This window comes from Ovis aries, chromosome 3, assembly GCF_016772045.2.
Source record: "Ovis aries strain OAR_USU_Benz2616 breed Rambouillet chromosome 3, ARS-UI_Ramb_v3.0, whole genome shotgun sequence".
NCBI classification, from domain to species: Eukaryota; Metazoa; Chordata; class Mammalia; order Artiodactyla; family Bovidae; genus Ovis; species Ovis aries.
The window spans coordinates 33,273,080-33,392,491 of NC_056056.1; the positions used below are offsets into that span (position 1 = coordinate 33,273,080).

The 119,412-nt window shown below is 40.9% G+C and overlaps 2 protein-coding genes across 3 annotated transcripts; both read left to right on the top strand.

The window, feature by feature from the left end:
* Positions 1-15,804: 15,804 nt before the first annotated feature.
* On the top strand, positions 15,805-27,358 carry LOC101109692 (splicing factor 3B subunit 5-like). Its single transcript, XM_015093871.4, has 2 exons — positions 15,805-15,920; positions 26,866-27,358. Exons 1-2 carry the CDS (start codon positions 15,805-15,807, stop codon positions 27,140-27,142), a joined length of 393 nt encoding a protein of 130 aa, XP_014949357.3. The 3' UTR covers positions 27,143-27,358.
* Positions 27,359-45,274: 17,916 nt separating this feature from the next.
* RAB10 (RAB10, member RAS oncogene family) lies at positions 45,275-107,866 on the top strand. 2 transcript variants are annotated; one of them, NM_001161861.1, is given in 6 exon segments: positions 45,275-45,679; positions 87,941-88,001; positions 98,743-98,881; positions 103,226-103,315; positions 103,621-103,722; positions 105,338-105,774. In NM_001161861.1, coding segments are annotated over 6 exon segments (603 nt in total). In that variant the 5' UTR covers positions 45,275-45,552; the 3' UTR covers positions 105,422-105,774.
* Positions 107,867-119,412: the final 11,546 nt, after the last annotated feature.

Sequence of the window (119,412 nt, forward strand, 5' to 3'; positions counted from 1 at the left end):
CAGGGAGGAGGAAGCTCCCTTTGCTGCATTTCCTTTGACAATGAAAGTTCTTTTTTCCCAGGGGATTCCCATGCCAGCATCTTCTTCTGGTATGGTCTCAGTAACAGTCAGAGTGAGACTATGTTAAGAAGGCAGAGTTGGCTTTTCAGTAACCCACCAGGGTTGGGGGTGGGGTGGGGTTGGGGCCTGCAAATTTTCACATGTAAGTAAACCAGTATATGTTTACCTTGCAAAAACAAATTCTACCAGCAGAGGGAGATAGGACTATGTGACAAAGTCACTAGATGGGCTGCAAATTTCTGGGCTCTCAATCACTGTGAGATTATTTAACTCAAGGGTTTCCAATTGTGTCCAAGTCTAGATTACTCATACCTCCTCTTCTCCCAGAAGCTTATTTTTTCCTGTCTCTGCTATATTTTTCTTTCTTTTTTTTTAAACTGGAGTAGAATTGCTCTACAATATTATGTTTGTTTCTGCTGTACAACAATGTGAATCAGCTACATGTGTGTATCACCTCCTGCTTGAGCCTCCTTCCCACCCCCCATCTCACCCCTCTAGGTCATCACAGAGAACCGAGCTGAGCTCCCTCTGCTTTATGAGAGCCTCACTGACATATATACACTACCATGGGTAATTTCTAGTAAATGGAATTTGAACCAACTGCTAGCCCCCAAAATAAAGAAAAGAAAAATCTGAAAATTAAAAAAAAAAATCTTAATACTAAAAAGAGCTCTCCTTAGTAACTACCATTTATTGAGCACCTAATAGGTGGATTACATTTGTTTTATTTAACCTTCACACTAACCTAATCGGTAAATGGCAATATTGGGTCATAAGCCTAATTTCTCTAACTCCACCACCCTGTACTGGACCCCCAGGTTTAGCTCTCAGTCTGCGCCCCACCTGGACTAACTCTACTTTCTTCTTCTTTCAATACCCCTTTCACCTTCAGCCTCCTCAGTAAAAAACTTTCCTACCCCCTCCAGGCCTCAGAGGGTCTCTTTTTTCCTTACCTCCTATGGCAGTTACCTTCTGCTTTGTAACTTTTCAAATTTGGGGGGCACACTGTGTGGAATGTGGGTCTTAGTTCTCTGACCTAGGGTCAAACCTGAATCCCATGCGTGGAAGTTTGGAGTCCTAACCACTGGACCTCCAGGGAAGTCCCTAGCTTCTGCTTTTTCTAAATGGTATTATCCATCCATCTATGAAAATATCCTGTCCCCTAGCTGCCTTTCTTAGACTTTGCTGTATTTAAGTTTGTCATTAAAAAATGATTTAAGAACACGTTTTGAAGAGTTTGGATCCTCTATAGAACTACGTGGCCTTTTAAGAAAAATATTATATTTATTATTGACTCCTTTTCCTCTTCCCTTATATGCCATCCACACACACACACACACAAAATTCCTATCTGGGTTCTTTCTACAAAAATCTATTGATCCTGACTCCAAAGTACTGCGTGCCACCACCACAGTCATTCTAGTCCATGCCACCTTCATCTCTTGCCTGGACACTGCAGTAGCCTTTAACAGGAATCCATGCATTAGACTCCCTTCTCCACAGCACAGCTAGGGTCTTCCTTCTAAACTGTAAATCAAATCATACCACTTCCTGCTCTCAACTTTCCAGAAGCCTCTCATCACTCTTGGAGTCAAATCCCGACTCCCTTGCCAAGCTGCGTCCGCCTTCTGTGACAGGTCCCTGGCTACTTCTCCCATTTCGTGTCTTCATGCTCTCCCTGCCCTCCCTCCAATCCAGTAACACTGGTCTCCTTGTTCTTCAGTCCTGCCATGCACATTCCAGCCATAGGGCCTGTGCACTTGCTCTTTCCTACACCACAGGATTTTTCTCCTGTGGCTGCGCATGCTTTCTCTCTCTGACTTCATTCAGCTGCATTTTCAAATGTCATCGTCTCAGAGAAGCCTTTCTGACCATGCTTCCTGAATTCTCCCTCCATCAGTCTCTATCTCCTTGCTCTGTTTTATTTCTCTTCATAGCACGTATCACAGTATGACATTCTAGATGTTTCAGTATCTGCTTATGCATTATCTTCCCATTAGAATATGAGCACCAGGACAGAACTTTATTCTGTATCCTGGTGCTTACAAATATGGCTTGTTCACAACAAGCCCCCAGGAAATGTTTGATGGGTAAATGAGTGAATGAAGTTGTTACTAGCCTTCATGATCATCATTTTGAAAGACTGCTTCACTTAAGGTGTTATTTTAAATTATGAAACATTAGGTTGAACCATGTGAAATCACTGTTAGGTTAAATCATTAGATTAAGTTAGCTGCCTGCTCAGTCGTGTCTGACTCTTTGTGACCCCCATGAACTGCAGCCCACTAGGCTCCTCTGTCCATGGAATTATCCCAGCAAGAATACTGGAGTGGGTTGTCATTTCCTCCTTCAGGGGATCTTTCTGACCCAGGGATGGAACCTGTGTCTCCTGAGTCTCCTGCATTGCAGGCAGATTCTTTACTGCTGAGCCATCAGAGGAGCCAGCCACTAGGTTAGAATGGTTGAATATTGTCACTTTCACACAGTTCACTCAGCACTATAAAACACACTCAGAACATTACATTACATGACTATACCACTTGAAGAATTATCATTAAACATTCGGGTACCCGCTACCAAGGCCAAGATCAGAACATTGCCAGCATCCCAGGAATCTCCTTTAGGACCCTCTGCACTCACAATCCCTTCTTCCTCTCTAAGGTAACCTCTCCCCTTTCACCGTAATCACTTGCTTGCTTCTTTTTGTTCTTTTGCCATCTAAAGATTATGGCTTTCTTCTGTCCTTTTTTGAGCCTTACATAAACTCATAAGCATGTATCCTTTTGTGTCTGGCTTTCTTCCGGCTTCTTTTACTTGAGAGATTTCATCCATGTTCTTGTTGTGTCTGGCTGTCATTCATCCATTACTACTACGTAATATTTTGTTGTGTGAATATATCACCTATCATTGTCTCTTGATTGACATGTGGGTTGTTTCCAGTTTGGTATTGTTACAAAGTGTGCCACTTCAAGCATACTTGTTCGTGTCTTCTGTGCACACCTGACACATTTCTATTGCACATATACCCGAGGGTGTGACTGCTGGGTTACAGGGAAGCCATCTCTTCAACTTCAGTTAATAATGTCACACCGTTTTCCAACATGGGAATAGCAATATTCACTACCAGCTGTGTACAAGGGTTCCAGGGGTTTCACACCAGAACCAGAACACTTAATATTGGTATTCTTAGTTTTAGATATTTGGTATCTCAAAGCGGTTTTAGTTTGGTCTTCTCTGACACCAAATAAAGTTGAGCACCTTTTCACATGCTTAATATGGCACTACTGTGTCTTCTTTTGTGAATCTTCCCTTCAAGTCTCTCCATTTCTCTTTTATATTTTGGCTTTGAGCCTTTTGTTGCTTACATGGGCTTCCCAGGTGACTCCAGTGATAAAGATCTTGCTGCCAACGTAGGAAACACAAGAGACGCGGTGGCTTCCATCCCTGGGTCGGGAAGATCCTCTGCAGGAGGGCACTGTGGCTTGACATTTCATGCTTTTGGTGCAGTGGTTACCTTTTTATAACCAAGATTTCTTCATTTTTATGTAGACAGCATTTATTAATCTTTTTCCATGATTAGCACTTTTCGCCTTATGCTTAAAAACTCTTCCTCTGGCGTGCTGCAGTCCATGAAGTCGCAAAGAGTCCGACGCGACTGAGCAACTGAACTGACCCCAAGGTCACAAACACATTCTATTTTCTAAAAGTTTTGCTTTGAACGGTTACTTTAGGGTATATTTCAGATCACTCTCCATATTGCACAGTTAGATTGTCTGGTTTAAAAAAAAAACAAACGCTTATAAATGTCGTGGGAACAACTCCCATCACTCTTCTCAGTCTCATTCAGCCCCTCGGGGGACTAGGGGAAAGGAAGTGGAGTTGCGGCGGGGTGGGAGACGTGGCCCACCCTGCGGGCTATCATTCCAGCCTCGCCCTCCTTCCAGATCGTGTCTCCCTGCCTGCCCCTCCCCTCTGGAATGCTCGTCATCACCACCACCGACTTGGGGGGAGGCTCCTACAACAGAAACTCAGGAGACCTGGGTTGAGGCCAGACCGGGCCACCCAGCCATTTGACCTTGACAGGAAACGCGCCCCAACCTCTTTGGCTGATCTGGCTCTGCTGTAGATCAAGGCGCAGAGTCCCGCATCTCCAGACTGCCCGTCCGGTGCCCTTTCCCCTGACTCACGCCACCGCCAATCAGCAGTCAGACCGAGGGCGTGGCTCTCGCATCCTGGAATGTTGCAGAGGCGGTTTCCTGGTGTGATTCACAAACAGCAAGAATGTTTCACTCTGACCGGGAGACCGACTTAGGGGAGGGGGACCGGGTGTCCTGAGCCCGGAAGCTTCCTCCCAGCCTCCCAGTCCCCAGAGGTCTCGGTCTTTCTGAGCTCATTCTGTCTTATCCGGGAGGATCACAGTGTCCCTGCCTTGAGAGGATGCTCACGCCACCCTCTGCTGTTCTTTTCCCGTGCGCTGCTGTGTCTCCAACTGTGAGAACTCGGGGACACGGAGCGGGCCTGTGTATCTGTGCTCGCCCTACCCCAGAGGCGACACGGGGCTGACACTCCCTGGTTGTGAAGATGAGCCATTGAGTGGTGTTTGTGCATCACTAGGCAACAGCACCCTTTGTGGTTAGAATCACACCTGAAGGAGGATCCTAATATGGTCCAAAAGGCACACCTCTGGCCTGACAGCTGGCTGACCACTGTCACAGAGGAATGACAAAGCAGTCTGGGCAAACTCCTAGGGGACCCACGTAAGTAGATCCTCAAAACCCAACCTGTCTCATTGGCAAAAGCTCAAGTGTCCCCTAAAATAGCCCCACCATGCTGGGCTTCCCTGGTGGCTCAGACAGTAAAGAATCTGCCTACAATGCAGGAAACCCAGGTTTGATCCTTGGGTCAGGAAGATCCCTTGGAGGAGGACATAGCAACCCACTCCAGTATTCTTGCCTGGAGAATTCTATGACAGAGGAGCTGGCGGGCTACAGTCCATGGGGTCACAAAGAGTTGGACAAGACTGAGCGACTTAACACTTTCACTTTACCTTTCAAAGGCCATGCTAACCACCATGGGGAAGTACATCCTCTAAGAAGAGCCTGCCTGCACCCTCTGTGAAGGTTTAGAATTTAAAAGAATAACATCAGTATGTGCTGGGAGCAGAGCAGCTCCAGGACCTGGGAGCAGGCCCTGCACTGTGGTCAGGAAACCCGAGCTCAGGCCTGGCTCGGCCACGACATGCCCCGTGACGTGTGATTTCAACCCCTCTGAGCCTGTGCCCTTATATGCCCAGCAAGGGGCAGCCCTGCCTGGCCACTGTGCAGGAATGGCGTCAGAACAAATGATACAATGTATATACTAAAGTACTTTGAAAGCCATAAGGTGTTATAATGTGATAAAGGATTATTAGAAAGAAAGCACCCAGAGCTGAAAGAGGTGTGGGCCTCTGACACTTCTCAAGGTAGTTTCCTCAGTAGCAGGAACAATCCTTTATTTGTTTAGTATTTGATAGTTCACAAAGGTTTCTAGGCTCTTTATCTCACCTGAGCTTCCCAATAACCCAGCAAGGCCAGCAGGGCAGGTTTTACCCTCCCTGATCACTGACCAGGTAAAGAAAAGGAGGCTTAGGCCATGACTTTCCCATAGTCTTCTAGTCACGGATCTAGGACTAAAGCGCCCTTCTTTTTTTTCAAAAAAAGTATTTATTTATTTATTTGCCGGCTTCCCTGGTGGCTCAAATGGTAAAAAATCTGCCTGCAATGCACGAGACCCAGGTTTGATCCCTGGATTGGGAAGATCCCCTGGAGAAGGAAATGGCAACCCACTCTAGTATTCTTGCTTGGGGAATCCCCTGGGCAGAGGAGCCTGGTGGATTATAGTCGATGTCTGCAGAATTGGACACAACTAAGCTACTGACCTATTTGCCTGCACAATTTTGGGGATCTTAGTTCCCTCACCCGGGATTGAACCTGTACCCTTGGCAGTGAAAACCAAGTCCTAACCACTGAACTGCCATGGTGTTCCCCTAAAACCCCTTCTTGTAGCTCCTTATGATGAGCCTGTTAAGCTGCTCCTTCTGTTTCACTTGCAGCCACATGGGGGAATTTCCCATAAGACCTGTGTGCACACATCCTAGCAGGCCTCCAATGACTGGAAGAGGTGAGGAGGGAGGGGGAGAGGGGTAAGGGGAGGGGTGTAGTTATTCAAAGAGCAATGGGAGGTTATTTAAAGGTTTTAAGCAGAGAAATATTAGTACTATGATTTGGGCAGTGTTTTAAAAAATGCTTTTCTTCTCCATCTCCTCCTTTCTTTCCTACTCCTTTTCTCCTTCCCCCATCTTCTTTCTCCTTCTTTTTATTCTTCACTTACTTTATATAATTCCCTAGGAAGAGAAAGAGCAGAAAATTCTGGGACCTTCCATCACCTGAACCCTTGAGTGTTCAACCAACCAGGCCCCTGACAGGCTGGCTCCTCGAATTTATAGGGTGCCAGTGTCCAGCCCAGAATCCAGGGTCCCTCCCAGAGACTCCCTTCCTCATGGGGACAGTTCTAGGAGTTTCACGCTTCAGGAGCAAAGCCAGGGCTCAGTGAAGGAATATGATGTAGCAGGCATGCTCCCAGATGGCTTGCCTCCCCAAAGGCTGCAATCCATCCCCTGGGTTCCTCCCTGGCCCTCTGGGAAGCGCCTTGCCTGGACAACTGCCTGAAGTGGCCAGAACCTGAGATCCTGGCTGTGTGCCCTTCTCCACTGAGTGCCTGCCATTCAGAGTTACACACTCCCCAGGCCCTACCAAATGGCCAAGTGATGATGCGAACATCCTGGGGTGCCCCTCCAGGCCGTCTGGCCTTCTTCCTCCCAGCTTCCTTAGGCTACTGGCCCAACTTCCTTCCCATTTGTCTGCATGCCTAGCAGCTGGATCCCTAGTAGAGGCTCCAGGGAAGGTGGAAACAGAAAAGGCAAGTGCATGTGCCTGTCTGAGTATGCCTGAGTGTGTGTGCATGAGTGTATGGCATCTTAGGAAGAAGTAGACACTTTCTCTGTCAGGAAATTGTGCCTAATGGGTCTTGCTCAATATCGTATCCCCAGCACCAGGGAAGCAGTTGTCTCCTAACAAATATTCTTTGAATAAATGAATGAATGGCCAACGAATGAGTGAAATAAGATTAGAGTTGAGGATTATCTGTTGCCTGGATATAGCGACCAGTAAGTCCTTGGAGACCTTGCTGGCATGCTTCTAGGAGCGCCAGCAGGGTAGGCCTGGACTGAGGGTAGAGGAGTGCAGAGAAGGGGAGCAGGGAGCACAGGCAGCTTTGAAGGAGTTTGAAGTGAAGGAAGGGAGGCAAAGAGGAACTGGAGGCAGGCTAGGGGTGGCAGCGCCTCTGTGAGCTGGAAGCGAGTCCTATAGAGAATGTCACTGGCCACAAGGCCTTTCTCGCACCGTTGTCTGCATCAGCAACACCTGGCCTCTGTTCTCAACCTTGCTGTTTCTTTCCCAGGCTCAAACCAAGTTCTCCTTCCTGTGGCTTTCCTTGAACACAGACCTTACACCTTGTCCATACCAGGACTTGTTCGTCACCCAGCTGGTCATTTCTAGACATTTTGGACAGAGTTTCCACGGGGTGCCTTCACTCAGCTGCTGTAACGATGGCTTTGCCTACCTGTGAGGTTCCCAGGGCACTCCAGCTTCTTCCAGGGGGGCCCTCCCTCTAAGGAGGCAAAAGGACCTGGTTGGCAGATACAGAAGAGAGCCAAGAAAAGACCATGTGTGCCCCAGAGATAGAGAGAAGAGCCTTCATTTCTGACTTCCCAGATCCCCACACGAGTTAACTCAACAAGGGTTCTGTTCCTTCCCACCAAATGACATTGATATTACAGACCCACTGTTGGGATGTTCCCACCTGAATAAGTTCAAAATGGAACCACATACACCCCCTTAACATCCCCAGCCAGGTCCTTCCCTCTCGGCTACCCTGTCTCTGTCATCATTGCCAGTATCTGGAGCTGTGTTTTTCTCATGCCTCATTCATGCAGGTGGCCTCTCTTGCCCCTCTACCTGCTTCCACCCATATTTCCACTGCTCTTCTTCATCCTTCCTTACCCCAAGCCTCCATCTCAGACAGCTTCCTTCCTGCATCCCTGATTTCAAGGTCTCTCTTCTCCATTCCATTCTGTAATCACTACCTCCACATTATTTTCTTTTTCATTTTCCAAAAGTAGACATGATATCGTGGTTTTATTCAGAAGAGAGTAAAAAACACGTGTGTATAATTGAGTGAACATATATGGGCCGTAACTATTCCCCTGTTAAGAAACAGAATATTGCCTGTACCGGTATTTTCTTTAAATGTCTCTTTTAAACTGTTCAAGAATCTTTTTTTGTAGAATTAAAAACTTTCACTGGATCATAGTTGATTTATAATGTGTTAGCTTCTGTTTTACAGTAAAGTGAATCAGTTATACATATACATATATCCACTTTTTTTAAGACTCGTTTCCCATGTAGGTCATTACAGAGTATTAAGAAGAGTTCTCTGTGCTATACAGTAAGTCTTTATTAGTTGTCTATTTTGTATATAGTAGTTGTATACATCAATCCCAATCTCCCAATTTATTCCTTCCCCACCCCTTTCTCCCCTGGTAGCCATAAATTTGTTCTCTACAACCGTGACTCTATTTCTATTTTGTAAATAAGTTCATTTGTACCATTTTTTTAAGATTCTACATACAAATGAGATCATATGATACTTGTCTCAAGAAACTTTTGAGGCTCCCTGTTCTTTGTCTGCCTTCCTAGCTTGTCTTTTAGTCAGGTCCTACCAGGCAGACTCCACCATGCTTAATAATACTTTCTTATAATACTGTTACTCCAGTTATTAGACTTATTAATAGTTTTAAGAACACAGGATCAGAATTTAAATATATTGTCTAAGCTTTCTGAATCATCCAGGACTCTGTTAGTAGCAAGTAACAGAAATCAAATTCAAACTGGCTTAAATCAAGAAGAGAATGCAATGGCTTACCTCTCAGAAAAATCTAGGATAAACTGGCTTCAGGCACAGCTGGATATAAGCACCCAATGTCAACAGAAAATGGTCTCTGGGCTCTGCTTTCCTCTGCTTTGGCTTTATTCTCTTCCTTGGTTATTTCAGCAAAGGTGGCGGATATGAGTCTCATTGGCCTACTTGGGTCACATACCCATTCCTGAACTATTGTGGTAGTTCAGTAGTAGACTAGATCTGATTAGGCCCTTCCTGAATTCAGGGATGCAGTCAGAACCCTGGTTGGCCCGAGTGGAGAGAGAGATTTTTCCAAGGAAAACCAGGATGCTAGATGTAGAACATGGGAGAGAGGGAGGCTGAACAACAAAACCAATAGATACTCTCCGGTTCTCACTTAATTTGTGAGTGGGAATCTCTCTTCTGCCAAATGTTTGAGGCTGCTGAAAAGATTAAAAAAAAAAAAAAGATTGAGGCTATGAAGGTTCTTTGAAAACTTTAAAATTCAGTGGAAATGGGAGTGATTTTGAAGGTGATTGTTTCTTTGCCTTTTCCCCATACTGTTCACCTGTCCAGAATGCCCTTTGTTTGCTTATCCCCAGAGAAGCCTGGTGGGCTACAGTCCATGGGGTTGCAGAGTTGGATAGGATTGAGTGACTGCACAGACATACCTGTCCTTCAGCCTTAGAGAACTGGACCTTTTCTAGCACCTGGAGCCTCTTGGGGGACTTCCCTGGTGATACCTGTGGATTCCCTCAGCCCACTTAGTTTAGTATTTAATTAGCTATGGTCTTTCACTATCTTGTTGATTTGTTTTTTAGGGCTGTTACAGTTTCTTTGATAGTTGACACATGGATGGTCAACACTTAGGGATGAACTGGAAACAATTTTGATCTCAGGATCAGGATAGCTCCTCTCTTCCTCCTGGGATGCTTCACACTCTCACTGTGGCCCAGCTGGTGCTCAGGGAATACATACTAATTTTGGCTCAAAATAGAAACAAAGTATTGTATCAGTTATACTATCCCTTAGGCCCTTCAGATGCCTTATTCTCCTCTCTCTGGTTACTTAGTACTCTCCCTGAGGGAAGACTCTGTGTCTCTCTTTCTCTGCTCCTCATAAGCCTCAAGTCACAGGGAACACACGTTGAGTGTGCTATATATCCCCACTGGTTGCCTTAAAAGCTGACTTTGTGGGATTTCCCTGGCTAGTCCAGTGGTTAGCACTCTGTGCTTCCACTGCGGAGGGCACACGTTCTATTCCTGGTCGGCGGAACTAAGATCCTGCATGCCACATGGCGCACTCAAGGAAAAAAAAAAAAGTTAATCTTGTGAAGAAGCAGAAAAATAAACTAAAAAGCTAGGTTGGAAAGGTATCTATCTACTCATATCATTGTTCACTTAGTCCCAGGTCCGAATCTCCAGTTGATATCTGGTCTCATCGTGTACACTCCAGGCCCAGAGCTCTGGTGCAACCATGGCACCCTTCCTGTGTTCCTTGTGCTGGCTTTTGTGCCCGCCTGGGAAGGTGCCATCTTACCAGTTATTTCTTTAGAGCTACTCCCTTTTTTTGCCAACGCCAAGACTGAGTCTCACTCTGCCATTCCCTGGAGCCCTTCCATCAGTCCCAGTTTCCACTTTAAGAGATATACTTTTTGTCCAAGTAACTGGAAGAAAGGCAGAACTTGAACATGAACCTCACCTTTCAGAAGAATCTCTGCCCTCTCTGACTTCAACTATTTAATGCCCTTAATCATGCAACACACACATACACAAAGTGCAGTGAGGGGTTACAGACAGTGTTTCAGAGGGATATCCTCCACCCTGGCAGGTCATGGGGAGATACGTGGTACTGTGCTCCCTGCTCAGTCACGTCCGACTCTTTGCAACCCCATGGACTGTAGCCCTCTAGATTCCTCTGTCCATGGGATTTTCTAAGCAAGAATACTAGAATGGGTTGTCATTTCCTCCTCCAGGGGATCTTCCTGACCCAGGGATCTAACTGGTGACTTTTGGGTCTCCTGTAGGTGGATTCTTTAGCTCTAAGTCACCTGGGAAGCCCCAAGATATGTGGGGGACCTGGGATTTTCCTTTCACTTTCTTGTGCTTTCAGAAACCACCTCCAGTGACTCAGTAACACAAACCTAGGTGTTAGGTGGGTGGGCATGCCTTCCCATCCAGGGTTACCCAACTTTCCCAGGCATAGGAGTGTGCTGAGGCTGTGGGCAATAGAGGAAGCCCAAAAGAGAGGAAGGACAGGGTGTTGGTTCCTCAACTTGCTGAGACCAGAGTCATGTAGCAAGACAAGCTGGAGCACGCTCAGCATTTCTCCTTCCTGGCATGGGTTTCACCTCAGCCTCAGTTCAGTGGCAGCAGCCCTGTTGGCTCAGAGGCTGAGGGATCCAAGAGGAGGAAGCTTGTATAATCCCTCATCTAGTAGAGGTGGGGGCAGGGTGGAGTCTCAAAGTAAGCTTCTGTTAAAATCTGAGTCAGTTATATTGCCCCAATTCTGGATCTGACTTCTCCTGCTTCTCTACCCTACCACCCTGCCCTCCAGTCACAGCAAACTTTTTATCATCTCTGACCATTACAGGTATGGCTTCTGTGTACAGCCTGATGGGTTGTGCACTGCACAGTTCTGGAGGTGCCATTCCCACAGACAAAGAAGTGTAAAACAATTCTAAGAGTTATGCACAGTTGTACCAGGCATCCCTGAGCCAGGTCCTTTTATGACTTTCTCTCCATATGTTACTTCCTCTGCCAAGAATGCCCTTTGTTTGCCTTCCCTCCCGCCATATCTTCACCTAGTGAATCATCAAACACTTAGCTTTCAAAATTCTGCTCAAATAATGTTGATGAACACAAATGTAGTGATGGGATGCTTTTAGAAATACTCAAAGCCTTTGGAAGGAAACAGCGTATATACAGGAATCTCAGACTGGCATACTGCTAATTCATTCCACGCAGTAGTTTTATTATGTCTGTATGGTGTTCTGAAAAGCAATGTAAGTAAAATCCATCAGAATAGCTAAAATGCAAAAGGCGAAGTAGTATTGGTGAGGGTATGGAGGACCTAGAACTCTCATACAATCCTGGTAGGAATGTAAATTGGGATAACTACTTTGGAAACTATTTGGTGTTATCCACTAAAGTAGAAAAGATGCCTAGCTTTATGACTAAGCAGTTCTACTGTACATACATACATATGTACACACAAAAATATGTGCAAATATGATCATAGCGGCACTATTAATAATAGCCCCCAAACTGGAAATAACTCAAACGCCCACCAACAGTAGGATAAATAATGTGGTATATGGGCTTCCCTGGTGGCTCAGATGGTAACTAATCTGTCTGCCATGGAGGAGACCTGGGTTCGATCCCTGGGTCAGGAAGATCCCCTGGAGGAGGGCATGTCAACCCACTCCAGTATTCTTGCCTGGATAATTCTATGGACAGAGGAGCCCTTTGGGCTACAATCCATAGGGTTGCAAAGAGCTGGACACGACTGAGCAACTAACACTATTTCTACACTATATTCATAAAATGGAATGCTACACAGCAGTGGAAATGAATTAATTATTGCTTCACATGACAACATGATGACTCTGACAAACATAATGAGTCTGAGTGAAAGAAGCCAGACACAAAAGTGTACATACTACATGATTCCATTTATATAAAGTTCAAAAACATGCTCTGTGATGCTAGAAATTAGAATAGTGGTTACTCTGGGAGGAGAGGTAAAGGCCTGGAAAGGAACATGAGGTTTTTGGGTGCTAGTGACATTCCATTTATTAGTATGGGAGGTGGTTACACAGGTGTGTTTATTTTGTGAAAGGTTATTGAGCTTAGAATTCGTACATTTTTATGTGTGTTTGCTATGCTTCAAGAAAAAAGAGCACTTAAAAGAATAAAAGCTATCTATGGCATGGAAAATAGATGGGGAAACAGCAGAAACAGTGAGTGACTTTATTTTGGGGGGGGCCTCCAAAATCACTGCAGATGGTGATTGCAGCCATGAAATTAAAAGATGCTTACTCCTTGGAAGAAAAGTTATGACCAACCTAGGCAGCATATTCAAAAGCAGAGACATTACTTTGCGAACAAAGGTCCATCTAGTCAAGGCTATGGTTTTTCCAGTGGTCATGTATGGATGTGAGAGTTGGACTGTGAAGAAAGCTGAGTGCCGAAGAATTGATGCTTTTGAACTGTGGTGCTGGAGAAGACTCTTGAGAGTCCCTTGGACTGCAAGGAGATCCAACCAGTCCATCCTAAAGGAGATGAGTCCTGGGTATTCATTGAAAGGACTGATGCTGAGGCTGAAACTCCAGTACTTTGGCCACCTGATGAGAAGAGTTGACTCATTTGAAAAGACCCTGATGCTGGGAGGGATTGGGGGCAGGAGGAGAAGGGGACAACAGAGGATGAGATGGCTGGATGGCATTACCAACTCGATGCACATGAGTTTGAGTGAACTCCGGGAGTTGATGACAAACAGGGAGGCCTGGCATGCTGCGATTCATGGGGTTGCAAAGGGTTGGACACGACTGAGCGACTGAACTGAACTGATGGCTGATTCGTGTTGATGTTTGATAGAAAACAAAATTCTATAAAGCAATTATCCTTCAATTAAAAAATAATTTTTTTAAAAAAGAATAAAAGCAATGTCTACTTTCAACCATGATGAAGTGGCAGGATCTATAATTAGACTCACCCTTGAAAGTGAAAGTGAAAGTTGCTCAGTCATGTATAACTCTTTGCGACCCCATGGACTATACAGACCGTGGAATTCTCCAGGCCAGAATACTGGAGTGGATAGCCTTTCCCTTCTCCAGGGGATCTTTCCAGCCCAGGGATTGAACCCAGGTCTCCCACATTGCAGGCAGATTCTTTACCACCTGAGCCACACGGGAAGCCCAGGAGTATTGAAGTGGGTACCCTATACTGTCTCCAGTGGATCTTCTCAACCCAGGAATCAAACCGGGGTCTCCTGCATTGCAGGTGGGTTCTTTACCAACTGAACTATCAGGGAAGCCCAAATATCATCCTCTCTCTTATTCAATTATAACATTGAACAAAATATATAAAACAATGGTTTTAAGGCTTTGGATAATAGGCAGGACAGTGATCCTGAGAGAATGAAAACAAAGGAGATGAGTCCTACCAATGTCCCAGCTCACCATCTGGAGAGAGTTTCCAGGCTACCACACACAGATGGAACTCCTGAAGAGTTGGTGTTCCCACCAGCTAAAGACCTCACAACACACTGGGCATCGAGTACTTAGAAAGAGACTGCCTCAATACCAAGCCAAATTAGCTCCCATCTGAGAGGTGTTCTGGCCCCACCTAACAAAGCTTAAAAGCACACAGTAAAAGGGTTTAACTGTTCCCAAGTAACTGAACTGCATCCCATTCCAAACTCCCCAAGTATCTGAAAGAAAAAAAATTCTAAAAAGAATCCTAGTATCCAACAACATAAATTTCAAAATACCTGGCATCAAATTTAAAAATTACCTGTCACTCAAAGCAGAAGAAAAATCAACCAATAGAAGCAGATCCAGAAATTATACTGCTGATAGTGTACAAGGACATTGAAACAGCTATGGGAAACCAGATATGGTCAGGGAAACCAGATGTTCAAGAAAGTAGAGGAGAACACAAGCATCATGAGAGTAAATAGAAGATACAAAAGAGACGCAGATCAACATTCTGGAGATAAAAAATATACTGAATTGGATTGACAGCAGATTAAACATTAAATAAGAAAAGATTATTGACTGTGAAAATGTAGTAATGGAAACAATTCAAAATAAAACACAGGGAAAAAAGAAGACTGATTAAAAAAAAAAATGAACAGAACGTGAGTGAGTTGTTACAGCTTTAAGCAGCCTTATACACACAACTAGAGTCCCAGAAAGAGAGGGTTGGGTAGAGGAGAGAACAGAAAAGATATTTTAAAAAATAATGACTGAAACACTTCCAAATTTGATGAAAACTACAAACTAACAAATCAAAGAAGCTCAACAAACTCCTAGCAGAGAAAACATGAAGAAAACCACATCAAGGCACATCACAACCAAATAGCTAAAAAAAAACCCAATGATAAAGAGAAACATGCGGGAGTTTCCTGGTGATCCAGTGACTAAGATACCTAACTTCCAAATGCAGGGGGACCGGTTCGTTCCCTAGTCAGGGAACTATATCCGGCATGCCACAATTAAAAGAGTCTGTCTGCCGCAATAAGGATCAAAGATCTCACATGCCACAGTTCTGACCTGGCGCGGCCAAATAAATATATATATATATTTTTTAAATGAAGGTGAAATAGAAACAATGAAGCTGTGACTCTGCTTCTGGGTGTGATAGATTAAGACCCTACCACATGACCCTTCCCTGAAGAAAACATGGTAAAATCTTGGCTCAATACAAAAAGGAACTACCTGAAGATACTAGAGAAAGAACAGAATCAGACTGTCTACCTCTCTGAACCCTTGCTGACTCATGAATGGAGCACACAAAGCAGGCCGGCCAACGGCAAACTGAACTGAAGCTGAAGCTGGCGCTATGCAAGCAGTGGAGAGCGAGCATAAGCAGACAGACTGAGCCCGGAGCCAAGCATGTCTCAGGTTGCACACAACCCGAGATAAGTTCACAAGGCACACGATCCCACGGCCTGGGAAACTAGGAATGAAAACCCACGGCAGCCAAAAATGCATAAATAAAATACAGCTGAAATATGTGCAATATGAATGAATCCTACGAGCATTATGCCAAGATCGAGAAGCCAGACACAAAAGACTACAGAATGTATGCTTCTGGTTCCACGAAATTATGGAAAAGGCAAAATGACAGTGATAGAAAGTAGGTAAGTAGTTGCCAAGGGCCAGAAGTTAGAGGGAAAAGATTGACTGCTAATGACCATGAGGTAACTTTCTGATGTAACAGAAATATTCTATATCATGATTGTATATCATGATTGTGATAATCAACCCTGTATATTCGTTGGAAGGACTGATGCTGAAGCTGAAGCTCCAATACTTTGACCACCTGATGTGAACTGACTCACTGGAAAAGACTCTGATGCTGGGCAAGATTGAGGGCTGGAGGAGAAGGGGGCGACAGAGGGTGAGATGGTTGGATGGCATCACTGACTCAATGGACATGAGCTTGAGCAGACTCTGGAAGATAGTGAAGGACAGGGAATCCTGGCGTGCTGCAGTCCAGACACGACTTAGCAACTGAACAACAATATCATGACTCTGGTAGTGGTTGCATATCTGTATACACTTGTCAAGTCATTGAATTGGTAAATCTGATTGTATGTAAATTACACCTCAGTGAAGCTTATCCTCCAAAATTAAATAAATAAGGTTCATTTGACACACATAGGGCTTCCCAGGTGACTCAGTGGTAAAGAATCTGCCTGTGAATAGAGGAGACGTGATTTTGATGCCTGGATCAGGAAGATCCCCTGGAGAAGGAAATGGCAATACACTCCAGTATTCTTGCCTGGGAAATTCCGTGGACAGGGGAGCCTGGGGGGCTATAGTCCATGGGGTCGCAAAGAGTTGGACAGGACTGAGCACTCACGCATTACAATATAGGTTAAGTTCTTGCTACTTCCTCTCTGCCTCCAGCACCCACACGAGTTTGCAGTCTCTGACTAATGCTTTGTTTCTGAAGCTCTTTCACATACTTTATTTAATGTGTCACTCTGGCTGAGATTTGGAAATATCAGAATTTGCCTTTCAGAACTTTGTCTCCTTGGAACCCAAGAGGAAATAGAAGTTATACAACTTGTTAAGCTGTGAAAAGAAGGCAAGAAACATATAGGGCAAGGCCATGACTGCCACTAGGTTCTGCGAGTTAAGAAAAGTGTTCCCTTCTTCAAGTTAAAAACATTTAAAACTAGCTCAAGCTGTGCAGTAGTGTGTGCTGGCTCCACTCCTGGGCTTGGCCCAGGGAGCCTGTCAGGGTCTTGGCGTGCAGACCAAGGACTGCTGAAACCGGGGCTGGTTTCAGGCCTGCTCACACCCCTGCTCTTTCCCACAGAGCCTAATGCCACTTCTTTCCCCTTGTCAAGCTGCGAGCCCGCCACACTCCGCCCTCCCCCAGTGTTCTAGGTGAACTATGTCAAGTGTAGAGTCGGGGGGAGGAGTGGGTGTTAGAAGTTGGGGTTCTGAGAGCATGGGTGGTGAGAAAAGAGACCTCAGGTCCACCCACAGTGCACTTAAGGCAGACATGGCTGTGCAATGGCTGTGAGTGTGTGCAAGCATTCGCTGTCAAGTCTGTGCAGGGCTGTGTCTGCAAATGGGGTTTGCATAGGTGGGGCTGCTCCCAGGAGCAGGAGGCCTAGACTGTCCGCACCGCTTGGCCATTCTTATTCAGCTTGGTATATGTCTGTCTGGCCATGTATGTTGCCTCCTTCAATGTGGTGCCTTTGTGCAGTGCACTGCCTGAACCACTGTACCTGGTGTCCCTGGATAAAGATCCCTAAAACCTCTCCTTCTTCCGGAAGGAAAAACCCCTCCTAGTCATCTGAGAAACAATAGGTAGAGGTATCAAATCTATTGAACATTTTCTTTCCTTATCTTCCTGAATGTTAGTTATATTATACATGACTGAAAGTCTCCAGGAGGAAAGCTGTGGGGTAAATGAGCATCCCCTATTGACTACCTCCATCTCTGGGGCCAGGCCACAGCATACAGAGACTCCTCTGTCCCTCATACCACTCAGGAGCCTCCTCCTTCCTTCTGACACGTTCGTTCCCGGAACAGCATGGACTACTGTCTTTATAGTTCACACTGTTGCTAACAAGTGACAGAGGACCTCAGCCTAGTATGGCACATCTTTTCTGTTGGGCCGATGCAGGGCCTCAAAGAGGGAATTGCATTTTATGCTTTAATAGTCAGAGGTTCATCTTTCCATTACATCTTGTTCCCCTTTTTTTAATGAACAAATCTGTGTTAAGCAACTACTGTTTGTCATGTGCTGGCTAGGTGCCAGAGACACTTCAGGGAACAAAAGACATTATATATATATATATAATTATATACTTTAATGCCTTTACTTATTACATCAGGTTTTTTAAAGCAACCTAAGGACAATTGCTTTTACCAAATATTTTCTGCTCCCTGTGTTCACTGTCAGGGTAAATCTTTGCCCTTCGAAATCAAGTCCAGGACTTGCCTGTGGTGCAGCGGATAAGAATCCACCTGCCAACGCAAGGAACCCTGGTTTGATTCCTGGTCCAGGAGCCAAAAAAAAAGTAAAAATAAATAAATGATTAGTTAACTTTTAAAAACTAAGTTCAAATAGCAAAGAGATTGGAAGGTACATACCACCAAATTGTTACCAATGGTGCCTTTATGGTTGGCTTTAAACACCCGTCCTTTCTGTATGTTGTAAAGTTTCAACATTAGTTATTTTTGTAAAGAAATAAAAGAGAAGTTACTCTAAAACAAACAAAACCTCACTTTAAATATTCCTTCTGCAGAGACACTTTCCCTGATCACCCATTTCTCCAGTAGGATTTAGGGACCCCTCTTCTGAGCACACAGTGCCCTGCTCTTTCTTCCCTGTCTCCTCGCACACAGAAGAAGCACAGGAATCATTCTTATGTGCCTCCTGCCTTGGACTCTGAACAGAAAAGCATGACCATGATGTATTCACCTCTGAGTCCCTAGCCCCAAATTATCGGTGCTCTGTAAGAGTATAGAAGAGCTTCCCAGGTGGCGCTAGCAGTAAAGAATCCTCCTGCCGATGCAGGAAACATAAGAGACATGGATTTGATACCTGGGTCGGGAAGATCCCCTGGAGGAGGGCATGGCGACCCACTCCAGTATTCTTGCCTGGAAAATCCCATGGACAGAGGAGCCTGGCGGGGTACAGCCCACTGGGCTGCAAAGAGTCAGAGATGACTGAGCGACTTGGCAGGCACACACACACGAATACAGGAGTTCAGAAAGTATCTATTCCATAAACAAATGGTAAGGTTATCAAGTTATGGCCTAGGAAACTTGACTGAGGTCCAGGGGCTAGACCTCCAGCAGAGAGGGAGGCAGTGGGTCTCACTGAAACACACCCAGGTCCAGGTCAGACCAGAAAGGAAATCTGACGCAACAGCCTCTGAGATTAGGCTAAAGCCTCTTTTAAATTTCCCAGGTGAGTATGAGAGGGGAAGGTTTGCAGAACCCGGGGGATAGCCGAACCTGTGGGAAGGAATTCAGTAATCCTAGCTGAGGAGCGTCACGGTATGAAATGACCTATCCATTTGTTTGCTTTTCTGCTACGTGGCACCCCTCATTAGAGTGTGCACTCCTTGAGAATATGGATCTTATCTGACTTGTATCACAAGGGCTTGCCTGATGCCTGGATGGCACTCAATAAATATATGTTGAATTAATATTGAATGAACAAATTCACTCTAAACCAAACTCATGAGGTAGAGACCAGATATAGCATTATTCATTCATCCTGTGAAATACAATTGACAATAGGCCTGAAGAAACCCTAGTCAGCACATTCCTTACTCTGTGGGAAGGCGGATTTTAGAAGCCAAAAGTAGATCTGAGGGTTGCTTGGTAAATACAGAGGACTAAGGGCACTTGGAAGATCTTAAGAGATTGTGTCAGTGAGCTGTGGCACTCCGATGAGTCACGCTTTCCCACAGGGGGAGGGACGTCCCTTGCCAAACAGGATCCTGCCTTGCCCAATGCCACCATCCCTTTCCTGTCACTGAGGGAGAAATACTGACAGTCTGTCCTGCCCCATTCCCCTTGCTCCATACTCCTTATCAGTCATAACACCTCAGTCCTTTAGGCCTGACTTCATGTTACAGTGTCCAGGATTACACAGAGTCCCTATTGGTTACATTTTCCACTGTGGCTTCCTGGGGCGATTTCAGCCACAACTTCACATACCCTGCTCAAGATAAACTATCCTAGACCCCAAATTAAGACCTTCCACTAAATGAGTTGCAAAGTCACTCATTGTCACTGGACCTCAGTTGCCCTACCTTGGAAAGATGAAATAATAAACCCTTTTTCATGTATCCTACAGAACTGTGAAGCAAAAAAAATTGAAGACTATGACTATGAGTGCCCTGGAAGTTGTGCTTTGACCCTTACAATTAAAGTTCTATGCCAGATTCGCCATTAAGGAGCTATGTGACATTAAGTCATTTTGTGAGATGCTTAGCCCAATATCTTGTTCCTAGTAAGCCTTCAGGAAACACTGTTGTTGTTTAGTCACTAAGCTGTGTCTGATTCTTTTGTGACCCCATGGACTGTAGCCCCCCAGACTCCTCTGTCCATGGGACTTCCCAGGCAAAAATACTGGAGTGGGTTGTCAATTCCTTTTCTAGGGTATCTTCCAGATCCAGGGATCGAACCCAAGTCTCCTACATTGGCGGGAGGATGCTTTACCACTGAACCACCAGAGAAGCCCCTTCAGGAAATGTTAGGATATGAGAAATCATATGATATGGACCGTGGAATGAACTGAGACACTTCCCACTTTCCCAAGGAGCATGCTTGGGAAAAAGTAGTTGATTGTTTTTCAGGAAGCTAGCATACTTTTGTTGAGTGGGTATAAACTTGAGATCATCGTCGACTGGTTTGGGAAAAAAGGAGGAATTTCAGAAGATGTATGGTAAAAGAGATGAAAAGAAGAGACTTGGCAGTAGGGTAGCAAGGGAGAAAACTTTGGGAGGAAGAACAGGTCTAGCTAGTCACATGGAGGGATCTAATTGTTTTGCATTGTGGGGTGTGATGTAATCCTCTTCTCCATGCTCCCATGAAGCAGTCAGTAAAATTTCATGAGTCATAAATATTCTTGAATTTGAATGTATTGGGGGGATACAAACCAATTGCTCAGTCTGGCCTTAATGTTTAGAGAGAATGAGAAGCAAAAGCTGATCATCAGCTTAAAAATGAGGAGGTATATTTATGACCCTAAGGGCTCTTTCAGTCTTAATGTTCTATGATGCTATATATGTAAGAGACGGAATGTTGCCAGGAAATTCTGATACAGTAGGTTGGGGTGGGGCTTGGGAATTCCTATTAAAAAATTTACCTAGGTGATTACGATGCACCCTAACATCGGGCATTGCATGTAACATCGTCCACATACTCATCATATTCTAGTCAAATGTTTTATCACCCACAGAAAAATCACTCTCCTTCCCAATCTCCAGAGGCCATACTGCTGCCAGAAGCAATTAGGGTGTGATCAGAGATTATAAATTCACATTAATGTTGTCCTAAATAAAACGTGTTTACAGAAACAATGTTGTATTAGTGGGGGGAAAGAATACAATAAATGGTGCTGGAATATTAGATAGCCACACCCAAAAGAATAATGTTGAATCCCTACCTCACAACATAGCTTTTAAAAATAAACTTAAAATGGATCATAGACCGAGATGTAGGAGCCAAAACTATAAATGCTTCAAGCACAAAAGAGGAGTAAATCTTCTTGACCTTGTATTAGGCAATGAGTTTATAAGACATGATACCAAAAGCATAAGTGAGAGAAAAAATAAGGGAAATTAGACTCTATTAAAATGTAAAATGTTTATGCTTCAGTAAATACCATCAATAAAGTGAAAAGAAAACCCATAGACTAGGAGAAAATATTTCAAATCATATATCTGATAAGAGGTTGCATGAATAACTTACAAATTAAAAAGAAAACACAGACTTCTCTAGTGGCCCAATGCTTAGGAATCCACCTGTCAGAGCACGGGACACAGTTTCAATCCTTGGTCTAGGAAGATTCCACATGAGCAACAAAAGAAGCCACCACAATGAGAAACCCTCACACTGAAACAAAAAGTAGCTCCTGCTGGCAGCAACTAGAGAAAGCCCACACAGAGCAACAAAGACCCAGTGTAGCCATAAACAAATAAAAGAAAAAATGGTTTGTTGCTTTTTTTAAAAAAAGACAGCACAGGGGACTTCCCTGGTGGTCCAATGGCTAAGACTCTAGAGTCCCAGTGCAGGGGGCCCAGGTTCCATCCCTGGTCTGGGAACTAGATCTCACATGCTGCAAGTAAAGATTCCATGTGCCAAAACTAAGGCTTGACACAGCCAAATAAATAATTAAATAAAATAAATAAATAAATATTAAAAGTAGGCAAAGGCTTTGAATATACATTTCTCCAAATGGCAATAAGCACATGAAAAGATGCTCGACATCATTAATTTGGGGAACACCAACCAAAACCATAGGCTTCCCTGGTGGTTCCGACAATAAGAAATCCTGCAAAGCAGGAGACCCAGGTTTGATCCCTGGGTTGGGAAGATCCCCTAGAGAAGGGAATGGAAACCCACTCCAGTACTCTTGCCTGGAGAATTCCATGGACAGAGGATCCTGACGGGCTAAGTCCGTGGAGTCTCAAAGAATCAGACATGACTGAAGCGACTAACACTTCACTTCACTTCACCCATCAGGACAGCTAAAACAAGAAAGACAAAATAACTTGTGGTGCTGAGGAGGTGGAAATACTAGAACCCTTATACACCGCTAGAATGAATTTAAATGGTGTAGCTACTTTGGAAAATAGTTTGGCAATTCCTCGAAAAGTTAAACAAGAAGTTACCATACGGTTCAGCAATTCCATTCCCAGGTAGGTACCCAAGATAATGGAAACACACGTCCACACAAACGCTTGTACATAAACGTTCACAGCAGCATAGCTCATAATAATCAAAAGTAGAAAAAGCACAAAAGTGCATCAGTGAGTAATATATAAACAAAATGTGGTATTCCCACAGTATGAAATATTATTCATTTGCTGCAACATGCAAAAACCTTAGAGATATTATATTAATTTAGAGAAGCCAGTCACAAAAGTCTACTTATTGTGTGATTCCATTTATATGAAATGTCCAGAATAGGCAAATTCATAGCGATGGAAAGTAGATTAGTGTTTGCTATTCTTGCCAGGAAAATCTGAACGACAGAGAAGCCTGGTGGGCTACCATCCATGGGGTTGCAGAAGAGTCCGATAAGACTGAGTGATTGAGCAGCAACAGCAGCAGGGGTAAAGGAAGGTTGTGGCGCGGGGGGTGGGGGGGTGGCGCGGATTGGAGTTGGGAAGTGGTGGCTAATAGATACAGTTTCTTTGGGGGAGTGATGAAAATGTTCTAAAATAAAATGGTGGTAATGCACATTAATGAAGTCTCCTTTATGTACAGTTGGGAAGGTCCCCTGTAGGAGGAAATGGCAACCCACTCCAGTATTTTTGCCTAGAGGATCCCATGGACAGAGGAGCCTGGCGGGCTATACAGTCCATGGGGTCGCAAAAAGTTGGACACGACTGAGCTACTAATATATATTTTATTTAATAGTTGCACACCATTCTGACTATACTGAAATCCACTGACTTGAATAAAGGGTGAATTTTGTGCTGTATGAATGATATTTCAATAAAGTTGTTTTTTAAAAATGTTGCCTATACCATGTGACCATACAAAAAATTCTTAGGGACTTCCCTGGGTTCCGGTGGTTAAGACGTTGCCCTTCCAACGCAGGAGACCCAGTTTCAGTCCTGGTCAGGCAACTGGATCCCACATGTTGTAACTAAGAGTTCACAGGTTGCAGCTAAAGATCCCGTGTGCCACAGCTAATACCCAGTGCCGCCAAACAAAGAAATATTTTAAAATAATAAAAGTAAAATAAAATGCAAAAACAAAAAACTTATATACAAAATGGAATATTTTATCTTATTTATTTTAGTTTTGACTGTGCTGGGTCTTTGTTGCTGCGCAGGCCCTTCTCTAGTTGCAGCAAATGAGGGCTCTTCTTTAGTTGTGATAGGTGGACGTCTCGTTACAGAGGTTTCTCTCATTGTGGAGCGTGGGCTCTAGGGCTCTCAGGCTTCAGTAGTTGCAGTGGGTGAGCTCAGTAGTTGCAGTTCCGAGCTCTAGAGCACAGGCTCAATTGTTGTGGCCCACGGGCTTAGTTGCCTCGCCACATGTGGAATCTTCCCAGACCAGATATCGAACCCATGTCTCCTGCATTGGCACGTGGATTCTTTACCACTGAGCCACCAGGGAAGCCCCACAGAATGGAACATTTTAGATTATGTATTCCATTGCTCAACCAACAATACACACTGTGTTAGTCAAGTCTTCTGCAAGTGACAGAAATCCAGTTTAAACTGGTTTAAGAAAAGAATAGAATGTACTGGCTCCCGTAGCTGAAAATTACAGGGGTTGTTGACTTTTAGGCATGGTCAAATCTAGAAGCTCAAATGCTGTAATCCAAGAATCCCCTTCTCTCCACACTTCAGCTCTGCTTTCCTCTATGTTGGTTTCATTCTCAGGCAGACTCTCTCCAAATGATGGCAAGTTGGCCACCAGTTTCTATGGGATTACAACCTAATTTAGCGGGGAAAGAAAATATGTTTCTCAACAAAAATCCAGGATTAGATGTTATTTTTGTGGCCTGGGTCATATGTGTGGCCAAGGGGGTGCATATTGGCCCAGCATTATGATAGGGTGCAAAATATAGTGAGTTATTGTTGATGTTATAAATTTCAAAATTGGATTATTTAAAACAAGTCACCTTTAGTTCACTTAAACATATGGATCAAACTATTAATTTAAAAAATAGATTGCAAAAGAGGCAGATAAATGCTTGGCATTTTGCAGTTTGATTCTTGCAAGGTGCTAGACAAGTTTCCATGGCATCTTTGTAAACAAAGACTGGATAACTGAGTTAACTGGAGTCATGGTTCATTGATAGCCATTTCCAAAAAGGACTGATGAATAAGTGAACCTAGTAGATCTTGGTGGATCACAGAGATCTGCTATTAGTCGTGACCTGGTTGACCTGTTTACTAACTACTTAGATACTGATACCGAAGTCATAATTATTGGATGGAGGGAGATTACAGGACTAAGAGCAGTTATATGTTGGATGACAGAGGCAAGGTTCAAAATAATTTTCTTTTTCTTCTGGATAATTTCAAACATTCACAGATGTAGACATTTTGTTATAGTACAATAAACCCCATCTAGCAGAGACATTACTTTGCCAACAAAGGTCTGTCTAGTCAAGGCTATGGTTTTTCCAGTGGTCATGTATGGATGTGAGCATTGGACTGTGAAGAAAGCTGAGTGCCAAAGAATTGATGCTTTTGAACTGCGGTGTTGGAGAAGCCACTTGAGAGTCCCTTGGACTGCAAGGAGATCCAACCAGTCCATCCTAAAGGAGATCAGTCTTGGGTGTTCATTGGAAGGACTGATGCTGAAGTTGAAACTCCAATACTTTGGCCACCTGATGAGAAGAATTGACTCATTGGAAAAGACTCTGATGCTGGGAGGGATTGGGGGCAGGAGGAGAAGGGGACAACAGAGGATGAGATGGCTGGATGGCATCACTGACTCAATGGAAATGAGTTTGGGTAAACTCCAGGAGTTGGTGATGGACAGGGAGGCCTGGCGTGCTGCGATTCATGGGGTCGCAAAGAGTTGGACATGACTGAGCAACTGAACTGAATTGAACTGAACCAATCGTCCAGCTTGGATAATTTTCAACTCATGGCCAATCTTCTCTCTCCTATTCTCCCACCCCGCCTTCCCTTCCCTCATTTTATCTTGAAGCAAATCCCAGTCTATTTGTTAAAAACAAAACTCAAACACTATCATTACATTAAAAATAAAACTCAATAATTTCTAAACATCATAAAACATCCATTTTTTAAACTTCCAATTGTCTCACAAATGGTAAATTTTTTTTGCAGTTTATTTGTTCAAATTAGGATCCAAACAAAGTCCATACATTGTAATTTGTTGATGTGAGGTCTCTTTTATTCTACAAGTTGCTCCCTCTGCCACTTTTTACCTTGCAATTTGTTTGTTAATGAACCAATAATCTTGATAACAAACCACTATCAATAATCTTGATAACAAAATGACAGTAGAGATAAATAGATGTAATACTAAAATTGCATCTTATAAAGTCAGCTGTAACAGTACAAAATGTAAGAGACACTTGTAGTCTGTGAATAAAAGTCTAGGATTTTCAGTTGGCCACAAACCTAAAATACTCAACACTATGATATAGTTGCCAAAGTCCAAATACATACACCTAGGTTACGTTAACTCCAGTACCTACGCACACCATGAGACATGGTGGGTCTTTTCTACCACACCAGCTCAAACCCTGCCTGGAATATTGTCCTGATTGTGGCTCCCAATCCAGTTTTTCAGAGGAACTGAAAACTCGTGAGCGTAGACAAAGCCCTGATCCTGGTAGGAAACTTGAAACACACTTCCTTTGGCCAGAGAGTGGCAAGGGGAGAAGGGAGTGGGAAGCTAGCTGTTTATCTGGGTGTGTGACTCAAGGCAGAGTGTTCTTAGAAACTTGGCATGCACAAGGTGATGATGCTGGGAGAAGTGATCCTGGAACATTACATTTAGGAGTTCTGAAGTTAAAGAAAGGGAAGAAGAAGCTCATAGTTAGTGGGAGACACAGAAATAATCAGATCCAAGGGACTTTGCTGGTGGTCCAGTGGCTAAGACTTGGTGTTTACAATGTAGGGAGCCCTGGTCCAACTAGAACCCTCATATGGCCACTAAAGATCCTACGTACTGCGACTAAGTCCTAGAACAGCCAAGTAAACAAATAAATATTTAAAAGGGTGGGAGTGAGCCTCAGAAAAGCCTGCTCAGTGCCTAGAAGCGTGTGGTTTAAAAGAAAGAAAGTGGCAGTCCCGCTTGAAGTCCCAGAGCGCCTTCTTGTAGTCTGCTGCCTCTCACCTGGGGGCAAAGGGAAAAGCGGTGAGATGACGGAGCTACACCATTCACAGCCAGCTAGAGCATCTGCAGTCCAAGTACATCGGCACCGGCCACGCGGACACCACGAAGCGGGAATGGCTGGTGAACCAGCACCGCGACTCCTACTGCTCCTTCATGGGCCACTTCGATCTTCTCAACTACTTCGCCATTGCCGAGAAGGAGAGCAAAGCGCGAGTCCGCTTCAACTTGATGGAGAAGATGCTGCAGCCTTGCGGCCCGCCAGCCGACAAGCCAAGCCGGAGGAGAACTGAGACCCCGCGCTATCACCGCTAGGTGCTTACCCAGGGCGTCCTGCATGGACTGCCTTCCTGTGGACCCTGTTTTCCTGTGGAACACAGCGTTGGGAGACCGTCAGGACCTCTGAGAACTGGGGTTGGACTGTGGAGCAAACTTTAGAGAAGACGGCACTGGAGTGAGACGGGATTTAGAGGCTTGTTTCCGGCTAGTTGATTGTTGCTTTTTACATAAAGTTTAGAAATGTTTCAAAAAAATAAATAAATAAAAGAAAGAAAGTATCAGGTGCAGCTGTATGGTGGTGACAAATTGAAAGTGTATAGAATCGTGGTCAGGACAGTGGGGTAGTGTGGTCTGGGCTGGCAGATGATCAGAAAACCACTGGCCCATGTGGGAAACTGGGTCTGGATGCCCAGACTGGAGACACAAGAGCTGGGGTAGCACTAGGTCTCGGGCCTGAAAACTTTGATATCAGTCCAATTTGAGCCAGAGCCAGTCCCCAGGTAGAGCGAGGGAAAGTGATGTGTATTGTACACCTACTAAGTGCTATACATACACAACTTTGACCCTCACAATGAACCTACCCGGTAGGTATTTTATTCCTATTTTATAAAAACTGAAGCTCATAGAGGTCAGTTATTAGCCCAAGGTCACATGCATCTAAGTGACAGGGCCAGGATTCGGAGCAGGCAGGCCTGGAGTCCTGAAGGATGGAGCTGGCATCAGAAGAAGCTAACCTTAGTGACTGAGCATTGGGGTCAGTCTCTGAATTCCCCAGTCATGGTGCCAGGGCACCGACACCTGGGGAATATATCATGTCAGTACTTACAGTAGCTTCAAATCTAGACCAAGAAAAGGGTATGATATGAGGACAATGGGGAGGGATGGATTGGGAGGCTGAGATTACAGATGTAAACCCCAGATGCTACATAGAATGGATAAATGACAAAGTCCTACTGTACAGCACAGGGAACAATATTCAATATCCTGGATCCATATGGAAAAGAATATGAAAAAGAATGATATATGTAGGACTTCCTTGGTGGTACAGTGAGCCAGAATAAGAATTCACTTGCCAATGCAGGGGACACAGGTTCAATCTCTGGTCCAGGAAGATCCAACATGCCGCAGAACAATTAAGCCCATGTGTCATAACTACCGAGCCCATGTACGCAACTACTGAAGCCCGGGCGCCTAAAGCCTGTGCTCTGCGACAAGAGAAACCACCACAGTGAGCCACCACACATCGAAACGAAGAGTAGTCCCCATTCATCGCATCTAGAGAAAGCCCACGCACAGCAACAAGGACCCAGCACAGCCAAAGATAAACAATTTTTTTTTTAAAAGAGAACATATGTATGGATATAACCGAGACACTTTGCTGTAAAGCAGAAATTAACACAACATTGTAAATCAACTACACTTCAATAAAAAAAATTTAAAAAAATAAAGAGGACAATGAGCATTCTCCACGAAAACATAGACCAAGACTTTGGTCTCCATATTGCCCTAGTCCTGATCTCTTCTGGGCTTGAGCCTAAGCCTGGAATCCTCTGTAGGAGATGGGGGGTGACTTTGTATTTTCTTCTGCTTTTCTCCCAAAGCAAACCCCAGAGTTGCCAAGAAAAGGAAGACTATTTTGGTAGGTGGTGGGAGATGCTGGGGTCCAGCTCATCCTTTCTACTCAGGGATGGATTCCAGAGTCCTGTCCACATCTCCAGCAGCTTGGGGGTGGTCTTTCAGCTCCCTTTGGAGCTAAAGTTTCAGGCATGAAGGTGGGAAGACAAGAGTGGGAATCCCCAGTGAGAGTAAGGGAGCAAGAAGCCACCCACTGAGGAGGAGGCTGGGACTGGCTGGGCTGGGCTAGCCCAACCGGTTCATCCCAGCCAGGAAAGGGCAAGTCAGATCTGGCTCAGCAGGAGGGGGCTGGGTGGATGAGTGTGCTGACTCAGGGCCTGGCGAGTCAGGTGACCGCCAAGGACAGCTGTTGCCTGGGTGTTTTTAGAAAACTTTGGCTGCCAAAGGCTCTCTCATGGGCTGATTCTGCACCTACTCAGAAGCAAGCAGAGAAAACGAGGGTATCTTCTTATAATAAGCTGTAGGAGTGGGGAATTAATAACCTAACTATACCCTGTTGATTCCTGCCTTAACGTACCTAGAAAATAGGAGCAGAAATTAGTTAAGAGTCTTATGAATTCCCTTTGCATCCTTTGAAAATCACAAATTTGCCCTCTTAGATCCTTCTAGGTACCTTGCCAGGAATCTGGGGTAGAGGTTAAGAGAGCAGGTGCTGAGGTCAGGAAGGTGCTGAGGTTAGATCTGGGATCAAAACCTAACTTTATAATTTATTATTTGCATGACTTTGATCAAGGTTCTTAACTTAAAAGAAAACAAAACATACTTTTAAATATGAAAAAATTTAAATGTATACCAATGAAACATAATAGTATCGTGAATATCCATATGCCTGTTATCCAGCTCAAACAATTATCAACCCATAGGCTTCTCATCTCATCCACATCCCACCCATTTCCCATCCCTCCAATTATTTTAAAGGAGATCCCAGACAACATCTCATTCCATCCCTTTTTATTTCTTTAAACTCTTGTCTGCTCATTTGAAAATATTGTAGTCCCAGCCTCAAAGTATTAATGTGAGGTCATGCATATAAAAGGCCAGCCTATGGGAACTCAGTAAATGACAACTTGTATTATTTAGATTAAAAGATAAAAATAGGAAAAGTATCTGCTACCCTCCCATCTCTCTGCCTCTGTGCTTCTTTCCTCCTCCTATCTGAGGCCTCTCTCCCTGGTCAGTACTAGGTCCAGTGTTGATGCACGAAAGAGTTAGTGTGACTGCCTAGCTGTCCAGGCCTCGGGACAGGGTGCATTAGCCCTAGGGAGGGAGTTGGAAGGAGACAGTGGAGACACAGGAAAGAGGGATCAAAAGTAACAGTTCAGTTCAGTTTAGTTGTTCAGTTGTATCCAACTCTTTGCAACTCCATGAACCACAGCACGCCAGGCCTCCTTGTCCATCATCAACTCCCGGAATCCACCCAAACGCATGTCTGTTGAGTCGGTGATGCCATCCAACGCATCTCATCCTCTGTCGTCCCCTTCTCCTCCTGCCCTCAATCTTTCCCAGCATCAGGGTCTTTTCAAATGAGTCAACTCTTCTCATCAGGTAGCCAAACTATTGGAGTTTCGGCTTCAACATCAGTCCTTCCAATGAACACCCAGGACTGATCTCCTTTAGGATGGACTGGTTGGACTTCCTTGCAGTCCAAGGGACTCTCGAGAGTCTTCTCCAACACCACAGTTCAAAAACATCAATTCTTCGGTGCTCAGCTTTCTTTACAGTCCAACTCTCACATCCATACATGACCACTGGAAAACCATAGCCTTGACTAGACGGACCTTAGTCGGCAGAGTAATGTCTCTGCTTTTTAATATGCTGTCTAGGTTGGTCATAACTTACCTTCTAAGGAGTAAGGTCTTTTAATTTCATGGCTGCAATCACCATCTGCAGTGATTTTGGAGCCCTCAAAAATAAAGGCACTCACTGTTTCCACTGTTTCCCCATCTATTTCCCATGAAGTGATGGGACCAGATGCCGTGATCTTAGTTTTCTTAATGTTGAGTTTTAAGTCAAATTTTTCACTCTCCTCTTTCACTTTCATCAAGAGGCTCTATAGTTCTTCACTTTCTGCCATAAGGGTGGTGTCATCAGCATATCTGATGTTATTGATATTTCTCCCGGCAATCTTGATTCCAGCTTGTGCTTCCTCCAGCCCAGTGTTTCTCATGACGTACTCTGCATAGAAGTTAAATAAGCAGGGTGACAATATACAGCCTTGACGTACTCCTTTGTATAGCAGCCTGGAAATTCCCTGGTGGTCCAGTGGTTAGGACTCCACACTCTCACTGCCAAGGGTCCAGGTTCAATCCCTGCTCAGGGAACTAAGATCCCATAAGGTGCAGTCAATAAATAAATAAATACAGCCACCTTGGGAGAGAGACTGGGAGTACAGGGGTCAAGTTTGAGACAGGTCCAAGTGGCAAGAACAGCAGAAGACAAGAAATAGAAGAGGATATGATGGGAATGTAAGGCAAAGTTAGAGTTACCCCAGGGACTACCAGAGAAAAAGTGTGTTCATCAGAAATTTTGGTTGCAAACACAGATTAACTTTGGCAAATAGAAGCAGAAAATTAATTTACTGAAGGGCTATTGAGGAGTTCTCAGAGTTACTGGGGAGGCTGGAGAACCAGGCTAAGGAATTGAGGTACAGAAACAGGTCACACATGCAGCCTGCTGAGGCCAGACAATGAGGCCATCATTGCCCTCTCTAGGCACTAAAGGGGCTTTCTAGGTGGTGCAGCGAAGAATCCACCTGCCAACGCAGGAAACGCAAGAGACACAGTTTCGATACCTGGGTCCAGAACATCTCCTGGCTCAGGAAATGGCAACACACTCCAGTATTCTTGCCTGGAAAACTCAATGGACAGAGGAGCCTGGCAGGCCAAAGTCCACAGGATAGAAAAGAGCTGGACACAACTGAGCGACTGAGCAAGTACAGGCACTAAAGAGATTCTGCAGCCAGCAGCCAACATTGGACAAAACCACCTGGTTTCAGGGCCCATGGGTGCCCTGGAAACCAGGTGCAGCTGCTGTACCCTACTGCCTTCTTAGTACACACCCCACTGTACCTGCTTCTTTGTGTCCGTAGCCCCTTTGTCAAGGTTTTGAGCTGGTGCTTCAGACTAGAAGAGGCCTGCTCATGTCCCCCAGTGTATGTGTGTGTTTGGGGATGCAGTGAGGGTGGGTGCTCTGGCCAGGAATATAGTGGGAGGAGGGCTCTGCATGCTGAAAACTCATGGTGGGGAGTTTCCTAGTCAAAGGAAGGGGGTTCAAGGCTGGGCAGCCAAAGACCTGACAAATGCCTTTTACACAGAGAAGTGAGTGTGACTACGTGTGAGGGGTGGGGACTGGTGCTGGTAAGAACAAGGCAAAGAAACAGGATCTCTGTAGGATTGTCAGAGACACCAGACCCCTGAGTTAGGGCAAAAGGTAGCGGAATGCTGGATATTCATGCTACATAGGAGAGAGCCTGGCGTCCTCTTGGGGGTATTTTGGACAAAAGAGATGGCTGAGCTCAGATATTGTCTTGGCAGTGTCTAACTCAATTGGTATGTAGGATGAGGACTTTCAATACCCTGTGCTTCTTCCCTCTCTCTGGCTCCAGGAAAGAGGTTGGGCAGCCTGCAAATAACTGGGTGCTTAGTCCGAAAAGCTGGAACCAGTCAGCTCTGGGTGAGGGCTGACAGGTGACAGCTGAGTTCAAGCTTTGGGAACAAACAGGCAATTCCCTGAAGTCTGAATTTCCATGATCAAATCAATGTGAAGAAATCAATTTGCCACAAATTTTAAAATTTGCATAACTATTGTTATGCTATGAGTCAATTCGACTTAAAAGCAAACAACCAGAGTCTGTATTCTTTTTATCAAGCCAAACCAAATATTCAGACTTCTTCCCTCACTTTGCTATATTACTCTTTTTTTTTTTTTTTTAAGGAGGAACATGTTCCCTTAAAAAAAAATTTTTTTTTTATTTAGCTGCATCAAGTCTTAGTCAAGGCATCTCATTGTGCCACGTGGGATTTTTTTACATGGGATTTTTCATTGACGCACTTGCACTCTCTAGGCTTAGTAGCTCTGAGGCACGTGGGATCTTAGTTCCCGGACCAGGGATGGAACCCTTATCCCCTGCATTGCAAGGCTGATATCTAACCACTGGACCACCAGGGAAGTCCCTACTTTGCTGGTATTCTGATATCTATAAGGAGTACCAAAAAAAAAAAAAAAAAGGAGTACCAATGTTTCCTCTGTCTCCATATACAATGTGAATCCCTTCTTTCACTTTTTAAAAAAGTCCTTGTTTTATTTACCTGGCCATGCTGTGCGGCTTGCAGTATCTCTGTTCCCCGATCAGGGATTGAACCTGGGCCATGGCAGTGAAAGCTCTGAGTCCTAACCACGAGACCACTAGGGAATTTCCCCCTCTCATTTTATTTCATTTAATATTTTTCCCTTCCTCCCCTCTCAATGCCCTCTCCTTCTACAGGTTTGCTCTCTAATGTTGATAGATGTTATTGAATATGTATGAAACCTCATAAAACATAGCTTTGTAGGTTTTTAATTTACATGAATGGCATTGTACTATAAATCAGTTTCTGCTTCTATTGTTTCAGTTTTCTACATTGCTGAATGTGTAGCTAGTCAGTAGTTTAATACTGCAGTAAGGTATTCAATAGTATGCGGGGTAGGCCATTGTCAGGCCTGCAACAGGCCCAATAGTACCACAGGAATTTTCTTACATGGTAGAGGGTAGACCCTTGAGTGCTGACCTAGCTTCTTCCCAAGCCTAATCTAACAAAAGTGCTCACTAAACGAACTCATAGGCCCAGTTTTCTCCCTCTGAATGGCCTACACTGATCATCAGAATTTGGGCATGTTTCTGTGAGGAACTAAGAAGACATTTTTCTTGGTAGGTTTGCTGATTTATTAGTAAACTGAAATGATAACAGTCCTGACTGGGTCTGAGTTGTCATCTTACCCAATTTTTAAACGCAAGCCAAGTCTTTATGATCTGGGCTAACTCAACTTGCATTCACCACATTTCATTTACTCATTCTCCTAGCAGTAGACACTGAGATTGATTCCAGCATCTCACTGCCACAAAGAAAGTCGATGATGAATCTATGTGATAATTTCTCTTGGACCACCCAACATTGGTATTGTTGGGTCACAGGTATGTACATCATTTATTAAATACTGCCTGATTGCTTTCCAAAATGGCTGGACTGAATGTATTTACATCAGCTGTACATGAGAGTTCTTATCTCTCTGCATCCTCACCAACACTCGGTATTATTCATCTTTTTAATTTTCACCATTTTCATGGGCAGAAAATTTTACCTTATTATTGTTTTAATTTGAATTTCTCTGATTACAAGCAAATTTGAACTTTTTTTTTCACGTATCCTTCTCTTATGACAGTTAATTGGCTGTTCCTCTCCTTTGTCTATTTTAGATTTGTATACGTAAAATGTAATTTATATGCTAATTTATTGAATGACTTTAGTAACTTAATGGTTCAGTTCAGTTCAGTCACTCAGTCATGTCTGACTCTTTGCAACCCCACGGACTGCAGCACACCAGGCCTCCCTGTCCATCACCAACCCCAGGAATTTACCCAAACTCATGTCCATAGAGTCGGTGATGCCATCCAACCATTTCATCTTCTGTCATCCCCTTCTCCTCCTGCCCTCAATCTTTCCCAGCATCAGGGTCTTTTCAAATGTGTCAGCTCTTCACATCAGGTGGCCAAAGTACTGGAGTGTCAGCTTCAACGTCAGTCCTTCCAATGAACTCCCAGGACTGATCTCCTTTAGGATGGACTGGTTGGATCTCCTTGCAGTCCAAGGGACTCTCAAGAGTCTTCTCCAACACCACAGTTCAAAAGCATCAATTCTTCAGCACTCAGCTTTCTTTATAGTCCAACTCTCACATCCATACATGACTACTGCAAAAACCATAGCTTTGACTAGATGGACCTTTGTTGGCAAAGTAATGTACCTAATGGTTTCAACACAAAATTGATCTGGAAGGTAATTTCTTCTCAATCAGTTACCAAACCATCTCAGTTTTAAAGAGTATCCCAACAAGACTTTTCCATTAATATTATCAACATAATCTGCTGGTGGTAGCTTGATTTGGACATTTTCACAGGTGTTATGTTCTTAACTCAGCACTGTGTTCAATGATAGATACCACATTTGGAAAGGGAGATAGGCAAATCAGAATGGTGGCACTATTAGTTACCTAGGGTCATCTTCGGAGAAGGCAATGGCAACCCACTCCAGTACTCTTGCCTGGAAAATCCCATGGATGGAGGAGCCTGGTAGGCTGCAGTCCATGGGGTCGATAAAAGTCGGACATGACTGAGCAACTTCACTTTCACTTTTCACTGTCATGCTTTGGACAAGGAAATGGCAACCCACTTCAGTGTTCTTGCCTGGAGAATCCCAGGGATGGCGGAGCCTGGTGGGCTGCCGTCTATGGGGTCGCACAGAGTCAGACATGACTGACGCGACTTAGCAGCAGTAGCAAGGGTCATCTTATTTGAAGAGGGTTAGCTCAGAGCAGCTTAGAGGAAAATGTCAATGCTATCTTTAAATAGTTGAAGAGTTGTCATGTGAATGTAGGGAAAGGTTTATTCTGTGTTGCTCCAAAGGACAGAATTAAAACAAATGGATGATATTACATGGGAGCACATTTAGACGTTTCTCTCAGCCCTGAAATCAGTCCTCTTGACATCAGCGAGCTCAGTGGCTATGTTCATTCAGAGGCAGACATATGTTGCTTATGGAATTTCTTCACCGAACAGAAATTAGTTTAGATGACATCTAAGCTCTCTTCTAATGCAGATGCAATTCAACCTAATTAATATTTATTGAGTCCCTATTACATGCGAGATACTGGGCTAGAGATAAGAGATGCAACAATAGTTCCTTAGATGGTTTACATCTTACAGAGGGAAGAGAATCAATATTTAGTGAATCGCTTGTCCACCTGCCAGGTTCTCTGCATAGATTATTTTAATCTTTACAATAAATTGAATTTGGTAGCTACTGATAACCTCAATTTCCAGATGAGGAAACTGAAGTTCAAAATGCTAAGCAATGGTCAAGATGAGTCAGCTAAAATGAGACGGAACAAATATTCAAGATCAGATCCCCATGACTCCATTATACCATGCCATGCATGAGTCTATGAATTGTAAGCCTTCAGTGGAGTTTCACATTACTTGACTTGGCAGAGAGTTAAAGCATTCTCTTTTTAAGTATGATGAATCCTTCTCTAGGTCTTGATTCTCGAGATAAAGTTTTCTAGAGTCTCCATTCCATTTGGGTTTCAAATCTTTCCTTAAGCAGACCTCTTGCCTCACTTTGACAATGATCCCCTCAGTTCTGCCTTTGGTGGCGGTTGTTTAGTCGCTGAGTTGTGTTTGACTCTTTTGCAACCCCATGGACTATAGCCTGCCAGGCTCCTTTGTCCGTGGGATTTCCCAGCCAAGAATATTGGAGTGGGTTGTCATTTCCTTCTCCAGGAGATCTAGTCAATTCAGAGATCAAACCTCGTCTCTTCTTGGCAGGCAGATTCTTTACCACTACGCTACCTGGGAACCCCTGGGTTCTGCCTTTAGAAAGTGCCTTTCTCTCCAATGCTATTCTGTCCCAACTTTTCGTGGCTACTAGGATTTTTTTCCAGTTGTCTCATGCAGGTCAAGTTGCCATAATTTTTGCTCTCTGAACTTTTCTCTCAGTTTCCCGAAAGCCTCTTTAGCTTTGCTCTTCAGAGCTCTGACCCCTCCTACCATAAACATCCCAATTTTCCTCTGATAGCACAAGTGTGCCTGATAGCCCTGTTTTGTACTGCTTCATTCAGGGGTCTACTATGGATCTTTCCATGTTAAAAGAGAACCACTGTGTTTGTTTATTTCTTAGTGTACTCCATTTTCTAAGTAAAAAAAAAAATGAATGAATGAATTAAGTAAGTAAGCAAATTACTTTAATATATAGTTGAATAGCCAGTTATTAGAAAAGAATCATCCTTTGTCTTGGATGATTCTTTTGTTTTCCTTTAGACGTTAAAAAAAGAGGATAACTTACATATTTACACTTTAATATGCAAATATAGGAGAAGGCAATGGCAACCTACTCCAGTTCTCTTGCCTGGAAAATCCCATGGATGGAGGAGCCTGGTAGGCTGCAGTCCATGGGGCCGCTTTGAGTCAGACACGACTGAGCGACTTCACTTTCCCTTTTTACTTTCACACATTGGAGAAGGAAAGGGCAACCTACTCCAGTGTTCTTGCCCGGAGAATCCCAGGGACAGGGAAGCAGAGTCGGACATGACTGAAGCGACTTAGCAGCAGCAGCAGCATGCAAATGTAAATATACAGTCCCTAGCCTGGGTAGGGTTCCTGCTTAATTGATAATCACTTTCAGAGTAGGCATAAAGTTGCAAAAGATGGGTTTAGAGGAATCTTTTCCCTTCCCTTTTGTGATCCCCATGGATTAACAGAATATGTTCAGTTCAGTTGAGTTGCTCAGTCGTGTCCGACTCTTTGCGACCCCATGAATTGCAGCACGCCAGGCCTCCCTGTCCATCACCAACTCCTGGAGTTCACTCAAACTCATGTCCATCGAGTCGGTGATGCCATCCAGCCATCTCATCCTCTGTCGTCCCCTTCTCCTACCTCCAATCCCTCCCAGCATCAGGGTCTTTTCCAATGAGTCAACTCTTCGCATGAGGTGGCCAAAGTACTGGAGTTTCAGCTTTAGCATCAGTCCTTCCAAAGAATACCCAGGACTGATCTCCTTTAGAATAGACAGGTTGGATCTCCTTGTAGTCCAAGGGACTCTCAAGAGTCTTCTCCAACACCACAGTTCAAAAGCATCAATTCTTTGGCGCTCAGCTTTCTTCACAGTCCAACTCTCTCATCCATACATGACTACTGGAAAAACCATAGTCTTGAGTAGACAGACCTTTGTTGGCAAAGTAATGTCTCTGCTTTTAAATATGCTATCTAGGTTAGTCACAACTTTCCTTCCAAGGAGTAAGTGTCTTTTAATTTCAAGGCTGCAATCACCATCTGCAGTGATTTTGGAGTCCAAAAAAATAAAGTCTGACACTGTTTCCACTGTTTACCCATAAATATGTGATTTTTTAAAATCTATGTTCGTCTAGATGTTTTTTTCAACAAGTCAATGACCTGCAAATGGAAAGTTTTCTCTGTTCTTGTGGTGGTAATAACATTTCTGAACATTAACTGAAGGCTAAACACTGTGTCTTATTTAATCCTCATTTAACCCTATGGTAGTTTTTATCTAGTTCCCACTTTACAGATGAGGAAACAGGTTGAAAGAGGTTAGATAACTCACCCAAGATCTCTAACAATGTGCCAGATATAGAATCTTAGGTCTAGCCAACTCAAGTGAAGTGCGAAAGTGAAAGTGAAAGTCGCTCAGTCGTGACTTTCAACCCCATGGACTATACACAGTCCATGGAATTCTCCAGGCCAGAATACTGGTGTGGGTAGCCTATCCTTTCTCCAGAGGATCTTCCTGACCCAGGAACTGAACCCGGGTCTCCTGCATTGCAGGCAGATTCTTTACCGCCTTCTATCGGGGAAGTGAACTCAAGAGCCATGTTTATAACCATGGGACTGCATCAATTGTTCCAATGGAGGTGAATACAGATTCACGGCTGGATTTTTTTGTATTGGGGGCAATTGTCTGCTACTTTCAGCCAGTGAATTTTTTCTTTTTGTCTCCTTTCGATAATTCCATGAAAGCTTCACAACTCTTCAGTTTCAATTCTTGTTTCTCTCAATTTTAATCTTTCATTTCTTGTTCTGACCTATTCTTCTTCTTGTTCAACTTCCTATGGCATCATTTTTCTTCCAGCATGGCTTGTTGCTTTGATAATTTATAACTATTCTAACTTTACTTGTAATTTTCTGCTTTCCTTTTCCTTATGGTGCAAAGCTCTTACCTCTTAATAATAATAGTAATCATTTATATTTGCATAGTGTTTTATGCTATATAAAGTACATTTACTTGCACTCTCATTTAATTTCTAAATCAGTCTCATGAAGTATTGTATCCTTTTGACATATGAGGAAAATAGGCTTAGTGAGGTTAAATGAATCATAGAGCCAGTCAGTAGCAGAGTTGTTTCTTGAGTCTATGTTATCTGACTCCAAATTTAATGTTCATTCCACTATATCATAGTTGTACCATTTGTCCTAGTGGTATTTCATGTTCATAGAAATAAACTCTGTAATGGAGTTAAGCGAGTTCTTCACGTATTTTCTAAAATTAATAAAATATTACTCTAAATGTATTATCTTCCCATTCACTTCTCTTGAATTTTCAAAATTTTCCCCAAACATTCTGAAAATGTCTCCAAATTATTTCTCCAAATTAGTATTGTTTTGCTTACCTGTAGGGTTTTTAAAAATTATTTATTTTTGGCTGCATAGGGTCTTTGTCGTGGCACACGGGCTTCTCTTGAGGGGCACAGGCTCAGCAGTTGTGGTGCATGGGCTTCTTTCTTGTCGAGGGGCACGGCCTCAGGAGTGTAACACAGGCTTCCCTCTCCTTGAGGGGCGTGGGCTCAGTTGTTGTGGCACATGGGCTTAGCTGCCCTGCTGCATGTGGGATCTTAGTTCCCCCACCAGAAATTGAACCCATATCCCCAGCATTGGAAGGCAGATTCTCAACCATTGAACCACCAGGGAAGTCCCCTATATGTGGGTTTTATGTTTCTAAAAGTAAATGTGTGTTATTTGTGGAAATGAAAAGGAAGAAACGAACTAGATTTTTTTTAAGTGCTATGGAAGTTCAAAGGGAAACAAGTTCCTTCACAGGAGAATGTGCTGGGGAAGACAGGCTATGGTGAGAACGTTTAAGCCATAGGCGGAGTGAGGAGAAAGTGCGTTTTTAACGTTTTTGGTTGCGCTGAAAGGCATATGGGATCTTAATCCCTGACCAAGGATTGAACCCACAGCTCCTGCTTTGGAAGCTCGGAGTCTTAACCACTGAACCGCCAGGAAAGTTCTGAGGGTGTATTTTGTATGGAGAAAAACCACAGTAAACTGGGCATGAAATCAAGAGAATACATAATAACTGTGAGGAAGGGGACTAGTTCAGCCTGTCTAGAGGCTAGTATGCAGAAGATAGGGTAGGAAGTAGTTTACTGGAGTTCCTTAAGTGCCAGGTGAGCAGGCCAGCATTTCAGAACTGAGATATCCCTGAAGGAGACTAGGACAAACACATCCAGTGTGCTGGGCAAAGCTCATGGGGCAATCATTCTCTAACAGGAGGTTGGACTAAATCAAGATATGCAGGCAGAGCAGAATATTGACAGGCTATGGTGATAAGAACACTGGTCTCCTCTGCGCAATCAGTACCTAGCATCAGGAAGGTCAAAGACCTTCCTCTAAGATGGCCCGAGGCAGAATGGGAGGGGGAACAGAGGAACCAGATAGTAGAAGTCAGGCAAAGTCTCAGAGACTGGAGGGGCAGGTGTTACAGCAAGGTGATGACTTAGCAGTGGTGCTGCCATTGGAGGGAAGATGTGATTCTTTTTTTCTTTTTAATTGTTAAAAGAAAATATGTTTGTTTGGCTGCCTTGGGCCTCAGTTGCCACACGTAGGATCTTCGATGCGTCACATGGAAGCTTTCACTGCTGTGCTTTCACTCTCTAGACTCTAGTCGCACCATTCAGGCATAGTCGCTCTGCAGCTCTGGGATCTTAGTTTCCCAGCCAGGGTTCGAACCTGCGTTCCCTGCAGTGAAAGGTGGATTCTTAGCCACCAGACCATGAGGAAAGGCGCAACACTTCATTCTTCAGAGCAAGCAAGGGGTAGAAGGATTAAAGAGGAAGAAATCAAGGAGAGAGATTGGAAAATATAAGTGGGAAGAATGATAAAGATGATCCTGAGTCAATATCTTTTCAGGCAGGGATTTCTTACATACTATAGAAGCAGGGCCTGAAAGTTGAAGCTGAAGAGTAGAACCATGTGCTGGCTAGCTGTGCACTTTCTAGAAAAATATAGAAATAATACCTTATAATTACTGGTTTGTTGTTTAGTCGCTAAGTTGTGTCCAACTCTTTTGCAACCCCATGGACTGCAGCCTGCCAGGCTTCTATGTCCATGGGGGTTTCTAGGCAAGAATACTGGAGTGGGTTGCTATCTCTTTCTCCAGTACATCTTCCCAACCCAGGGATTGGACCCATGTCTCCTACATTGGGAGGAGGATTCTTTACCAGTGAGATACCAGGGAATCCCAGTAATTACTGATATGAACAATTCTTTCTTGGTTTTTCAAATTATTTGGACTAGATTCTATACAGATCAATTTTTTTTTTCAATGCATAAAACCCAAGCTAGTACTAAATCGGTAATTTCTTTCACTGTTTCAACTATTATCAACATTACTTCACAACCCTACATTTACCTTTTAGGCCTACATAGACTCTCATTTTATTCTCCCCACCCCCCACCCCTGCCAGAATCAGAGATCATGCCTGATCATTCTAGTGGTCTTCAGTGGTAAGTAGGGTTTGAGGCTTAGGCTTCACTCCAGCAAAACTTTTAATTTTAGAGAAACCAAACATTACTGGCTGAGCCTCCCAATTCTTGCCTTCATGCAATATGATGTCCTATAGAGGTTTTCTTTATTTTTCCCTTTAGCATACAGTGCTGGCTCTGCCACTGCAAGTGTGATATCTTGTCACTCCCTAACCTGAGCCTTAGACTCACCTGAAAATTATGTGCAGGAGTTGAACTAAGACTTAAAAGATATAACAGCTCTAACTTCTAGAGCTGATTCAATAGTAAATAAAATTCGTTGGGACTTCCCTAGTGGTCCAGTGATTAAGACTCTGCCCTCTCAATTCAGGGGGCCCAGATTGGATGCCTGGTTAGGAAACTAGATCCTGCATGCTGCAACTAAGACTTGGCACAACCAAATAAATATATAAGTAAATTTTTTTAAGAGTATAATTAATTCCTAAAGCTCCAGAATATTGAGGCCATGGAAAAAAGGTTCTAACCGATAAAACTGTTGGAAATGACTGGGATAAAGAAAAAATTTTTGTGAAAACTTTTTACATTTTTTACATTCTTTCACTTTTCGGTTCAGTTCAGTTCAGTTCAGTCACTCAGTCCTGTCTGACTCTTTGTGACCCCATGGACTGCAGCACACCAGGCCCCCCTGTCCATCACCAACTCCCAGAGCTAACTCAAACTCATGTCCATAGAGTCAGTGATGCCATCCAACCATCTCATCCTCTGTCATCTCCTTCTGCTCACACCTTCAATCTTTCCCAGAATCAGGGTCTTTTCAAATGAGTTCTTCACATCAGGTTGCCAAAGTATTGGAGCTTCAGCTTTCGCATCAGTCCTTCCAAAGAACATTCAGGACTGATTTCCTTTAAGATGGACTGGTTGGATCTCCTTGAAGTCCAAGGGACTCTCAAGAGTCTTCTCTAACACCACAGTTTAAAAGTATCAATTCTTTGGCACTCAGTTTTCTTTATAGTCCAACTCTCACATCCATACATGACTCCTGCAAAAACCATAGCTTTGACTAGACGGACCTTTGTTGGCAAAGTAATGTCTCTGCTTTTTAATATGCTGTCTAGGTGGGTCATAACTTTTCTTCCAAGGAGTAAGCATCTTTTAACTTCATGGCTGCAGTCACCATCTGCAGTGATTTTGGAGCCCCCAAAAATAAAGTCTCTCATTGTTTCCCCATCTATTTGCCATGAAGTGATGGGACCGGATGTCATGATCTTAGTTTTCTGAATGTTGATTTTTAAGCCAACTTTTTCACTCTCTTTCACTTCCATCAAGAGGCTCCTTAGTTCTTCTATGCTTTCTGCCGTAAGAGTGGTGCCATCTGCATATCTGAGGTTATTGATATTTCTTCTGGCAATCTTGATTCCAGCTTGTGCTTCATCCAGCCCAGCATTTCTCATGATGTACTCTGCATACAAGTTAAATAAGCAGGGTGACAATATACAGCCTTGACATACTCCTTTCCCTGTTTGGAACCAGTCTGTTGTTCCGTGTCCAATTCTAACTGTTGCTTCTTGACCTGCATACGGATTTCTCAGGAGGCAGGTCACGTAGTCTGGTATTTCCATCTCTTGAAGAAGTTTCATTTTTAGCTGCCCACTATCCTTAACATTATAAAGAAAGCTGAGCGCCGAAGAATTGATGCTTTTAAACTGTGGTGTTGGAGAAGACTCTTGAGAGTCCCTTGGACCACAAGGAGATCCAACCAGTCCATCCTAAAGGAGATCAGTCCTGGGTATTCATTGGAAGGACTGATGTTGAAGCTGAAACTTCAATACCTTGGCCACCTGATGTGAAGAGCTGACTCATTTGAAAAGACCCTGATGCTGGGAAAGATTGAGGGCAGGAGGAAAAGGGGACAACAGAGGATGAGATGGTTGGATGGCATCACCAACTCAATGGACATGGGTTTGGGATGGATAGGGAGGCCTAGTGTGCTGAGGTTCATGGGGTCGCAGAGTTGGACACGACTGAGCGACAGAACTGAACTGATTTCTAACATTTATGTAGTGGAATTAGTCTTTCTACACTTAAAAATCATAGCATTAAAAAAAAAATCATAGCATTTCTAAAGTCCTTCACAACATTGGGGTTTTAGTTAATCAAACTTATTTTGAAAGGAAGACTAACAGTAGAGATTTTCCTGAATGTTATTACTCGGAATTGGTGACAAAACTGTGAAGTACTCATCATAGCTCATTTTGTGATTTGCATGCCTAGACTATTTTAGAATTGTTGGTATTATCTGAATAAGGCATTCCCAATGCGAGAAAGAATGAGTCACAGAGAATAAGGTTTAAGAGGCAAGAGCAATCACAGAAACAAACTAGAGTGAGATTAGAGAAGACAGGCATTTTCAGAAATGAAGCCTTAGGGGTAGTTTCACGGGAAGAATGTAAGACAACTCTTCAAAGAATGAGACTGAAATACGATTACACTAACTGCTTGAAAAACTAATTTTAATTACATATTTAATATGTAAATGTGCACTGAACTGAACTGATTCAAATACATAAACACTTTGGTGGTGATAGTGGGGGTGTAATACAGTTTCTACCTCTCTGGCAAGCCCTGTTTCTTGTTTTTCGGATGTCCCGGCGTTTACTCCTGGGTCAGGTTGAACCAGCCTACCAGGTTCAACGACTCTGCCATCACATCTAGGTGTGCTTTGGAGCCATGAAGCACACTGAGAATGGTAGGGCAGGAGTATAAATATTTAAACTGCAGAAAGGAAGAAGAAAGGGAAGGTATAAACTGACTGATGGGAAGTATGAGAAGAAAGTGCAAGTAAGAAGCAGCGGAGTTGAGGCTTGCTTCACTATTCCCCAATTTGGGACACTGGGGGTTCGATTTTGGCGGCAGGGGGGCGGGCCCGGCTTCCTCTGTATAGCGCTCCTGGATTCTCCCAGTTCCGAAGAGGCGAATCAGTTCTGGAGCGGGTTCTCAGTGTTGAGAACACACCTGCGCTGCCATTTGGCGGGGAGGTCTCCCCAGCGCCCAGGTGTTCCTCGGTATTCTTTCTCCCCTCCCTGGAACTCAGATTACATCATCTCAACCTGAGCAGCGTGGCCAGATTTCTCCCATTTCAAACTCCCGCTCTCTTGAATGCCAATTCTTGTTCCTTAAGCAAACCAGGTTGGAGCTGTTATGTTTCCCCCAACAAGAGGGAGGACACTCCAGGACGAATCTCATTTTGGCGAAGAGGCTATTAAATGACCCAGGGTACTACTTTCCTCGCATTTACAAGCTACAGCTGCACAGGAAACACACGGCCACCCAAGGCCGTGGCTGCGCCAACACCCTCAGCTCCATACGCTTGTCAAACGCGACCCGAAACATCCTCAGCGAAGTCGGAGAGCAACCGGAAGAAGAAAATCCGGGGTGTCAAGGCGGAGAGGGGGGCGGGGTAACGCCGACATGCCGCGCCTGCGCAGTCACTATACAGCGCCTCCCCGCGGGGCGTGCTCGTCAGGCCGCCGCACCCTATCAGGCGGCCGCAGGGAGCGCGCCCGCGGCCTCGCCCTCTCTCGCCCCACCCCTCTCTCATCTCCGCCGGGCCTTAAACTGAGGTTGGGAGACCCAGAGCGAGCTCCACTCTCCGCCCCGAGCGGTCCCGCACTCCCCCTGGCGCGCGTGCGCAGGGGCGGACCGCAGGACGAGGGCGCGAGGGGAGGGCGGGCGTACGTCCTTGCGTGCGTCTCAGGCAGCGCGCACGCCGGCGTGAGAGGGCACGGGGAAAAGGTGGCTCTGGCCGGGGCGGCTCGCTTTCCTGTGGCTATGTAGCTGAGCTCGTCAGCTCCGGGTCCTCCTTCGCTGACTTCGCCGCGTCCTAGCGTTGAGCTGCTGCTTCGGAAAGAGAGGCCGTCCTCACGCCTACCGCGCTCCCTCGACGGCCGAGCCTGCTCGCTCGCCCGTCGGAGCGTCCCGGCCGAGCAACCCTGAGGGGGGAGGGGAGGCCATTTTGTCCCGACCGACTCCCCGGAACCGGGCGGAGCGGCTGGGAGAGGCTGCGGAGCAGCGGTCGCCGCCCTCGGAGGCACCGGACGCCGCCACCGTCGGGGCTTCCTCGACGAGGCAGTTCCTAGGTCACCCGCGCCCTCTCGAGCCGTCCTTTTTCCCACGGTTCCCCCCGGTCCTCCGGCCTGAGAACGCCCGAGCGAGGAGGAGTTGGCCGTAGTGAGAGGGACCGATCCCTTGGGGCCGCCGGCGGCGAGAGCCTGAGCCGCTCCTCCCAATGGCGAAGAAGACGTACGACCTGCTTTTCAAGCTGCTCCTGATCGGGGACTCGGGAGTGGGGAAGACCTGCGTCCTTTTTCGTTTTTCGGATGATGCCTTCAACACCACCTTTATTTCCACCATAGGTAAGACCTGTGGGAGGATGGTGTGCGATCTCTGCAGCTGCAAACCGTTCCTTTTGCTCCAGACATCTTGCTTCCCGTAATATACGCCTTTGTTTCAGTGATCCCGATTCCAAGCGACAGACCAAGTTACTGTTTGAATCGGCATTGAGCTTTCTGGGGCGGGGTCTTCCCCTGCTTTCCATCCGGTCTTTTGCTCTCAAGTCTCCCACTCTGCTCAGTGCCTGCTGTTACAAAATATGCAGCATTAGCAGCGTTCCAGAATCCTGTTTCTTTAAGCGTCAGGGTTGGCTTTTTCCATGTTTGTGTGGCGTTACTAGATGTACGATACTTGTAAGGGATTATTTTGATGGTTGGAGTTGAAGCAGTAGGGGTCATTTGGTAAAGACCTGAATTTATACTTCAGGGCAAAGAGATTCCATATGGTCGTAACTTAGAGTAAGCTTGAGGGTTTGTGTAAGGAATAATTAAAGTAAATTAGAAGGGAAAAGTGAGTTGCCCCGCGTTGACTAATCCATTGATGTGTCAAACAATCGGAGGCTCTTAGTGCTTGGGGTGGGACTCCGGCATGTTTGCACACAGTGCTTTTCGAGACATCAGCAGAAGCAGTAATCTGATGGAGATGGTCAGTTTCTGTCCTCGAACCTGAAAAAATGAAGTTTTCCCCTCCTGTTTTACACTAGCATCTTACAGGGAAGTGTCTTGCAAGTCATAGCCTTGGGACTTTTAATGTACTTTTCACCTCATGTTTCAGAATTATTTAGTATGAAAGTAAGAGCTAAAGATTGACCTTTTAAATCGGTTTCTTGTTTAGGAAAAGAAAAGGGAAGACTCTAGGAAAGTCCCTTTCAACTCTACGGAGAAAATTAAGTGTCATTTACACGAATTGTGTTAAATTGGGTTGGATGTGCGATCCTTTTTTTTCCCTCACAAGATAAATATCTTAACACGAGGTTGTCTCTGTCACTTGGCGACCAGTACACAGCATTGGGGCAAGTGCAATAAAATCCATTTTAAGTGTAATTAGTTTTATACTGAAATGATTATAAAAAACTAGCATAGTTTTCTTTGAACTCTGGGAAGTGTCGAATTTAAGCTGATCTCAATTTATAGCATTTGGAATCGATGACTTGGATTTCTTGTGATAAGTGTCAGTTACTTAGTTCATTCTCATAAAACAGATAATACTGAAATTTGGCATTAGATCGTTTTGACTAGATTTTGATTTTACTTGTTTTGGGGAGAGGGCGTCTTTGTAATTCTTGTTTCATGAATGTCATGCTGCTCTCTAGACCTGTTGTAAATTTCATGAGACTTAGAACTTGTTCTCTGCCTGTGGGTTAGCACTTCCTACCACTAACTTTACTTTTAAGATTCCACTTTTAGCTGTAGCTGGGTGGATCAGGTGGTTAGATCCTTCAGCAAATATTTATTGAGCACCTAACGCTAGGCACTGTTTTCGGGATAGATAGATAAGTGGTGAACATGGCAGGAGCAGTCTAGAGAGGAAGCACAAGAGTGTGGACAGTGCTGCAGTGGGGTTGGCACAGGGAGAGGGGTGCTTAGTCTAAATTAGGCTTGCATGGAGATGATGTCTGAAATGAAGTCTGAAGGACAAGTAGAAATTGAACTAGAGGGGTGGGAAAGGGAGTGTAGACTCCCTTTAGTGTAGACTAAACCTGTAGTAAGATCAGAGATTTAATCCACGTTGGTTAGCTTTAACCTGTGGTTGAGAAAGGTAGAGTGGAAAGTAGGAAGCAAAGGATTAACTCCCATCTACTCTTGGCCTTTTGTAATGGGTGCAGTGTTGTTTATTGTACTCACAACTAAAACCCAGTCCTGTAAGATAATGACACAATCTTATGTAGTTTTGTGGGACCTTAGTTCCCAGACCAGGGTTTGAACCGTTGCCCTCAGCAGTGAAAGCATGGAGCTCCAGGGAATTCCCTCCTGTAGTAGTGAGAGTGTGTGGTGATTTGGGATCTCACCTGCTGGGTTGGAATCCTAGTTCCACAGGTTACTGGCGGCAGTTTGACAAGTTAATTAACCTTTTCTCCTACTTCAGTTTCTTTAAATATTGTAAATAATAGTACCCATCACAGAAGGTAGTTGTGAGAATTTTATGAGAGCAAAGTGCCGCCAGGCACACTGTAGGAGCACAGTGCATGCATATCAGTTATACATGGACACATGCCCCATGTGCTATAGTGGGGCAGAACAAGTTACTTTATGGATTGAATGCTCTGTATGCAGTGGTCATGCAAATATTGGTTAGTGCTCTGCTAAACATATCACTTTACACTCTGGAATGTTCATATTTTGATATAAAAATATTTGATGTGTGTGATATTTTGATATCTAAGACAGGTTGAACAGAATATATGGATGTAAAATTCTGAGTGCAGCTCCAACATGTGGCATATATTAGCTCTATATGCATGTTTAGACATCTCCTGGTGTCTTACATCAGTGTTATCCAAAAGAAACATAATGTGAGTCACATAAGATTTTTTAGTAGCCACATTTAAAAAGGAAAAGAAGTATTTAATAGTCTTTTAGCTCATTTTATCCTGAAGTCTTCTCATTTTATTATATAATCAAAACTTAAAAATAGTTGAGACATTTTATACTTTTCTCCAGTGTGTATGTATGTTATCTTTACAGTTCATCTCAGATTAGGCACATTGGGACAGTGCATGTCTAAACAGTATAAACTGGCCAGTTGGCGAATATGCAGATGATTAGAGATACTTAAAATACGTACTACTTTTAGGGCATTTTAAATTTCATCAGTTGGCTAAGTTTTTGTTTGTTTTGCTTTGCTTTTTAAAAAATAAAGAGCATTCTCTATGAATGATACTGAAATTTGAGTTGGCATTTGATTGTTAAAATGTCTTGAGGTTTGAAAGGAAGTGGTTACCTTGCAGGGGTTCAGAAGGGCCAAACTGCGAGTATAATGTAGCCTCTCATTATTTTAGACATAGTCATTTTAGTTACTTACTGGTTATTGATTCTTGGAAGAAATAATTTTTATAGGCTTATGGTCCTTATTTACAAAGCTCACAAAGGCTATTTAAATTTTTCTATGTACTTTTCCACACATCTATATCAGAAGTTGTGTGTTATATTTATGGTCAGATTTACTGCAGATAGAATTTTAAAAACAAATTATGATGGTATGTTCCACACTCACCAATCTCAAAGGAAATTCAAGGGCACTAGAATATAAGCTGCACAAGGGCAGAAGGCTTTGTCTTTGTTTTTTTGCTGACAGATGCTAAGCACCTAGAACAGTCCCTGCATTTAATGGGTGCTTGATAAATAATGAAGGCAGGCAGACAGGTGGTAAGTACAGTGTAACCAGGATCCTTTAGAATTAGCTAGTTTCATTTTAACATTTCTTCTTTACCTACTTTCTAAACATTAAATATATGATCTAGAGAGAGTTGCTGGTTTTTGAATGAGCATATTTCATTGGTTGATTTGGCCAAAGTCACAAAAGCATTACTTCTGGGTTCTAGGTAAAAAACTAAGTTGGAAAAGGCTCTTGCCTCTGGGAGAGGCAATGGATGCGTCCTTTTTGTTGTCTTTCAGCATATTTTTACCAAATGTTGGAAGTGTAGGTTCCACTAACATGAATTTAAAAATTGGTTTATTGAACTGAGCCCGTTTTATATGGAGAGGCTGCTTTTTAGAAAATTGAGCAAAACCTTTTTCATTTAAATGTGTCTGGACTTTGCTGTGACACCCAGACAGTGGCTCATGCTGCAGAAATGCCAGAGTACATAAGAAATGTCTTTCATTTCAAGATGTATTTTTAGGATTGATTAAAACTATCCAGACATTTTCCCAAGGAAAGTACACAAATGGCCAGTGAACACATGAAAAAATGTTCACCATCTTTTAATAATAAGGGAAATGCAAATCAAAACCATTATGCGATGTTACTTTACACCCACTAGGATGACTGACATAAGAACTGAACTTTTGTCATGCAGTTATCTGTTCCCGCTTTCGGTTCGTTTTGAGTCTATACCGAGAAGTGAATTCTGTGATAATAAATGGTTTGAGAAACCACCATATCGTTTTCAACAGTGGCTGCACTGTGTTTGCATTTCCACTAGCACGGCACCAGGATTCCATTTCTCCACATCCTCCAACACTTGTTACTGTTTAGCAGCATTATTCACAATAGCCAAAGGATAGAAACAACTCAAATGTCCATAGACAAATGAATTGATACACAAAATGTAGCATAACATATAATGGAGTATTATTCAGCCTTAAAAAGGAATGAAATTCTGATAGATTTTACGACATGGATAAACTTTGAAAACACTGTGCTAAGTGAAACAAGCCAGAACAAAAGGACAAGTATTACAGGTACCTGGAATAGGTCAGTTCATAGAGAAAGTAGAATAGTGGTTACAGGGACTGGGTAATGGGAAGTTATTTCCTAATGGGTACAAAATTTCAGTTAATGGGGAATTACTGCTTAAAGGGTACAGAGTTTCAGTTTAGAAGGATGAAAAAGTTGTGGAGATGAATAGTGGTCATGTTTGTACAGCAATGGGAATATATTTAGTGCCACTGAATTGTATACTTAGAAATGGTTAATATATACAAAAAGACAAATACTGCATGATTCCAAGTACATGAGATATTTAAAGTTTCAGATCCTAGAAGCAAAGTAGAGTTGTAGAAGGTAGGTTGATAGTCTCCCAGGGACTGGGAGGGGGGAAATGGGGAGATGTTTAACGGGTATAGTTTCAGTTTTGTGAGGTGAAGTAACTTTGGAATTCTGTTGCATGTCATTGAGGATATACTTAACACCCCGGCACTATACACTTAAGACTGGTTAGGTTGGTAAATTTTTATTTTATGTGTTTTTTGTTTCTTTTAAACTGCAATTTAAAAAGTGATTAAATGTCAATTTTATGTTCAGTATATTTTACTACCAAAAAAGAAAAACAAACCCAAAACACCCTTCGACAGTTGATGCAGCTCTCTAAAAGAGCATTTAATCTCAGACAGCCCCGGCACTGTTTCATGTAATAGCTACTGTTAACTGGGGGTCTTTGAGTCAAGAGGATCCTTTAAGGTACTTTCCCATGCTTAGTATTACTGGCTGTAATTTCAGATACTAAAGGCAGGTTTGTCTTTTTGTTTTGTGTCTCCGTATAGAACCCCTTAGAATATTAATATAGGAAAGAACTCTGCAGTGAATTTCAAGTCAGAAAACAGACTGATGAGGTGAGAAAGTGAAAGTGTCAGTCACCCAGTTGTATCTGACTCTTTGCGACCCCATGGACTGTAACCCACTGGGCTCCTCTGTCCATGGAATTCTCCAAAAAGGAGCTTTCCCACTCAGAGATCGAACCATAGTCTCCTGTATTGCAGGCAGATTCTTTACCATCTGAGCCACCAGAGAAGCCAAAAGATTACATGGCTAATTAGTGGAGTTTTGACTAAAATCCAGATACAATCCTGTTCATCACTGTGTTTCTCATCCTGAGAATGTCATTGTTTTGTTTGAAAAAATTAAGGATAAGGTCATTCTCCTACTCATCAATTTGTATTTGAAAAGTGGAGTTGCAGTAGTTTCGACAGAAGTGGGAAAGTAACAAGTCTCAGCACCAAATATCAAGGGGTCTGTTCAGGGTACTTGTCCTTTGCAAACAAAGCATAATACTGCAGACCTGAGCTAATAATGTTGTTGTTCAGTTACTAAGTTGTGTCCAACTCTTTATGACTCCATGGACTGCAGCCTGCTAGGCTAACGTGTGCGTCACTGTCTCCCAGAGTTTGCTCACACTCGTGTCCTTTGGATTGGTGATGCTATCCAATCATCTCATCCTCTGTCGCCCCCTTCTCTTCTTGCCCTCAGCCTTTCCAAAAGATCTTAGGATCTTTTCCAGTGAGTTGGCTCTTTGCATTATGGTGTATAATAGTAGACACGAATTGGCAAAGGAAATACTGATTGATGTTCCTGTTTGGTTTCTAAAAAGTAAAGAATGATAGAAATACTGGCAATTTGTTTCAATTAGCAGTAGAGAATTGCCCGGTTAGTTCTGTGGTAGCAGTTTAACAGAGAAATAGGGGCTTTTTGAGTGTTGATTTACAAATAAGAGACTGTTATTTAGCAAAAAATTTAAGTTTGTGTGTCTCTAAGAGAATCTTCATGGGAACACTGTTTATGGAGATGGTTTGGTCATAAAGGAAGAGTGTAAAACTTATAGAGAGCATTGAGAACATTGTGTGAACCCTAAGACTATAAAAGTCTTTCAAAGGTTTTGCTGCCTTCAAAGAGGTGAATATTGGAGGTTAGTGGGGTAAATTCTTCAATTTAGATTATAAGAAGAGGAATTTAAAATGATGATTAGAATAAAATTTTGGTGAAGAAAACTCATCTGAAGGGAAATTTCAAATGAGAAATAAATTTTTGTTTGAAGATAGTACCATATACTTTAGCAAAAGTGATTGCTTGATATTTATCCTTCTTTCCAGAGATGAAAAATCATATTTTTGAGGAAAAGAGCAACTGGTGATGGAACACTAAGTTTCCAGCATGACCCAGAAACAGAGGCATCCAAGATTATAAAACATTAGAAAATGGGAAAAAACCATTATTCTGGAGACCCAAAAAGTACAACGTATCAAAATCAGAACAGAGAGCAGTGTTGATTTGTCTTTCATATCAATGGCAATGCTTATGCCGGCTTTTTTAAATTGATGTTTTTATTAAGGCAATTGTAGATTCACGTGCAGTTGTGAAAAATAATACAGAAGGATCCCTTGTGCACTTTGCCCGGTTCTCCTAATGGTAACATTTTGTGAAACTATAGTATCACAACCAGGATATTGTCCTCTGGCACAGCACACCAGTCTTATTCAGATTTCTCTAGTTTTACTTGTACTCGTTTGTTTGTGTATATTAAATTCTCAGCAATTTTGTAACTTTTGTAGGTTCATTTTGCCACCACCACAGTCAAGATGCTGAACAGTTCCAAGGGACAAGGATCCTTTGTGTTCTTTTTTAACTATACCCTGTTCCCCCCCCCCCCCCCCCCGCCAATTTGTTCCCCATTTATAAAGTTTTGTTATTCACAAATATAATATAAATGGTATCAATAGGTTGTAACTTTCTGGGATTTGCTTTTATTCAGTTGGCTTAATGCCTTGGCAGTTCATCCAAGTTGTGTGCACCAGTAGTTCCTTTTACTGTTGAGTAGTATTTCATGGTATGCATTCCCTACAGTTTAACCACTCACCCGTTGAGAAACACCTGAGTTGATTCTGATTTTTGCCTGTTGTAAATAAAACTAATAGGACTTTTAATGTAGATGTTCTTGTGCGATTGTAAATGTTCACTTCCCGGGAATAAATGCCCAAGTGTGCAGTCACTGGGTCCGTATGGTAACTGCATGTTTAGTTTCACAGTACCAGACTCTTTCTGGAGCGACTATACTATTTTATGGTCTCATAGTAGTTTGTGAGTGATCTAGTTTCTCTGTGTCTTCACAAGTATTTGGTGGTGGTGCTCTTTTGTATTTTAGCTATTCTGGTAAATGTGTAGTAGTAATCTCATTGTGGTTTTAATTTGCATTTCCCTGATGGCCAGAGGTGTTGAAAACTGTTTCTGTGTTCCCATCTGCCGTCAGTATATTCTCTGCTGAGATATCTGAACATGTCAGTTGCCCATTCTCTTGATTGGATTGGTTCCTTTTTTGTTTGTTTTTTTTCCTGTTTTGAAAGTTCTTTATACATTTTAAGTACTAGTCCATTGTTGAACATGTGGTTTGCAGATATTTTCTTCCAGTCTCTATAGTTTGTTTTTTTCCTTCTTCATATGGCCTTTCTTCCGGGGGTGGGGTAGGTGGGTGAATTATATTTATTCAGTTATTTTGCTGCATCAGGCCTCAGTTGTGGCATATGGGCTTTTCCCTACTTCTCAACTACAATACATGGTTAGTAGTTGTGGCACATGGGGTTAGGGGTTAAATGCCCTGCGACATGTGGGCTGTTAGTTCCCTCGCCATGGATCAAACCCATGTCCCCTGTATCGGAAGGCAGATTCTTAACCACTGGACCAGCAGGGAAGTCCCCACGTGGGCTTTCACACAGCAAAAAGTTAAATTTAGATGAAGTTGAATTTATTAATTTTTCTTTTCATAGGTCATGTTTTGGTGTCTAAGAACTCTGTCTAGTTCTAGACACTGAAGATCTTTTCCCATTTTTGTTTGGTAAAAGTTTTATGTTTTACATGTGAGCCTATAATATATTTTGAGTTAGTTTTTGCATTGTGGTAAGAAGTTTAGGTTGAGGTTTTTTATCTTGCTTATGATGGTATCTAGTTGCTCCAGTACCATTATTGAATGTGCAGGCTTTTTTTTTTTAAGTCTCATGTAGTCAGTCAGTTGATGCAGATGTTCTGAAGGCTTCAGAGATACCCTGTATGATGCTATGGGATTGAAAGTTGATTTAGTGATTGACTCTTATTTGCAATAATTTATTCTTTGCTTTCTGAAAGGTTTTTAAAATTAATTTTTATCAATGATATATATACATACTTGAAGTTAAATGAACTGCTAAAAGATTTATAGTAACAATTAAACAGTCTCCTGTTTCATCCCCTTTCTAGTCCTATTCTTTAGAAGCATTGTCTAGCTCTTCTGTTAAATATTGCTATTTTCAAAAGATATGCTATATCAACATCTTTTGAGTTACTGATTTAATATTAAACATTTAACCTTTTATAATCTTATCCCACTCTTTATCCCAATTTTTTTGTTAAATTGATACCCTGTGGTTACATTAATATGCCCATGGGAATATTTCCTTTAAAACCAAGTAGTCTGTTACAACTCTGTTTCCTTTTCTCTGATGTTAAAAATTCTCTTTATTTGATTTATTTCCTTTACGCATTGTCTTCCTACATCTTCCAACAACCTCTCAAAATGAATTTCTGCACAGACAGACCGTTAGAGATTATTGATGTTTTTTTCCTGGATACCTCTCTTTCTTCTACGTCTTTCTCCTTCCTACTTCAGTTCCCTTAGCATCTCTCATGTGAGAGACTGCTGGTTTATTGCTTTGGGTCATAGTAGCTTCTTACAAAAAGGGTATGGCAAAGGAAATTTTTTGAGACTTCCCATGTTTGTTTATTTACTTAACTGTGTTGGGTCTTAACAACACGATAGATCTTTGTTTTGTCATGCAGGATCTTTCTTTGTGGTGCATGGACTCTCCAGTTGTGGCTTGGGGGCTCAGTGGTTGTGGCACGTAGGCCTAGTTGCCCCACAGCATATGGGATCTTCCCTGACCAGAGATCGAACCTGTGTCCCTTGCATTGCAATGCAGATTCTTAGCCAGTGGACCACAAGGGAAGTCTTGAGAATTCCCGCATTTGTTGTTAGTCGCGTGTCTGACTCTTTGCGACCCCATGGACTGTAGCCTGGCAGGCTCCTCCATCCATGGGATTTTCCAGGCAAGAATACTGGAGTGGGTGGAGATCTTCCTGACCCAGGGATTGAACCCAGGTCTCCTGCATTGTAGGCAGACGCTTTACTGTCTAAGCCACCAGGGAAGTCCCTGTTTAGTCGCTAAGCTGTGTCCGATTCTTTGCAACCCCATGGAGTACAGCGTGCCAGGAGTTTGCTCAAACTCATGTCCATTGAATCAGTGATCCTGTCCAACCATCTCATTCTCTGCCTCTCTCTTTGCTTCCTGCCCTCAATCTTTCCCAGCATCAGGGTCTTTTCCTATGAGTTGGCTCTTTGCATCAGGTGGCCAAAGGATTGAAGCTTCAGCATAAGTTCTTCCAATGAATGTTCAGGGTTGATTTCCTTTAGAATTGACTGGCTTGATCTTCTTGCAGTCCAAGGGACTCTCAAGAGTCTTCTCCAGCACCACAATTCGAAAGCATCAATTCTTCAGCACTCAGCCTTATTCATGGTCCAACTCTCATATCTGTACATGACTCCTGGAAAAACCATAGATTTGACTATACAGACTTTTGTCAGCAAAGTGATGTCTCTGCTTTTTTAATATGTCCAGGTTTGTCATAGCTTTCCTTCAAGGAGCAAGGGTCTTTTGATAATCATGGCTACAGTCACTGTCCACAGTGATTTTGGACCCAAGAAAATAAGATCTGTCACTGTTTTCCACTTTTTTCCTTTCTGCTTGTTGTGAAGTGATGAGACTGGATGCCATGATCTTAGTTGTTTTTTGAATGTTGAGTTTTAAAGCCAGCTTTTTCATTCTTCTCTCACCTTCATCAAAAGGCTGTTTAGTTCCTCTTCACTTTCTGCCATTAGAATGGTATCATCTACATGTCTGAGGTTGTTGATATTTTCCCCAGCAATATTGATGCCAGCTTGTGATTCATCCAGCCTGGCATTTGGCATGATGTACTCTGCACATAAGTTTAAGTAGGATGGCAGTATACAGCCTTGACATACTCCTTTCCCGATTTTGAACCAGTCTGTTTCATGTCTGGTTCTAACTGTTGCTTCTTGACCTGTATACGAGTTTCTCCAGAGACAGCTAAGGTGGTCTGGTATTCCTGTCTCTTGAAGAATTTTCCACTGTTTGTTATTATCCACAAAATCAACAGCTTTAACGAAGTCAGTGAAGTGGAAATAGATGTTTTTCTGGAATTCCCTTGCTTTCTCTATGATCCAAAGAATGTGACAATTTGATCTCGGATATTTCTGCTTTTTCTAATCCCAGTTTGTACATCTGGAAGTTCTCAGAGGTTCATGTACTGCTGAAGTCTAGCTTGAAGGATTTTGAGCATTACCTTGCTAGTGTGTGAAATGACTGCAGTCGTATGGTAGATTAAACATTCTTTGGCACTGTCCTTCTTTGGGATTGGAATGAAAACTGGCCCTTTTCAGTCCAGTGGCCACTGCTGAATTTTCCAAATTTTCGGATGTATTGAGTGTAGCAGTTTCACAGCATCATCTTTTAGGATTTAGAATAGCTCAGCTGGAATTCCATCACCTTCACTAGCTTTGTTTGTAGTAATGCTTCCTAAGGCCCACTTGACTTCACAGGATGTCTGACTCTAGGTGAGTGACCACACGATCATGGTTATCCAGGTCACTTAAAACCTTTTCTGTGTAGTTCTTCTGTGTATTCTTCCCACCTTTTCTTAATCTCTTCTGCCTCTGTTAGGTCCTTACTGTTTCTGTTCTTTATCATGCCCATCCTTGCATGAAATGTTCCTTTGGTATTTCTAATTTCTAATTTTCTTGAAGAGATCACTAGTCTTTTGCATTCTGTTGTTTTTCTCTTTGCAGTGTTCTCTTAAGATGGCTTTCTTATCTCTCCTTGCTATTGTCTGGAACTCTCCATTCAATTCTATGTCTTTACCTTTCTCCCTTGCCTTTCGCTTCTCTTCTCTTCTCTTAGCTGTTTGTAAAGCCTCCTAAGACAACCACCCATGTTTGACAATGTCTGAATTCTTTGACTCAATTAAAAGTTTAACAGGGCTTAGGGTTCTGGTTTGAAAATAATGTTTTCCCTTAGAATGTTGAAAATCTGTCTTTTAGTTCCTTTCTGATGTTGCTGGCAAGTCCAATGCCATTCTAATTTTTTACCCATTATTTCTGGCCTCGTTAATCTCTGCAGATTGTTAGGTTTTTCAGTGTTTTGAATTCTTGGTAACAGATTATGTACCTCAGTGGGTAGGTCATTTGTTTTTTCAGATAAATCCATCCTTCTCAATATTTGGTGGGTCTTCACAGGTTCTTAACTTCAAGTTTTCTTGCTTTTTTCCCCTCCTATGATTTTCTTCCTTTTTATTTTCCATTTTTAGTTGGATTTTGGACTTCCTAATTGATCATATAATTTTCTGTTTCTAGCTTTGTTAATTCATTCTTCCTGGGAGATTTCTGAAGACTTTATTTCAACATTTTATTTTTTGACTTTTTCCTTCAAGTTTTCTATGCCTACCCTCTGCCCTCTCGCCCAATGTTTGTTTTATTCTGTATTTTATTTTATAGGCCTTTTGCTGATGATTGGTGGTTTCAGGGTATACAGTGGGTTCTTGAATCAGCTATGCTTCAATACAGTTTGTTTTTTTCTAATGGAAAAAAAAGAAGTGGTTGAAAGATGTTGGTGAGCATGGGTGGGGCTTTTTAATCTCCCTGGTTTTAGTTTCATCTCCACACTCCAGTGGGCTTCTTGTTTTTAAATTCAGAGTATGTCAGTTTCAGATTTTCTAGAGAATAAACCTTTAGACTCGTGCTGTAAGTGGAGTAGTAATATCTGGTTATGTGAAATGGAGGCTGTCTTTATAAACCTTTAATCAAGGCCTCACTTTCTGTTGGGCTTTCCTGGTGGCTCAGCTGGTAAAGAATCTGCCTGCAATGTGGGATACCTGGGTTTGATCCCTGGGTTGGGAAAATCCCCTGGAGAAGGGAACAGCTACCCACTGCAGTATTCTGGCCTTGGAAATTCGGTACATTGTATAGTCCATGGGGTCGCAAAGAGTCAGACCCAACTGAGTGATTTTCACTTTCACTTTCTGTCTGGTACCTGATACCTCCTATGAGACATGAATTGGCTTGCTCCTCATTGGTATCTTCTTTAGTGGGTTCTAAGGTCGTAAACTTCATCTGTTGTGGTTAATTACAGTGTCTGTTATTGAAATCAAGGTAAGCTATATATTTTTTTCCCTTAATGTTTTGGTGTGACTTTGGAGAGAAGGATGAGAAAGATCTTTCTCCTCTAGTTTAACTGGAATTTGAAGTAATTTTTGACTCCAAATGACTTTCAGCTCCACTTTTTAATGGATAACATCCAGTAAAATTATGGATGAATGATAACTTTGCTACTGTTTTTATAAATATCCAGTCTGTTGTCAAAATACAGATATTTTTGTTATTTAAAATAGTTAGATAAATGTAGGGAATCAGCATTCAAAACAGCTGAAAGAGCTTTGGGGACTTCTCTGGTGGTCCAGTGGCTGAGATTCCGCACTCCTACTGCAGGAGGCCCAGGTTCAATTCCTGGTCGGGGAACTAGATCCTGGGTGCCACATCCTGGGTGAGTTCACATGCCTCAGCTGAGACCCAGTGCAGCTAAATAAATTTAAAAGGAAAGAAGTTTAATTTAGATGTATAATATATTCTTATTTTTAAAGACATATAATATAACCTTCGTTGATTTACTTCAGGAGAGGGAGGAGTATTTTTTGCTTTTTGAACAGAATATGACTGTAGTTTTCAACTTCAGTCTTTTTCTCTTGACGTATATACTGTTTTATAAAATACTAACAAATGATTCAGCAAACTCATAATCTGCCAGAGGATTGCAGAGTGTCCTATATACTGTAGCACTTGGCTTTGAATGATAAGGTATCTCCCTCTTGATTTTTAGCTGGTTTGAAACCTACTGGTACAGTGTGAGTATTTTACCTCTTTATATATTCTTAGTCTTACTAAAATGGCTTTGACTTCCTTAAATTAGACATTAATGGATATGTGTGAGTTTTTAAAAATCCAGTAGTGTGTCTCTGCATATTTTTGTATGTGGGGATATATACTCAGGATAATAAATGGGCTAGAGTGCTATGGAAGAAGCGAAGTCATTCAGCCGTGTCTGACTCTTTGCGACCCCATGGACTGTAACCTGCCAGGCTCCTGTGTCGATGGGATTTTCCAGGCAAGAATAATGGAGGGGGTTGCCATTTCCTTCTCCAAGAGTGCTGTGAAAGGTAAATGTAAATCAAAATGATTGTTCAAATGTCAGCTCTTTGCTTAAGTAAGAGTTCCAAAAACTTTATTCTTTTGGAAAATATCAGACCTACAGAAAAGATATTTACTATAATGAATCCCCTTACATCCTTCCTTTAGATTGACCAATTGCCAATATTTTTCAGCATTTGCTTTTATGTCTCTTTAGGGAGTTTATTTTGTATATGATGTGGTGTCTGGTTCAAAGTAGATTGAAGATCTGTATGTCAAGGGGAACATAGTCACTTTTCAAAAATAAAGTAGAAAATTAAATTACAAGCCTTTGCAATTGCTGTTGAGGTTTTACAGTGTGTCAGTCACCATGGATTCAGTGGTGAGTAGCACAGACTTGATGCCTGTCCTTGTGGAGTTTCAGCTATAGTGGAGAATTTTGAAAAAGTGCACCAATATAACACTACTTGCTGGTCTTCTAAGACATTTTATATTTGTGGGAAATACAAGCTTTAGGCCCTTTAAGACACCTCATTTTCCTATTTTGTTCCCTTATCTTACAAAGTTATGCTTGCTATACCTCAAGAAAGAAAGAATTTTTTCTAAAGATGTAGAATTTTAAACAGTCAGTTAGTAACACGTACATGAGACTAAGCTTTCATCAACTCTGAACATATTCCAGACCCAAAATATATAGTATACTTAGAAATCCCCTAAATTAAAGCCACACACAGTACTTGGTGTTTTCTTAGTGCCTTACTGACTTTTGATTTTTAACTCTGTTTTAGACTCAGAAGAAGCAGCAGACTTTTGCTGTTATGTAGGTGACAGGTCCAGCCAGCAGTAACGAGACCAGATAGACATTTTAGGCAGAAAACCTGAAAACTCTAACAAAGATTAAAGATTGTATTACTGTACAGCACAATTACAGATTTTTAAATTTTATGTGTTTCTTTTTTGGCTGCTCCGGGTCTTAGTTGCAGCACCTGGATCTTTAGTTGTGGCATGTGAACTCTTGGTTGTACCTTTTGGGATCTTGTTCCCTGACCAAGGATCCAGCACGGGCCCCCTGCCTTGGAATTGAGGAGTCTTAGCCATTGGACAACCAGGGAAGTCCCTACAGTTTCAGATTTGTGAACTGATGATTATGGCCAATGAGAAGATGTTCTTTTTTTATTTTGGGGGCAACCCACATGGCTTGCTGGATCTTCTGGATCTTAGTTCCCTGATCAGGGGTTGAACCTGGACCTCAGCAGTGAAAGCTCCCAGTCCTACCCACCATTAAACTACTAGAGAATTCCTGTGAAGAAGTTTTTATTTTCAGTAGTCTTTGTCAAGGTAGAAACTTTGATATATTTTGGAGACATTGAAAAAATGAGCTTTTGTGCCTTATGTATGCCTAATCAGAGCTTAACTTCTGTGAAATAATTTTTGTACAAGATAATAGTTGAAAGACTTAATTTCTTGCATTAAATTTTTTTAAAAAATTGGGATGCACTGATGGAAAAGTGAAGCCTGAGGGTGAATATAATCCAAACAAAATTATGAGTGGATAAGGTAAATTTGAGATTTATTCACTAACTCTCAAGTATTAGGATTGTTGAAGGGTTATTTTTTGAAATGTGAGTGAACTAGTTCGGGGGATAAATATAAGGATTTTTTTTTCATATTGAATGAAACATTTACAGAAATAATTTCTGTTTTGCATGGATTCAAGAAGGGTCTGCACAGATGTGTGACTGTCAGGACCATAAAGAGCATCTTAATGAAACTAGCTTATAGTTAATATCTATGATGGACTTTCAGGAAGTCAGCCATGCTCTTAATATGACTCCCTTAATAATAGTGGGCTTTTTGGGTAAGTCAGACAGGGTTTAGCAGTTTGTATTTGTCTGTACAGTAAGATATTATAATTAAAGTATTATATGACAGGCATAAGCAAAATGTGGACTGTTTCCTTGTGTATGTGACTAATGGTTAATGTGTGCTTAAGGGAATAAAAATAATTTCAGTGTTAACCTGATAAGTTCATAACTATAAATATGTATTTATAATTTATAAACTATAAATTCAGTATAATAATTTCTTTACTATAATAACATGACTTCCACCTCTACTTTTCCTTCAATCTCTTTTCTGAAAAATTTTCTTTATTAAGATGTCTATATGTAGGTGCCACAAATTATAGGACTTTTTTTTTTTAACACAAGTAATTTGAAATTTCTTTAGACCCCAACACATATTTTCTTGAACAGACTTTCACGTTTTTCTAGGTTATGCTTTTTAGCAGGCATTGTTTAAGTCATTGGTGAGGAATGCTCTCACTCTTTGCTGTAAGTTGTGGTCTTCCTATTAAATGATGATTTCCAACTCCTGTAGTGATTTAGTTAAGCACAGTTTACCGTTTCAGAACTTTCCTCAGTCTCAGGTAATATTCTCATCTTTGGCATTCAGTTTCCCTTGGAAACTATAGCTCCATAAAACTATTTCTGCTGAATGGACTGTTTCTTTGAACATTTTGCTTTTTTCCTGATCTTCTATTGAATTTTGGCAAATTTACTGAGTTCAAAATTTTGTTAATTTTTTCTTCTTTCAGGAAGATGTGTAAATGAAAGCAATGGTGTCAGTATGTCTGCCTGGTATTGCATGATATATGCAGTACAGTTGTGCGTATGTTGTTTTGTAAATTTTGAAATGCACCATGGAGTACTATTACAGCTTGGCTTATCCTCTTTGCTATTTGTCGGTTATGTTTTCTCACATTACTGCCGTGATCTGTTTTTAGTGGATGATTTTTAAAAGGCCATGCATGCACACAGCATGTTGGAAAAATGCCAGTAGACTTGCTTGATGCAGGGTTGCCACAGACTCTTCAATTTGTAAAAATGAACAGTGTCTTTGAGGCACAGTAAAGTGAAATGCAATAAAATGAGGTATGCCTGTATGTTATTTCAGTTCATTCTCACAATAATCCTCTGAGGAAATGTGTATATCCCCATTTTGCTAATCAGAAAATTGAGGATTAGAAACATTAGGTAATTGAGCCAAGAAGGTCATACAGCTAGCTAGTAGGTGGTGAAACCGGAATTATTAATCCAGGGCCCTCAGATTCAAGCCCATATTCTTTCCAGTACATTATATTAGAGAAGCTGGAAATACAGACTTTTAAGAGAGTAAAATCATTTAAAATCTCTTTTCCAAGAGTAATACATAATTTCAAAGAGAGTACATAATTTTGTGGTAGTTATAAACAGACTGGGCTTCCTTGATGGCTCAGATGGTAAAGAATCTGCCCGCAGTGCAGGAGACCCGGGTTCTCTGGGTCCGGAAAGTCTCCTGTAGAAGGGAATGGCTGTCCATTTCAGTATTCTTGCTGGAGAATTACAGCCCTGTGGAGTTGAAAAGAGTCTGACACGACTGAGCAACTTAACACTTCGCTTTCAGAGCTTTCATGCACTTACAGACTAGGTATAATTTTATAGATAAAGAATTTGACTTGCTTACTCAGCTGCAATTTTTTCCCACATGTATCCCTTCTGTTGATAATTGTAAGTATCCATTGATCTTCCCAACATCAAACATCATACCCCTTTATTTGTAAAATTAAAAAAAATTTTTGACTGTGAAAGGTCTTTGTTGTGGACTTTCTCTAGTTTCTGTGTGTGTGAGAGTCTTCTCTTGTTGTGGAGCATGCGGGCTCACTAGTTGCAGGGTTAGGGCTTAGGTGCCTTGTGGCATGTGGAGTCGTAGTTCCCAAACCAGGGGTCGAACCCAAGTCCCTGGGTCCGGAACATTGCCTGGAGTAGGAAATGGCAACCTGCTCGTGTTCTTGCCTGGAAGATTCCATGGACAGAGGCAGGCCATAGTCCATAGGGTCGCAAAGAGTCAGGCGTGACTGAGCCACTAAGCGCATAAGAATGTATAACGTAGAAGGGATAAGTACTGTGATGTCCCTCTTCTTTGGAGTCCATTCTTTGCTCCTTACCCTCAATGTAATCTTGATGGCAATACTGTTTTTCAGTACAGTTATATATTAGGAAGTGACAGCTTCTTGCTTTCCCCTGCCACCACCCCCCAAACCCAGCTGACTTTAAACAAGAGCAAAATGTTTGAGGATGTGTCACTTCTAGGGTTAGTTTATTAAATGCTCAGCAACCAGAACCTCTTGATGAGGGTGAAAGAGGAGGGGGAAACAGCTGTTTTAAAACTCAGCATTCAAGAAACTAAGATCATGGCATCTGGTCCTACATCACTTCATGTCAGACAGAGGGGGAAAAAGTGGAAGCAGTGACAGGTTTTATTTTCTTGGGCTCCAAAATCACTGCGGACTGTGACTGCAGCCATGATACTAAAAGACACTTGCTCCTTGGAAGGAAAGCTAGGACAAACCTAGACAACATATTAAAAAAGCAGAGACATCACTTTGCTGACAAAGGTCTGTATAGTCAAAGCTGTGGTTTTTCCAGTAGTCCTGTACAGATGTGAGAGTTGGACCCTGAAGAAGGCTGAGTGCTGAAGAATTTGATGCTTTCGAACTGTGGTGTTGGAGAAGCCTCTTGAAGAGTCCTACTGCAAGGAGATCAAACCAGTCAATCCTAAAGGAAATCAGCCCTGAATATTCGTTGGAAGGACTGATGCTGAAGCACCAATCCTTTGGCTACCTGATGTGAAGAGCTGACTTGCTGGAAAAGACTCTGATGCTGGGAAAGATTGAGGGCAGGAGGACAAGGGGCAATGGAGGATGAAATGGTTAGCTCGCATCACCGATTCAGTGGACATGAATTTGAGCCAACTCTAGGGGATAGTGAAGGACAGGGAAGCCTGGCATGCTGCAGTCATGAGGTTGCAAAGTCAGACAAGACTTAGTGACTGAACAACGGCACAACAAAACCTCACCAAGAACCCAGGTTCTCTTCCATCCTGCCACTCAGTTTGTCCTCCAGCTAGCTTTCTTGGCGTGGAGGTAACTGCTCCAGTTTAGGCTCCAGACATACTGAGTCATAACATCATCCAGAGGAACAGGGACAGTTTCTTCCTTATGTCTTTTTCCCTTCCAGCTTTTTACTTGGAAAATTTTCAAATGCATTGAAAACTTGAAAAGGTAACTCTTCACATATATATCCTTCATGTAGATTTTCTGATTATTAACATTTTGCTGCATTTGTACACTCATACCATTTGTATTTTTTTTTTGCTAGACCGTTTGAGAATTTGAAAGTAAGCTGCAGATATCATGTCACTTCATCCCTAAATACTCCAGTATGTATGCCCTCAAAACAAGAATGTTCTCTTATATAACTACAATATCATAATTACACTCAAGAAATTTAATGTTTGTTGTTGTTTAGTTGCCAGCTGGGTCCAACTCTTTGCTCTTACTCATATTTTCTCAAGGTTTTTGCCTTTTTGGCTGGGGATGGTTGGTGGTGGAGGTGTCCAGAGTCCAGTTCAGGATTATGAATTTAGTTGTCCTATCTTTTTGCTTTTTAAAATCTAGAACAAATCAGATCCTGACATTGACTTTTTTGTGTGAGTTTTAAATATTTTATTAAGAAAATGGTTCACATTTTGGGTTTGCTTCCCTGGTGGCTCAGATGGTAAAGAGTCTGCTTGCAATGCAGGAGACCCTTGGGAAGGAAATGGCAACCCACTCCAGTAATTCTTGCCTGGAGAATTCCATGGACAGGAGCCTGGCGGGCTATAGTCCATGGGGTCATAAAGAGTCAGACATGACTGAGTGAAAATCTTTTTATTTTTTCCTCATGATTAGATTAAAATTAAACATTTTGGCAAAAATGCTGCTCAGGTGATGTGTCTTTCTCATTGCTTCAGATCTCAGTACATAGTGTTATTTTGTCCTGTTATTGGAGATGCTAAGTTCGATTTTCCCCCTTTGTAATGAACACATCATGGGTAGGGACTGTGCTATGAGACTGTGGGACTATCTTATTTTTTAATAGCATTTTACTTGTTGGTTTGATCCATGAATGAATCAGTTGTTAACATTTTGGGTTGCAGAAAATGTTCATCTTTTTCTCATTCCTTTTTATATTATTATGACTATACCATGTGGCTTGTGGGATCTTAGTTCCCCAACCAGGGACCAAACCTGTGTCCCCTGCATTGGAAGGTGGATTCTTAACCACTGGACCAGCAGGGAAGTTCCCCAAAGCTTTGTTCTTAATATCTACCCACAAAACTTTATAGGGGGAGGTGACCTGGTAAGTGGAGGTATGGTGCAAGCAGTAGTCCCTCAAGTTCTTATTCTCGTGTTTTCCTGCTGAGTCCAGTTGTGAAACAAAACCCCCTTAGAAAGTCCCCAGTCTTTTATCATGTGCCTTAAAGTGTTTCTGTTCCTGTTTGTTGCCCACAGAAAGGCTTACTTGGTGTTTTTAGATAGCACTTTTAATGACCCTGGGACTTTGAAAATATTTTTTAAATTTATAGAAGTATAAATAACCATTTCGCCATGGTGTTCGTGTAACTGTCCTCTTACATGTAATTTTCAAATTGCGGTATTTAAGTGCTGAAAGCTTAATTTTGATTCCATAAATTGGATGAAGGAAAACATGCCATTAATGGGGTGATGATTTTCCTATTTGAAATATGACTATCTTTTTGTCAAGTTATTCTGCTAATGAAGCCAACAGATTAGTGATTATTGACTCATTAAAAGTTTTTGAGTGAGAAGAAATTGGAAAAAACGAAAATTTAGAGGAACTCTCATTTGACCTAAACTATGCTTCACAAAAATCTTTTGTAGCTTCATGTGTTCTTGTCATCTTTGGACACAATCTTAAGTAACTAACTGTTCCCTTTTGAATTAAATGCTGATGATGCTTCAGACTTGTTCCTTTTTGTCAGTATTAACACTTTAAACGTGAACTTTTTCTGAGTTGCTGCCTAAAGGGCTTACTGCAGAATATAGTTTGGTTGTAGATATAAACTGTATAATAAATGATAAAATTATCATAGTGAAAGCATTTTTATTCTGAATACTTTTTTAAACTAATTTCACATACATATATATTAGATTGGCCAAAAAGTTTGTTCAGTTTTTTCCGTAAGATGGCTCTAGTAGCACTTGGTTGTCTTTAACTTTATTTGAAACAATTTTGATAGATTCTGTTGTGATAGCTGTCAAATCAGTGTGCATTAAAAAAGCCAACTTACAAAATTGGTGAATTTTTGTGTAATGCTGAGGATGGAAGGAAAAGCAGCATTTTCAGTGTATTATATTTTATTATTTCAGGAAAGGTAAAAATGGAACCGAAAGGCACAAAAGATTTGTGCAGTGTGTGGGGAAGGTGCTGTGACAACCTGTCAAAGGTGGTTTGCGAAGTATAGTGCTGGAGATTTGTTGCTGGACAATGCTCCCTGGTTGGGTAGGCCGATTGAAGTTGATAGTGAGCAAATTGAGACATTAATTTAGAACAGTTTACATTAAGCCATACGGGGAGGTAGACCAACATACTCAAAATAGCCAAATCAAGTGTTGAAGATCATTTGCACCAGCTTGGTTACTTTAGTCATTTTGATATTTGGGTTCCACATAAGTTAGGCGAAAAAAACCTTTTTTGACTGTATTTCTACATGTGATTCTCTACTTAAATGTAATGAAACTGTTCAATTTTTAAAACATATTGTGATGGTCCATGACGAGTGGATTCTATGTAATAATGTGGAACAGAAGAGACCAGTGGGGCAAGTGGCATAAACAGATCACCCTTCACACCAAGGCTGGTCTTCATCCAAAGAAGTGATGTTGTGGATTTGGTATGATTGGAAGGGAGTCTTCTATTATATCTCCTTCTGGAAGACCATCAGGTTTGTTCCAACAGGTACTCCTCCCATCTACACCACCTGAAAGCAGCACTCAACTGAAAACGTCGGGTAATATTCAACAGAAAACAGCACTCTTTCATCAGATAATGCAAGACTGCATGTTTCTTTGATGACCAGGCAAAAACTGTTAGAGCTTGGTTGGAAAGTTGATTCATCTGGCATATTCTCCAGACATTGCGCTTTTGGATTTCCATTTACTTCGATCTTTACAGAATTCTCTTGGTGGAAAAAAATTTCAATTCCCTGGAAGATTGTAAAATGTACCTGAAAGAGTTCTTTGCTCAAAAAGATAAAAAGTTTTAGGAAGATGGAATTATGACGTTGCCTGGAAAATGGCAGGTGCTGGAACAAAACGGTGAATATGTTGTTCAATAAAGTTCTTGGTGAATATGAAAAATGTGTTTTATTTTTACTTAAAAGCCAAAGGAACTTCTTGACAACCCAGCAGTTTTCCGTATTTCCCATTTATTCCACTGATGGGTGACCTGATAACTTACTGCATTTCAAGGCAGCAGCTTCAGACATTCTCTTTCCAGCATCTGTTAAAACCAGAGGGAATTGGGGAGTTCCTTGGCGATCCATTGGTAACTGCAGTGGCCCAGGGTTCAGTCCTTGGTCTGGGAACTAAGATCTCACAAGCTGCATAGGAAGTCAAAAAACCCAAAAAATCAGAGGAAACTGGCTGCCTTTTATTACGCTTGATATCAGTTTGCTATGCTAGAAAGGGAAATGTAAGTTAGTTTACATTTGTAAAGGGTTGGAAAAGAGCAACAGGTTATCTCTGGTCATCTTTTTAGATGTAACTATGTGTTAAAAAGTGGTAACTGTTTGCACTGAACATGTGCCTCACTTAACTACCTGATAGGACCTTGGCAGAAATTAGTTAGCAGTCTGCCAAACTCTCCACTTACTTTAATGCAGCTTTGTTTAAAATGTGGAGTCTGAGACAGTAAATTGGACCACAACATTTTGGGAAACATCGCAAATGAAGACTCTTTTGGTCAAACAGACACAGTGATCACCCCACTTAGTAGTTTGGTGAGGGTGATACATATGCATCAAACAGAAAGACGAACCAGAATATTTCTCTAATTAGATCATTATTATGAATAGAAAATATGTTGTGAAATCAGAGTAAATCAGGGAATGGGGAGGTGGTTCACGGAATTCTGTCCTGAGGAACTGGAATTTATGATGCTATCTGAGATATTATTTGAAGTTACGAGAAAAGAATGAGGAGAGAAGGAAGAACATTTTCAACAGAGGATATAGTCAGGGCAAGGTCCTTGGTGAGTAAAACAGCTTGTTCAGTTCAAAGAACTGAAAGGCGTGTGCTGCAGGGGTGAGTCAGGTAAGGCGAGCAGAAGCAGTAGCTGTTGAAGCGGAGGTGCTAGCCTGATCATCCAGAGTCATGTAGTCCATACTGAGAATCTGAATTACATTGAAAGTCTAAGCAGGTATGTGACATGGTTAGATTAAAATTTTTAAATGGTGGTTGGTCCAGACTATGCAGAATGAATTGGAGTTGAACTTTCTAGTGAAGACTTATCAAAGGTGTATTTAAGTTCTTACTTGTATATTGAGTAATTTAATCTTCAAGGATCGTAAGAGCGTATATATGAAAGTGCCTGTTGGTGACTGTGACACTGAGCCTTTAGTTGAAGTTTTTAGTACCCCAATACATGTGACAGTTACTGAGCCAGGGAATAGAATTCTAATCATGGTTAATTTGCTTTGTGAGCTTAAGCAAGTAATTTAACCTTTGAGCCTCTTTATCTGTAAATTGGGCATGTTAGAGAAATGTGTGTTTAACTTAATTGTGTTAATCACTTAACTCTGGTTAACATATGGGCTGAGTCTTGCTGAGTCATTTTCTCAGACTCTGTGGGCAAGGCTTAATTAAAGCCAGTTAAACAAACTTAAAGATATCTTATACCTCTTTGGTAGAAGTCAGAAAAAAGAAAGAGTTGTTGTATGTATGTTTTATTTATTGTCTTTTAATAAAAAGTTTTTTTGCAGAGCAGTTAGTGTATCATTCCACACAGATGATTCATTGTTGAGAGAGAACACAGTACACTGTAGCTAGGGGACGGGACTACTGAGGCACCTCTTTGTATTTTAAATTTAAGAATTTCTGATTTGCCTTATGCCTGTTACATCTATAATCTCATATATTTTTTTAAAAATTAGATCTGTTAATGCATTCTTAGTGTCTAATGGCAGCCTCTTTTTTCCTCTCTAGACATTGAGATGCTTTGAAATTTTTATGGCCCCCAAATTGGCTTTGATAGAAGTAGTTTAAATTTTCAGCAGCAGAACTGTGATTGAAGCTAATGGTCTTGTCACCAGTAGCAAGCACCTGTCTAGTTGATGTCAGTAAACTGCATCTTTGCCTTTGTATTTAAAAAAAGATAATCCTGTCTGTCTTTGGAGCTGTTGGATTACAGTGTTCCGGCATTTCAGATTTATGTTTTCCTATAATTTAAACTTTTGAGGCATATCTTGAAGATATTAATGTCTTAGATAGCAAGATGTTTAAAAATCAATAACAGTCTTGGTTTAGAAGCATTGTTTTTCCATGTGTGTTAGTCTTCGATTTCTCCTTATTTTTGATTGCCTGTTATATTGAGCCATAAATGATGGGCAGCTATAAATATTCTGTGAGAGCTTCTTGATTTTAATGCTTGGGCTCCTTGGAGTTGAAACTTTTTATGCCTAGGTTTACCATGGAAGTTTGTGTGTCTCAGCTTTAAGTTTCTTTTTTTCTGTTTGACTTCTGGCCTTTTCACAAAATGCTTTTGGCTCTTCTCGAAATTTCAGAAATTTGAGCTTGCTTGTAGGCTAGAGTGCAGTAGACATGGTGGGGAATAGATTAAATCATGAACTTGTGATCTGAGCAAAACACTTGTTAAGTCTGGTTTTATCTGTGTGTGTGTGTGTGTGTTTCAAAACCGTTTTAAAAATCATTACATTTTCACAATCACTTAATGGAGTGACTGTACCTCTTTTTGAACTTTGAGAGTTTTTTTTCCTTTTTGGAATTGATTTTTATTTCATAATACTTAATATAGTTCAGCAAAATTTTTGGAGTACTCCTACTTTCCTTCTTATGAGCCTTGTGCTGTGCTCTGAAGAGGGCAGGGTAGGTTACTATTACATTTCACATGTGTGAAGCAAAGTTAAATGACCTTGGTAATATGTCAACTGTATCAGAGCCAGGTCTTAAACATGGGAATAGAAAGCTTTGCAATTAGAAACATTTGGATTTGTTTTTTTGTCTCCACCTAAATTTCCTCATCAGTTAAGAAAAAAAAATCTTGCAAGAGTACTGGAAGGAGCAAATAAAATACATAATGAAAGCTATCTGACATCTTATAGCATGTAGACTATTGACATACATTAGTGTACCTCTGTGGTTCTCAAAATTTGGATCTTCACAGACCCCACCTGTGGATCTTTTTTGACTAGAAAGTCGAAACTATTTTCATGTTAATTCCAAGATGTTATTTGCCATTTTTCATTGTGGTAAATTGTAAAGTTTATCATTTTATATAAAATCACTGGTCTTTTTGTGAATCAGGACAGTGGCACCAAGCTGGACTTGTTAGTATTGTATTCTTCACCACCGTGAACTCACAGTAGAAAACAAAGCTTAATTTCACTAAGAATGTCCTTGATGAAGCTGAAAGAAATTTTAGGTATCTTGACCCATGAGCGCAAAATGGGAAGTAAATATAAAATACTTATTTCTGCCTCATTCTGTAACCGTGATGGTTGTTTCAAGGAAAAGCACTTGTGAAATTGTTTAAATTGGCCACTTTTTTTTTGAGTTTTTAAAGAAACTCCATTTATTCTTGAAAGAACAACTGGCATCCTGTGGTTATTCAGACTTGAGTATTTGGCAGACACTTTCTCAAATAAATGAAATGACAGTATTTGTTGCCAATGAAAAATTTATGCTTTTAAATGAAAATTAGAATTTTGGAAAACTTGGGTCTGCTTCCATGAACTTGACAGCTTTCCAATTCTTCGAGATTCACTTGATGAGGTCCATGTTAATATTAGCAAATAATTTTTTTCATATTGTGTAATGAGATGTGTCAGCATTTGGAAGGATTGTGTAGCTTAGTGAACTAATGTTTTCCAAATGATGATATAAAATCATGCAAGGATAAAAAGATCCACTAAGAGTATAAAGTAACTGATGGATTTAATGTAATAGAGTATGAAAAATTTATTATGATTTTAGGTTCCACATTGCAACTAATCTTTAAAAAGTACAGCTTGGTGAGTTTTCTTATGTCAAAGAAGAATATTTAGGATGATCTGAATAGGCTCTTAAAATAGTCCTCCTTTTTCCAACTACATATCTTCATGGATCTAGGCTTTCTTCTATACTTCATATTCCTCATATGTTTCAGTCAAAGCAGTGAATTGCAACAGACTGAATGCTGAAGTAGATATGAAAATCACACAGTCGGACACGACTGAAGCGACTTAGCAGCAACAAGCTGGACAGTAAAGTTATACAGCTGTAAAATCATGCCACTCTTCTCGCTGTTTTTGTTTTGGAGAATATAATTATTTTTTGTAAATATCTTATTTATGGGTTTATATATTTTAAAATACGTTGAAAGTGAAAGTCGCTCAATTGTGTCTGACTCTTTGCGACCTCATGGACTATACAGTCCATGGAATTCTCCAGGCCAGAATACTGGAGTGAATGGGTAGTCGTTCTCTTTTCCAGGGGATCTTCCCAACCCAGGGATCGAACCCAGGTCACCCGCATTGCGGGCGGATTCTTGACCAGCTGAGCCACCAGGGAGGCCCAAGAATTGCTGGAGTGGGTAGCCTATCCTTTCTCCAGCGGATTTTCCCAACCCAGGAATCAAACTGGGGTCTCCTGGATTGCAGGTGGATTCTTTACCAACTGAGCTATCAGGGAAGCTCAATTTCTTGCATTAGTAATTTAAAATGTTCTTAGTTTTAATTTCTGATATGGTAACTATAAATTTATATAATCCACATAAAAGCTCACTGGGCTTTTGAGTAATTTAGAAGTTATAAGGGGTCCTCAGAACAAAAAGTTTGAGTACTAGTGGTGTGTACCTCTTCATTGCCTTTGTGTTCCATCCTAGCTCGGTTTATAATCTAGTAGGACAGACTGACACAAAATGAAAAAATCAAATGGTAGGATAATGTATGAAATAATGATACTGAGGAAAGTCACTTAAAGGGAATCCATGCAAACAGTAAAAGAAATTTCCTATCAAATAATGGAAAACCCAAAAAAGTTGGGAAATTGTTGAGAAATGGAATTAAAACTTAATGAAACCTAGTTTGTTTTGTCTTGTATTTGACAAAATTTAAATAATTTTAATTTTTGGTTACTTTTTGCAGTTGAGAGAAAGAATCTAATGTTGGAAAGGTGGTTGGCATACTTTTTCTGATAAAATTATGTGAATAAAATCCTTGAATCTTTTGACTTTTACAGTATGAACATTGAAAGTCATTAAAAACGTGTAATAGTCTTACTTGTTTCTTCAAGAGACTCTTAACGCTTTGTTCATATAATTTTAATTTTAGGTCCACTTCTCTCTGCTTATCTGTTGATCAGTTAGCTGTTCCTTTGTCAGTGACTTAGCAGTTCTTCCCTATCGTTTTTAAAAATTTCATGTATTTATTTTTGTTTGTACTGGGTCTTCGTTGTGAAGTGTGGGCTTCTCATCGTGGCTTCTCTTGTGTGGATGGGCTCTAGGTGTGCAGGCCCAGCAGTTGCTGTGTGCAGCTTGAGGGCACGTGGGGTTCAGTTGTGGCAGCACCACAGGCTCAGTTGCGGCTCATGGGCCCAGAGTGTGTGGGCTCATTAGCTGTGGTGCCCAGGCTTAGTTGCGCATGGCATCTGTAATCTTCCCGGTCCAGAGATCGAAACCTTGTCCTCTGTATTGGCAGGCAGGTTCCTATCTACTGTGCCACCAGGGAACTCCTTCCCTGTCGTCACAGTGCATCTTTTACTAGATTTCCAGTCTCTCTTTATAGCTAAATCACACTGTATTATTATTGGAACATCTAGTCAGAGACATAACAAGGATGTCTGTGTGATGGCTGAGAGGTAGATGATAGTAAGTTGTCTATTTATTAGTATTTTCATGTTATATCTAGCTTTTTACAACCTTGTGACTTGAAATCTAGATAAGGAAGACTTCTGTGGGGATGTATGGAATCACTGAGCAGAAGCATTTATCACAGTGTGGCATGTGGGATGTTTTAGGAAATGTAAAGGGTAAATAAGAGGGTGCTCCTTTCAGGCAATTTGAAGTTAATGCTTTCTATATTGTTATTATAGTTGTTACTCTCTATCTGATTTAGAAATAGTTAATTTTAACAGGTTAGAAGTAGAAGGCTTAAAAAAAAAAAAAGTAGAATGCTTTGTTTTTAGCAGTCCTACAGCCCTCTAAATAGAAAAACAATTTCTTATTTGTTCTATGCTTTCAGTGAAAGATAACCAAGATAACCAATTAATGGGAGGTTGATATAAACCAGTATGAGTTAGAAATGGGCTTGAACTTAGATTTGTGCCTGTCATCATCATTTTGTAGCACAAAGAGAAGAAGAAAGAGCAATTGGTAAAAGTTACGGAGTGGAGAGATTGAGTTGAGTGACTGAATGAGTCCTGGGATTTTTAAACTAATTCCAGAGACTCTAAACTGAAATACTTGCTTTGTTCTGCTCTGTAGTAATCTTTTGGTAGTATAGCAGTGCTGTGTTGTGCCTAGTTGCTCAGTCGTGTATAACTCTTTTCGACCCCGTGGACTACAGCCCGCCAGGCTCCTGTGTCCATGGGGATTCTCCAGGCAAGAATACTGGAGTGGGTTGCCATGCCCTCCTCCAGGGGATCTTCCCAACCCAGGGATCAAACCCAGATCTCCAGCATTGCAGGTGGATTTTTTACTATCAGAGCCACCAGGGAAGCCCAGTATAGTAGTAGACAAAACTTTATACTGGAGACAGAAAAATAGCTTGGTTAACAATTAAATTTTTTAAATAGGCAAATAACTTCATCTCTTGGCCTTCATTTCTTGTCTGTAATAAAAGTAATACGATCTAACACTTAGGCTAGCTAACATGCTTGAAACTGTACTAAGGGGTTTACTTGGGTTGTCTTTTCAGTTCTTATGTTAGCATTGTTCAAGAGATGGTTTGTGGAGTCCTACATATAGAGAAATAGCCGTGTCCCAGAAGTAATGCCTCTGTGAGAGAGCAAAGCAACATTTCTTCAAGAGATTTGAAGGAAAGTGACTTAAAGGCAAAAAAATACGCATACTCGGAGAAGGCAATGGCACCCCACTCCAGTACTCTTGCCAGGAAAATCCCATGGATGGAGGAGCCTGGTAGGCTGCAGTCCATGGGGTCACAAAGAGTCAGACACGACTGAGCGACTTCCCTTTCACTTTTCACTTTCATGCATTGGAGAAGGAAATGGCAACCCACTCCATTGTTCTTGCCTGGAGAATCCCAGGGACGGGGGAGCCTGGTGGGCTGCCGTCTATGGGGTCGCACAGTCAGACACGACTGAAGCGACTTAGCAGCAGCAGCAGCAGCAACAAGGACTTCCTGGTGGCTCAGTGGTAAAGAATCTACCTGCCAGCGCAGGAGACACAGGTTCGATCTGTGATCCAGGAAGATCTTACATGCTGCGGAGCCACTAAGCTGGTGTGTCACAACTACCGAATTCCATGTGCCCTAGAGTCCATGCTCTGCAACTAGAGAAGCTACTGCAGTGAGAAGCCTGCGCACTGCACCAGAGAGTAGCCCCTGCTCACCACAACTAAGAAAAGCCCATGCAGCAACAGAGACTCAGCACAGCCAAAAAAAAAAGGAACGGTCAAGTGAAAGGCTGTGGTAGTGGTAGTGTTTATATTGATGGATCCTGAGGACTTAGTCTTTCCACCTTTTCTTTGTCATCTGTCACCTTTGATAACAGTGTATGATTGGCCCTATAGAGAAGGGAGGACCATTGCTCTAATTTCTTGCACTAATTTCCAGTCATGTTGGACTCTTTGCGACCCCATGGACTATACAGTCCATGGAATTCTCCAGGCAAGATTACTGGAGTGGGCAGCCTTTCCCTTCTCCAGGGGATCTTCCCAACCCAGGGATGGAACCCAGGTCTCCCACATTGCAGGTGGATTCTTTAGCAGCTAAACCACAAGGGAAGCCCAAGAATACTGGAGTGGGTAGCCTATCCCTTCTTCAGTGGATCTTCCCGACCCAGGAATCAAACTGGGGTCTCCTGCATTGCAGGTGGATTCTTTACCAACTGAGCTATCAGGGAAGCTCAGTTTCTTGCACAGGCATTCTGTAAGTTACAGATTTTATTTATCAAAGTAAACAATGGAAGCAATGGCATTCATAGTTAAGAGCACGGATGTTGAGATGTAAATGTTAGATAAAACAAAATTAGTAGCAAAAGCGAAGGATCCCTGGGAGGAATAATAAGTTGGGGCAAAAGGCAGAGGTTCTTCTCCCACATTTGTTGGGAGTGGAAACTGAGACTAACTTGGAGGTCTTGAAGAGACAGGCCTGGTTCTAAATTTTGAAGCAGCTCCATGCAGCAGTGTGAGAGTATAGGCTTCCTGGAGGATAGAAGAAAAAAAGCGCCAAGATGAGATAATTGAAAGTAGAATATTGCTAAGGAACTAGAGAACATTATGCTTAAATTTTACTAGTACATCTCCCCCCGACCCCGCCTGCCCCCCCCCGCCCCGCCCACATCAAAACTCCTAACAAGCCGTGTCTCCTAAATTGTTAAGTGCCAAAAGTAGAAGTGTCCTTTATTTTCTAGTAAAGAGTCCTCATCTTCTCCATTAAGTCATTTGTTACCTGGTACCATTTGAAGATCCTTCCCACCCACCTCCTGCTTCTCTGTTGGAATGAAATGGTTTTGTGCTTTGGCTGGCAGTGTCCTGAGTGGATCAGCACCGATTTAGTTTGTTTAAGCAGATGTTTTGTCTCTCTGATAAAAACGCCAGAGAAGAGGTTGCTTGAAAGATTTTTTTGGTTTGAATTTTAAGACCAAAAAAGAGAAAACATTAAAAAAAAAAAACTCTCATCTGAAAGCTAGATGGGAGGAGAACATAAAGATTTGGGGAAGTCAAGTAAACAAGAAGGAGTTTAAAGTGGCTGTGTTTTCTTTAATACAGAGTAAAAAAGTGCCATTGCAAAGCATTATTTTGACCAAATAACAAGTCGTCATGATGTTGTGTAGAGAGTAATAAGCATTATGCATTAATAAGTTTGAAACAGTTAATCAACAAGTCCTAGATTCTAAAGATTTGATGGCCTTTAAAGATAGTATATGAACTCATTTTAGTGGTATAGAAACACTTTAAAAAATTTATATATTTGTTTGGTTCCATTGGGTCTTTATTGTGGCTTGTGGGATCTTGAAGTTGCACCATATAGGATCTAGTTCCCTGACCAAGGATCGAACTCTGGGCTCCCTGTATTGGGAGCTCAGAATCTCAGTCACTGGACCATCAGGGAAGCCCTGTAAACACTTTTAATGCATGAAAAGTTGTGAAACTGAAGTCGCTCAGTCGTGTCCAACTCTTTGCGACCCCATGGACTGTAGCCTGCCAGGCTTCTCTGTCCATGGGATTTTCCAGGCAAGAGTACTGGAGTGGATTGCCATTTCCTTCTCCAGGGGATCTTCCCAACCCGGGTCTCCCGCATTGTAGACAGGCACTTTACCGGCTGAGCCAAATATCCATAAAAGAGAAAGGAAGGTAGAATGCAGCGAAGGACTAGAAGAAAGTGAGCAAACTCTGGAAAAGTTGAGAACAAAATTGCTGACTTGAGTTGCTGCTGCCTGTACAGTTTGGTCTGGATCAAGGAAAATAAGATAAGGGCAGAACAAAAAGGATAGTTTGCTGACTAGTGGTGGAGAAGGCTGAAACTGGGTAGCTGTGCTTAGTTGCTCAGTCCTGTCCGACTTTGCAGGACATGTTTAAAACCAATAGAAAAGCTTAATTGAAGGCTTTTTATGTGCCATCCTAGACTTTTTACACATTTAACCCTTGTGTAATCCTCATAACATATTGGCAATGGAAGTTTTAATAATTGTTGTGGATGGGGGAAACAGGTCTAGAGAGGTTAAAGTTTCAGCCAGTGCAACACAGCTAATGCATGGCAGTCAGATAACACATTTGTCTGACTCCTTCATCACTTTGGTCCATACTGCATTTCTTTATTCCTAAGGCAAGTACACTGTCAGCCTTACACTTTTGCTTCCTGATGTGTAGTGTATAACCTGATATGATTTATGATATTACAATCAGAATATGATTGTAGTAGTTTTATAAGGATCATGATAGTTGAGGAAGAGCTTTTGATGCTGTGGTGAAATAATTTATGAAGATAAATTTGGAGACTACTGCATTCTGGAAAGTGCCTCCAAAATTTTGAGTAGTGTCTCTACCCTTTGTTTCCTTCCATTACTTAAATCAGCAGGTATTTAGTGTGAGTACACAGGACTAAGGTGACTTTTGAGGTGTTTTGTTCACATACATGTGACCTGACAGCTGGCTTGTACTCTTAAGGACTCATATCCTAGAACAATGCCAGCTTTTAATAACAGAGAAGAATGGTAAATAAATATGCCTGTGAAATATGTGTATGTTTATAATTCTGCATCAGTATTGCTGTTGGCTAGATCTAGGATAATAAAGAACAATTTTCTTTTTAATAATTATATAATGAAAGAAAGCTAATTAGGAAATCAGGTGCAAATCCAGATTACTTTAGCTTTGTTTCTTCAGTCTGTAGTATCAGAATGCCAGTATATTCATAATGGAGATATGTGAGAAATATTATCTGTCACGGGTAGAGAAAGAATAATACCTGAATTGTTTTTGAACTTTGTAATAAACTCCTTTTATGGTGTATCATCTTTGATTTTAAAATATTAGCTCAAATACTTTACTTTCAGCCTTAGCAAGTTTTCAGTAAATAAAAATCGGCCCTAAAACCTGGAAAGAATGATAGCGTGGTACACTAGTACTATAAATTACAACCTAGGAAACAGTCGAATTGAGGGGGTGGGAGAGTGGGGTGGAGCGGGGCGGGGCGGGTATTGGGGCAGAGGCTTTGAATTCCCTGAGATTCTACTTCACATTTTGTATGTGTGCACATTGGTGTGCGGTCACAGGCAAGGGAGCCATGATTTTCATTAGGTTCTCAGATGGTTTGGAACATACCCCCCAAAAGATTAAGGACTGCTTTAGTCTTTAGAAGACAATAGGATTGTTGAGAACTTTTACTTTGGGACATTACAGAGTAATTTATGGCTACCAGATTAGCTCTCTGGCCATAAATAAATAGGAACCTGAACAAAACACATAAAACAACTGTTTTTGGAAATTTTGTAACAGTCTAGGCAGGACTGCATTCCCTGAGAGAAGGGAAATAACAGTCGCTCCTGGAATCTCCCAGGCTTTCTTTCTGAAACTAGATTCCAGTTAGACTCTAAGAAGGGTGAGGCAGTTTTGTTGAGAGGAGGAGACGGAAGTCAGAGAATACAGACTGGGGAGGTTGGCATTTGCAGGGGTGATTACCATAGATTGAGTTACAGGACAGTGAGATACAGAGATAACGCGGAGAGTTCCTTTGACTCTGGCTGGAACTCTGTAGGCTGGGCAAAAGAACAACTATTAGAGGAAGGACAATTGCCAGAGACTTGCTAGAATATTGGGACTTCACGTTTGGTTGGGAGACATTTCTAGTTTTGACCAGCCAGAATGGAGAGACTTTGTTGAATATCAGAACCATTTGAGAGAGTCCCCAGCAACGGCACTCTTTAAGGATAGAGTCAAAGTAACTTGAGAAGAGGCCACTCAAGCTCCACCTTAAAACTGAGCTGAAAAATAGGCCTCAGAAGGATTCAGCTGAGTCTCAACTAATTTAGCTGAACAAATTCAACATTTAAGGAATCCATATATTAATAAATAGAAAACATTCAGCATCTCATCCAGAATTACTAGACCTATGAAGAAATAGAATGTAACCCTTAACTAGGAGAAAAATCAGTTGATGGAAACAGACCCAGAAGTGACAGAGATGATGAATTTTTAAGATGGAGCTAAGTTAAGGACTTGAAAGGAAGCATGAACACAAGAGAAATGTCACAAGTAAAAAACTCCTAGAACAGAAAAACGTAGTATTGGAAGAGAAAAATTCAGCTGATGGGCTTAACAGCATATTAAAAGAAAAAAAGACACTGCAGAAGAAAAAAATCAGTGTAAGGTAATAGGAACTGTCCAAAATGAAGCACAGGGGGAAATGTCTGGGGCAAAAGAGCCTCAGTGACATGTGGGACATTATCATCAGGTGGTCTCATATATGTGCATTTGGAGTCCATCCGGAAGGGAGGTAGGGATGCTGTGGTTGCAGAAAAAGTATTTGAAGAAATTAGTGGCTAGAAATTTTCCAAATACCTATGAAAACTTAAATCCCGAAGATGTTATAAAACTAGGTAGGATAAGTATAAAGGCACACTGAGACACATCAGTGGCTAAAAACCAGTTACAAAGAAAAACCTCAAGAGAAGCCAGAGAGGGGAAAAAGACCATATTATACTTGCAAAAGAACAAAGATTAGAGCAAATGTTGATTTGTCATTAAACAATGTAAGCCAGCAAATGAGCAACATAACCACACAGAAGGAAGAAAAAGATAATCAAAATGCCTATTCTGATTTGATATTGTAAGACTAAAGATAAAAAGAACTGTAAGTGTGTATTTTAGTGTATCTGATTTCTAAAAAGGGTATGGGTTAGCAAGTCAGAAACTAAGATTGAACATATCAGTAAATATATTTTAGATAATGAGAGCCAGGTTTCTAATTGTTAAAAAGGTTACAGGTAAGGAAGGAAGAAGACTAGAAGGAACTCTGATGTTGAATTGGAATCAGAACTATCAGTATAAACTGATGGTCTTAATTGTAGATGCATTATGATGGTTGTGGAAATGCGGATGTATGTGTATGCATGGTTTAGCATACATGAATATGTTTTCTCTGTCCTGTGGAAATGCCTAGAAGAAGCAGTGATGTGCCAGTAGCAGTGAGCATATCTAGTGCCCAAATCTTGGCCTCTTCGTTCAGTTTTTCAACAAAGGGAACCAAGGCTCATAAAAGAACTGACTGATCCCAGAACTGGGTTATAGGAAATCCAAGATGATCCTAGAGCTGCCAGAAAACAAAGATGTGCTCAGAAAAGGATGGGAAACATCAAAAGGATGTAAGAATCAACTTGAAAGAGCTTCTGATATCCAAAGTTGGAATCAAATAATTTTAGTATTGCATTATTATCAGTAGAATAAAACATCCATTAGTCCATATTGGTATGTGTACCAACAAACAAATGGTAGGTAAGTAGAAGGGACAAATTGTAAGTGAAGAATCCCAATTAGTAAGTATAGAACAATGACTGAAACAAAATCACTCATAAGCGAATACTGCAGTAATAATTGTCACAGGCCATCCAGTGATAGAAGGTAAAGTCAGTGGGTGAAGGTATGATGAGAAACATTTGCATAGTCTCAAAAGATACTATTGACTACAATTTCTCTAAGAAATTATTGATTACAAAGAGAAAAACAGTAAATTGAGAGTGAGAGAGATTTTTGTGGATACCACTCGTACCAAGTTATTAAGGTTAATGTCACAGAAAGATATCCATAATATATACCTCTTGATATAATGAACCAAGAAAGGCAGAACATTATATCTGTCGTGTTTTTGTGGTATTCTTATCAAAAACAATGTAAAACCTTACTCAATTATGAGGAGAGAGCAGACAAACCCAAATTGAGGGAGACTGCTACTAAAATCTGACCAGTATTCTTCAAAAGTGTCAAGGTCATGAAAGACAAAAGACTGAGTAACTGTCATAGATTGGAGGAGGCTAGGGACACATGACAGCTAAATTTAGAGTGGGAACCTGGATTGGATCCTGGAGTACAATGGCATCAGTTGAAAAAAAAAGGAAAAAGGCTGGTGGATTAGAACTGTAGTTATATATTAATTGCTTTGTACCAGTGTTACTTATTTTTGATGCATATACTATGGTTATATAAGTGTCAACATTAGAAGAAGCTGCATGAAACGTATAGGTAAACTCTGAGCTATTCTTGTAACTTTTTTGTAAAATAATTTCAAAATAAAATGTTTCTTAAATCTGTAGTTTACCCAAAATGGGGGAAAAGAGTTGTAGAAACAGAGAAAGCCAGAAGACAATAGGATTACATAGTTTTTTCCTTTCAAGTTAGAATTCAGTCCTAACAAAAATAATCTTTAAAAACTGAAGCCAAAATAAAGACACTTTCCAGACAAAAGCTGAGAGAATTTCTTCTCAGCAATCTTGAACTATTAAAAATGTTAAAAAGTTTTTCAGGCTGAAGAAAATCATTCATCTACACAAAGGAATGAGATTAAGAAATGATAAATATGTGGGAAATATGCAATACCTTTTTCTTAAATTTTGATTTCTTTCAAAGACAGTTGGCTATCTAATGCAAAAATTTTTTATGTTTTGTAGGATTCATATTTAGGGAAATGTGGACGTGTAACACATAGAAGAGAAACATTTTTTAAATAGTCCAGTCATAGGAGGAAGGGGCTTCCCTGGTGGCTCAGTGGTAAAGAATCTGCCTGCAATGCAGGAGATGTGTGTTCAGTCCCTGGGTAAGGAAGATATAGAGAAAAATGGCAACCCACTCCAGTATTATTGCCTGGGAAATTCCATGGACAGGGGAGCCTGGTGGGCTATAGTTCATGGGGTTGCAAAAGAGTCGGACACAACTTAGCAACTAAACAATAGGAGAAAGGGGAAGTGTACTTCTGTATTAATACTAGAAGTGGTATAATACTGTTTGAAGGTAGACTGTCCTGAGTTAAAAATGTGTATTATAAATTGCTAGCATAACCATTTTAAAAAATTGTTGTTCATTCACTAAGTTGTGTCCAACTCTGCAACCCCATGAACTGCATGCAGCACACCAGGCTTCCCTGTCCTTCACTATTTCCCCGAGTTTGCTCAGATTCATGTCCCTTGAGTCAGTGATGCCATCCAACCATCTCTTTCTCTGTTGCCCCCTTCTCCTGCCTCAATCTTTCCCAGCATCAGAGTCTTTTCTAGTGAGTTGGCTCTTCACATGAAGTGACCAAAGGATTGGATCTTCAGCTTCAGCATCGGTCCTTCCAATGAGTATTCAGGGTTGATTTTCTTGGTTTTGATCTCCCTGCTGTCCAAGAAACTCTGAAGGGTCTTCTGTAGCACATAGTTCAAAAACATCCATTTTTTGGTGCTCAGCCTTTATAATTCAGCTCTCACATTCATACATGATTACTTTAAAAACCATAGCTTTGACTGTATGGACATTTGTCAGCAAAGTGATGTCTCTGCTTTTTAAAATGCTGTCTAGGTTTGTCATAACTTTTCTTCCAAGGAGCAAGCGTCTTTTAATTTCATGGCTGCAGTCACCATCTGCAGTGATTTTGGAGCCCAAGAAAATAAAATTGCCACTGATTCCATTTTTCTACCATCTGTTTGCCATGAAGTGATGAGACCAGATGCCATGATCTTAGTTTTTTGAATGTTGAGTTTTAGGATGTAGAAAAATTGAATGCTCCTATATTGCTAGTGGAAATATAAAATGGTTCAGCTGCTGTGGAAAACAGTGGTTCCTCAGAAAGTTAAACCTAAAATTACCACATGACCTAGAAATTCCACTCCTTATGTATAACCCAAAGATTTCAAAACAGGTACTGGTATATATACGTGTACATGCATATTCATGGGTATTCTTTACCAAGGCCAAAAAGGAGGACGTGGTCAAATGTCATTCACCAGATGAGTGGATAAGCGATTTATGATCTATATGCATGTAGTGGAATATTACTCAGTCATAAAAAGTGATGGGGTACTGATACATGTGACAAGTGGATGGACCTTGGAAATATGCTAACTGAAAGAAGCCAGACACCAAAGGTCACATGTTACATATATGCTTTCTTTCATATGAAATACCCAAAAGAGACAAATCTACAGAGACAGAATGCAGACGGGTGGTTTCCGGGGGAGTGGGGGCTGGGGTAATGGAAAGCCAGTACTTAATGGGTATGGAGTTTCTTTCTGAAATGATAAAAGTGTTTTAGAACTGGATAGAGGTTCTGCGGCACAATATTGTGAATATACTGGATCATTCACTTTAAAATGGTAAATTTTATGTTAACGTGAATTTTACCTTGATAGAAAAATGGCTGAGTGTGTATGGCCTAGAGTTAAACAGACGTGGAATTGAGTCCTGGTTTTTACCATCTGTTAATTCTGTGACCTTTAGTAAATTACTGTTAAGTTTTCTTCTCTGTAAAGTAGGCATATTGGGGACATTCCTTGGTAGTCTAGTGGTTAGGACCCTTACTTCCAGGGGCCAGGTGCGATCCCTGGTTGGGGAACAAGATCCTGAAAGCTGTGTCACATGGCCAAAACGAAATTTAAAAAAAATAGGATTTAGTACTTTATCAGGATTTTTGTTAATATTAAATGAAATATTACATGTGAAATGCTTAGAATATTTAATAATTATCTAGTAAACATTAGTGTTAATTGATTTTTCTTTTGCTGCTGCTATTGGTTTTGATTTTATTCTCCATTGGTAGACTGGAAATAATAGTATGGACTAGAATTGTTCTGATGGTTTAATGAGATATTCATGCAAAGGGCTTTAAAAAGTACCTAGTGTGTTGTAAATTTTCAGAGTGTATACTAAGCTATTACTATTAAATGAAAGGATCTTAGAGGGAACTTTTATGCATTCTGCATTTTCATATTTGCATCCTGATAAAGAAGCTAATGTGCATATTGGAAAATAGCCTTTTCAAAATTTGTGCTGTTATGACTAGTGAAGTGAAGTCGCTCAGTCGTGTCCGACTCTGCGATCCCATGGACTGTAGTCTACCAGGCTTCTCTGTCCGTGGGATTTTCCAGGCAAGAGTACTGGAGTGGGTTATGACTGGACTTGGTCTTATATCAGATTAAGCTACATTCAAAGGATTACAGGTGTGCAATTCTTATTTCCTTTCCTGGTGTGGTGAAAACTCTTGATTTTCACTTGTAAAAACCATAGATACTGATTATTTAGCTATAAGTTGTTAAACTTCTGTTGTCTGGAGTTTATTATATAGGTTATTTCTACTTGCATTACCATTGGTGTGTCATCAGAAGCCAAGCTTTGGAGAACTACTCTTTATAGTGACTAGAAGTTGCAGTTATTTTTCTTACCATTGGATGGTGCTTCTATAGCATCATTAAAGCAAATGTTTTAGCTGATACTTTCTCACTTTCCTGAGCAACTGAAAATTGATAAATGAGCTAGACTGTGATAAATTGAAATACCCGTTTGAACTGGATCCCAGGAATCTGTAAAAAGCAAGGATTTCCTCTAGTATGTTTTTACGTAAGCAAAACCTGGAGATAAATCTCTGGTTGAATCAAACCCTATGATTCTGTGGTAATTTAAGAAATGATAGTGTTGCAGGAGAGTATGATTCTTCCTGGCAAAATCTTAAAGGATGATAGGTTTTCCTAGCTTCCCTTGGCATCTGAGCTATCAGTTCTGCTCTGATCAAATTGTATCAAAAACTTTTCTGTTTTGTCCTCAAGTGTAGGTTTTTCCAGCCTATGTTTGGGGGTGTGGAATGTGCGTGACAAAGGTATTAGAAAAGTGCACAGTTGTAAAAGTTGTGTTTGAGAGTGACTGTTAGAAAACTGGAGGGAATAAGACAGTAGGGGTGGCTTGGGGCCGTGCTAGAAATTCAGTGATCAAGCTGGAGTGCTTGCACAGTAGAGAGAACATTTGTAAACATACTTCCTCCTCTGTTAACCTAATTTTTATTTCTGTTAATGTAATAAATACTTGCAGAGTTTTAGAAGTTACATAGTAGTTCAAGACCGGTGACAACAGCAGCGGCGATAAATCCTTGCCCCATGCTCACTTGTGTGTTAACCTTTCCCAAACATTTTTTGATCTGGTCTTGTGATATTCAACCCCATATTCCACTTAAAAAAAAAAAAAGCCAATTTGAGAAATTTTCTCTTGTTATGAAATGTGAGAAGTAAATTCTCGAATAGTATGAGACATTGTTGGCACCTCCCCCTTTATCTTCTCGGATAGTTCTAACACATGTGAACTGCTAAGCCAGGCAGTGTACTATACTTGCATTTCCTTTCTTGGACAGCTTTCTGTTGTCACTGTAGCTTGCAGTCCCTTCATTGTTACATTTGCTTAGATTTCAAGGGACTGTTCATACTTTATCCCAGACTCTGCAACAGAATTACCAGACCCTCTGAATTCTTCTTTTCATTTAAATTTCAGTCATACCATTTCATTCCCTTCCATCTTAGGAGGCATATCTCTTGGACCCTTTCTCTGCATTTTGTCTTGTTTTCTGTCGTCATTCTCTTCTGAACTGGTGGCTTCTCTTGGCCAGTTTGAACTGCCCTTTACATCAATCTTTTTTTCCCTCTGGCCATGCTATGCAGCTTTCAGGAACTTAGTTCCCAGACCAGGGATTGAACCTAGGCCATGGTAGTGAAACCGTCGAACTGTCGGAATTCCCTCCATCACTCTTTTTGCTGGATTTCTTTTCTTCCTATTCTTGGTAAAGCAACCTCTTCTTGTAACTGTTTTAGAAAATACATGGGAGCTAAATATTTTGAGATCTTTCATGTTTGGAGATACCTTTATTTTACTCTCTTATCTGATTTTGGCTGGATATAGATTAAAGATACTTTTTATTTACCTTTTTGTATTCTGGATTCTAGTGTTGTTGAGTTGTTCAGAGTTGTTGTTTTTGATTATTTAATATGGCCTAGTTTGTTTCACTAAGCTTTTGTATATATTATTCCTGAAATTTAGCCCTGAAATTTCGTGATGGTATGACTTGGCATAGATACTATTTTATTCATTATGCTGGGCGCTTGGTGAGCCTTTCAGTCTCGGATTCCTTTGCCTCTGTCATTGCATAGGGTCTTTGTTGCTGTGCGGGCTTTTCTCTAGTTGTGGTGAGTGAGGGCTACTCTCTAGTTGTGGTGCACAGGCTTCTCTATGTGCTGGCTTCCCTTGTTGCAGAGCATGGGCTATAGGGGGCTTGGGCTTCAGTAGTTGTGGCCTTTGAGCTCTAGAGCACAGACTCAGTAGTCATACTGCACTGGCTTAGTTGCTCCGAGGCATGTGGGATCTTCCAGGATCAGGGATTGAACCCGTGTCTCCTGCGTCAGCAGGCGGATTCTTACCATTGAGCCACCAGGGAAGTCCTTTCTTGAATTTCTTGAGTTAGATGTCAGCCTCCTGGTTTGATCTTCTGCCTTGTCATGCATGTCTCCCATATATTCCATTCTTTGTCATTTTATTGTATTTTCTGGGAGATCTCATTTTTCCCTTACAGCCTTTCTGTTGAATATATTATTTCTGCCTTTTTAATTTCCGGGAGTTTGGATTCTAGTTCGGATTTCTGTTCCTTCCTCCCCACTTCCTTCCCTTCCGTCTTGTTCTGAGAAGATAAAAGGAACTATATCTTTTCCTCTGCATTGCTCCCGTTTCCTCCAGGTTTCCTCTTTTGTTTGCTTGTTATATTTCATTGGGTTACTTGGATTGTTCAGTCATGTTCAGAGTTGGTCTTGACAACCAGGTCATTTTAGGATTTTTTTTTTTTTTCCCAGTAATTCCCAGAGAAACAAAAATACAGGCTGTAGACATAGTTTGAGGTTTATAAATGTCAGACAGATGGCTCTTTTTTCCTTTTGATTGGGTGTAGGAAACAAATTGAAAGGGCTGAGCTGAAGATTTAGTTGGTAAAAAGAGCGAGACAGGTCCTTGGGGATCTATAATACTTTTGCATCATGTACTTTGAAACTCTGTGTTACTAGATGCATCAGTTCAGTTCAGTCGCTCAGTCGTGTCCGACTCTTTGCGACCCCATGAATCGCAGCACGCCAGGCCTCCCTGTCCATCACCAACTCCTGGAGTTCACTCAGACTCACGTCCATTGAGTCAGTGATGCCATCCAGCCATCTCATCCTCTGTCGTCCCCTTCTCCTCCTGCCCCCAATCCCTCCCAGCATCAGAGTCTTTTCCAATGAGTCAACTCTTCGCATGAGGTGGCCAAAGTACTGGAACTTCAGCTTTAGCATCATTCCTTCCAAAGAAATCCCAGGGCTGATCTCCTTCAGAATGGACTGGTTGGATCTCCTTGCAGTCCAAGGGACTAGATGCATAAACATATAATATTTTTATGCCTTCTAATTCATTGACATGTTAATCATTATGAAATGACCCTGTATATCCCTGGTAGTACTCTTTTCTGCAAGTTATTGAAGGTGATGGTTTTTTGCTAATAAGGAAACATCTTTTTATTCTTTTGCATTAACATATTAGATATTAAAATTTTCTTTCAATTTCCTAATTGTAAAAAAGCTATGTAATTCTTTCTTTTCTATCTTGGATCTTACTTATGTTTTAAATTGGGCACTTTGCTCAAAATTGCATACATAGTGAACTTCCAGAACCAAACATTTTGAAAGTGTGTTTTTATGCCAATAAAATTTAGTATAGCCACATTCAGAGCCATAGATACAATTTACCTTTTTTTTTTCCCTGTGTTGTAGGAATAGACTTTAAGATCAAAACAGTTGAATTACAAGGAAAGAAGATCAAGCTACAGATATGGTAAGTGATTCTAATTTACTTACTTTATGTAGTAGAATGCCAAGTTTCCTGAAGTTTAGACAGTGAAATCCTTCCTTGTCAACTGTTTAATTCTAGGAGACTTCCCTTTCCAAGCCAATAGTCAGGTGACCTTTCAGTGATGTTTATTTATTTATTTTTAAAAAATTTATTCTATTTTAGTTTTTAATATAAATTTATTTATTTTAATTTGAGGCTAATCACTTTACAATATTGTATTGGTTTTGCCATACATCAACATGAATCTGCCACGGATGTACACGTGTTCCCCATCCTGAACCCCCCTCCCACCTCAGTGATGTTTAAAAAAAGAATTGTCATGGGCTTTGGAGTCCATGAGAGCTGACTTGAGTGTTTTACCTTTTCCACTTATAGTGTGAACTTGAGTAAGTTACATACCACCTTGAGGCCCTTACATCTTCACATGTAAAGTGGAGATAATATCATTTATCTTAAAAGATTGTTACAAGGATTACATGAAGTAATCTATGTAATGCCTTTAGCACAGTACTTGGCTCATAAACACCATATAAAAATTAATCTTTTTTTTTGGTTTAGAGGATCTTAAGCTAAAATATTTGTTTTCTTTAGTGTGTATAAATCTTTATAGGCTTTAGCATCATTTTCATTAGTTTGTATAGGGTTTGACCCATTGAAGTACAAAAAAACTCTTTAAATTTGCATTCAAGTATGTATCATAGACTTTAAAATTATAATATCTGTATTTTTCAGTGAATGTTTGGTGTTCACAATGACCTGTGAGATGTATATTATTCCTCCCCCCCCCCCCCAACAGCCTTGTTGAAGTATAACTAGTATACAGTAAACCACCCATATTACAGTTTGGTAAGCTTTGAAATATGTATAAATCTGTGAAACCATCACCACAATCAAGATAACCAACATATCCATCACCTCAGGAGTTTCCTCAAACTTCTTAATAATCTCTCCCTCCTGCCTATCCCTGGCTCCCAGGCAACCACTCTCTGCTTTCTGTCACTATAGACCAGTTCCCGTTTTCTACTACTATATATAAATGGAATCATATAATGTGTTACTTTTCTTTGTCTTTTTGAGAAGGAGGAGTCTGGCTTCTTTACTCAGCATAATTATTTTGAAAGCTTTCAATGATTTTATGTGTAGCAGTAAGTTCATTGCTTTTTATTGCTAAGTTGTATTCTGTTGTTAAGATACACAACGACAACTTTATTCACCATAAAGCTGCTACAAATGCTTCCTTTTCTCTTGAATTACTCCTATTTTATAGATAAGGAAATGGAGGCATTTTGAAATAGTTTCAGGAAATAGTTTTGTGGGTTTTTTTTTTTTTTAATGAAAAACTATTTCAAAATAGTTTAAACAAAGGTCTTACAGCATGTTAATAGCAGAGCTGGGAGGCATTACATCCTCTGAATGTAGGGTTGGGAGTGACATTCTTAATTGCAGTACTGCCTCTTCTAAATAGTAGTTTGTCGATTGATTTTGTCACTGTTTCCAGTAACCGTCATTCTTCTTTCTTCATTTCCAGTCAACAGTTGTGTTAAATTTGAACTCATGTTATCTTTGGTAGTTGGGATTCCCTAGTGACTCAGAGGGTAAAGCATCTGCCCTAAATGTGGGAGACCCAGGTTCCATCCCTGGGTCGGGAAAATCCCCTGGAGAAGGAAATGACAACCCGTTCCAGTACTCTTGCCTAGAATATTCCATGGATGGAGGAGCCTGGTGGGCTATATAGTCTGTGGGGTCGCAGAGAGTCAGACGTGACTGAACAACTTCACTTGTTCACTGTCTTTGGTAGTTACTGTAATCAGATCTGTCGTGGAATGGTTATGAGAATTGGTGGTCCGTGTAAAGCTCTTGGAGCAATCTCCAGTGCATAATTCGAGAAATCAGGTATTATTTGGGGATCTCCCATGATGAGTTTAGAACCCTAAAAGTAGTAACATATTTGAGTAGAGGAACAAGCTAACAAATTGCAAAGTCATAGTTGGAGAGTTAGAAGGAGAATTAGGAGAGGACATTGTCTCAGAATCCAAAAGATAGTTTCAAAAGTTAGGCATAATTAGAAGTGGTATATGTCTAATCAGGATGTCTTCATTAGCTGATCATGTAATTAGATGTCCAATCTTTATAACATCTTTCAAATTTAATACAAATGTTTTTAAAGATTAGAAAGCATTTCCTAAATTTAATAGTTCGCTGAAGCCCAGTCCACTTGATCACTGTTGTTTTGTTTTTCTTTCTTTTCTTCTCTTTAGCTAGGAAATAATTCAGCAAATGAAATGTCTCATATACAATTTCATTATAGTTAAAATGATCTCAAGGGAAAAGATGTCAGTTATTTAGTATTCTGAATTTCAACCAGCCCCTCCCATCCTCCTTTATTCTTAGCCTCGGGTCTTATTCAGACCATGTCCCTACAAAACATTTGTCTTTCAAGCCCTCTCTGAAGCTCTGCCACACTGATTGGCTCTCTTCTTAACTGTATCCCCTCTATACAGGGGATACAATTAGTGTTTAAGCTAATAATTTTCAAACTTTGTGACAATAGTAAAGATACATATTACATTGTGACTCAGTATGCATATGTGTGTGTGTGTGTGTATGTATGTAGCAGAAGCACACGCCTGTGTGTGTTTTTCCTCATGCGTGTATCAGACCTTGCTTTGCTAAATGTGCTGTTTCTCCTCTGCACTGTGTCCTCCACAAACCTTCCCTGCTGTTTCTTGACTCGTGACTGGAAACATTTTCCCCTCCCCTCACCATTTTAGTCTCTAGCTATTAGAAGTGTAACATATTAACTAATACTTGGTCTTAAAAAGAGCCTTCCTCAGAAGACGCATTTTTGAAATAGTCTTCCAGTCTAGCTTTCAAGATTAATATAGAAAAGATTACTACTGTTTCTATAAGACTCAAGTATAGCACAGAAGTGATAACATTTATAATTTAGAGTTGTTAAATTTTTTACAAAATTTTAATAGAACCTCTGTTTCCTTCCAAACACTTTGTTTTTTGTTTTTTTTTTTTTTTATTTTAGTTTTTTATTTTTTAAATTTTAAAATCTTTAATTCTTACATGCATTCCCAAACATGAACCCCCCTCCCACCTCCCTCCCCATAACATCTTTCTGGGTCATCCCCATGCACCAGCCCCAAGCATGCTGCATCCTGCGTCAGACATAGACTGGCGATTCAATTCACATGATAGTATACATGTTAGAATGTCATTCTCCCAAATCACCCCACCCTCTCCCTCTCCCTCTGAGTCCAAAAGTCCGTTATACACATCTGTGTCTCCTTCCAAACACTTTGGAAGGAAAGTTTGCTGTAGTTTAGATTGTCATGTATACAGCTGACTGCTTTTAATTTGAACTTCCATTTGCTTATAAAGACCAGAAATGAGTTGACTGGTTAAAATTTGTGCTTAATATAAGAGGTTAGCATTATGCCAGCTGATTTTGTTTCTTTGCTTGAGTTGACGTGCTTGTTAATATTCCAGGGAAGAAAAAAAAGTCTTGCAGCTCTAGGTTAAAAGATCTGGGATATGCACAGTGTTTCAAGAAGGCTTTTAGTGTGAAAAACCCCATTACTCATAATTTATAACGGTTCTAAAAATTCAAAAGGCTATTCTCAACTTAAATGCTTTGCTTCAAAATGCTGTGCTACAAAAAAAGCACAGTGATTTTTATCTCTTTAGTTTGAATGAATATATTCAGGTTCTTGTTTCAGCATGAAAAATTGTTCTGTGATTGAATATTTGTTTTGGAAACTGTCTTTAGACTGTGCTGCTAAAGCTGTGTCTTATTTTTCTTACTTGAGTGATCTTCACTTCTTGCTTTCTTTCCAGGAATCTTTCAGTTTAACTGTTGCATAAGGGTCTCACCTGTCCTGCACAAGTGTGTGGGCCTAAAATTAGCTTGTTTGGCTGATAGAGAAGCAGCTGGGGCTTTTTAAATCCTGGATCTCTAGAAAGTTTCTACTGAAGTATCTTTGACTAACTACATTTTCCAGAGTAGTGAGGAAAACAGTTACAGTGAGTTACTTCAAATCTGCCTTTTTTCTCTCTCTTTTCTTTTCCTTTTTGTTAATTGTTGAGGGAAGGGAGGTGTCAGAAATGTTTGCCACTGTCAACATCTATATCTTGTACCAGCAACACATTTTAGCATCAACACAGTTACCAGAAACCAGTAGTATCATATTGTAGAGGAATTAACCATTTACCTACATGAAGTGTCAGATACATGGAAGTCATCTTTGAGTCTTCCTATTCCCTTAGCCCCAGCTTTCAAGTTAGCAAGTCTTACTTATCCTGTCTCTAAAATATGTCTGGAATCCAAATATAGTTTGCTGTCTCCATTGCTATCCCTGGTCCTCCATTACCTCTTTGGACCATTGCAGTAGGCTTTTAATATTCGAACAAGTCCTTACTTCTCCTTTGGCCTTCTTCCAGTACTTTTCCCAAGTAATAGCCTTGGTAACCTTTTTGAAATACAAATATGATCATGATTGTCATTCTTTCCTCTATTTATAGCCATTTTGACTTTCCATTGTATTTCAAATGAAAACCAAAGTTCCAAGTTCCTTTCCACAGTTTACAGAGGAGGCCCCTGCCCATTGTTCCAACCTCATTTTTTGCTCCTCGTGTGTATAGTCTCTACCCTCAGGTGATCTCCTTTCAGTTCCATGAACACAGCAAGCGCTTTTCTGGCCTTTGTACATATCTTGTAGATCCCTGTTTAACCCACCCAACTGTAGCTAGACTAAGCATTCCGAAGTACCACTCCGTTCCAGAGGCTTCTCATTTCAACAAATTTTAAAATTCCAGGTTCTGGCTACAGCCCTTTCTGACTTTCCATCTCTTACCAGTTCTGCTCCAGCCACTGTGGCCATTTTTTCCTGTCTGCAGGAAATGTGTTCCCATCTTCAGGCCCTTGTAATTCACCTGTTCCTTCTGCTTGGAATGCTTTTCATCAGATCTTTGTGATGCTGCTGTCTCTCATTCAATCTCAGTTCATTGTTACCCTCTGAGAGAGGCCCTGCTTGATACTAGCTAAAGCCACCCCAGTCCTTTAGGTGGCTGCTGCTGCTGCTAAGTCACTTCAGTCATGTCCGACTCTGTGCGACCCCATAGACGGCAGCCCACCAGGCTCCCCCGTCCCTGGGATTCTCCAGGCAAGAACACTGGAGTGGGTTGCCATTTCCTTCTCCAATGCATGAAAGTGAAAAGTGAAAGTGACGTCGCTCAGTCGTGTCCGACTCTTAGCGACCCCATGGACTGCAGCCCACCAGGCTTCTCCATCCATGGGATTTTCCAGGCAAGAGTACTGGAGTGGGGTGCCATTGCCTTGTCCGTCCTTTAGGCTAGGGGTCCCCAATCCCCCTGACATTGGTCTGTGGCCTGTTAGGAACTGGGCTGCACAGCAAGAAGGGATCAGTGGGTGGTTGAGCAAGGGAAACTTCATCTGTATTTTCAGCGGCTCCCCATTGTATGCATCCTGAGCTCTGCCTCCTGTTAGATCAGTGACGGCATTAGGTTCTCATAGGAGCACAGACCCTACTGTGAAATGCACGTGCAAGGGATCTAGGTTCCCTGCTCCTTATGAGAATCATCCCCAAACCAATCCCACTCCACATCACCCCCAGTCCATGGAAAAATTGTCTTCCATGAAACCTGTCCCTGGTTCCAAAAAAGATTGGTGGCCGCTGCTTTAGGCATGATCACACTTATCTTAGTTTATCTTTGTCATAGCATTTTTTAGTATCTAAATTTACCACATTTAAAAACTGTGTTCATTCTTATTCCCCCCACTAGAATATCAGCTTTTTAAAGGTAGGGATCCCATCTGTCTGATTTGTGGCTATATAACCACTCCCTAGAACAGAGCCTAGCAGATACAGATGCTGAATACGTATTTGTTGACTGAATGACTGATGGATTTCTGTTCATACTTCACTTCTCACTCAACCTTCAGCATCACCTCTAGAGAGAGGACTGCCCTGATTATACTATCTAGATTTCTTCCTCCCTCCCCTTTATGTCATTCTTGATCGTTCCACCCTGTTTACCTTGTTAGCATTTGTCACAATTTGGAATCATATATATTACTTATTGCTTTCCCCCACTGGAATGTAATCTCTGCAAGGGCAGTTATCAGGCTTTGTTTGACTTTTGACCTTTTTTGGAAGATAAAGATGAGCATAATTTCAACTCATGGTATTTTGGGTGTAGAGAAGTTGCGTATCAGTGAGGAAATCCAAGTCTTGTTAAAATAAAACTCAGTGTGGACTTTCCTGGTGTACCAGTGGTAAAGAATCCATGGTCTGGGATGATCTCACATGCCTCGGGCAACTAAGCCCATTCACCACAACTCTTGAGCCTGTGGTCTAGAGCCTGGGAACCCCAACAAGAGAAACCACTGCAATGAGAAGCGTGTGCACCACAATTAGAGTAGTCCCCGCTTGCCGCAACTAGAGAAAGCTGATGCACGGCAATGAAGACCCAGCACAGTCGTAAGTAGGTAAAAAATTAAAAAAAAAAAAAAAACCTCAATGTGAGAAATTTAGCATCTTAATTTTTAAAGTAAAGAATAGCTTCATTATGTTACCAAAAACATAAAGTCATGAAATTTGAAGTCTCTGCTTTTCCAAACAGGTTAGTGTTGTCTCTGGGCTGTTCTAGTGCTGTTAGTGCCCATACCAAAAATAACTGTCATAATAGCATCCAGAGGACACAGCTTCCTTGACCCTATGTGTGGGTCTAAACTATTAAGGAAATATGCTATTTTCGTTCTAGGAATGTATCACTCCTTTCATTATGTGTCAATGGGAAAAAATAGGGTTTTATAATAGTCTCTTAGGTGTACACCTCTTACTTTATGTAAAGGAAATTATATTGCCATTGATTAATAAGTTCAAAAACCTGTTTATACTACATAGGCAGAGAAGAAAAAAATTTTAATAGAGGAAAACTGAGTGGTTTTTGAAAACAGGCTTAAAAAACCCTGTAATATGGGACATAAAAAGATAACGTGAACATGCACAATGTATAATTGCTCTTCAGATAAGAAAACCCTGCTTTTGGTGATTGGAGTCAACTAGTCTTTAGACCTGAGTATATGTGTGTATGTAAACCTAAAAATAATTTGACTGTGAATTAGCAGCTGTGACTATTTGTTCCTCTGGGCAAAGGGTCACAATTAGCATAGAGGTAGTGAGACAGGGTCTATCTAGTTTGAAATAAGTTGTTGATTGCCGTAACAGTTGTTAGGGCTGGTATTAGGATCCAGGAAAAGGATAATTTTAAAAGACTTGGCAAGGAGAGCATATTAAAAAGAAGGAAGATAGGATGGAAGAAGTTTTGGAAAATGGAAGAGACAAAAATCAGAGAACAGATGGAGTAGTATGCAATTAATCAAAACAAAAACTCTGAACTTGAATAATGAGTATTTTTTTGGAGGGGCCATTAATATTTCAGTATCTTTTATATTAGTATTTCATAACTAAGGATTATAACATAAAATTTCCTGTCTAGGTGCCACTGGTTTAAATTTAGCTCAGTAGTTTTGACATAATATTGAGGTAATGGAAGTAAAAAATTGTGGCATAAGAATGTATATAAATACATAAATACAAATTCTTATGTGTGTAGTCTCTTAGTGGTCTAACCTAATTCTAGGATATAACATAGAAGAACTGATTGCATGTCTATTTGATGGTTTTCTTAAATGATATATAATTTATCTGTTTTGATTAAATTACATTTGGGGGGCAGTTTTTTTTTTTAATAAATACTGTGTATTCTACAGTGAACAAGACAAATCTCTGATGGGACCTACCTTTTAGAGGTCATGGGCGGCAGTAAATAAATCTATAATAAGTGCTTTGCAGAGAAGTGAAGTAAAGTAAGGAGATAGATTGGAGAGATACTGGAAGACTATTTAAATTGGAGGACAGAGAAGACTTCTGATAAGGTGATGGTTAAAATGCAAAGATGAGTTGTCAACCGTGTTGTGTGTGCCCTTGTGAGCATAGCCAATACGGAAGCTGCCAGGTGAGACCAAGCTTGTGAATTTGGGGACATGAAAAAATGTGGCTCAAGCTATCAGGAAAAAGAGTGCCTCAAAATTTGAGGGTCTGGTGAAAAGTGTAAATTCTGTTAACACTTCGTAAACTTCAGGGCAAGGGTTTTGGAATTGGTTGTGGTTATAATGAATTGTCATTTGTATGTTCAGTTTATATTTTAAACTGTCATGTTTTCCACTTGTTTTGTTGTGACTTTGAAGCATAATTCACATACCTTACAGTTCACCCATTTAAAATGTAAAGTTAGTTTTTTAGTAATTTTCCAAGGTATATTCACCATCATCACAATTTTAGAATGTTTTTATACTTCTAGAAAGAAACCCACACCTTTTAGCAGCTTCTTCCCATCCTATCCAAACCATCTTCAGTTGGGGCAACCACTAATCTCTGTAGACTCCTATTCTGCATGTTTCATTTAAGCAAGATTAATTAATCAAAACTATATCATCTGTTCAAATGCAAAACTATGAGACTTTGAGAAGAAAACAGGAGAAAATCTTTGGGAACTAAGATTAGGTGAAGGGTAGATACAACACTATAAACCACAATCCATAAAGATTTAAAAATTAATAAATTGGACTTCAACAAAATTTAAAATTTTTGGTCTACCAAAGACCCTGTCAAAAGAATGAAGAAACTCGTTATAGATCTGGAGAAAATAATTCTAAATCAAATATCTGACAAAGAACTTTTATGTAAAAAGAACTCTCAACACTCAGTAGTTTAAAAAGAAGAAAGAAGTAGGCAAACCATCCAATTAGAAGACACACAAAAGACACAAACAGACATTTTACTGGAGAGGATGTATGGATGACAGTTAGTTACATGAAAAAATGTATAACATCGATTAGTCATCAGTTCAGTCCAGTTGCTCAGTCGTGTCCAGCTCTTCGCAACCCCATGGACTGCAGCACACCAGGCTTCCCTGTCCATCACCAACTCCCAGAGCTTGCTCAGTCTTATGTCCATCGAGTCGGTGATGCCATCCAACCATCTCATCCTCTGTCGTCCCCTTCTCCTCCCGATTTCAATCATTCCTAGCATCAGGGTCTTTTCCAATGAGTCAGTTTTTCGCATCAGGTGGCCAGAGTATTGGAGTTTCAGCTTCAGCATCAGCCCTTCCAATGAATATTCAGGACTTATTTCCTTTAGGATGGACTGGTTGGATAGAGAAATACAAATTAAATTGATGATATCACTGCATGCCCTATTAGAACAACTGAAATAAAATATAGTGAGATCATCAAATGCTGAAGAAGATGCAAAGAAACTAGGTCTCCTACATTGCTAGTGGGAATGTGAAGTAGCACAGCCCCTTTAGAAAAGCTTGGCAGTTTCTTACAAAGTTAAACCTATCCTTATCATCTGACTTAGCAGTAATATTCCTGGATGTTCATCCCAGAGAAATGAAAACTTATGAACTTACAAATGAATATTTGTATCAACTTTATTTGTAATAGCCCAAAACTAGAACCACCCAAATGTCCTTCCATGGGCAAGTGATTAAACAAATTGTGATACTTCTGTACAATGGAATACTACCCAGTAATAAAATGAAACAGACTAGTATTACATGCAACAACTTGGATAAATCTCAAGGGCATTATGCTGGAAAAAGTAAATAACCATTTGAAAAAGTTGCATTCAAACCAACACAACACTGTAATTTTCTTCCGATTAAAAAAAACAAACCAAGAAGATTGTTTTATATGGGATTCTAGAAATGGCAAAATTACAGAAAACTACACAAATCTATATGTGCTGAAATTGCAGAGAACAAGACATGTATGTGCATATAAAACAGAAAAGTCTAAGGTCTGTAGACTGTGCCAGTGTCAAGACCTCTTTGTACTGTTTTCTGAAATATCCTGTGAGGCTATAGTTATATTAAAACAAAACTTTAAGAAAAAAGTTTGCCAGGAAGGGAAGCAGAAATGCAGTGTTAGTTGAAGCGGTGTGGAATTGGAAGTGAGGTTTTTTTTGTATGTTTGAAGTTTGCTTTTTTAAGAAAGGATAAGGGGAGACCTTAACATGTATATATGTTAATTATAATCCATAAAAAGAAAAAATTGGTGATGCAAATGAGGGGGAAATTACAGGAACAGAATTTCTTAAATCTTTGGTTTGAAGGCATTGAAAAATACTACTATTTACATATTTTTGTCTTGTTATTTATAAATGAGGTTATCTATACAACTTTTGTAAATGATTCTAAAAGATAAATATGGCTCTCATATGGTGTAGTCCTTTAATGTTCTAAAAATTCTACATGCTTTTGTATTACATTATAGCACTAGATCACTAAATAAATGGAATTCCTACAGATTTTACACTTGGCTGGTATTCATTTTTAAGTAACTTCAAGAATTTTGTGTGTCACTTTATATTGTTTTCCCTTTCAGATTTTCATCCAGTATTGGTAGGTTTTTAATTTCCTTAGAGTAGTCAGTATTTATACGTATATATGTTTATGAATAACCTTGTTTACTATTTAAGAGTTAAAAGTGGTGGTTCCCTTGTGTTTTGTGTCACATGGTGGATTTTAATCTCTATTTTTACTCAACTAGTCTACTGTTTTGCCCTTCAGCTAGAACATAGTAATATCAAAATGCTCAGTACAAATTATTGGCTGTTTATTTCAGGGATACAGCAGGCCAGGAGCGATTTCACACCATCACAACCTCCTACTACAGAGGAGCAATGGGTATCATGCTAGTATATGACATCACCAATGGTAAAAGCTTTGAAAACATCAGCAAGTGGCTTAGAAACATAGATGAGGTAAGACCTAGAAATTGTATAAGCTCTACATAAACACACATTTGTGTCCTTGGTTAAGAAGAATAAATATTCCTGTTGATCTTTAGGATATAGTGTTTGCTGTCATTATTGTTGAGTATTTTTACTTGTTACATGGTAATGTTATTTTTTGCCTACCCTTTTCTTAAGATTTTGGGCAGATCTGTTTTGAACCCCATCAAGGGCGGTTGACAAATTACCCAAAAACTCTATACAGCCATCTTATAAGATGGCCCCAGATGGAAACTACCAGTGATTTCACAGATTTTTCTAAGTGAATTCTTCCTTGGTGATTTTTTTTTGAATGAATGAATTACATTTTCAGTAGTAATTTTTAAAACATATTTTTGGAAATTGCCTCGTGGTCCAGGGGTTAGGACTTGGCACTTTCACTGTCATTGTCCAGGTTTAATCCGTTGTCAGGGAACGAAGATCCCACAAATGTGCAGTACAGCCAAAAATAAGTCAGTCAGTATTTTTAAGTTATGGAAGTACCATGTCCCTTTTAGACATTTTGAAAGATACAGATTACTAATAAGATAAAAACCTAACCAAGCTGTATCCTTTCATGTGAAGATGTCAGTTTTTTTTATGTTAATCTACATTTATTTTTGTAATATAAACGATATATTGTGTGTCTACACACACACACACACACACACATGGAGAGGTAATAAAATTTTTAACCATGAGTTATCGTCGCAGGAGATTGTTACGAGACTGTTCCATATATGACACAAATCTCTTCCCTAGTAACAACGGTCGTGGCAGTTTAGTCGCTAAGTTGTGTCTGACTTGCAATCCATAGACAGTAACCCTCCAGGCTCCTCTGTCCATGAGATTTTACAGGCAAGAATACTGGAGTGGGTTGCCATTTCCATCTCCAGGGAAGATGTCAGTTTTTACAAAGTGTTCAAGCATGTTTGTTTTCTGTGCTACAGCATGGGTAGCTTTTTTGTTGAAATTATTTTCATGTCTTGTTGCTGTCTTCTATGCTTTGAATTCTATCAAGACTGACTCTTGGGAAATCCCTGGCAGTCCAGGGTTAGGACTTCTCAATTCCACTGCAGGGGGCTCAGGTTCCATCCCTGGTTGGGGGGCTAAGATCCCATCATGGCAAAAGGAAAAAAAAAAAAAAGACTAACTCTGTAAAGCAAGTTTTGGCTGGAAACATAAAAACAAAGTCTTTAATCCAGTATTAGACCCAAGGTGATAATACTTCAGTGGTTCAGTTTATTGCTCAGTCGTGTCCTGCTGTTTGCAACCCCATGGACTACAGCACGCCAGGCTTCCCTGTCCATCACCAATTCCCGGAGCTTACTCAGACTCATGTCCATAGAGTCGGTGATGCCATCTAACCATCTCATCTTTTGTCATCCCCTTCTCCTCCCACCTTCAATCTTTCCCACCATCAGAGTCTTTTCCAATGAGTCAGCTCTTCGCATCAGGTGGCCAAAATAGTGGAGTTTCAGCTTCAGCATCAGTCCTTCCAGTGAATATTCAGGACTGATTTCTTTTAGGATAGACTGACTGGATCTCCTTGCAGGCCAAGGGACAAAAACATAGTTCAAAAGCATAAATTCTTCAGCGCTTAGCTTTCTTTACAGCGCTCAGCTTTCTCACATCCATACATGACTACTGGAAAAATCATAGCCTTGATTAGACGGACCTTTGTCAGCAAAGTAACGTCTCTGCTTTTTAATATGCTCTCTAGGTTGGTTATAACTTTTCTTCCAAGGAGCAAGTGTCTTTTAATTTCATGGCTGCTGTCACCATCTGCAGTGATTTTGGAGCCCCCCAAAAATAAAGTCAGCCACTGTTTCCACTGTTTCCCCATCTATTTGCCATGAAGTGATGGGACTGGATGTCATGATCTTAGTTTTCTGAATATTGAGTTTGAAGCCATCTTTTTCACTCTCCTCTTTCACTTTCATCAAGAGGCTCTTTAGTTCTTCTACGCTTTAGGCCATAAGGGTGGTGTCATCTGCATATCTGAGGTTATTGATATTTCTCCTAGCAATCTTGATTCTAGCTTGTGCTTCATCCAGCCCAGCATTTCTCGTGATGTACTCTGCATATAAGTTAAATAAGCAGGGTGACAATATACAGCCTTGATGTACTCCTTTCCTGATTTCAGTTTCCCAATTTCATTCACCTTTTCCATTGCTATAAGAAGTCTGTTGGTATTTAGTAATCCATTAATGACATAGATTTTGAAACCAAAAAGAAGCCTTCATTTTTAAGTTTCTTTTGTCGACGGTGACTGCAGCCATGAAATCAGAAAACAGTCGCTTCTCGCCAAAAAAGCAGTGAGTAACCTAGACAGTGTGTTGAAAAACAGAGACATTACTCTGCCGACAAAGATCCATATAGTCAAGGCTATGGTCTTCCCAGTGGTCACTACGGTTGTGAGAGCTGGACCTTAAAGAAGGCAGAATGCCAAAGAATTGATGCCTTCAAACTGTGGTGCTGGAGAAGACTCCTGAAAGTCCCTTGGAGCGCAAGGAGATCAAACCATTCAGTCTTAAGGGAGATCAACCCTGAATATTCACTGGAAGGACTGATGCTGAAGCTGAAGCTCCAGTATTTTGGTCATCTGATGTAAACAGACAACTCATTGGAAAAGTCCCTGATGCTGGGAAAGATCGAGGGCAGAAGGAGAAGAGGGCATCAGAGGATGAGATGGCTGGATGGCATCACTAATGCAATGAGCATGAACTTGGGCAAACTCTGGAAGACGGTGAGGGACAGGGAGGCCTGGGATGCTGCCGTCCATGGGTTGCAGAGTCAGATACAACTGGGTGACTGCTCAACAACAACAAAAGCCTTTATTTCATAGTTGAGCCAAGAAGTATGTGTAGTAAGAGCGATTTATATAGAGAGATTATGCATTGTTGTTCCAGCAACAACTGATTTTCCAGTTCTGTGACATCAGGTAGATATCCTACAGTTTAATCCATTTTGACACTTAACTTCCCAGTCTCAGTGTCACTATCAGCCAAATGACAAGGCAGCCCATGGGATGTGAAAAATACCTCACATCATCCATCTCTGGCCTAATGTACCTTTCCCTGAATATCCCTGTAGCCACACAGTTGTGTGCTCTGGACACAAACAGTTTTTAATTTTGATGAAGTGCAGTTATTTTTTTCTCCTTTGTTGCCTATGCTTTTGATGTCATATCTGAGAAATCACTGCCAAATCCAAGGTCATAAAACTCCTCCCCTATATTTTCTTCTAAGAGTTCAATAGTTTTAGATCTTGATCCATTTTTTAGTTCATTTTTGGGTATAAATTAAAGATCCAACTTCCTTCTTTTACATGTTGATATGTGGTATTTCTAACACTATTTCTTGAGAAGACTGTCTTTTCCCCTATTGAACGATCTTGGCACTCTTGTCAAAAATCATTTGATGGTGTGCACAAGAGCTCAGTTCCGGCCTCTGTGTTGTGTTCCTTTGCCCATGTCTGTTACACCAGGAGCATACTGTTGTGATTACTGCAGCTTTGTAGTAAGGTTTGAAATAAGGAAATAAGTATGAATCTTGCAACTTTATACTACTTTCCAGGATTGTTTTGGCTTTCAGGATCCCTTGAAATTCCACTTTAATTTTTAAGATGGATTTTTTATTTGTGCAAAAGGTGTCATTAGGATTTCAATGGAGCAGCATTTGTTTTTGTCTGATTTCTGTGCACGGACTCCCCTAGCATTGTGACTTTTTGAAACTTTAAGAGCTCTGTAGAATTTTTAATTAAGGCTTCTTGTAGGGCCATGTACGCGTTATCTAAGTCATGATCCATCTTGGATTTACATTATGTAGAGGAAGTTCCATATGTCCTCTTTTGCATGCTTATACACGTCCTCTGTTGTTGAGAATGTTTTTAGAAAGTAGACAGCCTCCTATAGGGGAAAATAATAATTTGACCAAGAATATGTCTTAGAAATTATATGTATCTTTCTAGGTAATTTAAGAATTTGTGTTGTCTTTTAGCATGTGGTTTTGAGATCACTGGGCTTTCCCGGTAGTTCAGATGGTAAAGAATCTACCTGAAATATGGGAGACCTGGGTTCAGTCCCTGGGTCAGGAATATCTCCTGGAGAAGGGAATGGCTGCCTATTCCAGTATTCTTGCCTGAAGAATTCCATGGATAGAGAAGCCCTGCAAGCTACAGTCCATGGGGTCGCAAAGAGTCACATGACTGAGCGACGAGATCACTGCTTTAAAATTTTCAGAGTATAGAAATGACACCATAAAGTGAGAAAGTCATTTTTGTTAAGCCACAGTTTCATGATAGTGTGTGAACTAAACTTTTATTTCATTTTAGCATGCCAATGAAGATGTGGAAAGGATGTTACTAGGAAACAAGTGTGATATGGACGATAAAAGAGTTGTACCTAAAGGAAAAGGAGAACAGGTAAAAAGCTCTGAGTTGAGACAGCTTTGTGACGATGATGTTGCATTTGTTTTTACAGTAGAGGTGATGGAATGCTATTCATATCCTTTAAAAAAAAATGCTGTTGAAAATGATAGCTTACCATTTGAGTGGATTTTTTATTTGTTTTTTAAGAAGCTTGAACCCATTAAAATAATCTGTTCATTTTAGATAACCTAGTTGAGACTGCTACCTTTAGACTAATATTACTGTTTCCTTTAGGAAGCTGAAGTCATCAGTTGATAACATATACTTGATAATTTTGTGATATTTTGCTTCTTTTTTAGATTGCAAGAGAGCATGGTATTAGATTTTTTGAGACTAGTGCAAAAGCAAATATAAACATCGAAAAGGCATTTCTCACATTAGCTGAAGATATCCTTCGAAAGGTAAATTTCTTTCTTTTCTGTTTTTTTACTGCTAAGGGGTCGGGTGTCAACAGTTGAACATTTTCCTGTTTTCTAAAGTACTAGATTTACATAAAAAAATCGGATTTGCGTACATTTGGATGGGTCACCAGTATCTAATCCTCCAGAGAGCAGAGAGCAGTATAGAAATCTCAGTCTCTAATTCCCAATTTCATACTCCTTTTTCCAGCTTTTTGTTTGGTCCATGGTCTTGTGGCTCTTTTTGATTAATTTCTCTTATATAACCTTTGCCTTCTCATAAATAATTTTTTAAAATTCAAGAGGTGAATCTATTCTGTACTTAATTGCTACAGAATCTCTATTCCTTTATATAGTCATTTCTCAGATGTGCCAGTGAAGGGGATGTATATACTATATACTGAATAGAGTAAGTCTATACCCAAATTGAAAGCAGGAGGAGAAGGGGACAATAGAGGATGAGATGTTTGGATGGCATCACTGACTTGATGGACATGAGTTTGAGCAAGCTCTGGGACTTGGTGATGAATAGGGAAGCCTGGCGTGCTGCAGTCCATGGGGTTGCAAAGAGTCAGACACGACTGAGTAACTGAACTGAACTGATAACCAAGTTTCATTTACCCAATCATTTCAACCTGTGAGTTTTTTAAAAGAAAATGCTGAAAATTGATCTCAGGGAATTCATTTTACCTCACGGTTAGTTTCTGGGTTTAATTTGTGAATTGCATAAGTTGGCAGTACAAATAACTTGTAGCAAAATTGGGAAATCAAATATTTATATTTTCCCTCAAATGACTAGGTAAAATACACAGATTTGATATGAGTCCTGAATTCTCTATTAGTCTTCCGGTATATTTAAATGTACACAAAATAGAGAAAATCTGATACAGTCCTGAAGGAGAAGCAAACATTATATAGGAGAAAAGGAGAAAATTTAATTGCTTCTGGTAACCTTTCTGTTTTTATACTTGAAATATCAATATCTGCCCCCACCCCAAATAAACCCACCGCCTAAGGGTTGCTACTGTTAAAATTTTGGCATCTCTTATTTTGATCTTTTCCTGTATCGGCCTTTAACATGAATTATTCAACTTTGCATTCTGCCCCACTGTATTTCCTTCATTTAATGTTAGTGTATCATCATAAAATTGCCTTTTTAAAACAACGCTATGGTAATACAAGCTCCAGTCTCAAAAGGCAAGTAAAACAAAACAGAAAAGGGTTATTTCACCTCTCTGAAGTTAGACATGATTCAGCATTAGTCTCATCATATGCATGAATGCATATGCATTTTTTTTTTTTAAGTACTAAGTACTCAGGGCTCAGATCTAAGAGATAACATACCACTCATCACAAGGGGTAGGGCGGAGGAGATTTCAGAAGTTCTACAAAAGGAAGCCAGGAGGCCTGTGGACATTTCACAATTGGAAGAGAACAAAATGAAGGTCAAAAACAAAGCTTCCATTTCTTTACTTTGTGTGGAGAAGAAAACGTATCTCATGTGACTGTAATTGCATTTTGTTACATAAATTAACATTTATGGGAATACTTCTGTTGGATCTTGGTGTATCCATGGCAGTGTTTTTCACGGGTTGCTCTCCTTGTGTGTTTGTTGCAGACCCCTGTAAAAGAGCCCAACAGTGAAAACGTAGATATCAGCAGTGGAGGAGGTGTGACAGGCTGGAAGAGCAAATGCTGCTGAGCGCTCTGCTGTTCCATCAGTTGCCATCCACCACCCTGTTTTCTCTTCTTGCTGCAAAATAAACCACTCTGTCCCATTTTTAACTCTTAAACAGATATTTTTGTTCCTCATCTTAACTCTCTAGTCCACCTGTTTTATTTGTTGTTTCATCTGTGACTGCTTGCTGACTTTATAATTTTCCTCAAACAAAAATTGTATAGAAGAATCATGTCTGTGAGTTCATTTTTAAATGTACTTGCTCAGCTCACCACTGCATTTCAGTTGTATTATAGTCCAATTCTTATCAACATTAAAACCTATAGCAATCATTTCAACTCTATTCTGCAAATTGTATAAGAATAAAAGTTAGAATTAACAATTTTATTTTGTACAACAGTGGAATTTTCTGTCATGGATAAATGTGCTTGAGTCCCTATAATCTATAGACATGTGATAGCAAAAGAAAAAAGCCAGGAAAACATTCATTTTCGCCTTGAATATGTAAATGGGGTTAATTTTGTCCTGTGCCTTATGTGGAAAGGAACTTCTTTGGTTTTTCCTTTTTTTGGGGTTTTGGTGGAAGCATGTGCAGGAGACATATCATCGAAACATAAAGCATTAACATGTTTGTGGTTTGCTTGGCTGTAATTTTCAAAGTAGTTAATTGAGGACAAAGGATAATACAGAAATGATCGCTTTGGTTTGCTGAGTCTCGTTTTAAGTGGCCTTGACATTTAAAACTACTCCTGCCACCAGTTCTTTTCCTCGGCCACTTTCTCCTCCTGTCTCTTCCTGCATGCTGCTTTATTTGCTTCTTCCCCACCACCCTGTGGTGTGAGTTATTTAAAAATGAAAGGGGTAAACTAGTGGGTTTGTGGAGTTTAACATAAAGCACTGATTTAACTTGCTAAGTAAACTGAAAGATAAATCCTAACTGCCTACTATCCAATGTCAGTTAACCATGTCCTCACCTCATTTTCTCACTCCCCTAAAGCTTCTGTCCCGAGTTCCTTCATTTGCTGTTGACTTCACGTTGCTCTTCTCTTTCCCGCTTTGTTCCCTTCCTGTCTCTCTCCATTGAGTTTATGAAATGGAGGAGTTAATTGCATGCACTAGTGTTTGGAGGGTGTTGTGGTTTGTCTTTCTAACTAAGTGTATAGCCTATTCACTTTCTTAGAATAAATATTTTAACCTAAATTTGAATAGTCTCCATTTTGGCAACTCCTCTAGCAGTTTGGTAGCCCAAAATTGTTTTTAAAAAGGTGGGAAGGAGGAGTGAAATTTATTAACATGTTTGCCAAATATATTGAGATTTGGCCTATGAAGAACACTTTTTCAGTGTTAAGTTATCTTTACCTTAAGATTTAGAAGTACTTTAGGCTGTTACTGATTTTAAGTCCTGTCTTCACATCCCTTTGGGAAACTTGTATTACCCTGGATTTGAAAAAAAGAACAACAGAGGCTTTTCATGTAAAGATATGAAACTCTAGGCTCTCTCTTGCCCTGCCATTTTTTCCCCTTCATTTTTCTAGTTTTGCTTTACTGCTTATCATTAGGGTAGGGTAAGTTAAGTTTGCTATGCTGCTAGCATCCTAAGATGATACCTTTGTTGAAATAATTGTGAATAGCATGATTCATTTCTAGCAGAGGCTGAGTTTAGGACAGCAGCTTCCATTGAAAAGTCTTTCTGTGTCGTGGATAGCATTTTAATGACCTCTTGGCTAACGTAAACAACATAGGGACATATCTGCTGTGAACATCCATGAATTTTCAGATTGTGCCCTAAAAGTGATTTCATCTGCCTCACTGGTGGTGGTTGTTAGGTTTTCCCCTCACTTGACTTTATCATTGTTTACTACTAGTAAAAGCAGCATTGCCAAATAATCCCTAATTTTCCACTAAAAATAATAATGAAATAATGTTAAACTTCTCAAAAGTTTTAGGTTAAATCTATTGTTAGATTAATTTTTAATGTGTTTGTTGTTTTTCTTTATCTGGAATGTGGCAGTAGCTTTTTTACTTTTAACCCTCTTTAATCCTTACTCAATTCAGTGACTTAAGGTTTGAGAGCTAAACACTGGGATTTTTGGGTAACAGACTGACAGTTTTGTTGTTTGCAATAAATTATAATCGGCATTGTACATAGAAAGGATATGGCTACCTTTTGTTAAATCTGCACTTTCTAAATATCAAAAAAAAAAAAAGGGAAATGGAGTATAAATCAATTTTTGTATAACCTGTTTGAAACCTGAGTTTTATTTGCTTAATAATAGGGCTTTGCCCCTTTTTCTGTAAGTCTCTTGGGATCCTGTGTAGAAGCTGTTCTCATTAAACACCAAACAGTTAAGTCCATTCTCTGGTACTAGCTACAAATTCGGTTTCATATTCTACTTAACAATTTAAATAAACTGAAATATTTCTAGATGGTCTACTTATGTTCATATAAAAACAAAACTTGATTTCCAACTGCGTGACTTGGTTTTCATTTATTTATGGAGTCTAAGATGGAAGATTCCTTCTGAAAATAGTGCAATAGCAAACTGGATATTAGAGGAACAGAAATAGAGGGGAATAACTTTTCAACTAGGGAAAGCTGGGAAGGCAATTTCAAGAGCTATTGTTGGAAGAAACTGCATTTTAGAAGCAGAATCATGCTGGCGTCGAGACAGACAGAACACACAACTGTAGTCACTTGCCAGCCAACACTACTAGACTGTGCCAACTACAACTGGAGTCAGCTGATTACTCAGGGGCACCAAGGTAAGGCTATCATGCTGAGGAGAAATTCTTGTTTTAGTAGTGACTGTCTTCTTACCTGAAACATGTAAAGTGTTTCCCACTTTTTTTGTGAACCATAAGAAACAACTTTGGCTTTTTGGTGAAAGAAATGTTTGATCCTGTATCGAGCCCTTATTAGTCAATAAATAAAGGTACACATTTGTTGACAAGATTATCTCTGCTGGACGGACATAGCAGAGGTTTTCTTATAACTAGTTTTTGGAAGGATCACCTAGACTGAATTTAAATACTTCCCTGTTTACCTCTCATCAACACAGAATTTTCTGTCTTAAGGTGGAGCCTGTGATTGTGCCTTTGAGATTGGTATAGGGAAAGGACACAGTAGCCTCTGCTGGTAGGTTTACCTTTAAAGCAGAAGGAATTAGTAATCAGGCAGATGTACAAAAGCCAAATAGTTGTGGTTTTAAGTGCTGTGTTAATAGAAGAGCAGATTCAATTGGTGAGAATAGTTGGGACGGTTTTTGAAGGAGGAGGCACTGGAGTTGGGTTCTTAGATACGTGGATTGAATGAATGGGCTAAGGGGAGGGTAAGAAGGGATCACAGGCAAATTAGAAACACGCTTTGCTAGTGTGAGAAACTAGAAATCCAGCTGGACAGTGTGTTAGGGGATGGGGAGTCCCTGTGAGCCCTGCAGTGTGTTTGAGGAAAACAAGTCTTAGATGGGCTGGAAGCAGAGGAACAAGGATTCTAGAGGTCAGATACAAGGTTGCTATTTTAATTCAAATTTGAGTTAAGATCCGACTAAAATGATGGCAGAGGGCAGGCTTAATGTACGGGGGATTATGTGAAGGAGTATTTCTTGCCTACTAGGAAATGGACTAGGTATTTGTGGCACTGTTCTAGGTTCTTTGGGTTGTCATCGACAGCCTGGTGAAGTAGTACCCACTTTACAAAATAAACTGTTTGAGGTAAGTGATTTGCTTAAGGTTGCACAGCTACTTGGTGCTGGAATGGAATTTTGAAACCAAGCTACGGCCCAGCCTACTTTCTTCACCATATCAGTTTCTCAGGATAAGGTCCTAAACTTTCGTTGTTACACTGATTATAATGGGGGTAATAAATACATGCTAGAGCCGGCAGAAAGAATGCCAATGTAGCCTTAATCTTATCGAGTTAATGTAGCCATTTAGCCCGACCTTGGTACCTCTCACAAAGAACAATGCCCTTGAAAAGTGCTTAGTTCAGTTTACTGCTTTTCTTCTTTAAAATCTGTATCACCCCTTATTACCAGCTTGTCCGTTTTGTTTCCTCCTACTTCACACCACCTCTTGGCTGGAAGTAAATGATAATGCAGTTGGTTTTCACAGATATCTTAATTAGCTTTCTGGGGAGATGTACTTTGAAGGGGACTTCTGTTACTTATTAATGGCTGCAGCAGTGAATGGTAGTAATGAAGTAAGTCAAAATATAGGGGAGGAAGGAAAAGGCAGCTGGGTATAGTTTATGCCAGTCTCCTAGGTTGATAGGAGATCAATATGACTCCCTAAGATTAAGAGCCACATAGGGGATATGAGTGCTCCAAGTGAAAGTGTTTTGCTGGGACACTGAAGTCCTAAACTTCCAGCACCAAGACAAAAAGGTAGTGTGTTCCTGCTGCACTTAGTTAAAGAGAGAATAACAGTTACAAAGGAAGAAAATCTGTAGCGCAGAACTCAGGAACTTCTAATATTAAATGTCATTGAACTACAAAGTGGAAAAGGCTCTAATGCAAGTTAAGAGAAACCCAGATATTTATGTATCTTCTGACCAAGAACACAATGCTTTCTATGCTGGGGCCATGTCCTGCACACCCGCCCCCCCCCCCGCCCCCGCCCCAAAAATCAAATCTCCGTCTGATTCTGATCAAACTTACCTAGATCTGACTACCAATTTTATAGGAACTCTGACAGGAATATATTGTTACATCAATCAACAAAATCCAGACTAGTAAATTTTACAGGACAACTGATCCAGTCTCTTCAATTAAGTTTCACTGAGAGGGAGAGAGAGATGGCAAATTAACAGAAGATGGAAAGGAAGAACAAGCAACCATAATGTGTTTAGGGAAGTACAGACATACTATAAGGAACATTAAGGAAATGACTAAAAGGCAGGGGTATTCGGGTGGGTTGGTTTAGTCGCTAAGTCATGGAGTGAAAAGTCATGGGGGCACACAGCAGGGTTTGGGGGACAGTAAAATCAAATCTTGGTCATGAATGTTGTTCACAAGGGTGTTCGCCTTATTACATATCTGCATGATTGTCAACATGGGTTTTAAAATTTGTATTTACCTATAAAGGGTGCTGTGTGTGTTTAAAATGGTACACAGTCTGCAGGAACTAGAACCAGTCAGAGGGTGTGCAGCCAAGACCAACACTCACAATCAGGCTTAGCAGAATTGGTCTATCAAGGTGCTACAGTGCCTGCTGCTGAGTATCATACTCCAAGAATTCTCACTAAAACTACAGCTGCCACCAATGCAAAATCTTTGCTCATTTCAGCCTGTTTGTTTCTGTAGCTTTTGCTGCAAAGCCTGGGTTGGTTGATGGAACCAGAATTCCAGGCAAGTGGGGGAAAGGGAGTGTCTGTTGTCTTCAGCTTCCAGAGTGGGTGTGGTTTAGTCGCTCAGTTGTGTCCAACTCTTGCGACCTCGTGGGCTGTAGCCTGCCAGGCTCCTCTGTCCATGGGATTCTTGAGGCAAGAATACTGGAGTGGGTTGCTGTTTCCTTCTCCAGCGGATCTTTCCTACCCAGGAATCAAACCCGGGCAGGTCTCCTAAACTGCAGGCAGATTCCTTACCTACCGACTGAGCTACAAGCGTGGGCTCTAACTCAGAGGTGGGGGATTTGGGCGCTGGATGAATGAAAAGGATAAGTGCCCTGTTTCAGTGCCATTCAGACTTTACTACATATTAGAATATGGGGGGACTGCTTTTAAAAACACCAGTGCCAAAGTTTTACCCCAGGCCAATTAACACAAGATCTCTCGGGTGAGACTGACTGATACGGTTTTTTTTGTTTGACTTCCTGTGTGAAGTGCAGCCAAGTTCATGAACCAACCGGTGCCTACACCCTTACAAAGTGCGGTCTTAAGGTCAGCCACCTTGGAATCACCTGGGAGCTTGTTAAAAATGCAGAATCTCAGTTCCAGGTGTGCATAAACACACACCTCACACACTGGCTGTACTGAATTAGAATCTGCTTTGAAATAGCCCTGGGTGGTAACTCATGCACGTACCAGTTTGAGAAGGGCTGTTCTTCCAAGGCCAACTCAAGTCACACCAGTAAGGCTATGCCCTAGTCTGGAGCAGGGAAGTGCCTGCCCACTTCTTTCTGTAGCACTTTTGAGTTACATTTCCCCTGGACATGTACTGCAGACTTCCTGGGTTGTGGTTAATTGTTTCCTGTTGGCTCCTCTCCTTCCCAGACTTTAAGCTCTGGTAGGCAGGGACCTTCCTCTCCTTCGAGTCTTCACAGTACTTAGCACACGGCTGCCCACGAGGCAGGAGCTCAGGACGTGTGGTCAGTGAAGCAGTGATTTCCTTCTGCATCTTTCTCCTGCTGCACTGGCTTCCGGTTCCCACCCCCATTTTCAGGCATTCACATCTGTATTCCAATTTAAAGGCAACTTCAAATATAACTTTAAAAGAACTTTAAAATTCAAGCCCAGTCTATTCCTGCAACTACCTCCAGATACAGGATAAGCTGGTTAACTCCCATGGATCTCTGTTGTCTGTAAAAGGAAGTGAGCTGGGAAGCCCTCAGAAATGCAGTCCAGTTTAAATATCCTCTGAGTCTGTGGTTCCCTTCTGTCTATAGCTGTGAAGAAACTAAATTAAATACAGAGTCGCTGGAGCCACCTTGTGACCCTTCCTGGGAACTGCATTTCTTCATTATGACACCAGACACTTCCCCCAAGCCCATCAGTCGGAGATCCATTCTCAAGAATTTATGGGAAACGCAGCCACACAAAATTAAATTCCCTCTCTCAACCCCCAAAAAGATGGGACTAAAGGAGTTTACAAAGTATAATTCTACAAAGACCGGGAAAAAAAAGGCAAGAGATCTGTGAGAACTTAAAAATTTATGCAAAAATTGACCTGTGTTTTAGGTGGGAGATAGAAAACAGCTAACTATTCTAGGGAAGAAATTACAATCTAAGTGTTGGATGTCAATAAAAAGCAGATTTTTTTTCTGAATCCCGCAAGTTGCAGAATTTAGAGGTACTGGAGACTGCAGAGAAGATAAACGTGGCAATAGGTTAAAAATGGGGATGATTACAAAGTCTGTATATGAAATAATGGGATCCTGAGGTGTCCATGCTCAACCAGGAGTTGCTACCACCCTTCCTAGAGGCTTTATATGGGCAGAAATGCAGTGACAGAACCTCCAGACTTGAGGACACGGGGTATGGAGAACAGTGGGGATGAGTCATAGGGTCAAATACCAGGACTTTCGTGAACATCTGCATTTTGAGCGATGAGCTCCTCTCAGATTCTTTCCTTCCTTATCCCTTCCCTCTCCCAGAATTTTGGCAGCCAGGCCGAAAATTAGGAGTGTCCTCTCTGGAAACCTGGCCCAAGAGAAAAGACTCACAAATGCTGTCTGTTGGAGGTTTGCCAACGAAAAGGTAGGCTCATTGCAGATACTCTATGTTGAAGGTCTCCAGTCATCAAGATAGATGGACATAGGCAAAGTTTCTAGTCTACCTAGTATCTATGAGATCATTCAAACACAGAAATGTTTAGACAAATCAATAAAAATCCACATGCCTGACACTCAGACCTAACATATTTGCATTCAGTCAGAATATTCAGTTCTTCACGTTAACATAAATGAGAGAATAAAACAACAACAAAACCAAAAAAGGAAATAAAGGGAAAGCAAAGCAGAATATCAAAGAAAAAGCTAAACTCACTTTAATTAATATTCTTAGATAAGAGGTGACATTGAATCCAAAAACCACAAGATGAGGATTCATAAAAAAGAAAATGAGACAGGATTCTCTAAAATAAAAACTATCAAATAAAAGATTCAGGAGAAGAATTAGATAAATCAAGGAAATCTCCCCAAATTAAAATATACACATAAAAAAGAGTGAGAAATGGAAAACAGGAGGAAATGATAAAGAAATTTAGAGGGCCAATCTAAAGGCCAAAATCTGATTAGCTGAAACTCTAGAAAAAGAAAATAGGAAAACGGAAGGGAAGTGATTATCAGAGAAAGGATATAAGAGAACTTCCCAGAATTGAGGGATTATAGTCTCCAGATTGGTCTAGCACAAAAAAACAAAAAATTATCTGCACTCACCATGACATTTTGAAACTCCAAGGATAAAAGAAAAAATTTTTTTAATCCAGAAAAAATAAATAGGTCACATATAAAAGAATCAAGAACCTGAATGGATATAAATGTTCCTCAAGTAATATGGAGACCTAGAAAACAACTCTGAGTTAAAGGATATTCTATGTAGAATTCTATACTCATTTGAATTACCTGTCAAATGTAAAGTGATGTATCCAAATAGGCAAACAGCTAAATGTTTCCTTCCCTTGTTTGACTTCTCAGGAGTCTATTGGAGGACATACTCTAGCAAAAGGAACAAGTGCATGGGGAAAGAGGGAGACCTGAGATCCTGTGGGGCTGTGCCACTGGCCTAGGAAACAACAGATCTCAAGTGAACCCCGAGGATGTGGTTTCCAGAAACACAGTGGGAGAAATAACATTGGCAGGTGATGGACACTACAGAGCTGATGGTCCATGTGAAGAGTGAGGAGAGCCGTTCTACCACTTAGGGAGCAGGCTCTGAGAGCAGGATAAAATCTGCCTGGTTTACCGCTGGATCTCCAGTGCCTGACTTCCTGGACCGTAGTAGCTGCCCAGTAAATCATGCTAAAGGACGGACTGAATGAATGCATACGTGAGAACTGATCAAGCTTCACATATGTGCTTTGAGCCAGGCAATACAGCAGACACCTAGAAATGCAGGATAATATTAAATGCATAGCCTAGGACTTCCCTGGTGATCCAGCGGCTAAGATTCCAAGCACCCAATGCAGGAGGCCCAGATTCGATTGCTGGTCAGAGAACTAGGAACCACACGCTGCAACTGGGAGTTTGAGTGCCTCAACTAAGACCTGGTGCAGCCAAATCAATATTAAATAAATGCACAGTCAAATTCTCAAAGCAAGGGCAACTAAGGGACAAATAGATCACTTAGAAATCATATTGCAGGGCTTTAATTTACACATACCGAGAGAGGCAACATGACAGCTCATGATCACACAGCTGATAATAACGAGTGGGATTGCAGGGAGCCTGGGTAGCCCTCCTCCCAATCCAGGGTGTTTCCACTTTATCCTGGTGCCTCTCCACTTCCTTGAGAACTAGAAGAACCAAGTACAGGGCTGTGACAGTATTAAAACCTCCACTGCTAGACTGTGATAAATCCAGTGAGAAGCACAAGGCAGGGGTGATACAGTCCCTTGAGTTTCCCCTTTTAAACTGGTGACAGTAATTAAAGAATAAAACTGACTGGAGAAGTCTGAAAGAAAATGCTATCTAGAGAAGTGGAAAACTAGAAGAGGGGAAATCTCTTTTCATGTTTCACACCAGAGTAGGGCGAACAACTTGAAACATGCTGGAAGGTTACCCAAAAGCAAAGCGCCCTCCCTTGATTCCAGTCTCCACATCCCTCTCCAGCTCCCATCCATTTCTCTATTCCCTTTCATAGCAAAACTCCCTGAAGGGCTGTCTCTTTTGGTCTCTGCTCCTTCTCCTTGAATCAGTTAAGTCAACACTGCATCCCCATCCCCTGTCAGGATAGTTCTTGCTGGGGTCACAGCAGTACCAAACCTGAGATGTTGATTCACTCATCTCGCTCCTTCCTGAAACATCTTGACTTGGCTCCCAGGACACCACTTCCTCCCTCCCTCCCTTGTCCTCCTCAGACTTGCTGTGTCCTCTTCATCTTCACCTCTAAGTCTTGGAGTGTCTCAGAACTCAGTTCTCGGACCACTTCTCTCTACTTTACCTACACGGATGCCCCAATGAACTTCATCCAAGTTCAAGGCTTTAGACACTCTGATGTCTTGACTCCAACAGCTCCACAACTCCAGACTCATCCAGTGCCTGTTCAAACACCCGCTGGTGTAACTGTCCTAAAGGAAACTCTGGATTCCCCTGCCCAACCCTTCCATGGCCTTCCTCATTTCAGAAAACGATCAAGTCGTAACCTCCAGTTGCTACAACCATCCTCAAATTCTCCTTCTCTCACACCTCAAACCCAATCCATCATCAAATTCCCCTGGTTGAACCTTGAAAATATACCTAGAACCCCCCTGCCTCCCCCATCACCACAGTTTTAATAAGGCCAGCATCTGTCAGCTCCAGCAGAAAGAAGCCCTGCTTCTCCCCTGCCCATGGGCTCTTCTCAATGCTATGGATGGTGACCTCTGAAAACATCATGTTTCTTTGCAAAAAAGGCTCTGTATCTCACCAGAATAAAAATGCAAATCCTTAAAATCTCCCCCATTGCCCCTCTTCCCATTCTGACCATGCTCTGCCTCAGGACCTTTGTGTTTGCTGTTTCTTCTGTTTGAGAAACTCATCTTCCATAAGTCAAAACAGCTTACACCATTTCTTTCTGGTCCCTGCCTGAATGTCCCCTTATCACTCATGCCTTCCCTGGCCACTCTGCACAGAACAGGAACAACCACCCCAGCCCTGGATTCCCTACCCTTTTCTCCTTGCTTTCTGTTTTCTTCCATAGTTCTTCCCAGCGCATGACATGTTAGAATTTACTTGTTCAGTAGTTTATAGCCTGTCTCCCCACTGGGCTAGAAGCTCCACATAGGCAGGGACTCATCTTACTCATCATCCTGCTGTGTCTGCAGTACGTAAGTCCCCCACACACGAATGAGTTCCGTTCCAAATGCGTGTAAGTCCAATTTGTTCATGAGTCCAACAAGGTTAATAAGGGTACCCAACTAATACAATCAGTTTTAGCGTACTCTACTGTTACAGGTTTATAATACTGTTACAGGTTTTCACACAAATAATATGTAAAAGACAAAGACAAAAAAATGAAGAAAGTCTTTGTAATCTTACAGTACAGTGCCTTGAAAAGTACAATAGTACCAGCTACCTCACCCCTGCCTTTATGCTTGCTTCTGGACATCCTGGCTTTGAAATAAAGATACTGCACTACTGTGTTCTATACGGTACTGTACAGTACACAGAAGCTCAACCACTTGTAGAGGATGCACGCATGTGACAACGTATGCCAGACAGGTGAACTAACTTACAATGTTGGACATGCGGAGGCATGTCCACATCTTTGAAAGTTCGCGGCTTGAAGGTTCATATGTAGGGAGCTTACTGTACCTTGTGGACTTGGCACGTGGAAGACACTCAGTAAGTATTTGCTGAATGAATGAACCTGATCTCTCGTGCCCCTACTTCCTGCTGGGAAGTTCTCAGTGAGAAAGGAGACTGCAAAGCAGACATTCTTGTGGCATTTTCTCGGGATCCTGGAGGGATTCCTAGGGTCCCCGAAGATGCTAGCTTGAGCCCTCAAAGGGAAAGGGCTGGACACAGTGCACCGTAATTCCCTGCTATGCCACCCACTTTTTATAATCTGATTTCAGTTAATTCTGACCAAGTGAATATCGAGTTGACCAAAAAGTTCATTCAGGTTTTTCCATACCATCACATCTTACGCCTAAGTTAAAATGCTAGTCACTCAGGTGTGCCTGGCTCTTTGTGACCCCATGGACTGTAGCCCACCACACTCCTCTGTCCATGGAATTCTCCAGGCGAGAATACTGGAGTGGGTTGCTATTTCCTTCTCCAGGGGATCTTCCCAACCCAGGGATTGAACTGGGGTCTCCTACATTGCAGCCAGAAGACCCAGTGAAAGTGTTAGTCACTCAGTCGTGTCTAACTCTTTGTGACCCCATGGACTGTAGCCCACCAGGCTCCTCTCTCCATGGAATTCCCCAGGGAAGGATACTGGAGTGGGTTGCCACCTCCTTCTCTAGGGGATCTTCCTAACCTAGGAATTAACTCAATACAAAATTTTGACCAACCCAATACAAACTCAGCAAATTATGCAACTTGTCAGAATCATACTAGCAGAGAGAAAAACTCAGGCCCTATCCAGGTGGGTCTGATTCCCATGTCTGGGTGCTTACCTTCCTTGGAAGTCCATGTCCTAATGGAGGGCACTTTTGCTCCTTGATATCTGTTGTAAAAATAGAGCAGTACTTTAGAAAATAATATGAAATGTGTATATACTATAATATTACCACTGAATATGGGACTCGACCTTGTACCACATAGAGGTATATTATATACAACTGATTAGAGTTAACAATTGCTTTTTTTAGAACTAATTAAATGTCTTTATTAAAATTTGAATTCCCATAATATTGTAATGAAAAGTGCTCACCTAAGTAGCAAACAGAATAGACTCTGGTCATTTATATACTAGCATTATATGAAACAAGTCTCAATAAATTTTGAAAGATTGAAATAATAAAAGCATCTTCTCTGACCACAATGGAATGAAACTAGAAATAAGTAATAGAAGGGGAACTGGAAATTTTACAAATATATGGAAATTAAACAATGTATTCTGTTTTTTAAATTAAGGTATAACTGATATATAACATAATATTAAGTGTACAACATAATGATTCGATGTATATACTGCAGAACTATTGCTACGATAAATCTAGTTAACATCCTGTACCAGACTTAGCTGCAAGACTTTTTTTTCCTTGTGAGGAGAACTTTTAGGATCTACTGTCTTAGCAACTGTTAAATATACAATACAGTATTATTAACCACTGCCATGATCATGTACATTACACTCCTGGACTTATTTTATAACTAGACGTCTGCAGCTTTTGGCCACCCTCACTCCTTTCACTCTTCCTCCCAACCCTCTGGTTCTGGTAACCACCAATCTGTTCTCTGTATCCGTGAGCTCCTTTTTCATTTGTCTTAGATTCCACTATTAAGTGAGATCATACAGTATTTCTCACTCAGCATAATGCCTTTCATGTTGTTGAGAACTGCAGGATTTTCTCTTTTTATGGTTGAGTAATACTCCATCGTATCGTATGTGTGTTTATGTCTATCATTCTCTTTGTCCACTGATGGACATTGGGGTTATTTCCATGTCTCGGCTGTTGTAAATAATATTGTAAGGAACACGGGGGTGTAGATACCCTTTCCAGTTAGTGTTATTGTTTCTTTCAGATAAATACTCATGGTGGAATTGCCAGATCATTTGATAGTTCTAGTTAAAATATTTTGAGGAAACTTCATACTGTTTTCCAGAGTGGCTACACCAATTCATATTTGCCCCAACACTGCTTGGGGCTTCTCTTTTCTCCTTACCCTGTTAACATTTGTTATTTTTTCTTTTCAATAACAGTAATTCTAATAAGGGTGAGGTGATATCTCACTGTGATTTTTATTTGTATTTCTCTAATGATTAGTGATGTTGAACACTTTTTCATGTACCCATTGGCCACTGATATGTGTTCTTTAGAAAAATGTATATTCAGATTGTCTGCCAATTTTTAAATTGGGTTATTTGGGGTTTTTTGCTATTGAGTTACATGAGTTCTTTGTATATTTTGGATGGTAACCCTTGTGATTTGCCAAGGTTTTTTCCCATTTGGTAGGTTGAATCTTCACTTTTGTTGACGTACAGCATAGTGACTATAGTTAATAATCTGTATTATACATTTGAAAGTTGCTAAGAGACTCCTTATTGCCAAATTCAGACTTAAATTGAAGAAAGTAGGGAAAACCACTAGACCATTCAGGTATGACCTAAATCAAATTCCTTGTGATTATACAGTGGAAGTGAGAAAGAGATTTAAAGGACTAGATCTGATAGAGTGCCTGATAAACTATGGAGGGAGGTTCGTGACATTGTACAGGAGACAGGGATCAAGACCATCCCCATGGAAAAGAAATGCAAAAAAGTAAAATGGCTGTCTGGGGCGGCCTTACAAACAGCTGTGAAAAGAAGAGAAGCGAAAAGCCAAGGAGAAAAGGAAAGATAAAAGTATCTGAATGCAGAGTTCCAAAGAATAGCAAGGAGAGATAAGAAAGCCTTCCTCAGTGATTAATGCAAAGAAATAGAGGAAAACAACAGAATGGGAAAGACTAGAGAAATTAGAGATACCAAGGGAACATTTCATGCAAAGATGGGC

What these genes read in the sequence shown, in the direction of transcription:
- LOC101109692 (XM_015093871.4), top strand. Translation starts at nt 15,805, where the DNA reads ATGAATGAATCCTACGAGCATTATGCCAAGATCGAGAAGCCAGACACA. An exon ending in CAAAATGACAGTGATAGAAA is followed by an intron (nt 15,921 to 26,865) that starts GTAGGTAAGTAG and finishes GAGATGACGGAG; the next exon opens with CTACACCATTCACAGCCAGC.
- RAB10 (XM_060411580.1), top strand. Translation starts at nt 59,213, where the DNA reads ATGTGGGGATATATACTCAGGATAATAAATGGGCTAGAGTGCTATGGA. An exon ending in AAGATCAAGCTACAGATATG is followed by an intron (nt 88,002 to 98,742) that starts GTAAGTGATTCT and finishes TGTTTATTTCAG; the next exon opens with GGATACAGCAGGCCAGGAGC. An exon ending in CTAAAGGAAAAGGAGAACAG is followed by an intron (nt 103,316 to 103,620) that starts GTAAAAAGCTCT and finishes CTTCTTTTTTAG; the next exon opens with ATTGCAAGAGAGCATGGTAT.